The sequence below is a fragment of the Poecilia reticulata genome, chromosome 20, assembly GCF_904066995.2.
Source record: "Poecilia reticulata chromosome 20, P_reticulata-male-v2, whole genome shotgun sequence".
NCBI lineage: Eukaryota > Metazoa > Chordata > Actinopteri > Cyprinodontiformes > Poeciliidae > Poecilia > Poecilia reticulata.
In genome coordinates this window covers 15796039-15937821 of record NC_088849.1, presented here as the reverse complement: position 1 = coordinate 15937821, position 141783 = coordinate 15796039, and the positions used below count along the sequence as shown (strand labels likewise).

At 37.5% G+C, this 141783-nt stretch overlaps 12 protein-coding genes across 21 annotated transcripts in view; 3 read left to right on the top strand and 9 right to left on the bottom strand.

Annotated features, from left to right (window-relative positions):
* Positions 1-42747, bottom strand: part of vipr1b (vasoactive intestinal peptide receptor 1b) — a 44879-nt gene extending 2132 nt beyond the window's left edge. The window contains exons 1-13 of the mRNA XM_008396226.3: positions 40096-42747; positions 23861-23951; positions 21252-21362; positions 10198-10298; positions 8180-8277; positions 5283-5415; positions 4217-4370; positions 4025-4085; positions 3871-3943; positions 3083-3174; positions 2376-2505; positions 2053-2094; positions 1-1132 (exon numbers count right to left, since the gene is read on the bottom strand). The exon at positions 1-1132 is cut by the window's left edge and continues 2132 nt beyond it. Of these exons, the coding sequence (XP_008394448.2) occupies positions 944-1132; positions 2053-2094; positions 2376-2505; positions 3083-3174; positions 3871-3943; positions 4025-4085; positions 4217-4370; positions 5283-5415; positions 8180-8277; positions 10198-10298; positions 21252-21362; positions 23861-23951; positions 40096-40149 (1329 nt within the window). The 5' untranslated portion in view covers positions 40150-42747 and the 3' untranslated portion in view covers positions 1-943. The remainder of the gene's footprint in view (positions 1133-2052; positions 2095-2375; positions 2506-3082; positions 3175-3870; positions 3944-4024; positions 4086-4216; positions 4371-5282; positions 5416-8179; positions 8278-10197; positions 10299-21251; positions 21363-23860; positions 23952-40095) is intronic.
* On the top strand, positions 31097-37501 carry LOC145549357 (uncharacterized). 7 transcript variants are annotated; one of them, XR_014085297.1, is made up of 5 exons: positions 31101-31494; positions 34638-34693; positions 34857-34997; positions 35247-35339; positions 35669-37501. XR_014085297.1 is itself a non-coding variant. In XM_081601517.1 (4 exons), exons 1-4 carry the CDS (start codon positions 31697-31699, stop codon positions 35747-35749), a joined length of 324 nt encoding a protein of 107 aa, XP_081457643.1. In that variant the 5' UTR covers positions 31107-31696; the 3' UTR covers positions 35750-37501. The 7 variants fall into 7 exon arrangements, 1 of the variants encoding a protein (XP_081457643.1); XR_014085295.1 differs by having other exon boundaries at positions 34638-34698; XR_014085292.1 differs by having other exon boundaries at positions 31097-31494; positions 34638-34997.
* A 25375-nt stretch (positions 42748-68122) lies between the features above and the next one.
* Positions 68123-76966, bottom strand: LOC103456580 (uncharacterized). 2 transcript variants are annotated; one of them, XM_008396227.3, is made up of 17 exons: positions 76843-76966; positions 76427-76500; positions 75624-75667; positions 75028-75092; positions 74788-74939; positions 74562-74619; positions 73961-74168; positions 73761-73847; positions 73348-73530; positions 72577-73217; positions 71834-72328; positions 70929-71487; positions 70777-70841; positions 69739-69879; positions 69483-69643; positions 69307-69397; positions 68123-68453 (listed from the first exon to the last, which is right to left on the bottom strand). In XM_008396227.3, the coding sequence occupies exons 2-17, from the start codon at positions 76448-76450 to the stop codon at positions 68371-68373; spliced, it is 3057 nt and encodes a 1018-aa protein (XP_008394449.2). In that variant the 5' UTR covers positions 76451-76500; positions 76843-76966; the 3' UTR covers positions 68123-68370. The 2 variants fall into 2 exon arrangements, with proteins under 2 accessions (XP_008394449.2, XP_081457792.1); XM_081601666.1 differs by lacking the exons at positions 74562-74619; positions 74788-74939; positions 75028-75092; ... (1 more) ...; positions 76427-76500; positions 76843-76966 and adding an exon at positions 74274-74507.
* A 779-nt stretch (positions 76967-77745) lies between these two features.
* On the bottom strand, positions 77746-81252 carry LOC103456581 (uncharacterized). Its single transcript, XM_008396228.3, has 8 exons — positions 81173-81252; positions 80812-80931; positions 80514-80658; positions 80319-80432; positions 80072-80216; positions 78954-79102; positions 78735-78874; positions 77746-78212 (listed from the first exon to the last, which is right to left on the bottom strand). Exons 2-8 carry the CDS (start codon positions 80909-80911, stop codon positions 78061-78063), a joined length of 945 nt encoding a protein of 314 aa, XP_008394450.2. The 5' UTR covers positions 80912-80931; positions 81173-81252; the 3' UTR covers positions 77746-78060.
* A 1693-nt stretch (positions 81253-82945) lies between these two features.
* Positions 82946-88601, bottom strand: LOC103456582 (uncharacterized). The gene is made up of 8 exons (XM_008396229.3): positions 88466-88601; positions 85873-85991; positions 85527-85671; positions 85322-85435; positions 84411-84555; positions 84180-84328; positions 83947-84086; positions 82946-83443 (listed from the first exon to the last, which is right to left on the bottom strand). The coding sequence occupies exons 2-8, from the start codon at positions 85970-85972 to the stop codon at positions 83292-83294; spliced, it is 945 nt and encodes a 314-aa protein (XP_008394451.2). The 5' UTR covers positions 85973-85991; positions 88466-88601; the 3' UTR covers positions 82946-83291.
* nanos2 (nanos homolog 2) lies at positions 86628-90060 on the bottom strand. The gene has a single exon (XM_008396230.3). The coding sequence runs from the start codon at positions 88882-88884 to the stop codon at positions 88402-88404; it is 483 nt and encodes a 160-aa protein (XP_008394452.2). The 5' UTR covers positions 88885-90060; the 3' UTR covers positions 86628-88401.
* On the top strand, positions 88740-97826 carry kpna1 (karyopherin alpha 1 (importin alpha 5)). Of its 2 annotated transcripts, none has more exons than XM_081601450.1 (14): positions 88740-88821; positions 91653-91786; positions 92456-92569; positions 92667-92766; positions 93046-93140; positions 93413-93544; positions 93690-93778; positions 93872-93971; positions 94124-94287; positions 94700-94778; positions 94863-94988; positions 95066-95193; positions 95573-95748; positions 95999-97826. In XM_081601450.1, exons 2-14 carry the CDS (start codon positions 91661-91663, stop codon positions 96184-96186), a joined length of 1617 nt encoding a protein of 538 aa, XP_081457576.1. In that variant the 5' UTR covers positions 88740-88821; positions 91653-91660; the 3' UTR covers positions 96187-97826. The 2 variants fall into 2 exon arrangements, with proteins under 2 accessions (XP_081457576.1, XP_008394608.2); XM_008396386.2 differs by lacking the exon at positions 88740-88821 and adding an exon at positions 90263-90364.
* Positions 97827-99716: 1890 nt separating this feature from the next.
* On the bottom strand, positions 99717-103625 carry fam162a (family with sequence similarity 162 member A). 2 transcript variants are annotated; one of them, XM_081601451.1, is made up of 6 exons: positions 103462-103625; positions 102663-102701; positions 102167-102241; positions 101638-101749; positions 100987-101095; positions 99717-99887 (listed from the first exon to the last, which is right to left on the bottom strand). In XM_081601451.1, the coding sequence occupies exons 1-6, from the start codon at positions 103502-103504 to the stop codon at positions 99798-99800; spliced, it is 468 nt and encodes a 155-aa protein (XP_081457577.1). In that variant the 5' UTR covers positions 103505-103625; the 3' UTR covers positions 99717-99797. The 2 variants fall into 2 exon arrangements, with proteins under 2 accessions (XP_081457577.1, XP_008394453.1); XM_008396231.3 differs by lacking the exon at positions 102663-102701 and having other exon boundaries at positions 103462-103622.
* A 1058-nt stretch (positions 103626-104683) lies between these two features.
* mix23 (mitochondrial matrix import factor 23) lies at positions 104684-107631 on the top strand. The gene is made up of 5 exons (XM_008396232.3): positions 104684-104831; positions 106625-106750; positions 106828-106974; positions 107168-107227; positions 107320-107631. Exons 1-5 carry the CDS (start codon positions 104781-104783, stop codon positions 107365-107367), a joined length of 432 nt encoding a protein of 143 aa, XP_008394454.2. The 5' UTR covers positions 104684-104780; the 3' UTR covers positions 107368-107631.
* Positions 107632-107732: 101 nt separating this feature from the next.
* LOC103456588 (cystatin-A5-like) lies at positions 107733-109688 on the bottom strand. Its single transcript, XM_008396233.2, has 3 exons — positions 109241-109688; positions 109052-109156; positions 107733-108919 (listed from the first exon to the last, which is right to left on the bottom strand). Exons 1-3 carry the CDS (start codon positions 109310-109312, stop codon positions 108779-108781), a joined length of 318 nt encoding a protein of 105 aa, XP_008394455.1. The 5' UTR covers positions 109313-109688; the 3' UTR covers positions 107733-108778.
* Positions 109689-125601: 15913 nt separating this feature from the next.
* Positions 125602-126616, bottom strand: LOC145549376 (cystatin-B-like). Its single transcript, XM_081601596.1, has 3 exons — positions 126512-126616; positions 126332-126433; positions 125602-125825 (listed from the first exon to the last, which is right to left on the bottom strand). The coding sequence occupies exons 1-3, from the start codon at positions 126587-126589 to the stop codon at positions 125685-125687; spliced, it is 321 nt and encodes a 106-aa protein (XP_081457722.1). The 5' UTR covers positions 126590-126616; the 3' UTR covers positions 125602-125684.
* A 7420-nt stretch (positions 126617-134036) lies between these two features.
* LOC145549388 (cystatin-A-like) lies at positions 134037-135267 on the bottom strand. Its single transcript, XM_081601653.1, has 3 exons — positions 135043-135267; positions 134865-134966; positions 134037-134318 (listed from the first exon to the last, which is right to left on the bottom strand). The coding sequence occupies exons 1-3, from the start codon at positions 135118-135120 to the stop codon at positions 134160-134162; spliced, it is 339 nt and encodes a 112-aa protein (XP_081457779.1). The 5' UTR covers positions 135121-135267; the 3' UTR covers positions 134037-134159.
* Positions 135268-141783: the final 6516 nt, after the last annotated feature.

Sequence of the window (141783 nt, the reverse complement as noted above, 5' to 3'; positions counted from 1 at the left end):
CATCTATAATGCAATGCCAGTAGCTAATTGAAGCATTTACAGCCATAAATTAATCCACACTACACAAGAAGTGTAGCCACACGCTTTATGTACACTATTCACTTGTCTGTACAGCATTAAATTATCTTCCCGAGTAAATGTAAACATTCAATCACTGAGTCGTGTGAAGGTATTTTCTCTCCGAGGTTATTGTGCAGCCTGCAGAAAAAAGAGATTGGGGTGAAAAGTGTTGCTTGATAACACTGAAACCAGGCACTTGTCAGTGCCTGAAATGATAAAAAAAAAAAACATTCCCTCAATCAAGGGATCAGGAAAACAAAGAGAGAATGCAACATAGATGGAAAAAAGAAGGCAATCAGTCAGTGTGTAAGAGAGATAGTGTATAAAAACAAAAGCGTTTGGGATCCAAACCCCTCTTGTAGTCACACACTGGTCTTCCTGCTTAAACTTTTGGCATTTGCAAGAATCCACCCATTAAAATGTTTCCAGCAAAAATACAGGAACGTCAGATCGTCATTGATGGCTTATCAACGTTCCAAGGAGTTCCTAAATGCCAATAAGTATTTTTTAAATCAGTTTAAAATAACACCTAAAATTTATCTAGAGATACTTTTAATCACATTATTATATGTTTTGTAACTATGTCTTGTGTCTCAGCACATAAAATAACAAGAGTTAAATGATCAAAAATGTTCAACTCAAACATTTACCTATCAGCGTTTTCCTAAAAGTAAAATAATATGTAAAATAATAAGTAAAAACACATTCAAAATTGCTCAAATGAGAAACTTTTTTTTTTTAACAAAACATGATCAGCAAAAGATTTGCACAATTTATTACAAGTGCTGATAAGTGAGTGTGTAGTTTTTGTGCGCGAGTTTCCATGACAGGTTCTTGTCATGAAAGAATACGGCTGGCTTGTCTGCAGCTCCGGTTTTGTGACTCATATGGAGGACAAGTCGTCGTGACAGGAGGACGAACCGCGCCGCGTTTTGGGACTGCAACGCGTCAACATGGTGATCTGGGTGCTGAAGTTGTTGCTGCTGTTGGACGGGTGCTGGTATTTGGTGTCTGAGCCCATGTATCTCTGCAAGTGCCACCTCCGCCACTTCCTCTTAATCTCCCCTTGGACCTGCAGCCGGGACAAGAAACCATAGTCAAATTTTCACAGCTACAGATCTCAACTTTGTACTTAAAGGTGGGAGCACAAAGAAACAAAATCATTTAAAAAAAAAGAGAGAAAAATGTCAAATTTTTTCAAAGAACTATAGAATATTAAATACAGCAAAGGTTTTTTATTGATATCTAAATAAACATGGATTGCATTAAATACAAATCTTTCTTATACTATTATACTTTGTTTTATAATATTACAAGAGGACTTGGATTTTTTTTTTCAGATAATTGAAAATAAAAGGTTTTATGCACCACCACCACCAGTTGAAAAGCAAAACAAAGACATTTAGTTATTTCCATTATTCTAGCTTTACCAAGGAAACAGTTATACTGCTTGTTTACAATTTGGACAATATTTTTGTTGTCGTTTTTTTACCATTTTTGATTCATTGCTGAACTAAACTGCATTTCTTTTAAGCTTCATAGTGGATGCACCTAATGTTACGCTACTTGTACTCAGTTTTTAACAGCTTTTTTTGCTCAAAAACAACACATAACAACGACAAACCACCTTAAGGAGTGAAACTTTATAAAGGACTTGTGAAAATGTCCTCCAGTTATTATCATTCAGTGTAGAATCAAGTGATTTAATCTGGCTCAGCACTTAGGACATAATTAATCTCTCCACTGAGAGCCTCTGCACACGTCACTACCGAGATTGCCCGTTTTTTTTTTCTTTTTTTCTTTTCTCCTTCTTTCTCCCGGTGGCGGAGGAAGACTCGGTGAGGGGAAAATGCCTGGAATGAGCAGTCTGAAATCTCCATCCACCTTACAGGACTGTGTGTGAATGTAAATAGAGAAGCAACTGAAGGTCCTGTCCGCCTGGGAATTGTGGGCTTTAAAATGAGAGTTTATGTAAATGTTTCATGGACCTACCTCAGCGTTGAGGAAGCAGTAAAGGACTGCGACCACAAAGCCCTAAGGAAAGAAAAACAGGTGTAAGAGTCATAACAGCAATGGTACTGGAACCTTGAATTTGGTTGCCCAGTTTCAAGGACCTAATTTTGGTTCTTCAAAGAGCTTGATATATGGTTCTCATGCATGTTTATATAAGTTGTCTAACAGTTATAGCATTTGAAATGGTTTGTTTAGATCTTTACAATGAGGAAAAAAAATAATTTATAAAACTAACTGGCAAAAATATAATTTGCATGTAACATTTTTTTCCCTATAAATTCAACCTTAAAGGCATTTCGTACCTGAAACGATCCCAGAATCAGGTCAAAAATGAGACGTAATTCAGTCTTCACTTGCTCTGGGATGAATGCAAACACTATAAAATTGATTCCAAACAAAGGAATCAGAAGCAGTGTTGATTTTGCAAGTCGCCTGAAATGACAGAGCAAAAGATTGAAATCCCCCCACCGACTTTTTCCATCGAAACCAATGATTAATCTGTCTTTATATATACAGCAATAACAATATTTCATCTCAGTAGACCAGAGATGGAGGGAAAAACACCATTAAAATTGTCAGTGGGAAATAGCTCATGCATTATCGCTGGTATACGAGATGCTCTCCATCACAGAAAATTCACTTGAACACTGTGAGCGCTGCGTATGTGCAGCTATCAGTGGAAGCCTACAGTTTGCTTGGCAGCACTTAAAAAGGGCAATTTTATGGAATTTCAAGGAGTTTTTATTTATTTCTTTATTTTTTACTGAAACCCAAACGAATTATCGGCTTTCAGTGAGCGCTGAAAATATGCAGCCACAGATGGGGGGACAAATCTGTGTATTTTACAACAAGCTTTAAAAAAATAAGTATTTAAAGGCATCCATATTTTAACCTTTAATAAATAAAGAATCATGAAAAGATGATTTATTTTCTGAGAATTGTAACACAGTCACTTTATATTAGCTATTAAAAAGCACAGGGTCAAAAAAAAAATGCATCATATACTCACAAATACTGGTTGGACTCATTTCTTCCAATATCTGGGCAGTTTATCTTCTGGCGAAGTATTCGAATGATGCAGATGAAAAGAAGAAAATTCACCTGTGGAGAGTTTTTCAGAAGAGAGGTTTTAATATTCAAAATGTAATTTAATTCTGGTGACCTGTGGTAAAAAAAAAAGAGGGCTTCTAAACAGTTAATTTGAGTTGAACTCTGAACTGGCATTACATGCATTTTCAGGCAACACTTAGTGAGAGAGACAAAATGTGAGCAGACAGCTGAGCCTCCATCTGAAAGAAAACAACAGCAGCACCAGACGGCATCTGTGAATGATGAAAACCTATCGCCATCATTTCAAAATGTATATTTTCTTAAAATTAGGGAAAAACATTTACCATTAGCCGCTTATTAAACCAGTAATAACAGTAATTGTAAAACTTGCTCACTCTCTCTGTTACTTAAAACATGAGATCGTGATAAATAATTTTCTAACTTTTTCCGTATTTAATGTAATAAATGTAACAATTATGTTGAAACTTATTAATCTAAAACAAAGTTCAGCTTCCCCAGTTGCATTTTACTCTGTTTGCACATTTGCATCCTTCAGTCAAAACATGACTGACTTTTCGTCAGGCAGAACTTCACTAACCATATCTCAATGTCTGGAGAGCTATTCTCTCCTCTCAGCTGAGGTAAAAAAAAAAATGTGTTATGACCATCCACCTTTCAAAGCAGAACCAACAAGTGAGAAGGTTTGAACCGACTTGACATAAATGATTGACAGATTGTAAAACTCACCAGGATTGATGCTAAAATGGGTGTTTTAATAATCCACCAGAACACATCAGTGGTCTCGATAATGTCCCAACACCTAGGGAGACGTGAAACGGTACTAAAAATATGGAAAACCAAAGCAAGACAAGATTTAACAGTTTCCGGTTGTTTCTCTCACCCTACATCATTGAAGTACGCTTTACCGATGCTCCAGGCTGTGATGATAATCGCCGGACCTCCTGGTGAAGCAGCAGAGAAATACAGTTAGATAAAACCCGAATCAAAAATAGGATTGGATTCTCATAAAAGTTCTCCTGCCTTTTTCTGCAAGCACTCCATAGCAGCATTATAAAAAAAACTGCACTCTCACCCCAGCCAATCATAATGTAAGCCCAGAAGTATTTCCTCTCGGAGAAGAAAGAGACAGCCAGCAATGCGTGAAGGTAGAGGCCCTCCACAAGCAGCCAGAAGAAACTGGCCATCACACAGTACTGAAAAAATACAATGACGGCTTTGCAGCCAACCTGGAAGCACACACAAACCCAAAAATCCTCCGATTAATTAATTAGTCATAATAATATATATTCTAAAGATGCTTTGTGTGTTTAATCTGATGTAACCCCTACTTTACAGAAATTATCACCAACCACACCTTTGCAAAAACTGGGAAATATTTTGACTCCAAAAAAAATAAAGGAAATTCGTTTAAGATAAGCACTGAAGTAGAAATTCACTTATGTCTTGTCTTGTTTTTATCTAGTCGTTTTGGACATGCAGGATAAGTTTTAAACTGATGATCAAACTGATCTAAGACGCAATCTGACAAAAATTATGTTCAATTTGCTGGAACATGTACATTATAGAATTATTTAATGGATATTTACAGAAAACATTGAACCATACAGGAATGGGTAAATACGCAAACATGCAGACCGCCTACACATATGCAGAGTGACATCAGCTTAAGCTGGTGAACATAATGGAACTAATGCAAGCACTTAAACTCATATTCTCTCTATTATACCTTTTGAACCTCTCTCTCTCTCTCTCTCTCTGACAGCAGCTACAGCCCGTCAACCTAAATACTTTCAATAAAACACTGGAATTGAAACTTTTCACGTATACTTTTAACGTACTTGAAGATGAACCTGACTATCTTAATTCACATTCAATTATTCTGGAGTTTTAATACATCCATTAATCATATATTTAAAACTTTCGACTTTGCCATATAAAAAGTGTAGGACCAAGTACACAACTGTGTGGTACACCAGAAGAGACTCAATCATGCATGTAAACAATATAAAAACACTACCTCTTACAGAAAACAATGTTTGAACTTCATACTGGTTTGCATTGGTTTAAATGATCAATTTAAAAATCTGAGTTAAATAAATAAATGTAAAGGTAATTAAATGATAGGCACATAAACTCACGGAGCCTAGGGAGCAGTTGTCGACCTCTCCAAACTCGTAGAGAACCACATCCTTGACGAACACGGCAATGGCCTTCAGGATAAATGAGACAAATAAATGCATGTGGATGTAGTTCCTTGTGCAGTGGAGTTTTCTGGGATAAACAGAAAAGAGAGACAAGAATACAGATCGAGGAAACGAGACATGCAGAATTTTTAATTAACGCAGTCTAATTATCCCCAGCCCCGTGGCGTTAATAGCAGAATCACTGACTGAAATAAATCAAACTTAAAGCTCCCACTTCATTTACACACTAAGTGATTGGATCCACGTCACACACCCTGAACGCTTTATATGGTTCTTCAATAAAACAGACTAAAGAGGTGCATTTCAAATCGACTAAACTTTTTTTTAAAACTCTCCATTATTCAGTGTGTAATAGTGCTTCAGCTCCTGATTACATTATCATTACTAGAGCGATTAAACAGTTAGTGAAAGAGATGAGAACTGATTGAATATTTTCCAATTATTCAGAACATTTAACAATGTTTTTCTAGATTTAGTTGCTCCCAATTATAAACATTCATTTCTTACAAGTAGAACCTATTTCCGTTCATTTATTTGCAATTGCAGGTTATCTTGAAATATCTGCATTGACTTCTTGAAATCGAATGGCACTTTTGATTCAAAGATTATATTTCTAGTTCAGATACTTATTTTGTCACTACACTGCACACTTTGTGCTTTTTTTCCAATCATTTTTCATCTATTTAAAAAATTCCTTTCAAGATGCTTTCTTTTGTTCTGTGACCTAAAAATGAAAATAAAGCTGTGGTAGATTTAACCATAAAACAAACAAACCATATCAGACCTGATTTTCCTTTTTTTTTTCAAAGGTCAGGTAGATGTAGCAACAAATTTTATTTAGTAGGAGAAAAATCAAATATGGCTCTTTGCTGATCCCTGGTTTAGACCAAGATGGAGACGTTCAAACTGGCCAAATAGAGATGTAACCGTAAGGCATTCGATTCAAATGATGACAATTCAGATCGCTGTCAAATGTTAAGACACTGTTTATTTTGTGAAATATTTTATATCATGCCACTTTGGTAACATATAACTCCTTACTGACCGTCACTAAATCTTTCCACTATCGGCTTCCAGCTCCCAATCCCTCTCGACAGGCCTCTAATCTGTGTTTCCCTCGTGTTTATTTTATATTTCTGACCTTGTCCTGTTGCATGGTTTTTGATGCAACCGGTGCCAGCAAAAATCTCAAGTGGACAGACTTTCACAGCTTGCACCACGCCTGTTGGCAGTTCTTCACTGACTAGTTAAATAATGCAGATTTTTTTTAGACAAAAATCCAGAGGCAAAAAGAAAAAAGTCTCTAAAATAAATATGGGAGAAGTGGTGTTTAAAACTAATCAGTGCTACGCGCTCGAAACCTTTTTCATGTAGAAATAATGAATGCTGTTCTGAAGCAAAAAAAATAAATAAAGATAAATACTAGTAATAAGTTGAGGCTTATAGACAAGATGAATAGCGATTTTTGCAGGAAAATTATTTACAGGAATTTAATTCCCTTTTAAGAAAAATGAACACAATATACAGCATTTGAATCTAATAATATGAGGATATATCTCTGTTTTGAAAAGCCTTCTGCTAAAGTTTCAACTGAACAAAGCAAAATAAATAATCTTACTCAAATGTAAAATTTTTCTTGGCGTGAAAAGTGCAATCGCATTTATGCAACTTATAGCCAGTCCCTGACAATCATATATATATATATATATATATATATATATATATATATATATATATATATATATATATATATATATATAGGGATTTATTTCCATCATAATCCTAAAAAGGATTCCTCAAGTTTGAGTGGCATTTCAATGCATAAGGAAAGTGTTTGCATCATTCATATCATCCTTTGTGGTTTAAAAAAAGGACGAGTGTTACGCTCCAGTGTGACAATGCATTAAACCGTGAATGATAAATCTGATCACAAAGGGCTCCAACATTATGTGACCCTAGAAATGAATAATTTATTGTGTCATCTATGATACATCACCTTTATTTCATTTTATTTTTTAATTCTTCTCAACATGGTCTTGGTTCATAAGCAGATCATAGTAATCCTAGAATATCCAGAACCAAATAAAGCCTGGCCTGCAGATATTGTTCACTCAAATATGGAAGACATAAACAGAAATGGCAACAGAAAGACAAAAACCAATTGTAGTATAAATAACAGTGAAGAAACAGTGAAATGAAGTTACTTAATAAGCACAACAAAGGTCAAAAATAAAACAATGCATCCAACATAGAGGGCTTTAAATGTGAGAACAAATATATTAAAATCCATTATGACATGTCTGGGAAGCACAGACACAAACTGATGAGCTGCTAATCTGTCCTGCCTCAACAATGGACCAGGACCCAACATAGAGCAACAGCAACGTTCAGCTTTAATGCTACTAGGGGGAAAAAAAACTTCCAGAAAACTCAGCTGAAATGCTGCGGGGTTTTTTTTAATCAAGGCTTGGCCCTTTGGTTAGAGGTTTTTGCTTGTTTGTTGTTTCACTTTCCTCCTAATCATGTAGAGCATTTTGAGTTGCCTTGTGGCTGAAAATGTGCAAAAATCTCAGGAAATAGTGATGTGTAAAACAGTCAGAAACACAACTGAAACATAATATCCTCTACAGCTACCCTTATTAATTTTTTAAAAAAATAAATTGGAATTTGGAAACAGATTTATGGCTTTTTAGACTTTGATGTACTTAAACTAAGCTCTTTTTAGACCTAACACACCAAGATGTTTAATCTCCCTAAGCCAATGCACATGTAAAACTATGCTTATCATTTGAGAACTGTGTGAAGCTGAAGTCAGCGATGAATTTACTTACCTGAAGATGCAGAGGACCACAATAGCTGTAATCAGAGAGATAAGTGAAACGCTGTGACCAATGGTGTAGCCAACCTTGACTTGCCAGAAAAACTTTCCCTAGAAATGACAAGAAACGGGAGAAGGAAATTTATTTACACACATAATTTTGTGCATAGCATTAAAAAAATATATATGTGTTTTTTTTTTTTTTTTTTACTTTCCTACTTGTTTGAAGATGAGGAGACACTATAATTTTTTTCTTATTTTATTGCATGCTTATGTAAAATTCTAATTTTGCATCTGAGGGAGAAAAATCCCAGTGTAAAGGAATTGCTTCTGTTACCAGACAGCTTGGAAGTCAAGCTTTCCTGCCAGAGGCATGACTGTTCCTGCTCTGCTATGTTCAAATGCAACAATCAAGAAGGTGTCACACTTCACAAAAAGACACATTTTTGGGGGAGGGTGAAAGAAGATTGCTCTATTGGCAGATCAAAACGAATATGTATCTGGGAAGGAAAACATCAGAAAACACTGTTATCATCTGTGAAAAACACAATTTTTCTAAAAGCAACAGAAATCTTACTCCACGATTAACCCTGGTCATCAATCCTGACCCGTTTTATACGGCCTTTCGCTGAAGTTGGAAGTGCTGCGACTCTGAGGGTTTTTCTGACATCTGCAAAAGCTTCCTTCGTTTCTGCTCTTAAAGTGCTAAAGATACTTGAACCACTTTAGATTTTTTAATTTTGTCAAAACCACCGACATTTTTATGAGAGTTAGATGAAATTTTATGAAACAGACTACCTGAGTGAATGGAAAGTGACAGTTTTCAATGAGTTACTGGCCCTGAGTGCAAATTCATGTCACAGTTTTACTTCCACTTCTTACAATTTTGTGTGCATCTATCCCATTAAATCAAAATACCCTGAAAGTGTGGAAAAGTTTTAGGTACATGAATGTATTTATGAGACACTCTGTTTTCTGTGATGCAGAATAAAACTCTGAAATAATGTAGTTTCCTTCGTCAGTAAAAGAAACGTCATTCCAGACGTTTCTTTTATTGACGTCTTCAATGAATCAACTATAAGCTAAAACCATTGTTGGTTTTCTGAAACTGCGGTGCTGCATCTTCCTTTCAACTCAAAAATCAATCCCAACCATTTTATAAAGGTTCACTTTATGCCTAAGAAATGTCTTTGTTCCCCCGTGTGTTTGTGCGTCGCCCTGTATGTTTCACTTCAGACAAAAATGAGATCAGAAGCTCTGCATCCTGCGATACACAAAGCCATCAAGCATGCAGAGAGACGGACATCAAATTCCTTTTAGAGTCCCCGACTCGTTCAAACCTTGCCGAATTCCTATGAGGAATACTAATGAGGCTCCGTGTGACTCAGAAAGCAGACTGCCCACCAAGAAAGCTTTTTACCGCCATGTAGTGCTCCTCCGCTCCTCGCCTGCCCCACCTTCATCAACACAGACAAGCTTTGCTCTCTCTCCAGTTAAGCAAACCAAAGGAAGGCAACGTCTAATGTATTTATTCCCTAACCCTATCCTCTCCGGCTCCTGCAGGCGTAGCGAATAACGTCTCGTAAAGCTTGATAACACGAGCGGGGCTTTCCAACTGACCCGGTCATGTCAAAGTATGTCTCATGAGTCCTGCTTTCAAGATTGCGACGCCTCAACAAACAATCAGCAGTGTTGACTTATGGGTGTGTTCATTTTTAATGGGGGCAGCATATTTTACCCTACACGTCGTGAATTGTTTAAAGCATTTTTAAATCAAAAGCAACCCACACAATTCTTGAGATTTGTCTGCAGTAACGCAACAGAGCGTAACAAACAATCGACAATCGAGCCAACAATCGATACAGCCATCTTGCTGATAGACCTACCAACACTGACCCACAGAGCAAACAAAAGAGGTTCTCGCTGAATTATTTCTGCCCACTGTCTCTTGACACGCTCCCCTGTCACACTGTTGCATTCATTCGCCACGGGACTTCGAGTGCAGCCTCTGGATGTCGGCGGCTTACTTACATCGTCGCTGGTGCCATTGAGATTGTAGCCGCAGTTCACAGCGATGTCAATAGGATGCATCTCGGTCCAGCCGTCCGCTGTGCAGGTTTTGGAGAGGTTACCTGCAGAGGGAGAAAGAGAATAGGCAGAAAGTGGATTTATTTTCTTTCATTTTTTACTAAACAAAAGGTTCCAAATTAGTTTAACTATGTGTAAAATGGACTTCTCCGACAATAAGAAATGGTAAACCTCATTAGAGACACAACATGTATGACTATCCCAGTGCTTCTTGGAAATAAAGTGAGAGTGAACACCATGGTGAGATCAAAAGAGCTGACTGAGGCATTCAGGAAGAATGTTGTTTATGAGTTTGAAAGGGGCTTCTCAGGTGTCTCCAAAATTGTGAAATCAGGCTGTATGAAAAGTAATCTGCAAGAAGACATTCAAAGCAGCAGCGGGCTCAAGTGGGTGTCAGTGCGATCAGAAAGAGACTGCTTGAAGGTTGAACTTCGAGAAGGAAACTTTTCCTCTCTGAGTAAAAGCATAAAGGCCAGAGTAAGATTTGCCAGACAGAACATAGACAGCAGACAGTTTCTCTGGAATAGTTTTCTTTGGACAAATGAATCTAAATTTAGAATATTTTGAGACCGGAACATATGAGATGTTTGGTAAAAATCACGTACAGCAATCCAGGAAAAGAACCTCATCCCATCAATGAAGCATAGAGGTGGAAGTATAATGGTTTGGGGATGTGTTACTGCAGTAGAGGGTGGTTGAAGAAAATGTAAAGTGGCAAGATGCCTAATCAAACTCTAAGTGTTTTTTGTAGCTTAACTTTTTGGTTTGGCACTCTTGGGTTTTATTGGGGTGGTTTACAAAACTTTGCATCAGCTTCAAGGTTTTAACATTACAAGCACAAAAACAGCCAGATATACAACAATACAGTGGAAAGTGTTGTGGCTGGTGTTCATTATCATTAGCAAGAAGATGGAAATACAACTCTTTCAAACTTCATTGGCTTCTGGAGAAAAAGAATAACTACTCTGACTAATAAAATGTATCATAAACAAGATATGTACAACTTGTGTCTGTGTGTGTTTTCTTTTAACTTTTGTGCATGGTCTGTGCATGGTTAGACATCAGAGGTTCACACCAATTGTAATTATTGGTTGAAACACAACCAAAAACACGTTTTGCATCCTCTAAGATTTAAAACTACCTTCTTCTGAGAGCCGTCTGGATTTCTTCACTTCTCCGTTCTCAGGAAAATGCAGCTTCAGCTATGTTCATTATTGTTAATATCCACACTACGAGAGAACGTGTTTTCTACAATAACTTACAAATTACTTGTAAGATTTCATCAGAGATTTGTTGACATGTCGTAAATCAACACGCAGTGTGACAGGCAGCAGATCTGCTTTGTGAGTGTAAGCTTGGCTAATTGCAGAAAAATGTCATCACATGAGTCGAGGAGTGAAAACGTGCAGTGGGAGGTTTTGGTGCATCAAGATGTTCTGCTCAGTCAGAGAAAGGTCAGCGTGTGATTGAAATGTCAGGTCGTCTTCGCCGTAGCTGTGTGTAAACATGCTGCTTGTAAATACACCCCCTCTCCCCCCTCGTTTTATAAAGCAATTAGATCATCTCCAAGACCATTTTGTGGATGCTCTTCTTCACTTTCGGGTGGAGAAGGACTCTGCGGAGAGCTTTTAAAGATGTCAACGCCACCTTTAGTCAAAGCAGAAGACCTTCAGTCTTTGTAGTGTATTTATTGCTCTGTTGCGGTAAATTACCTGTAGTGTCAAAGGTATTTTGGTTCAAGTAATGGACTGTTCTGGTGACATGCACTTGCCGCTCTAATCTTAATATATTTCAATGTGAAGATCGCAGAAAAGTCAGCAAGATTTCTCAAATGCCCAAGTCAAAGAAACACATATATGAAAAAAAAGAAAGAAATCATGATTGGATGAGATTTTTATTTTTGATAAAATGTAACGGATTAACTGAATCAAATGCAGAAAAGTTCTCCAAAGTGTGTTGTGTCTGATTGCTTCAAAACAAAATTATATTTAGTCCTGCCTTTGAAACAAACCTGCTCAAAAAGTGTGAGGTATGTCAGCAGAAACGTATCAGAACATGTCGTTGTTGGTTGTGGGGTTTTTTTGTACTACATCCACACATTTGCTTTGGTTTAAATTCAGACAAAAAAAATGTACAAATCTGGAGACGACGTGAGGCATTCAAGAGAGCGTTTCTGGTGCTCGGACTTTAGCCGAAGTCAGTTTCAGAGCTGGTAGAAACTTTCCACGCATCTTTTTCATTTCCTGATCATCTTCCACAACATTTTAGGAAAGCTAAAGAACGGTGAACTGCCTTGATAATCGGTAGAACGAAGCATTCCGAATTGTAGATTTTTGGCGTCTTCGTGTAACACTTTTAGGAAAATAGAGTAATGTTGTATGTTGCTCCAAACTCAAATAGATGTGATAGTTATTGGTTAGAATAAACACTGGCATCAAATCTCTGCATCTTTTCAAGTTACCTTTTCTAGCAATCCGTTTTATCAGGCACACACTAACTTTAAGCAATTCTGGGGGTTTTTTCTGTTATTTTATGGCGTGTGTTTAAATATGGAGGTAAAGCAGAGAGAGACATTTTTATTTTGGGGTATCTTCACAAAGGTATTTGCTGGTGCATACCTCAGATGGCATTTTCTCCCAGTTCTGAAAGGAGATGCAATGCAAGCTCAGCTCCGAAAATAACTTCTCTCAGCAAACAGCATCAATTTGAGCTGACACAGTTTGACAATATTTCAATTAAATAATATGCATACATTTAGGAGAAAATCCTCCTATTTATTCATTTAAATCACAACCAGAGCAAATAGAGTGACACTCTCGATGACTGGAGCCGTTTTTGTTGAAGCGATATTCTCAAGTTGTCTTTCTTCCAAGTTCAATCCAACTTTTAAGTCTTTGAGGAAGATGTCCAAGTCAGAGTTAAATTTAAAGACTCTGATAGACAGAAATGAATATTTAAAAAAAATCTTATCATGACATCCAGGTCAGTAGTTCCCAAACCTTATCCTCAGGTTCCCCTGCTCTGCATGTTGTAGATGTTTCCGTTCCAGCACGCTTGACTCAAATGATTGCCTGACCGCCTGTGCAGAGCTTCAGAAGAAGTTACATTTATTTTGTTTCTGAAATGATCCAAAGTCACAGAGATATTAATGTGATCATTTCTGTGAAGCTAGAGCTAGCGTGAACAGATTAAGAGACATTTATAACACATAATCCATCACTGGCTAATGATCAAGTGCTTTTTATAGCACTTGATCTTTTTATAGTAAAACATATGAAACAGAAGAAGTGTGTAGTTCACGTACCAGCTTTCGATCATTCTTCGTTATATGAGATAAAAATAACGATTTGGATCAGGAATCCAAGTCAAGTCTCAAGACTTTTTTGTGTAAATCTGACTCATGTCTGAAGTCCTTTAATTTTAAATATGACTCAAGTGTCAAACTTGAGTCACACTTAAATCAGATTAAGTCAGATTTCATGAAAAAATATTGCAAACATGATAGTAATCTGAGTGAAGTTAAAGAAAATAAATGATAGGGACATGATGCAATGTTGGATTTACAAAAAAAGATAGAATTCCTCCTCGCTCTGTTAATTCTTTTCTTTATCAAATAAATGATTTAAATTGTGTTTTAAAACATTTTTAAAAAACAGATTCCGAAGCCTGATTGTTGAACATTCCAACAGATGCTTCACACAAAAAGATTAAGAAATGACTCAAATAATTTCACACATTTTTTGGGGAATTGGAAAAACTGAGGCAAACTGGGATTATGCATCTCAACATTCTGTAGCATCATTCGTTATTACAGAAATGTCTTTCACAAATAAAGAAAGATCACACAGAGTACAAGCAACTCTTTCTATAAAAACCAGTGTGTGTGCAGACATGGGTTGGTTTTGTTTCACTTTTTTGTTTTTTGCATATTTTTATTCATGCCGTTTTATCCCCTTCAGCTTTTTTAACCTCCACTTGTTTGGTGTTCCTCCACGTTAATCCGACTCAATCTGTTTATTTGCTTCGCATGCTGCTGATATCCTCTGTTTGTTTTTCATCAGCAGCTTTGCCCGTAGAACAGCACAGACAATATAAATTGAACATAGCTGGCCATCCAGAATTGGCAAAAAATAATTTAAGGAGCTCTTTATCTGTACAACATGGATGCAAAAAAATGCAAACATTGAATCCCAACCCATTTAAGCATTGGCTGTTTTCTCTAAACTTTAGAGATAAGTTACAAATACACGTCTTCAAGAATTACAGGATCTAATTTTCTTTTCCCATGTTACTTCAGTGAAGCAGTTTAGAAAGAACATTGAAATGTTTAACTTTATGTTAATTTCACGGCTTAAGAGCTCAAGGTTCTTTCTCAGATGCCATTTCATACTTAGGTGCAAAGCTCAGCCTTCAGGTAAAGTAGTTGTCAGTTTCTCAAATAAATCCTCTCTCGCCATGTCACTTCCTGTCAGGTACACTTTAGAAAATTCCATAATCCACCAGAAAGACGGTGTTCTAACAGGTGCATCTTGTAATTTGGACTCTGCCACAGGAGAATGAGGTTGAATGAATCGGAGAAGCGACTGATTGTCACATCTGACATGATTGTGGTCTTCTTTGAAGATTTGAAGTTTGAAGTAAGGAAAAGCATAAAAATATGCAGATCATTCTTTACCTCATTTCAAAGTTTGAAACTGTTTCACTTATTCATTAAAGCCTCATTGTATTTGTCTCAGTCCCCAGGTTATAACACACAAAACATGATCCAATCAATTTTGCACTACAAGAATTCAGTGTTTTAATCTATAAAGGGAGCATTCAATGACACAAAAAACCACGGCGCTCAGTGGAAAATGATCTGCTGACAGACAAAGATTCAAAACCCTGAAAGGTTTTCGAAAAAGAGAAACAGTGTTTCATTCGGTGAGCTGCAGACAACTTTATATCAATATTAAGAAAACAAAAGAAATGCTCAGAGAAAGGAATAATTGTCTCTCTATCTAAGATTAATGGGGAGCTGGGAGAGAGAGAGTCTCAACTTTCAAACATTTAGGAGTTGAAATCGACTATGAGCTGCGTTTTAATCAAGCACAGAAAAAAATTTCCAGAATATGGCAACGCAGGGTGCTCTTTTTGATGAAACTGAACATTTTGAAATCAGACAGCATCATTCTCCAACTATTTTAATATGCTCTTTTTACAGAGGCTTTTATCTTTCCAGCGTATTTGCACTTTGGGAAATATGCGCGCTAAAAGATCATAAAATATTGCAGTTCGTGACTAAATTATCCAGGGTTATTGAAGTTGACCAGGTAGCTTCAGCACAGCTGTACAATGAGCTGATTATTAAAAAGACGAATGAAATTCCTGTGGATTCAACACATCCTCTGGTTTAGAAATTCAGCACAAGGTCGAATGGCAAGATTTTTCAAAGGGAAATCTGAACCACGTGGCTCCACAAGTAATTTGTGCCTACAGTAATCAGACTGTAAAATAACAAAGCACACCTGTTGCACTTTATCCTAGTTTTTTTTTTTTTTTGGCGGGAGGTGTCTGTTATCTTTTATCTTAGCTATTCATCCTCTTTTTTTCTTTTTTTTACACAGCCCTTGTTAAGACGTACCTTTGTATTTTTGTCATGTCTATATTGTGCCTCTAGTGTGTTTTTACACTTTTTGTCTTGATAGATGTGCCGTGATGGATCACCTGAGTTTCCTCTGGTGGATAACGTGCGGTGAACCGGCACTGCTTTAAAACGACACCGAAACATTTATAACTTTAACGAGTCTGTCACCTAGGCAACATGTGATAACCGAGGTACAGGGTCAATTGAAACCTGGACAGGAGACAACGTAACCAACTTTGAATGATTTGTTTCACACCTCCTTATTTATTTGCCTTTAGAGTGAGAGGGATTGGGTGGAAAGGAGAAAGGACTTCACCCAGGACCCGTAGCAGGATTATTTCATAGCAGTTAATTCTGAAAACTGAATTAAATTTACTTCTCTGAAGAGATGAAAAGTGTAATAATCCTTGAATGTTTTATATTTAAAACCTGTGGGACACATAATCATCCGCAACCCTGGAGATTGGAGTTCATGAAAAGTATAACCTGAGACATAAAAACTGTAAAACCCTTTAATATTACAGGTTTAAATGCCTAAAAGTGACTTTGAAGGGAACATTTACTCTCTGAGGATTCCTCAGATGTGCTTTTTTTCAAGTTATACTTGTCCTTTTGATTCTGACTAAAAGAATGTTGCTTATCTTTGGTAAATGTAGAAAGTGGTCAATGTTAAATAATTTAAAAAGGACCTAACGAGAATTTGTCTCTATTGCTTATCGTCATGCCTCAGCAGGTTACAGGTTCAAGTCTTTAGGGAAATCATATCAACACATCACATTTTCAGAGCAGTTTTCATTCTCTGCAGGAGAGAAAATCCACTCGACCCCCCACCCATGATCAGCCTCTTGAATCATGTCTCAGATGTAATTAACAAGGAGTAAAACTGGGATTTCTAATCGTTACAGGACAACTCGTATCAAAATGTGGCAGCAAGGCTGACCGGGGAATATATTTTTTCCTCCAACAAGACGTACTTGCTCAGGGTTGCATCATACAAAAACTGGCTCTGTTGATAATACTAATTACATATGACTGAATTGATGTATTTATTTTATTAGCAGAAATAAATGTTTTGTGTTTTAAATAAATGAATGAATTTAATTAGCTGACTCATGGAAACTGCAAAATAAGTTTCAAAGGCAAAACATTTGAGATAACGAACAAAAATTCATTCAGATTGCCGCAACATCTCATGCTTAATGCATTTCTTATTTTGATAAATGACTCCATGTTATTGAAACACATTTTAATTTTGATTATTTAATTTAATCCTCAGTTCCATGGTTTTGACAGTGACAGATGGGGTAAAGTTTCATCTAAAGTCAAAGCATACCCGTGACCCGTCTCACATCGTTGATCAGGACATTTAACAACTTGAGTTTTTCCATGTCCTGCACTGACTGCACTTTCTTACATTTTATCTTGCAATCAGAAACAGACTGCAAAACCGAAGCTTGCGCAGGAAAGTTGCAGATATAAAAGGATACGATCTTCACTGTTGCAGTAGTTGCTCTGCTTGTGTTTAATGCGGTTTGCAAAAAATGAAAGGGACTCGTGTCAAACCAGTTACTTTAAAGAAGTAAGACTGAGTAAAGGCTGAAAAATGTTCAGTGGTCACCTGAGCATATCTGCTGTGATGCTAATTTCACGAGCAGATTCACAGGTTTTCTCGAATTTTGTGCAGGATGTTCACCGGCAGCTTCGACATCATCCCTCTCTCCTGCTGCCGTTAGTTGAAGCGGGGGTTGCAAAGCTTCACATTTCCCTGTGTCTCTAATTTGAAGTTTGACCCTGAAAAGGTGCTAATGCCACCATGAGGGTGGTGGTGTGGAGTGGGTGGGGTTCAGCATTAACGAATAGCATGCGGTGAATTCTACTGGATGCTTAAGAGGCTTTTCACAACTATAGAATAAGCAAAGGTGAAAGAGTCTTCCTGAATGCTTGAACTGTGCACGGCTGAATAAAACCTGACAAAAAAATTTGCTGAAGAGCTGCTGACAAATGACGGGTTCAAGTAAAGGAAATGCTTTTAAGAGAACTCTCTACTTAAAGGGAATAACAGTTTCTCGGAGTACTATTGGAAAGGATATATATATATATATATATATATATATATATATATATATATATATATATATATATATATATATATATATGCAGCTCTGCTATTTTAACATCTACTAAAACAAGAACAAATGAAAGGATTGGGTTCTTTCACAAACTGGCTCTTTTATCCATGAAAGCATGCACTGGAGGTGCGCACAAAACTATCATATCCATGTTCTTGGAGTACCTGCATGTGATCTGTGAGTGGTTACACCTAACAGTCAAAAAGCTCCATCACCGTGTCTCTCAGCAGGGCTGTCAATAGCTGGATTTCAACACATCTCTCAGTGGGGGAGCAGGAATGAGCACCGACCTGCTGGGTCACACATATGCAGCCGCAGCAGAGAAAAAGCCCCGAGGTGTGGATTGGACATTCATCACTCCCCCTGCTCTCAAAATGCCTTAAAGAGAGAGCAAAAAGGTTTGTTTTTTTAAGTTTTGAGTCAGGCCAACTGTTTTAACGAAAAATGTATTCATCTGATTAAATTGAAGACATGTCATAAGCAGTATATATGGTATAAATATATTCAGAAAAAAATTCTTCAACCAACTGAATCAAGGCAGGTGTATTTTTATATCACCATTCATACTCAAGGTTTTTAATTTAAGTGTTTTGAATTTAGATTATAACAATATTACCACCATTTTTATTTTGGAGGTACACTATGGTGCAAAGAAAGCAAATAGATTCTGAGGTGTGAGCGTAAACAATTTTGTTTTTTTATATGGAGAAAAAACACATTTAAAATTTTTTTTAGACATGAAACAGAAGCAAGAAAAACTGACGACTCAAGACTGACAAAAAATATCTCATTTCATGGCTCGATGAAACATAATTACATCAACAAAAACAATAGTTATGAGTTAACATTTAGTTTTTTAAGCATAACTGTAATTGTTCTCAGTTGATTTCCTTACTTTTTATTTAATCATAACATGTATTTATTTTACAATGTTTTTCTACTCCCCCTTTTTATATTTATTTTTTATAAAATTATTTATTCATGCATAAAATTTTGTTCCCATGAAGTTTTTTTAAAATAATTTCCTGCACGTGTTTTTTATTGAAAGATGTTATCTTGTATTGTTTGGATTATGACGTCCAGATTCATTCTTATTTTTACGTTTTGCATTTCCAACCATCCGTCCATAGGAAGACATGTAAACTTAATTTTATTCAAAACCTAGAATGTAAAATGCCTTTTTATTATGACTGTAACTTCTGGTTTCATGTAAGACAAAAACTACCGACATCTACTTTGCAGAACCTCACTTTAATGAAAGTGATATTATTATTTTAAGAACTGAGATAAACTATGTGGCTAGCTACATTAATAATTCTTTAGAAATATATTTTTATTTTCCTGATGATTGATAGTTCTCTGTTGTAACATTCACCAGTTAAAGCCCAAGCACCTCTTTTAGAAAGAAAAAAAACAACCTCATTCTTTGGTTCTCTCAGATTCGTCCTTTTCAGCAGTAAAATTGCTGAACTAATCTGCAAACCGTAATCACTCCAGAGTCACTCCTCTGGATGAAGGACGCCGAAAAATGAATCGCATTAATATCAAAACATACTTTTAGGGAGAAAATTATTAAAAGCTGTTACCCAACTTATAATATTCTTTTAAAAAGATCCTTTATGGAGAAAAATGATCAATTCTTTGCAGATGACTGTGTCTTTTCTCTTCTTTTGTTTTTTGAGTCCCAGACGTAAGCCATTTTCTATTTAGTTGTGCGTCTCTACAAAGCTTTCACAGTGCAAGCCATGATTGTGAAGGTCAGCATGCAGCATGAGGAGATAAGAAGCATTTTTACAGTGCTCCAAAATGTTTAAACAGGAAAAAATGGAAAAGGCATATAAGTTTGATGTTTATTTTTGTTGCCAGTGACATTTTTTTAGTTTATTAATAACTATGATGAATATTGTGGGGCTGGGAGTTGATTTAGTCAGCTGAATTACTGTAAAGCTGGAGATGGAAAGCGGGAAGCAGAGCTCTTGGCCACGAATTGCTTAGTGCTTTTGTGTTGAAACGCTTTTTGATCAATATCCTCTGGACAAGAGAAATTCTATTTCATTTGCCTCTGTATTTTTATGACACCATCATTGGTCACTTTATTAGGTAGACCTATTCACCTGAAAACACAAGTTACTCAATGCAGGTGACTTGCTGAAGCAAAACATGAACAGCTGAATGGGTGAAAAGGGAAGTTTCTTCTTTGAAAAAACAATAGTCTTTTTTTGTTGGTTTGTTTTTTGAAGACAATAGAAGCAGATTTGTCTTGTTTGCGAATGTCGCTTGTGCGTCTGACTTACGGACATAAACACAAGGATACAAAGGTTCTGGCCAAAAACCCTTTGAATGTAAACAAAATGCAATTAATTATGTTTTTAAAAAATGAACACTTTAACATCTGTGTACTTATGTTAACGGAAATTAATGTTTTACAGTCCTGGCCCTAATTTCAAGACAAAGATGTTAAGTAACTCCAACATATAAAATGAGCTCAGCCATACTGGGTCAAAAGTCAAAATGAGGGTTTTCAGCAAAGTTTTAAATCTACACAGTGAAGAGTTTTGTCTAATGAGAACCTGCAGTGAGATCCAGAACCCAGGAGCTGGTACCGAAAAGGTCTGAAAAAATAACCACGAGGCAGCACTTGCTGACAAAATCTCTCTGCCGTGATTAGAGAAAGACAACCGAAGCTCAGACACCCACAATGTTATCAAGAATATCTTAACATACACCATTTCAAACCTCAACGCAGATGGACCTGAAGAAACTGAGCGTACAGCTCACTCAGGCATGTCTCCCAATAACAGACGGAAAAATGTAACTGGGTGTGATGGGTCTCGATTTCAGCTGTGAAATTATGGTAGAGTCGGACTTTTGTGTAAACAATATAAAAGCATGGATTCAGTAAGACATACATCAACAGTTCAGGGTGATGATGGGGGGGTGTAAATTCACACTTTAGAGCCTCATAGGAGCAATTGAGGCTAATGTAAACATCACAGATTACATGAATGTTCATGCTGTTCGTATTCATCCCTTCATGACCAAAATGTGCCCCTTTCTCAGTGGTAACTTTTACCAAAACAAAGCATCATGTCACAAAACTCAAATTATCTCAAATTTAAGCTAATATGAAAATAAGTTGATTGTATTCCATTGGTCACCCCATTTTTTTTTTTGTCATATTTGATCTGAAAGTGCAAGAAAAGTGCAAGAAACGGTACTTTAAGTGTTTGTGATCATCTCACCTCTCTGTTTGTCACTGAAGTAGCTGAAATATGTCGGACAGGTTATCGTCACCACTTCTCCAACTCTGGCTGAAGGCCAACAGGCGACGATGTCCCACATCCCCTGGCAACCTGCCAAAAAAAAGGTCAACAACACAAACATTGCATCACTCACCATACGGCAGGAGGCAAACCGAGAGAGGGCAATGACAGAACGAAGTCATGGCACAGCGGAGTCCTGAATCCTTCAGTGCCACAGATCTGCAAAGAGTCTGGTTTACTAAAGTCACCTGTGTGGAATTTGTGAAATAATTTCTTATTTGTATTTCACAAATGAATGCACAGTTATGCCAAACATTTTATAAATTTTGTGATAGATGGAAAATAATGACTACATAAAATAATCCGTAGACTTAAAATTGTTATTTATTGTTCAAACATTTCTGTATTCGGGTATAAACAACTAAATACCAGAGAAGTGAAATTGAGGTTGTTGTTGTTTAGGATAACTTATTGATTTTTTTCTTAAGTCTTCACAGAAATCTATTTTCATCCCCTTTCTGTATTACACGTCAAGGTCACAACCTCGTCAGCCGTCCTCATTCCGCCACCTAACACCCTGCAAAGCCTCAGGAAGGTGTGAAAAGACAAAAACACAAGCTGCAAACTATCGCTGCGCTAATTTAGTTTGTGAAAAGTTCAAAACAAAGAAAGTTTCTCAAAAACATTTGAGTCTTCAGAGCAAATCCACTGAAACTTTCTCAGCCAAATGTTGTGGATGTATGTTCTCCCACGAATGCACAGTCTGCTAATTCATTTATTCAGGATGTGACCTCAGAGTTCAACTTTCACTACCTTCCTGTTGAGGAAGCAGATAGGAGAGCAGAAAAATGAGATCGGTGCAGAGATAGGGAAAGCTGTTCCCACACCGGCTCTTTATATGGGGCCACTTAAAGCAAAGTGCAGTATATATGTCCGTGGACGGATGTATGTTAAATTGAAAGCAGTTGGAGGAAAGACTGACACCGTCTAATATGTATAAGTGATTTTGTGCACTTTAAAATGACAGGAATCCCAGGAGACAATGATTGAGTGGGTGATAATATAAAGCAGTAATAATTCAATTTTCAGATAATGCATTAAGAGCCATTGCTGTGTTGTTAAATGATTTTGCATAAGTGTGTTGAGGAGGCCCGTCCATTAAGAGGGATGAATTCTTACACCTACAGATGATGTGACTTATCACAACTTTTTTATTTTGCACGTTCAATGTATTTTTTCAACTTTTATGACTTTTCTCTTCATTTAAGTTGTTTCACCTCCTACTGTAATTGCAATGTTACAATTGGTTGTACATTAATGGGTCTGGATATGTAAGGCCTTTGGTTTAATCTAATGTGTTGTGTTTTAATAATAATAACACATTTTATTTGAGGGTGTATTTGAAGCGAGAGGAGATATTCAGGAGAAACGTGATTCTTAGAGGACAGCAGCAAAGACAAGGCTATGAAATGTCTCTAAAAAACATCTGATCATATCTACAAGCTCACTTGGAGGCGTGAAAAAAAAACACAAAATAACCAGACAATTTTGTCCTACACTGAAAAGCTAACAAGTGGATTTTTTTTTAAACTCTCCTGGAGCTTCAAGAGGAACTATGATATTTGGTCAGACGACCAAATAGGTCATTTTGTAGCTTTTCAGCAACAAAATGACCAGTTTGGTGGGTCTGATGTAAAAAGCAAGCAAAGCAAAGAACCACAGGCATGTCTTAGATAAAATATTTGTATCTCTTTTCTGTGATCATTTAGCGCGATAAAAATGCCAACCTCTGATTTAGAACCCCCACAACCAGAGACGATATCAAGCAGCGTCTCATAAATCCTGGGAAAACATCGAGGTCCAACTGCAGCAGCAACTACTGACATGGGATTCCTCTCCTCCTGTGCGCAGCTCCTGCAGGTTCTTCCGCTGTCTCTTTTCCCTCCTCACCGCTTCCTCTTCACTGTCCTACTCTCATAATAAACACATTGACATCCATAACATGCTGTCCGTTTATTGACAGGCCGACATGTCAGATCCGTCTGACTCGATTGTGCTGCAGCCACAATTCATGCAGTTTGTCATCTTTGGCCACGCCGTGTGACAGGAGCTGCTATAATGTCTCGCTCAAACAGCGTGATGCTTTCAAGTCCTGTGCGGTTTTTGAAAAGCCGGCATTAGATTGTGTTCAAAGCACCTCATATTCGGTCAAGCATGGTGAAGGATCTGTGATGCTGTGGGATTGAATGTCTTACAAAGGTCATGGAAATCTTTAGTCTGTGTAACATGTGTGAAATTACATTTTATTTCAAAGTGTTTCAAATGCTGTACCGGCAAAGAACTACATGAAAATTTATAATGATTTTTAAGGCTTCATTTCTGTTTCAAGATTGAGCCCAAATTTACTGCGCTGAATTAGTCAACCGTATGAAATACACTCTATTCCTGCTATTGATAATAGCACTTTGTCTACAAAACACCCGAGTGCACAGCCTTTCCTCGGAGTGATTTCACCCTTGCAGCTTACTCTTTCCTCCTAATAGCCCCCTCTGCACACTCAACAAACAAAAAGAGTTTTCAAGAATGACCTGAAGTGACATTCCCAGAGGTGCGATTTTCACAGCGCTCTTTCTCCAGCTCGATCTCGTTCATCACGTCGCACATCTGCACCGATAGCACCTGCAAAAGATTAAGAAAACAAGATCTAATAAGAAAAATATGCATCGTTTCGCTGAGACACGGAACTTACTTGTAAAAAGTTTTTATTTTAGTGACTAAGAGGAGTAGAAAGGTTCTGTTCAAGTTTTTTTAACAACCTTTTAGCTTCCCGTAATGCCTTTTTGCAGTCTGAATGAAGCTCCGGCTGATAATGCAGTAAATGCACAGAAATGTTCTCTATGTCAGAAATCTAAACAAAGCCTCGTCTTGGAAAAGGGAAATAGATGCTATCATGCAAATGGATTAGGAAGTGGAGAGGGGGAGCCACTGAGTAATCTGCTGCGATTGTTCATCTGTGTCAACAAAGGCTGAAAAATGCGGGCTGACAGCCACTGGCAGAGAGCCGGTGGGCCAAAGAAAACGTGTAAGACGAGCAGCAAAAGCCCGAGAAGGTCAGAGGAGATGAGCAGAGAGAGGGACGGAGGAGTCGGTATGAACCAGAGCATATTCATGAACTCTCCCAATCCGAGCTCCAAAGCAGTGAGAGCAACAAAGGTCAGAGTAAAAGGAGTGCTGGAGCAAAAAGTAGTTGATGTATTAACAATTCGCTGAACCCTGCATGGCCAGTAATTGGTCGGTATCGACACTTTAAGCCTCCCTGCTGTTGCAAATCATTGCTGTCAGGAAAAAAGAATAAGGACATGGCATATAGGAACAGCTGTCGTTTTCAGAGGCTATTTTTTAATCTCACTCATCGGAGCTCTATTATTAAACATGGCTATTCATATACCAGGTATATGTTCCTTTATGTATGTTTCTGTAATTTATGTTTAACAGGACCTCTCAGCAATAAATCTTTAACTTTTTTATACGATGCTCCCTTTATTTCCTTTTAAAAAGCAGCTTCAGATTTGTGGGTTCAATTGCAGACCGGAGTACAAGTACGTTTCTCCATGTTTTCTCTGTTTGTGGATAATGGCTCTCACTGTGCTTCACTGGACACGTGAAACGTAAGAAATGACTTAATAAAACATTTGATAGCGCTATAATACTGGCAATGACTTTGTTTCTTATCTGTTCTGGAATTTCTTTTGATGGATTCATAAAAACTTCTAGCCTGCTTCTTGATGCCAGGCAGACTCTGTCTGAGTGTCTTTAGGTCTGACTGTAATAACCCTGAGTGTGGCTTGTAAATTTGATTTAAATAAAGCACTAAGACACGGCGAGGCCAGTTAAATTTTGACGAAACATTGAAATGTTTGCCTCTCCGCACTCGACAAATAAATTTGCCTTTGAACAATCTGGTTATCGCGAAAAACAAACCTTCTACAATACAATTACAGTTCATGGTTGTGACAAAACACACGTAGCTAAAGTCCAAGAGGTCTGAATATTTTACAACATTAGATATCTCTCCTGTCTTGTTCGGGTTTAACTTATTGCTTTATTTACCTCCCCCTGACATGGATGAGGTCACGCTGACACCATCCATGAGGTTTTGCTCATGGGAGTCTTTCCCTAAAACTGATTACAGCATCAAATCCGACATACCTGAAAGTAATAGCAGCAGAGGAGCCGGGAGATCAGACTTTAATCTGCAAACTGGATGTACATAAATCGAGGCAGAATGAGATCTCCTGTCGGTTGAACCATTTGGTGACCTTAGTATTGATTGACCTGGAATAGACTCTGGGTCAATGTACCAACTGTGCACTTATTTAGTTGCTTCATTTGCACAACAGGCTTCTCTCTGAGAAAGACGCTACTATCGCAATGTATTTACAGCACAACATAGAACTGTCCTACGTTGTAGCTAGCACATCATGAGAGACGTTGCGCTCAAAAGTCCTCAGTGGGAAACTAAGCAATAAATCAAACATATGCGAGAAATGTCCTGACTCTGCTCTCAAAAGACCAAAAGTCATCTGTCATACATGGAAACGGATCCAACTAAAGCTGCGTTTCACTTCGTGCAGCCAGACTCAGCAGCACAGTTTCCACTGTAGTGAGGCCAGAGTTCGAACACAGCATGAAAGGCATCACTAACGAGCTGAAATGAACTGAAGAGGGGGCAGCGCTGAAGGGTTTAAATGCAGTTTAGTCATTTTGTGTGGGAACAATACAACAGTTTCACTAAAAATATGAATTTATGCGTAAAATTATCTTCATAAAACAAAGCTGCCTGTTTCCGGTCAGAAATGAGAACGGCATCTGACAAAAATAATAAAACTCAAAAGAGCAATAATTTAGAGAAAACCTTCTGTAACAAAACTGTTTTTATTGGAATTTTGTTACAAAATGATGAAATGTCTTGAAAGAATCGATGGAAATATCCTTACTGCCATTACAGCACTCCCAACACTTTCAGCTTGTTTCCTCTGGAAATGTTGACATTTTAGTTTTGAGGAAGAGCCTTTAAGGTTGGAAGGACTTTACCATCATTTTGAGCTCAAAATGATTCACAATCATTTCATTACTGATGTGGATTTATCCTCAAATATCCTCTGTCATAGGAGAAAACTTCTGATTCTTCATTCAGCGATTCTTTTTCTGCTGTTTAATACTTTTGTGAAAATTTTGTTCCACTACAAGTGGGCTTTGCTCCACCCATCATAGCTAATGTGACCAGGTAAGAAAAGACCTTAAGGAATATTGCCACATTGTGTTATCCGTTGAGTTTCAATCCAGCCTTCAGACACACATATTTATGGATTTCACATTAAATTTCTGTAGACCTCAGTTTGAGAAAAAAATCCAACACAGCTCTCTGGAAATATTTCAAGTGGCAAGACCTGGACCTTGTCATCTGGTATGCAAGTCATTTTTCCCATGGTGAAATTTCTGTTCCCATTTCTACGATGCAAGCTTTCTTTGAGGTTGCCTGACAAACAAAACTCCTCTGTGGAAGCTACATTTTTTGTTGGCTTCACATTTCCTGTTCAAGCTTTGAGTGACGTCACATGCGAATATTTGTGTCAAAGTAGATTTCGCACCAATTAAGGGTATTTGAAATCTAAAACAACTTGGCAACAGAGAACCCAAACACAAACAGAAGATAGGCAGGAACGCGGGCACCTTAATATGTCATGAAATCTGTTAGAAAATTTACAAAAGTAAGGAGACTCGTCCTTTTGTCATTCCTGCTGTGGGGCGTCAATCAAAAGAAAGCACCTAAAAATCCATCCATCAAACAAAAGTAAGACTATGTGAACAACTAATCTTATAGGTCATTAAACTATTTTGTTTTATGTGGTGTATGGTAGTGTCATGGTTTACATTCTGCTTATGATCCTGAAGTTCCTAATTGAAACTTTGGTTCAAATAATTGTTCAAAAATTGCAATCTGGTGTCTGTTGCTCCTCACCTGCTAAGAGTCAGAACAAGAAGAAACTGAACTTACTTATTTAATGGTGTTACATGGAGAAGCAAAATGACCAGGATTTTTTTAAAATTACAAAATATTACACAGCAGAGGCTAATGGGTAAATGTGCCCACTGCCACAAGTCTGAACAAAAGATCTCAGGCTTTGACAGTAAACAAAGTTCAAAATAAAAGCCACTGTAGTGTTTCTGTATCTTGAATGAAGATTGTTCGAGCTTGAGTGAAGTTCACGAGAAAAATCCGACATTTAGCCCCCACTTTGCTCCTACTTTTTTTTTCATCAGAAATGATAAAACACTGCTTAGTGTCCTGTGTTTTTCAAAATAACAGGCTCAAGTTTCAAGCCGAAGATTCCCAAAAAATGATTAATGCTGCATAAACAGAATAAACTCGGAGACAAAGACCCTCATCAGACAAGCAAACAGACATAATGGAGTGACGTCTGCGCTGCCTTAGCCTGTAGGCTGCTGGGATCAAGTGTTTTTTATTGCTCGGAGTTGGTTTATTTTTTCAGGGCCAGAATCACAAAGAGGGTGACCGGTGCTGAAACAATCATCCAAGTTCACTGCATGGATTCAACCCTGTCCTCAAAGAAACAGAAGAACGGGAAGGGCAGTGATTCATTTTTTTTATTTTTTATTTTGGTTTAAAATGCAGAAAGCAAAATGAAGTAGCTACCACCTTAGGGTGAAAATACACTTCTAAACATCTCCAGTTTAACACTTCTTCCACATCAACAGCAAAATTGAACAATAAATCAATCTCCATGTCCTAAACCTTGCAGCCGATGATAAGTGGACCTGTGCAAAGCCCTGGGGAAGCACACACACACACACACACACACACACACACTGCAGCTTAGCAAGGAAAACATCTCATAAATACCTGTCAGCTCTGATAGTTTGAGCAGAGCTCATCATGAGGGCCTGCCAGGCTGGTGCGTCTCAATTTTTAGGGACCGTTGTTCTTTAAAATGGCAGCCATGTTTTCCCTTTTACGATAGGGAGATAATGATCAAATAAAAAATGAGAAGAGCTGAGGGGAAACATGAAAGGAGAGTCTTGTGTTGTTGCGCAGCCCATTTATCCAGCGTAATGCCTTTATATCCAACATTTACGCCATGTGCAAATCCTCGCTCATTAATTTTAGGATTTATTAACAAATGTGCAAAAAAAAAATAAAAAAGGATCAGACAAGAATGACTCTACTAGCCAACTCAAAGAAATGTGTCACTTTCAAACATGTTTAGTTAACTAATAAATAACATCCCGAATTACTGAGGAGAAAAATAATCTGAAAAAATCAATAGAATCCTCAATTACATGAATCCAGTCCAGAGCAACTTTTTTTTTTTTTTACACAACCTGAAAGAAAGTTTTCAATTCTGTTTATTAAGGTTTCAATAAAGGCAACAGAAAGTCAATGAAAGATTTTCAATGTAAGTCCCAGTAAGTCAGTCATTAATATTCCAGCAACACGCCTCCTAAACACAGCAGGCGTGAAGTCAGGCAGCCATTTAAGCAGCGTACGTGTCAGCTCCAGTCAGATGTAGTAGTGAAAACAGCATAAGCAACAACCGTTTGTCTTAGGAAAAATGAACAACAGTTCTGCTACACTTCTCCATTAATTTTAAAATCGGAAAGAACCTGACCTGAAGAGACAATCCTCAAAGGTTTTGAGAACAATATCCGGCTGAAGGATTGTGTCTGAGCTCCTAAACATGATGGTGGTCGTGAACTGTTTCACATCCATCTCTTCTTCCTTTGACTCCGTTGCACAAGCTGCGTATCTGACCAGAAACATTTACATTCTTTTACATCTTCACCTTGTTTTCTGTGAAACCAGCAGCACAGCGTTTTGCCCTTTTATCCTTTTTTTTCTCCTGCACAACCAGCTTTTCAGCAGATGTTTTTTTTTTCAAGACAATCAGTGTACTGCAACATCCATCAACTTTCGCAATAAGATATTTGTTCAGACTGTAAGTTACAATAAGTCAGGATATCATCTTTTCCATAATGTCTCATTTAAATGTGAGAAAGGCCTGTCCGTTCCTAGAAATGCTATTTACTTGGAAATAATTACTATCGGATAAAAAATAGAGTTTCATGATAAGGACACACAGATTCAGGCTTAAACAGGACCAGAAATGGCTTCATGAGCTGCCTCTGATTTTATTTTAGATTTCAAAGACATTACTGTGAAAATGTCAGAACAGCAGGCATTAGTCCTCCTTCAAACCAGATTAACTCTGCCCAAGACTCCAGAACCTCAGAGGCTATTTGAGCATTGATGGATCATGTCAAAGTCAGGAAACCTATTCAGTGCAAACATGAAACTATGTCACGCCTAGGTTTTTTTTTTTTATGCTTTCATGGCCATCTAAAGACAACACATTTCCGTATGCTACGAACCTCCTTAGATATGTTAGTCTCGGTTTCGCCTTGCAGCAAAGAAGAGAATAAACATTAGTCTTTTCTTGAGCTCATTCACAGCATGAGGGAGCAGCACAGCTCCATCTGCCACAGAATTCTGTGTGCATATACTTCATGCAGCGCTGTCATCACTAAACTCAAAATCCAAAAGATATCCCCAAGAGTCTGTCACACCCAGGCTCCAGAACCCGAACCTGCTAGTGTTGCAACTAGTTTGAAATTTTGTTTTAAAACCATATGAATCACTTTTTACCTTTCCAACACTCTGCCCTTCTCCTTTACCCCGTCTTGAAACAATATGGAGCTCCTGTTTTGAGGCTCCAAAACAAAAAAAGTGAGAACAGCCTATTTGCACAATTTGGAGGTGTGTGTGTTCCTTTCCTTTTTGGAAGATCTATGTCATAGCAAGGTCAGTGCATTCCCATCTCCTTGCACAGGTGGATGTGTATTTATTGGCTCGGAGATCTTGCCTTTCTTGTCTCATCTCTTTAGTGAGATCATTTTAATTACAGACAACTCATTGGTAAAATGCAACACAAACAAACTTCAACTCTCTATCTTATGTAACGGAGGGTAAACTGCATTCTTGGTGCATCACAGAAAACCTTTCCAAAACCAATTTTTTTTTTTGAAATATTACAATTAAGCAGATTTCTGTAGCACATTCAGGCTTTTATAAAACTGTTATTGCATGCACTTAAGCACAGCAGATGTTCACAGATACATCTTTTCACTTTGAGCCAAATTCATGCTTGTTCAAGTGACTAAACATGTTAGATATAACAGAGAACAAATTGCCAAACACAACGTGGTTTAGTGTTATGACAACAGGGCAGCCAAAGTCATACATTTTTACTTGTTATAAGTTGCTTCATCTTAAAAGTACTTAAATATTTAATGATGAAACAAAAGGATATGTGCCTGGTGAAACAAAAAAAGGTGCTCTTCATATGATTGCGAACCTGCTTGATCGTTTCTCTGCAGAAACTCAGCTGGCACATCTTAGCAGGGTCTGCTTGCTCGCCCCTGAGGGGGTTTAAAGAAACAAGTAGCTAGACAAAAAAAAAAAAAAAAGCGAGAGGAGGTGAGCTGTGTAGTGATGTTCAGCTAACAGAACATCCAGCTGTGTTGTAAGAACGACATGGCTGAGGTAATTTTTTGTTGAGTCTCACACCAGACACAAATTCAGACAGTTTTCTCTTGCCTGCTTCTCTCCTCGTCTGATACAATAATGAAAAATGAGACAATAGAAAGAGAAAAGGAGAAATGCTTTCTTACTTCTTGGTCAAAATGTGACTAAACATCGACTGCTCGGAGCTGCACTGAAAATTAACAATGCAACGATATTACACTGAAAAAATTAGAATTGGGGGGTTTTTGAATTTGCACAAACAAATTAAGTTAATGCTACACAATTCAGTCATCTTTCTTGTATTTACACAATTGAATAAAGGACCATTTACTTAATTACCAACAATAATGAAACTACAAATTTTTCTTATGTTGATTTAACGTGATTAAATTAGATTACTAAAACCATTGTAATCATGTTTTATCATTACCGGAAATGATGCAATATAACAAAGACAATAATTAAATATGATTGGACAATAATAAGAGCGGGCTTTTGAATCTTAACCAATAAGAAGCCAAACCAGATAATTTTAAAGATATCGCGATCGCCGCGCAGTTTCTTCTGACTATTCAGCCACAAGAACACAAGACAAATTTTTGGAGGTGGACCGATTAGGTAAGTGATCTAAATATTATTTTTTATAGTTGGGTATTTTCCACAAAAATTATCATTCTGTATGAGAAGTCATTTGTAAACCTTCTGCATGTTCTTTGGTTTTCACTTTGCTAGCTGCCGTTATTAGCACCGGGGCTTAGCTCTAGTACAGATCAGTACATCATAGTTTATCAATGTAGTCCACAAAAAACAGTTGTTACTGATGAAATTTGTAAGTTGTCTGCTTGGGAGAGAGTAACGAGGCAGTTTAGATAGCTCGACAAGCTAGTGAAAAGCCACTAGCTAGTGAAAAGCCACTAGCTAGTGAAAAGCCACTAGCTAGTGAAAAGCCACTAGCTTGCAAAGTGTCGTGTTGCTCTTTTTCCTCATTGCTACTGAGTCAGTTATTTAGACTGGCTGTAGCTGGTGGAGTAATGGATTCAGTGTTTTGTTCTTAGTATGGAAAATGTTTGCATGTCCTGTCGAATCATGGTAAACTAACGGAACCGATGTCTGTTGTTATGGTAACGGGTCTGCATATAGCGTCGCTGACAGAGTGACAAAAATAAGAATAAGAGGGATTTTGAGTACTTCGATTGTTTTCTGCGTTATTTTTCCGTATCTGTGGTGCACAGTACGTTAATAATCCCCTCCATCTCCATGCTTCGTTTTGCTAATGTGATGGTTCTACCACCGCGGCAGCGGCGCTGTGTGGACGGTGTTATGCCCAGAAAAGCCCCCCTGCCCAAATTTGCATCCCCTGTCGCGGGAGCGCGCATCGCTCTAAGCTCTCGCATATTGACGAGGAAACGGATAAAAATATGACCGAAGAGGAAATTTTTAAGATATTTGTAACATTATCACGTTTCCTAACCATGTAATCCCTAATACGGTGGGTTTTATTTCGCAAATTATTTGAAATAAATACGGTTTTTACACTTTTATTGACACATATGAGTCGAACTTTTTTTCAGTCCGTGTCTGTTGTAAACGTTCTCCGCAAATGGTTTGAAATTCTCTGCTTTGTCTTTTGATATCATAATAGCTCAAAAGCATTACAACAGAGACCCATTATGTAGAACATTTTATATCATGCTTCACTTCTAGTCTGTTAATGTAGGAGGAAATGCAACTTAATTTATGAGCCTGAAAATATTGGCATTCGTCTTGTTGATATGAAACTTATAGCATTAGCTCAGAGAACAAGTGTAATTACGTAGAAGAGATTAAATCATTTCAACTCTTTATTTCCCCCAATTAGCACAGTGATGCATGTTTTGGCAATATAGATTTTGAGCCTGCCACAATATGCATCCCTTCTTTATTCCCCACAAATATTATCCTATCGATATAAAACATGTACCAGCAGTTCTTGGAACTACTCAGATTATGTAGAAAAAAATATTTCACTATTAACTCTTGAATTCTTTAAATTAGCACAGGGATGCATTTTTGGACAATATGGATTTCCAGCCTGCCAAAATATGCATCCCATATCTATTCCCCTCAAATATTATCCAATTGATTTAAAACTTATAACAGCAGTTCTTGGAGCTACTCTCATTATGTAGAAATAGTTATTTTACTTGTATCTCTTTATTTCTCAAAGTTGGCACAGGGATGCATTTTTGGGCAATATGGATTTCCAGCCTGCCAAAATATGCACCCCTCTCTATTCCCTTCAAATATTATCCTATTGATTTAAAACTTATACCAGCATTTCTTGGAGCTACTCTCATTATGTAGAAATAGTTAATTCATTCTTAACTCTTTAATTCTTCAAATTAGCACAGGGGTGCGTTTTTGGGCAAATTTCCAGCCTGCCAAAATATGCACCCCTCTCTATTCCCTTCAAATATTCAAAACTTTTTCTACATAATGAGAGTAGCTCCAAGAACTGCTCTTATAAGTTTTAAATCAATTGGATAATATTTGAGGGGAATAGAGAGGGGTGCATATTTTGGCAGGCTGGAAATCCAAATTGCCCAAAAATGCATCCCTGTGCTAATTTGAAGAATTAGAGAGTTAAGAGTGAAATAACTTTTTCTACATAATGAGAGTAGCTCCAAGAAATGCTGGTATAAGTTTTAAATCAATAGGATAATATTTGAAGGGAATAGAGAGGGGTGCATATTTTGGCAGGCTGGAAATCCATATTGCCCAAAAATGCATCCCTGTGCCAACTTTGAGAAATAAAGAGATAAAAGTAAAATAACTATTTCTACATAATGAGAGTAGCTCCAAGAACTGCTGTTATAAGTTTTAAATCAATTGGATAATATTTGAGGGGAATAGATATGGGATGCATATTTTGGCAGGCTGGAAATCCATATTGTCCAAAAATGCATCCCTGTGCTAATTTAAAGAATTCAAGAGTTAATAGTGAAATATTTTTTTCTACATAATCTGAGTAGTTCCAAGAACTGCTGGTACATGTTTTATATCGATAGGATAATATTTGTGGGGAATAAAGAAGGGATGCATATTGTGGCAGGCTCAAAATCTATATTGCCAAAACATGCATCCCTGTGCTAATTGGGGGAAATAAAGAGTTGAAATGATTTAATCTCTTCTACGTAATTACACTTGTTCTCTGAGCTAATGCTATAAGTTTCATATCAACAAGACGGATGCCAATATTTTCAGGCTCATAAATTAAGTTGCATTTCCTCCTGTACATTAACAGACTAGAAGTGAAGCATGATATAAAATGTTCTACATAATGGGTCTCTGTTGTAATGCTTTTGAGCTATTATGATATCAAAAGACAAAGCAGAGAATTTCAAACCATTTGCGGAGAACGTTTACAACAGACACGGACTGAAAAAAAGTTCGACTCATATGTGTCAATAAAAGTGTAAAAACCGTATTTATTTCAAATAATTTGCGAAATAAAACCCACCGTATTAGGGATTACATGGTTAGGAAACGTGATAATGTTACAAATATCTTAAAAATTTCCTCTTCGGTCATATTTTTATCCGTTTCCTCGTCAATATGCGAGAGCTTAGAGCGATGCGCGCTCCCGCGACAGGGGATGCAAATTTGGGCAGGGGGGCTTTTCTGGGCATAACACCGGCGAGGCTCAAAGCTCCAGCGCGCTGGTATTGAGCTCAGTTTTGAGTATAAATTCAGAATCTTATTTGAATCCAAATGTCTTCCAGGTGCTCAAGTCTTGTGTAAAGTGCCCTCTGTAAATATCTACTAAGAAGTGTAGATGGTGACGTATGTTTTTCTTAAACAATATTATACATGGTTTTCTTTTTTTGGATGTAATGCTAATCTAAGATGTCTAGGCACATTTACTTGACTGCAGCAGTGATTGTTGGGCTCTTACAAGTGTTGAACATTTGAAGCTCATTACTTTGTGCTCTTTGTTTTAGATAAACTCTGAGTTTAAGAGAATTACCACCACACCACTTCAGTCAAAGTTCTTGTCTCAGCTGGATCTCCATTTGGACAACCTGATGAAGCTGATCAAAAGAAGAGGACAGCTTGGACAAATTGTTGCACAAATGGAGGATGTAAGTGACATAGCCACAACACAACTATCAATCTTTTTGGATAAACCTTTTTAATGTAGAAAATTACATTTTTCTTGTGTTAAATGTTCTCACCTTGTTAAATGAACTTTTACACCTGCTTGTTTTCACTCCAACCTCTACTTTAATTTTATTTGTATGTCTTCACTTTAAAACAGTTGTGTAAAATAAATTGTTAAACTTCAAGCATAAGGCTTGAAAAAAGATTCTAATTCCATTAATATTTTTCAGTGTGAAGATGTTGATGCTCCATGGCAGTGTGTCATTAAGGAAGTCTGCATGTATATGGGAGAAGATCCAGCCAAGCTCATCCAGGAGTATGTGGTATGTATCTATATGTGTATTTACACAACTAGAGATAGATAAATCTCTCTAAATATAGAGAAAGATTTAGATCTGTACATACATAATTATTTCTATCTAGATTTAGATTTATCTAGATATGTATATATCTCTTTCCACATGGATAGATACATCCATCTATGTCTATCTCTACATTTAGATATACTTGAGATTTCTATATTCATCAAAATGTACGTTGATCTGTCCAACCTTTTAGAGATAGCTCTTATAGAGAAAGGTCTACCTATCTATATAAATAGATGCATCTAGGTCTAGAGAAAGAGAGATTAACTTGTCATCACTTCACATAGGGTGTGGATGAAGCTACCATTGAAGAGGCTTTTGGAACCACCACCATCAGCGTTTTTCATCTGAAAGACTTCATCACATGAAGACATCAGGATCGTCCTTGAACGCATCAGAGTGGTGTCCAATTTGGATAGTGTGCCAACAGCTGCTGTAATACTTGAAGGACTGATATATGGACTGAACCTCGCCTACCCTGCTGACCTCCGCTACACTTTTGAGGTGTTACAGAAGATAACAATGGAACTGGATGGAGGTGAACTGTCCAACAAGACATTATTCCTTAAAAACTGCCTCTATGAGTGGGTAAATGGGCATTTTAAAATTTTTTATTTAATAATGTTCTAATGTTCACTTTTTGTGTTTTCTGTTGTTGTATTCCTCATTGCAGGACACAATTTTATTATTTTTTAATGACTAACTGCAGAAATATGTACAAGGTCAACTATTAAGTTGCCGTATGTGATATTTATAAGCAATAGGTTTTTCGCGTAAACAGTAAAACATGAGACTGATGATATAAAAAAATTAAGCTGTGTTATACGGACTTGACATAATAATAATTTTAACAAATATGTACAAAAGAATTGTCACAAAAGTTACATTTGGCAGCATGTACGTTCAATAAAGTTGATAGAAATCCATCATAAACCTGACAGCATCTGTCATGAACAGGAAGGAGTCTTTACGAATGTCTATGACTGTTATGAAGTGTCATTTAGTAAATAATGACACTTTAATGCAAAGTTGGCACTTTTAATGCAACGTTTGGAGCAACGTTGCATTAAAAGTGTCATTATTTACCAAATGTCACTTCATATCATTCATAGACTCTTATGTTCATGACTGTCATGTCAGTCTTGTGCACCCCGTCAAATAAAGTGTTAGCCAGATTTCTACAAACTGTTTGAACATGTATTAATATGAAATTAATGCTGCAGTATGTAACTTTATAACTTTCTTTTTACATATTGGTTAGAACTATCAGTACGTTATGTCTGTATAAGACAAGGCTCAGTTTTTTTCACTAATTATCTGTCGGATGTTTTATTGTTTGCAATATAATAATATAGTGATAGTTTAAACAAATTACAAAAAAATAAATAAATTCTCAGGGGAACATACAGCATCTTAAAGGTTGACCTTTAACATATCTCTATAAAAGATTAAATGATTTAAAAAAGTATCAGCATCATACATGTTCAACTTTTTTGAACATGTATGATGTTCAAAAAAGTATTAATCTCATGTCAGTCATATGGGCACCCTGGCAAATAGTGTTATTGAAATCTGACTTTTCTACATAATCTTGTATATCTCTTGTACAAATATGTTCCAGATTAACCTTCAAACCTGCAGTGTGTAATTTATAAAAACTAAGTTCTTTAAAAACACTTGTATAAAATTTCCCTCATCATTTACAGTAAAGCAAGAGACATAAACTGGAAGAAATCCAGCGCTGTCTTCCACTGACATGACTTTGTTATAATGTTGGCAAACATGTAAAAAAAAAACATTTTGCTTACTTACATACTGCAGCTTTAATGTCATGTTACATGTTCAAAAACATTGTTAAAATCTGAAATACTTTTCTATATCATGTTAAATATGTTTTATAAAGCTTAACTGTTATATTTTAATATCCATTTTATATCTTAAATATTAATATATCAAAACTTGATATCATTTCATATCTTAAATAACATGCTTGTTAATAAAAACTGTATTTCAGGTAAGACTCAATTTAAAAATGTTCTGTGTCATAAATGTAAAAAATGTTAAATACAAAAGGTGATTTAGGAATGTTCATTTAAATAAAGTTCAATTGTTCAGCAGCACTTGCACTTTGTCTTTCTTGTCAAAGATCTGTTTCTTTTTTATTAAATTTTTTACATTAGAAAGGTATATAGATAACTTGAAAAAATTAAGTAGGATTTAAAGCTGTAACATGTGTTCCAATAACATGATAGAATTGTGTTGACACAACACAATTTCTTTGAGTAATACTGGCAATGAAACATAAGCTGGTGTTATTCATTATAATTGTGTTACTAAGACATAAAAAAAGTTATTGATAATACATAATATATTTACATTATGGTAAGAGATAAAATGTTTGTAGTTTCAACTTAATATTTTCAAGTAATCTCAGGTTAATAAAATATGTTGATTTGACAAGCTTTAAGTATTTGAGGGAAAGAGGGAAAATATGTCTGTTCTACTTATTTACATTGTGTGGGACCGATGTACACAATAAAATTAAGTAAACTGAACAGCTTTTTTCTTTCAGTGTAGAGTGATTGCATGGCGACTGAAGCGCCGCACCAAAAAAGTAATCCAGTTCATGTCAGCCGAAAGTAAGAGGACAGCGAGCGTCTGTCTGCAGGGAGGCAGCGTGAAACAGTGAAAATGAATGTTCTGCTTGGTTGGGCTTGGGAAAAGATTACAATTTAGGCCATCAGTACAAATGATATCATGGAAAGACGGGAGAATGGTAAAATGGCTTCTTGAACCGTTGGAAGCTCAGGCAACAGGAAACGGGGTGCTCACACTAAAACGTAACGGGACATGATTATTCATGTTGGTTGCTGTGTTTCAGTCAACATTGATGTTCACGCTGGCTGCCTCATTCGTCTCTAGCAGCCATCTGTTTTCAAAGAGCTTGATGTTATCTCTGACCTGACTGATGGCTGCTTAAATTTTGCTTCTTGTGCTGATTTGAAAATGCTGCTTCACAGCCTTCTTTAAGAAACTGATTAAAAAAAAAAAAAAAAGCACCCCTCTCCGGCCCCGCTAAAGAACTTTCTTTTAATTAAGCTTTGTTGTGTTATTTGAAGTGTTCTGTTTATGGTTGCTCTGACAGAAACTCGTTTGTCATGGCCTGCTCTGTTAACTAGCAGGAGGCGTGTCAAACGAATGCTTTCCTTCAAAATGTACCTCATTTCTCATTCTGTAACCACAACAGGAAATCGCCCAGCTGCACTCGAACGCAAACAGTTTAGATGAAGACGGACTTTATTTATTCAGATGGTTCCTCTCGGTGTCAGCCAGGTGATTTTGTTTTTCACATCCAGAGGGAAGGACGAGTTCTTATCGCCCACCGCGCTCTCTGTCCTCTTCTTCCTCCGTCTCCAATCTGCTTTGTGTTAAATCGATAACAGCGACATTCAGCCACTGGCGCGCAGTTTTTACCCACTTAGGGGACTTTCTGTGCAGGCTTGAGCACCACATTTTCTCACTGGATGTATTGATGTAACATGTCAGGCTGCGTCACTTTAAAGCCACCAAAGAGGACTTTGGGAAAGACGCACGGCAAGAGCCACTAAGCCGGATCAACAAGTGATGATTCCGGTTAATGCAAGGCTTCTGGGTGGCCCAGAAGTAATCAAAGGCAAGGAGGCAGAGAGACTTTATTGTTTTGGGCCTCAAGGGAGCCCTTCTCTGTGGGCAGTAGCTACACTTAATCCACAACCATCGTTCGTGTCCTAAGAGTTGTCTTTGATTGCCTCTCGAAAGTATTTGAAAACGGGGAGAAAAAGCATCCCACTTCTTTGAAATCACACGAGTGTCTGAACGGCTGTGCACGTGAACAGAGATCAGCACAAGCATAAATGCTTCTGATAAAACCACAAAATTTCACGTGAGGTTTGAGTGTGAATAGACAAGACCAAAGTATGTGGAGCCACTGATTTTCCCATCTTACTAAGGGAGGTTTTAATGGTAAAAAAAAAAAAAAAAAAAAGAATCTAAAAACAAATGGGATAGTGAAGCAATCTGCTGCACAGTTCCACAGAAAGCCAACACTCATCCAATCAATGGATGGATGGAGGGATTGGAAAATATATTTTGCCAGACATCCCTTGTCTTTCTCCATTGTCATCCACTTTGAATGCACTGATCGCTGCACATTATTTGAGAGCGAAAACAATGACTGAAGGTAAAAGCAGCTGAATTCAGGTCCCATTCAGTTGCTCTGACTCACAATCCAGTCTGTTGAAAAATGTCTACTTTATACCAGCGTGGCCTTGGCTTAGAACATCTATTTGAATTACAAACGCTTTCTTCACTGAGCAGAGAGCATCTGTCGACGACTACCGAGAAATTAAACGTTCAGAGTCACCTTCTGAGAAAAGGACGGAAAAAAATGTTTCAGAAAAAGCCAGACGTCTTTAGGCTGTCAACAAGTGGCAGGGACAATGTAGAAAGTAGATATGACGTCAACAATTCAAGGCATTCATTGTAAATCTAAGTGATTAAACAACTTTCATTTTATTTAGTAGGAATATTATTAAGTAGATCAATTACTTTTGGGTATACATTACATTCATGTAGTAGTGAAATGCATAATGCTCAAATCAACCAAATGCTTTAACAGGATTATCAGGCTATTTTAAAATGAAATAAATTAAACAAATAAAAAAAAAACACTTACTTTTGGAAGACATCCGTACAGCAGCAGCAGAAAAAGCAGCTGGAAAGAATCCATCCTGTCGTCCGTTTCTTTTCCCAGTTTCAGCAAAGGACAGTTGGTGGGAAGTTGAATCAGTCCAGTTTGGATCAGGTGATTTCTCCTCTGTAAAAACTACTTAGACATGAGAAGAACTGAGTGAGGGAGAAAAGGGCTGCTGCTGCTGCTGCTAGATCAGACCGCGCTCCTGTCTGTGCGCCTCTCCAGCAGCAGGACAGCTGCAGCAGCTCCACCTCCCTCCCCCTCCGTCCCTCCCCTCCGCCATTCACAACTCCACGGCGCCGGTCCCGGGGGGCCGTTAACAAGGCTGTCATCTCGCTGCGTGCTGTCGGAGGACTGTGTCGGTAAGAGAGGCCGGTAATTAATTCCTGTGTAATCCCTAATATTCCATTTAATCTTCTTCAAATAAACAGAGGCTGAACGCGGTCTGACAGGCACGCTGAAAGATGATTTTATCAGGAGCGGCGGGGTGGCCAAGTTAAAGCAAAGTGTACAAAGTGTAGAAAATAAATCTGATTTTCTCAGCGAGAAATCACTGAATTACCAGCAATACAACTGAAAAAGTGCTCACAGAAATCATATCAAATGAATGTAATTAATTAATAACTACACTGGACTGATATCACCTGATCCAGATAATTAACAAAGCAATACAAGTAACTCAATGAGATGTGATCTGATAGTATTTATTTGGTAATCTGAGAACCCCTAGTGTGGTTCTCAGTGATCTGACTTTTAAGGTGGTCCTAAGAAAACACTCCCTTTTGAAGGCAAATAACATTTTAATGAGTCGCAAGTGTTGTTTTTAAGAATCTCCGTTCAGTGACGAATATTCCAGTTGGTATATCTTTTACAACAGCTGATCGAATTCTGTCCAGAACCCCCAAAGACACCAAAATTACCATTTAATTTAATTGTGAATCCTCAAGTCCCATTATGAGGCACTAATATATTTTTTATGCTTACAACAGAAAAGATATTGTACTCTCCACAACAAACTAATAGTATGAAGCTGAAAACACTGAAGGACACCAAACGTTCTCAAAAAGTAGAGTCTGTGTCATTTCTTCTTCAAAGTTTCTCTTTATGTTGTCGCGGTTTATTTTTTCTGACCAGTTTAACCAATCTTCTTTCATACGAGGCTTACTTAATATTTCCTGACATATTAGTGATTTGTAAATTTTAGTGTTTATAAAAGCCCATTTTCTTCTTCCTTATGTATCATTTCCTGATGTATTCGTCACTATGTTGTCATACACCTCACTGTGCCTTAAGGGCTAATATCTACAGCCTTGAAGTCAAACTCCTGCAACTTTAAAAACTGAAAAAAAAAAAGTGTAGAAAAATCCTAAAACTCAGCATAATTTCTTGAAATTTCCATTAGCGGTGGTTTTAGGCAGAATGGGACACGGTGACCACCCAGGCAGAGGAAACAGAGGATGTCTACAGGAGGCGTCCAGCATCTCGTTATCATAATGGTAGAAAGAAGCAGCCAATTGTGACACATGGTCCCTTAAATAAATAAAGACACATCTGCTGAACAATTGCATGCATAAAGTCTGTCATCCATAATGCTGGAGTAGTGCATTTACTGCTGGTGCGAAAAGATGCGTCCAGAATAACCAAAGAAACTTAGACTGATCGTAGCACTTTCCATCACTGTTTTGTCACTACGGCTCGAGGAAAGTCATGAAAAGGTAGGTGCAGCAGAGATGTATCAAACTGTGGGAGACAGTTTTATCTCCAAGGTGTTTGAGCACCTTTAATCCACCTGTCCTCTGTCAAAGTCCTGCTGCAGTCACACGGACGCAGCCTTCATCCGTCCTGACTGCCACGTCGGATGTGCATCCCGTCGAGCTTCCGGTCCGGCGCCTGCGTGTCCGTCCCAGCTGATTGGCCGCCACTCGCAGATGACTGGACCTCACAGCTTCCTGCTCTGTCTCTGTGACTGACTTCACTCTCGCTGTCGTCTCTCAGCAGGAGCTCGTTCATGAATATGGATGGAGAAGAAGGCAGAGCAGTGGCTACAGAAAAATACAAACAGAAACCCAGACGTGTGGGTTTTTTTATGCGTTACCTGCTCTTTGTGAGGTCTGCCTTGAACGTGAAAGCCGACATGTTCTCTAAAAACACTCAGAAAACATACGTTTCATGATAAAATAAAGACATTTCTCATCACCATGAAAGGTCTTTTATTGCCTTTGGCTGTTACCTTCGCCTTTCTGACATATAAAATGTAAGAGTTACACTGAAAGAACCTCTAATGAAATGTAATTCATTTTTATTTATGTGCATGTACATTCATCTTTACAGGAACATTTTCTGTTGCTGATTTCTTCTCCTATAAGACAACTTGTTATCGTCAGGAAATTGTTAACAATAAGTTAGCATGGACTGTTGAGTAAAATCATTAATGTGGAATAAAATATTTTAACCCTACAGCAAGCACGCATCCCATTTTTCTCCTTTATTACAATTCCGCAAGACAATTAAACAGAAATAATAAAACTATCATCATAAAACGTTCTCTTGTAACCACACAATGTGGTTTTCCATTAGTCCTCCCACCGCCATTGCTGCCGTTCATCCATGCACCGAGCATAGTCCTTTCGTTCTCTCCATTTAAAAAAAAAAAAAAAAAAACGCAACCGAAGGTGAAGGTGAGAGCATTAGCGTGCGAGGCGCCGTTGTCAGCTTGTAATTCAGGTGTGTGCAGGCGGGACTTTAGCCAGCCGAGCCTGGTTAGAGCTAACAAAGCAAGAGGATATTGGGAGTGGATTATAAAAAAAATAAAAAATAAATGCTTTGTCACTCAAAAGCAACTCTTTGTTGTTCGTGAATGAGAGGAATAATAATTATGACCTGGCTGATTCAGCTGAAGTTGAATCTAAAGCAGGAATAATAATGAAACTTTAATAGGAAGCATGCAATTAGTTTTGTTAATATTCAAGAAAGCCCGATATTTAAAACGTTTTTTTGAGGCAGTTAAGAAAAACATACCTATACCTACAGATATCGGGGTATCTGTACATCTGGGTACATAAAGTATTGCTATGGGGACATTTCAGGGCATTTGCTGATGCCTGCACAAGGTACTTATTACAGGAATAATTACTCCAAAGCGTTAGAAGCACAATACTTCATAGATTATTCAAAAGACAAATACAGGCTTTGAAAAGAATGGCATGTTTTGCAAGGAAAATATGTTTTGTACCCATTTATCCTCTGCAATCTGTGGGCCAATTTAAGAGACTCATCTCAGATTCACATGCTACAAAATGAATCTTGCAGATTAAACTCTTGAGAGGAAACTACAGTTATAATTTTCACAGTTTAAGTCACTTATGAATGGGTTTCCCACAAAAATTATCCATGAGCAACAGAAGTTAAAATATTTCTCTAAATCCATACCACATCAAATTACTGACAAACAGGGCATATTTTCTTATCTACTAGTTCTATTCTTTGTGACAGACAAGAAAGCAGTTTCCACATTTCCATTTTGCACCAATCCAGATGCTGCAGCAGGTCAGGATACACTTCCTTCCAGGAATTCCCATTTCCTGAAGATTACTCTAGCTTCGCCATTGGCAGTGCTCTCGTGTGCAGCGAAGGTGCGGTAAGCACCGCTACAGGCGGCTGGCAGAAGCGAGAGGTAGAACATGACACACATAGAGCACAACATAATGGAGGTACATCGCATTGACAGCAATCATATTGACGACCAACCTGATTTTCTGTCTGTCAGGTCAGGAAGAACAGTGTGCCAGCCGTGGCGCTGTCATCTTTCAAACACAGCAGCTACATACTCTCAGCTGTGTCTGACGGTTCTTAATGCACTTCCCTCTGATCCTTTTACACTTAAGTCTAAGCAAGATGTAGCCTGTTTGCCTGGCTGATGCAAAGAAAATACAAGCCAGCAAAGATTAAATTCAATCATTATCCTTCTGGGAGTTTATATATATATATATATATATATATACTGCTCAAAAAAATAAAGGGAACAAACATTGAAGTGAACACTGAAGTGTTCCCTTTATTTTTTTGAGCAGTATATATATATATATATATTCAAGCTTCAGTTTGCGGTTTTGTAATTATTCTAGATAAAAATTAGCCTGATGAAAAATTACATCTCTCTCTCTCTTAAATACTGCAAACTTACTCCTAAACAAAACCAAACGAGGCCAGAGGAAGGTAATCTATAGCCTTCCTGTAAGCTACAGGAAAGATTAACACAGGAAAAAAAAATTTTTTTAAAATCATTTATTGCTGGAGGGTGACAATTATTCGACACAGAACAATATCTACTGCATTCTGTCACAGCATTAACATTATTGATAGTTTTGTGCTTGTTTTATAACGAGCTTAGGTAAGATTCACTGCTACTTGAAGAGGTTGTTTATACTTCCTGTTTTCCTCTAGGGTGGAAGAAAACCTCCATGCTTAGTTGGTACAGACTTCATTTCTGTTAAGATGCACTTACAGCTCGATTAAAGATGGATTGGGTTTGTGTGTGTTGGTGCAAACTCTATTTGAGTTTCAATGCTGCTATTGAAATAATGCCTTCTTCCTCTTTGAGTGGACTTTCTGTCCGTATTTGTGCAGCACTTGTTTTCTGTGAATAATGACATCTTCATAAAGACTTTTTGTTTTGTTTTTTTATGTTTTTCATTCTTGTATTGCACAAAGTTGTTCAATAAATTATAATATTATTGAAAAGTTCATTTATTTTTGCAACTCATTTCACTAATTGAAACACATTTTAAAGATTAATTACACAGAGAATGATGTTTTCGAGCCTTCAGGGTGATGTTCTGCCTCCAGCTAATGAAAACATATTTCATCAAACATGTCAAAGTATATATTTAATTCAGAAATGTAGGGTTAGTGATAAGCATGTTTATTACCTACACAAAAGGTTGACATTTTCAAAAGGTGCTTCCAGTCCCACAAACGAGCCTCATCAGAATGCATATTCTAATTTATTGAATTTAAGCATATGCACTAAAAGCATAAAAGGACAATACTTGACTTTAAAATTAAACCAAGGATTTTTAATATGCCAGGAAACTATTTAAATGCTCATAAAAATCCTTGAGACAATTGGGTGGGCTATTTCCATTGATAAATGTTATTTAGAGCTGACTTTAAGAAGAAAACACAAAATCGGCAGCAAGGTTTTCCAAGAACTGAATCTCTAATTTGAACGTGTGAAAAGCTTCAAGGATCACCAGTCCTCCTTTTCACCCATTAAATGTGTCCTAATAACTGCATCATCTCACAAACTTCAATCACAAAAGCACTAAAATAAAGTAAGTGGTTATTCTGCTGGGAGAAAATCGCTTTTAATCCATCAGGTGCAGCAGTTGACAAAAGTAGCGAGCGAACGGCAGAGCCTGAGATGAGCTGCAGTCAGCACAATACGTTCTGAATGCTTAACGTTCGGATAAGATGACAGAATCTGCCACTTGGCTGAGGGACTTTCAAATGATGCCCACACAGCAGGAGCGATGCGACTGCACCAGAGTCAGTAGTGTCACGATAGCCTCCTCCACTGGAACTCGTCAGAGCCTTGAAGATGCGGCAGGAGAGTCAGAGCTGCTGCAGGAAAAAAGCCGTGTCCGTCTGCGACAGAGAGAGAGAAATTAGCTTAGCAGAACGCCATTTCACTCAGCGAGGTCACCTTTGATCCTAAAGTAATACGGTTCCCGCAGTGTGAAATGGTTAGAGCCATCAAATATGTTATTTGAAAGAGGTGATGGTCTGTCAGATGGAGAAGAATTTTAAAACCTGAGTTCAGATGATATACCATTACATTTCTTGCAGTTACTCTATAAAAGGGGCTTTTAACATTAAAATTTACAGCGCTAATGCTCAGATTCGACCAGTTAAGCATTTTTATGCCTCAGAATTTAAATATTAATTGCAAAAAAAAAGAATGTTAATACGTCTTTTTTGAATGAGACTAACTTCATTTCAATCCTGACCCATTAGACTGCAGCTCTGGGTCTACTAATATGAACAAATATAAAACAATTATCAGTTTTAAAAGTTAATCCAAACATCTTTGCATTAATTTTTACACACTATTCTTGATGTCTTCTCTATTTGGAAGCCAGGTCCAAAAAGAGGTGCTTGGGGACAAATAATCCCACCTGTAAGTCTCTTTTTAATGATTTGTGACTGGAATCATGCTTCTCATCTTCTCATCCAGATGCTCAGTCCACCAACCAGCTGAAGAGATGTGAAGTTAATTAGAGCGTTATGGCTCTGTTATGTCCACTAGATGTGTTGTAACTTTCAACGGGGCGCAGCGTTTAAAGAAGCTGAATGTCACCGTGAAGACCAGGACAAAAACTGGAACAGGTGCGTTTCAGGAAAAGTTCAGATCCTGTTTTTCAAGCTACCGGCACCTTTCAAAGCAAGACAAGTCAGATTACCTTTGCGTTTTCTCTCTGTTTCAATAACCTTCCAATGTATTATTCAGGTGCAACTTCATGTGCCTCTAAGTGAGGAGAGGGATTAGTGCATTCAGCTCATTTCACAAGGACAACTCCAAATGAAATCCGTCCATTTATACCCGACAGAAACTCTGAGTCATATTCCTGAAAGTGGCTTTTTTTTGTTGGGGTTTTTTTAATCAAAGTAACAGCGGTGACAGTTAAAAACTTAACATCACTGCCAAGGTGCAGTTATGTCATGTCACTCTAAAAAAAAGTCCACCAGTGAGTCTTCCACTCTCCCAACTACCCAGAAACATTAACATTATGCAGAACTTCCTCACAGCTTTTCAGATAATAAAACGGTTCAGCCATTTTGGTCATAATGGTTTACAGTTGCGGTTTCCACTGTGCTGAGAGCTTTTTCCACCGCTGTTTAAAAGCCCCAACATAATCCTTTTCAAAATATTTACTTTCTATTTATGCGCCAGCTGTAATTAACTGATTCGTTTCAGAGCTAAAACCCAAAAGCTTTAAGTAAGGTTTACTAATTTACATATTTATATACAGAACTGTTGGTACTTATTATTATCTTATCATCTTTGTATTAATGTTTTAATGTCTTCCTTTCTGGTGCTTCTTTTCCCACTTCATGTTGTCATACAGGTTCTGTAATCAGGTGTGAGTGTGACAAACCAAACTGGATTTAAAAATGGTTGGTCACAGTAAATTCACATGGAGGACAGTTATTACTGCAGTTTTTGCAGCACTTTGCCAATACTTTGCCCCTCTCTATTAACTGGGATTCGTCTTCGAGTAACAAGCCATTCAAAAGGAAAAAAATTATACGATTTAGGTGAAAGAAAGTCCAATTTAAACAATACATCCCTGCCACACTCAGAGTGACAGCTCTAAAACACAGACACTTGGATAAAAAAAAAATTTTTCCCTCATAGCTTATTATATCAAATAAAAACAGTTTAATATTCTTTAAATAAAGGGCATTTACGCGTTTTACGCGTTGGGCTGTTGTTAACAGGATTTTATTTGTCATGTAATTGACAATAATTAAAATTAATTTGGCGAACCAAAATATTTTAAAATGTTTTTCTCTTTCAACAGGTTCATACGGAGCCCCTAAGGGGACATGGAGAGAAAAAAAAGGAAAGAAATCCCGACTTATTATCTCGAGATCCCGAGAAACTAAGTCGAGATCTCGAGATCCCAACTTATTATCTCGAGATCTCGAGATCCCGAGTTATTATCTAGAGATCCCGAGTTATTATCTCGAGATCCCAACTTTTTTTTTCTCGAGATCCCGAGAAAATAAGTCGGGATCTCAAGATACTAAGTCTGGATTTCTTTCCTTTTTTTTTCTTCTCCGTGTCCCATTAGGGGCTCCGTAGGTTCAGGATGGAAATCTTACCTCAAATTTATGTCTTCAGATGAAACGAATTACAGAGGTTCAGAAGGCAAAGGACTCTGTATCCTCATTGTCTAACCAGCTAAGCTCCTTCAGGGCGTCGTGAATAGTACATGTCCTCTGAAGTTATTACATAATTTTGTACGCGAATGTTTTCTTAGTTTTTTTTTTCTTTTTTCTTCCTGGCTTTACAGGAGAGAAAACAATATGCTTTTGAAATTGTCTCGTGGAATTACATCACTGCTGGGCGAAGGACAGAGTCGTAGCCCTGCTGTGTGCGGAATAAAAAAATAAAACTTTTACCGCGGGTAGGTTGAGCCTCAAGCACAGGCAGCTGCTGCAAGCCAAAAGCTCAGTGAACAGATTTACACAGAGATGCTTATAGTCTCTGAACTACAGATGAACTTTTGCTTTTGTTTGCAGCCTGTGTTGGTGAGCAATAATCAGTGTTGCTCGCAGTCGGCAGCTGCTTCGATTATCTCATGTATAATTTACACACCTCATTCTAAAACGTACAATGAATAAAAAAAGGGGAAATGATAAAATCTTCACAGGTGCACACATTTAAATTAATACTTTGGTGAAGTTCCTTTTGATTCAGTTTTCTTCAGTTCATCCGTTTCTCTGTAAAGGTAAAGAAAAGACAAAAATTGCTTTCTTTTCAGCTGAGTCGTAAAGGATAAATGCCACATTAAAGTTGGACAAATGTTAGTATTTCTTTTCAACATAATTTCCTGTTTTACATCACAAAGATCTGCAGCTTTATGACGGATTTATTAACATTTTGACAAAATAAAGCTATCTCCATTGCATTACCTCAATATTCTTAAACTTATTTATAAGTTGAAGCGTTCTCCATCTCCAATTTCAACTGCTTCATGTAAAGCATTGAAAATGTAGCTTATTAAATAGATAGCATGATTCCGTCTTCTGTCTCTTTCTAATTTTTCTTTTTTCATTATATCACAGGGTCAAAATTTATTTTTTGTGATGGAAAAAAGATTCAAGTCACTTGATACGCCCATCTTTATTTATCCTGTCCGATCATTTTATTTAGTTAGAGTGTTAAAATTGATGAATTTCTTCTAAAATGCACCACTACGACAGCTCGAGTCAAATGTCAATAACAGTATGTGTATGAGAATACGATGCAAACACCCTGCTCATCCGCAACGTCTCTGATCTTCACCACACAGGGAGGAAGAGTAACATGCTAAACCTTGAGGTTAGATCCATAAAACGTAACTAAACACGCTTCTAGAAACTGCTTGCAACAGGTGTTTGCCGGAAAAAAAAAAAAAGAAACAAAAATTCAAAAGTGGACATTTTCTGTTTCCACTCATACGCCTAGCTGCTAAATTTAGCGCGCACACACCTGCCAGTCTTCACCCATCACCATCGGCCATTTCACCCGTTCTCCCCAAAGCCCCCACACACCCCAGGCCCTGCAGGATATCGCTTGAGCTACCTGTCATCTCGATTGTGGTCGCACGGGCAGATTTGTACTTTCTGAAGTTGAGGCACCCGGCTTCTGGATCAGTGTGTATGTTGACCTCCTGCCTGAACATGGTATACATGGCGGTTCTAGTCCGTACTCAGTGTTTTGCGTGTCTGGGTAAGGAAGGTTGGAACCTGTGAGGACTGATGCCAACTCTCTCCGCTTAATCATTTTTTGTCTGATCAAGGATGACAGTTTTGAATTTTTCTGTCCTGGTGTGAATAATGACTCCTGCCTATCAGAAGCAAAAGGAAGAATGGAGAGCGACAGTGAGGGCTGGTCCACATGTTTTATTTAATTTCTACTTTAAAACAAAGTTCTTAACAAAATATCTGTGACTTGATTTCTCAAAATCTTACACAACTTAACATGATAAAAATATCTTTAAGCTTTACAATTTTGTGAGGCGTAATGATAACCTTCACTCCAATCCTTGTCTCTCGCTGAAGGGTTTGAGATGTAATAATCCATTAATTACAGTCGGTAACTCAAAACAAAAGCTGGCAGCGTCTGGTCTGATCGTTCCCAATGTCACTTACACTGAGCCCAAACAACGGCTCAGTGTATTAGTAGGGGAAAAAAAATGTTACTGGTGGTTCAAACTCAAACCTTCACATTTCTTTTGCCTGATGTTCTTAGCCATAGTTTACAACTCATCTTTTATTACAAAGATGATGATGATGATGATGATGATGATGATGATGATGATGATGATGATGATGATGATGATGAAAGGCTCGTTCTCATCAGCGTAATACTATACTAAACGTAATACTATACTAAGGGATAGTATTACATATTTTCCATTATGAAGTGCATTCAAGTGACTTTGTTACCATCAGTTGTTATAAAAATGCTGTATGCATCAAACATGACATGAGAAATTTGGTTTCACAATTTGACGCCTTGAAATTAGGCCACTTTCTCTTTAAGAAGCTTCAACTCTTTCTGACAGGTCATCACAACAAGACGTCTCAAGAGTCAGAGAAGTAGTTTGTACGATGAGTTTGGCGGACGCACAGTTTGCTACACCAGGCAGCTGCCAGAAAAGTTTCCTTTCAAACCAGGACCAGCTTTTATTTGCAGTTTGATAATGGTGACAGGTGTGATCAGTCAGTCAAGTCAGTTAAATTTGATTTGCATAGCACCTTTCAGCAACAAGGTATTTCAAAGTGCTTTACATCATAAAAACGCAAAAATACCAAAGTCATAGAACACACAGTCAACAACGTTACATTTTGCCGCTATTACACATCAGATTATTGATTAATGCTTCATGATTATGTTTCAAAAGCAACTCTAAACAGCTGGGGTTTTAGTCTAGATTTAAAGGCACTCAGTGTTTCAGCTGTTTTGCAGTTTTCTGGAAGTTTGTCCCAGATTTGGTTCTGACTCCCTGTTTGTACGTTTCCACGTCCCTAAAAAACCTGAGATGTGTGGAAACTGTTGGCTCTCTTTTATGTCTTAGGTTTTCATTTGCTTTAATTTGTCATTTTGACATTCCTTTATTTCTGTGCTATGATTTGTCTTTTTCCTGAATTAGTTTTTTTTTATTCCTGTTCATTTTCTTAGGAGAGTGTGCATGAATGCTTCTCACCAAATGAAATGGCCTCAAATAATAAAATAAGCCTGCTCAGTGAAACGGTAAAAATTATGTTTTTAATGTAAAAACTCTGTCAGTGGATTCCGGGAAAAGAAAACAAGACTTGAAAACATGAAGTCAGGATCAGAAGTCTTCCTTATTTCTTAAAAAATACTAAATAAATCACATCTTGTGGGGAAAAAGCTTTTTGTCTATCCCCCTACACTGATGGGTTTTGGACCAAAAATAGTGTTTCATTTTATTTTATTTTTATCACGACTAGTTCTACCAAGGTGTGAAAGATAAACTGGCAGCTTTGATGAGAGGAAGGATTTCCAATATCAGGACAAATACGTCCACTTACCTCCGGCCGTGCTTCACAGCACACAGCCACAATAAGCGCTGCAGGCTTGTTCCTATATGTTACTTTTCTCATAGCACCCGGGAGAGAAACTAGCCATACTACATACAACAGAGACAGTCATAAACCCCCAACATGGACTAAACACACGCACAAGGGTCGAAGTCACTTCAAGACAAAATCACATTTCATCTGAAATGTACTGTACCAATACGAACCACACGGAATTCTCGCTTTAAGTTCAATTTGGTGAGCCACAATACCATTTTGTGGTTTGTAAGATTCACATAAATCAAATAGTATTATACCAGTTTCAAAAAGAAATGTTCTCTCTTAATCAAAAAAAATGCATCCAGATCATAAGAGCAGCCAATCTACTGGATAAAAGCTATATGCAGTTACAGTGAGATTTTCTGGTGTTCTAATCATAGGGATCATGTCGACTTTCATGCTTTTAATTATTATACTAAAATAATAGCATAAAAAACAACTCCTGTGCATTTTCAAAATAAGAATCAGTGTTTGATTTCTGTGATCCACAAAGGGTTAAACTCATACATAAGGCCTCAGTTATAAATTACACGTTAATCACGTGCTTTTAGTCGCCATCTACAGGTTTTGGTTTAATCCTGGCTGGATATTTCACTCTTGTTAGAATAAGCTGAGCTTGTTCCCAGTAAATAAACATGACTTGACTTTTAAGAACACTCCACACATTTTTAGTGTGCAAAGAGAGTCATAAGAAAAACAAAACCACTGTCAAGAGCCACAAATGGAGCACAGAAATTTCAGGTTTTGCTATTCTTGCTTGTAATACAGCCTAATCTCCCAACCATCTCCTGTACATAGGTTTTTTTTCCCCCACCAATTTAATTCCAGGTAGTTTTAAAAAGGTTTTTAAAAGTCTTAAATTTCACTTGCTGAAACGTGCAGATACCGTTTGATGGTTTTCTTTTGGTACTCCGACATCCTCTTGCTTCCTGGTTGTTAATTTGTGTTCTTTACCTTCTATTAATTAACTTATCAGTTTATCCCAAGTTTAAAACGCAAAAGTACAACAAAACTCTGCAGTGTGTCGCAGTCCTCTTGAGATTTTGAAGAGTGCAACTATAAGATGTAAAATCTCCTTTTGCTCACCTACTGAGCTACATCGTTGACAAGCAGCAGTGAGTGCTATATTGGAGGTTGTCCAAAGCAATTGTGCTAAAATGAAATAAATTATTACCTGCAGAGGAGGAGGATCATGCAGAGTGAGAGTAAATTCCAAGACGCTACAATAAAAGAACAAAATGTACTAATACACACTGATGGGGAACAGTGTGGGCAAAAGCTCTGATATTTGATTTTTAAACGTTATTGGTCAAACTTTGCGTCCTGTCATCTGCAGTTAACATGGAGAGACATGTTGTTATGCTCTTATGCAAACAGTTCTTAAAATCTACAGTTGTTAATGCTGCCTCTTGAATTAGTTTGCTTAAAATAAACTAGAAGGGCCATGTAGATGTTTCCCATTAACTAATTTCATTTCCTTCGGTGACAGATACTTTTCAGTGGCAGCTGGCTGCTGTTCAAAGCCATTATATCTGTCTCCAAGTATCACATTCTCAAGGTGGAAGAGGGGAGATCCACAGAGCTTTTACCCTAATTGGTAGTTTTAAGAGAGTGACAGAGCAAGCGGGTCCTCCTCCCTTAACGGCCGTTGATGAGCCGACTGATGCCACGTCCCTCCACAGGGCACCAACGGGCCAACTTTGATTGTAGCCAGAAATAGCCCTGGTCATTTTTACGGTGTCCTTTATTTCCAGCGGCGAACATCCCGTCTGGAAGCACTTATCGAAGGTAAAAGACTAGAAATGTCACAAAATAAATGGGCTCCTATAAGCAATTAAGAGGAAGGTTAAAAAAAATTTAGCTTCTCTGCCTTTCCCACTTTTCTTAAAATAACTTACTGATAGCAAGTTATGTAATATTGATTCAGTGGAACTTAAAATTAAGTATATTTTTGTCTTTTTTTTTTTTTGCTTAGGTTGTAATTAGAGTGCATGCAAGCTTCTCAAACACTTGCATGCACTATCTAGCGCCTGACTCAAAACTGTCAGTGCAAACTGCAGAACCTACTTGATTTCCTGAAAAGACTATTACTTGTAATGGATAGTTTATTCCTCTGAAATAAGTATTCATATCAAAGACAGCGTCAGCAAAATGAAATGTCCTGACACCAGTTTATGAACAAGATGACTTTGTTATGCTTTCAGTTTTCCAATGCAAAAGTCTAAACTTCTTGGCAAATCCATTTAAATCTGCGGTTACGGTAAGCGAAGTAAATAAGTACCAGACCTGGAATATTTGGGCTTTGTTTTACATTTTTACTACATGTGCTCTTTGCAGTTCCAATTTATTCACAACATTGTACAAAAGCAAAGCGCATAGGAACATAGGAAACACCCTTTGGGCAAAACTGTGAATAACAGTAGTATCATCAGTGAAAGCCAAGAAAGAATAAGAAATAAATGCGTAAAAAAGATGAGCAACTTTTATATAATTAAAAATATTGTATATAGGATGACCTTTTTCCTTTAAATGTTGTCTTAAAGAGGATCAGAAGTTAAAACTGTTTTTTTTCCCACTTTCATCAAATAGATAGTTTAAAGCCTGAAAAACTTTTGCTGTGAAATACTTTATATTTTACCCCTCAAGGCCTCTCTTGTTAGTGCTGTTTTCCCCTCAGAAGTATTTTTCACAGCTATCTTTGAAAATGTTGAACCACATAACATGAACGATTGTATTTCTGGATTTACCGTCAAACAGGTTTGGTGCCTCGTTCTGCCTGGACCTGCTCTCTGGTCTGATATTTCATTCCACTATAAACTGCTTGAATTTGATAACATCTCTGGTCCGTTGCAGTGTAGGATGAAGGTTAAGATGCAGAAGGAGGCCACATGAGAGATCACTATGATTATTCAGTAAATCACCCAGGAGTAACACTGTCAGCTTTAAACTCTTCAGGCATGAGTAGCAGAAATATGAAGCAATGAGTTCAAGCAGTGAAGCTCAGAATATTACAGTATGCACATGAGCTTCAGTCACCATGCCTTATCTTGTGTTGTGTATTTTAATATGGCAAAGGTATCTGTTGCATCAATAGATTAACGTTATCATGTGAGGTATTGAATATTTATCGCTATATTAACACAGAAACACAAACACTTGATTCATTTTGGGAAGAAACAGTTATTGTGCGAACAAAAGATGTCATTATTTGCACAATAAATGTGTTTCTTTCGATTTAAACCTCTGAATTTGCTCTGTAGTAAAGATGCCAGTTCTGACTTTAATAACTTCCTGTTAAAATGACTTTTGAAGGGTAGGATTTCTAAGATGGTATCTCAAATTCCCAAACATACCAGTGATATTATTTATGCACGACAGGTTTTTCCTTTGTTTGTTGGTCTTTAGGCTCAGTCATGTTTTGGATTTCTTGCAGGTTTACTAAGTTCTTGGTTTTCTGAAATTGTCGGGTAATTTGTTTTGCTTCCTCTCTTCATTTCCCACCTGGATTCTGTGGTGATTTACGTCATCTCTCAGCACACACTCTCTGCACATTTACAATCATGTTTCTTTCCAACAGTGTCACTTTGTGATGTTTTGTTTCTGTGTGATTTGATCAAACCTATCTCCAGCCTGTCACTGCTTCCTGTTTGCAACAGCTTTCCTGACATTTTCTCTCTGAATGAGTAAATAAAATAATATTTGCTTCTAACCTGCCCAATGTGCAACAAAATCCCAAAGTTTACCAATGGAAATCTTGGTTATTGACATAGAAATGTTTCTTAATTATCTTTAAGTGTCGCAAATTGCAATACAAATTATCTCAAAGGAAAATAAAGACTGACAGCAGAGCGAGTGCTCCTGTGCTGCAGAGTTTCTTCACAATTAACTCAAAGAACAAAAAAATGTACTAACAAAATAAAAAGGTTTGGAGAGACATTATTTTTCACACTTCAACACAACAGTCAGAGAATACAAATCTTCACAAAGCAGCTTCAAATTACAGTCGATTAAATCAGTTCTCTGCTATTCTGTCAATAGTTTTACATTAAATTGTACATTTATTGTGCTCTTATACCAATATTACAATGGATGACACAATAATGACCACATATCAGGTGAAAATTATAGTTTTTACTTCTTTTAGTCAAGCAGAAACAGCCACAACTGGGACACTGATTGACAGAATGTAGTGCTAGTTTGTAATAAATGTCAAGTCCAACAGTCAAATTACCTCTTTAGCTGGAAGCATAAATGTGTGGTTGCCGATTTAATTGTGGAGATGCAAAGCTTGACAGTCTAAACAAGCAGAAGGAAACTTGTTTAAATGTTTACGTTAGAGCATTTCTGATTTAATGGATCAAGAAACCAAAGAGAAAATGATTAAAAGGCTTGCTCTGAGGATGGTCCGAACTGCAGATGTGACAGCCGCTTGCTGCCTGAAAATGTCGCTTTAATTGGTAAATGTAAAAAAAAAAAAAAAAAAGAGAGAAACATGCTTCAGATACAGACAGCACTTCTTCTCGGCCATTAGAGACTCGGTGAGCTGAGATCGGCGGATTTAACCCACAAATACCAGAATCGCACACCTGATAACCCCTGCGGCAGAAAATACCAATTAATCCGGCTGTAATGTTGTCACTCTCTAAAGACACACTGGGAGACTTTGAGCCCCAGTGAATCCACCAGAGAACCACCAGTTTCACAGGAGAGGCAGACATACGGAAAATGCTGATGGAAATCAACCAATTAATTTTAACAAGAAGGCATGTGCCTTATCGTGGATTAATGCGGATCAAAAGAGTAAAAGGTTGAGACTCAGATGAAACCAAATTTGACACCAATTTAGTTCAGAACAGCATGAAATAAAGGAACTGAAAGGGGTGATGTTTAGCGTGTCAGAGGCAGCAGGCCAGGATTTACTCTGATTTATGTTCGGTGTCAGTGTCTTTAACCTTTTTCCAGTCACCACCAAAAGGGAGACAGCGGATACAAAGGCTACACCAAGTTTTTATGATGTTAAAAAAAAAGAAAAAAGAAATGACCCATTAATAATTTGTTTTCAAACTTTTTTTGTGACATATATCTTGTGCAATTCAACTAAAAAACAATCATCAGTGCATTTTTCACATATTGGACACTTGCTCCTCTTTTTCTATTTTAGAATGACATTTGTTCAGTTTAGTTTAAAATAACAGATTTTTGTTTGTGCAGGTCAGTATCCCTATGATCCAGCTTCATTTGATTCCTCTTTTGACCTTTCAGTCCAAATCTAAGAGGTCAGTGACTCTGAATGGCTCAAGCTGAAGATGATGCTTTCATCAGCCATTTGTACCTCTTAAAGTGTCCAATGGAACTTGGACACTTTAAGGTTTATCCTAGGGTTTATACAAGGTTATAAACCCTAGGATGACATCCTCCATGGAGTATACTTATGAAGTATGTAATATCACTGAGCGACAAAGAATTTCAATCATTCTACAGAGAGAAGAAATTGTTGCATGTATTGATTTCTTTTCAAAAACTACCATAGTTATTTAATGCAGCAAGACTAGATGTCAAACGATAATTGCTGTCAATTGAAGATGTTTTTTTTCTCCACTCTTATAGAACTGAACACCATTTTCAATACTACCTTGTGTCTCTAATTGTATTTTATTCACAAGAGAAATCCAGTTCCAGCTTTGAGCCTCTTGAGAATCACATTTGAAGACAATCATAACTGTGACTAAGGAGAAAAGGGACCAAGACTCAATTATTATAGAAGATGGAGTCTGGATGTGATTTTGCTGAGTGCTGAGGAGAGAGAAAGAAGGAAATTGTTGCGCTGACGAGTTGAGGCAGAAATTATTACATCCCTGTGATCTCTCCATTATTAGAGTTATAAATCCACTCAAAAAGAGGTTGTGTTTTTTAATGGGAATTGTTTCTGTTGCATATTAGATGTATATTTGTACTTACAATACACACTGGCTTTTGAAATGCGAGCAGATAGTTTTTAACAAAAAACTTCACTCCCATAAGCTTTTTTCCAACTTTGTCACAAACTTGACTGTATTTGTAGGGATTTAACGTGACAGACCAATACAAAGCAGTGCATCATTAAACCTTCAGCGGAAAAGGTTTTGAAGCTTTTTCCTTATACAAAACAAAAATAGTCCCTTTTGGCTTCAGGATGCAAAATACGCCTGCGATTGTAATTTGAGATTATATGTTTGAATCCTAAATCCCTTTCATGGGATCTTAGAAATGCTTAATTGCCTTATTGTTTTGCTGCCTAATTTTCACAAAATGTAATGGAAAATTATTGTTTTTTTGTTCTTGTGGAAAACAAATTAATGTATCAAACACTTTGTGTCATTGTTCTTCTGCTGCAATAATTCTCCTCTGTTTTCTTTAGTTTTTGCCTGTTTACAAAAAAAGTTTGAACTGCAAGTTCATTTGTCGTTCACTGAATCAACCTCCATTCATTGCGCTGCAGTCTTTGTAACAAAGCCAACAATGAATAAATAGTTCAGGTTCTCGTTTTTTTTCTGTGTGCTCAAATAAAACACACTGACTCCTCCCGAAGGTCCTTTTTTCAGTCAAAAATAATTATGTTTTTTTTTCTACTTCCAAGCTATTTCCTCTGAAAAATGTGCACAGCCCAGGCTGAACATATCCTCCTCCCACAACAGTGTTTACTATTTCTCTTCCTGCCCTTGAAAGGAAATATTTGAGTAGGTGCACACATGTGACCTACTCCAACCTACTAAAAAAAAATAAAAAAGCAGAAGGTGGTTTTCAGGTGCGATTGGAACCAGTTACAATGCTGCAGAGGAATCTGCTGTGTGACATCTGCAGAGTGCTTCATCTGACAATGAAGAGCGAGAATGACGCAAAAAGATCTGCTCCTGTTAGCAAAACTTTTAATTGAAAGTGGGGGAGACAAACTGAGTGAGTACGGTATCTATGGAAACTGAGAATCTCTTCAGGCGGCAGAAAGATTTATTAGATAATGCTTAAGAGAAGTTTGTAAAAGATTTGTACACTTTTTATTTACAATATGGCTTCAGCTTTTATCACTAAGCAACACTGAGTATTAGACTAAAGAAGCACATACAATCACTTTCATACATTCAGCCTCATTTTACATCTGCATACATGCGGAGATTTCACATCTTGTCATGTGGGATTGGTTTCTATTTGAGTGGGCAAAAAATAATTCAAGCGTAAAATGTGAATCGGACAAAACATTAATGTGATCAAATGTTAATAAAACGTTAATATTATCAAATGTACACTGAGTCTACCTTGAGGTACTGTCATGTTGAATCACCACTACTGTTACCAACTGAACATTACAGGAGTTCACTTAGTTTTTCACATAATATTGACTTTATCCTCAATTAAGATGATGCCATATTTGAAATGTTGGTGTCTATTTCTCTATAACTTTCATTGTAGACTTTCAGAGCCAGATAAACACCCTGGAACTGCTGGAGGATGTTTTTCTTTTTTTTACCACTTAAGATGTAGCACATACTACGTGGGCCAAGAGCAGTTTGCCAAAATCCACCTGAAAATATGGGGATTTGAAAAAGGAGAAAACAGGGCTGCCCAGGGGAATAAGGCAGACAGCTCTACCATTTGCTTATCCCTCGGGTCACTGGAACTCTGTCCATACCTTTCTGCTTGAGGCAAAAGAGGATGATCCATCCTGGCACTTCGGTAAGCCAACACTTTCCTCAGCTAGAACTTTTAGGGCATAAAAAGTGTTTACAATAACTATAATTGACTGGTGACCTGTTCAAGCCGTACAGTGCCTCTGACCTAATGGCCGCTGGAGAAAGGAAACGCCACTACCCAACCTTGCTAGGATAAGTGGGTGTAGACAGCGATAGAAACTGCCTGAGAGAATTGGGAGTAAACTACTTCTTTGCTGGAAAAGCAATGTATCATTTACTAAGCAGGCTAATAACAGCAGAATCAGATTAAAGAAAGATTCAACAAAATTTAGAAAATATACATTTGCAAAACTGCCATCATGAGCAGAGCAGATTCTGAAGCTAAACAAATAAATAACGATCTAATTTTGCTAAATAAATGTTTCAAAGTTGTTTGCGAACTAAAGTTTCTGCAATGTAATGTGCTGTGTCCTTCAACGCTTATTTTGAATTTAGTGCTTACAGAACAGAAGATGAAATCCTTGTGTGCTTTCCACTTATAAATAGTAAGTGAACGTTTCATAAACATCTTATTTCAACATGCAGAACGGACACAACCCAAGTCTGTAAGTGCAGCAGGAGGTCAGAGATCGAAGGCGTTAGTCTCTGGCAGGCAGCGTTTTCCGTTGTTGCACATTTTTGTACACAAATACCTTCTTTTGCCGAAAAGCCCTTAATCGTCCTGCCTCCTCGAGTGTGCAACAAAACACTCAAATGAACACATTAAAATATACTTTCCTGTGATTTGCCTGACAGACCTGAAAGAAAACCCTAGATTGTAAGCGTATGATTCATAGAGCTACACAATAATTTTATCATAATCGCCTGCTGGAAAGAAACACTCAAAGCCACAATGAGGGAAGGAAATTATACTTCATCCTGGAACTCTGTCTGCACAGAAACATGTTTAGTCTTTGTTTGGATTGATGAGATCAGCTCTTTGAAAGCTCAGAGCTGACAATTACGTTCAGGTTTCTACCCAGGGAATGTGAAATACGTCCACCGGCAGCCAGGATTCTCTCTGGCATTTTCCTCTGGCTGCCTCAGTGCAGCGCAACAATGCAAAATAAGTTATTTAGAAAGTAAATCATCAAATCATGGCTTTTACTGCCTTTGTCAAAACATTACAACAGGTTGTTGTGGCTCTCTTCAACAGGCCTGACTGTTTTGTATCTAACTTTGATTAAATACATGTGCCTTTCACCTTTCATTACATCTTCATTCAAATGCTAAAAGAGGATTACTCATAATTCAAGAGTGATGTCACTGCACTTTAAAACAAAATTATGTTTTCATTTTCATGAAGATAAACTCCCAAGAGAAACCTGACCTTGCTGCAGTGTATCTGGGGATAAGAAAAGTAATTATGCTTTTAGATAGTCTTGTGTCAGACGCATTAAAGGACGGCAGTGGGAGTAGCAATGCATGCTGGGAAGGCTGTAATTATACTCTGTTTTGGGGTGTTTTTCTGAGATTCATTAGTCTGTGGCCACTTTTCACTTAATGCAAACTTGCAACTTGTAAAAGCAGTCAAGACAAAAGACATGAGCTTCCTCTCCTCCTCGTATTGGTAAGATTTTTTTTAAATAAAGGTCCTCAGCTGAGTAAAACTCATCCTTTATTCATTGTAAAATCTCTTTAAGCAGTGGCGGCTGTTCCTTGAATGCCAGCCTCACCTTCATCCTCCTCACCAACCAATCACAATACAGAAAAATTATTGCCATCATGGGAGGAAATAAAATGCAGTCCTGGACAAAGCAGATACAACAGTCTTCCTATCCTCAACAGTAACCAAAGTGGTCTAATTAGAAGAGCAAAAAATGTTTTTATTACAATTACATTTTGTTTTACAAATACAAGTTTGAAAGTCCCGTGAAAAACTGTTGCCTGCAGGCAGCGTGTTTAATTTGAGCAGCTGCTCTTGCCTCTGCACCCCACCCCCTCTTCCATCACATATTTTTAAGTACATTATCCATAAACAACAACAACAGCAAACTGATAGAAAAAAATAATCCTTACCTGATACAACTTTGAGAAAATTTGGATTGCCAACGTAAATTCACGGTGAAAGGGACTTCAAACTCTGAAAGTGGCGGTCTCCCGACTCTTGTCTTCGGATGAACATCAAGACTAATCCGGTTTAAACTGGTTTTCTGTTCACACAGTTTTATCGTTGCATTACTGCCCCCTTATGGCCAAGAGAGGTATTGGTGTGCTAATTCACTAAATTTTGTTGCGTTCACACAAAATAAAATTATTTCTTTAGTTTAACATGTGACAAACTCATGTTATCTTTACTAGAATTAATTAATTAAACACAACACAATTTTTATGTGCTAACTTGAAATTAAATATTAACATAATGTGAAAAACTGCCGTGTTTCACTTTTTTGAGGGTGTTTGGAGCTTGTGCCGATTAGAGGCAGAATGAGAGGAGTAAAACATGTCGTATGATCTAATGAATATAAATATAAATCTCTTTGTGAACAACAGCAGCCTCTTTGTGAAAATGCAACAGATGAGTTGGGATTGTTTCGACCATGCGTCCGGATATGTGATGCTAAAGAAATGGATTTGTCCACCCAACCATGTCGTTTGTGAAGAGGCCAATAACGCTGTTTCTTTTTTCTGAATCTGTATTTCTTCTACCACGGTCCTATTTCACCTGTGGTATTTAACTTGTGACCAGGTGTTTTCTTAACTCAGACTGAAGGCCGCCTATCTCAACATGCTTTTGATCTGCTTTCTGAATAAAATACCTCATCCCAACATGAAACAAGTTCAAGCTGTAGTGAGAGACCAACATCTTATGTTAAAATGAAAACAAAATCCTTCACCGGCGACTCAGTCAACCCTGCTTTACATTCGCATTTGTCCATTTCTCTGCACCAATGCTGTAACACAGACAGGATATTTGGATGTAGACGTGTACAAACAGATCTTTAATATCATTAAAATTCTCCGGTGGTTAAAGCAGATTTTGATTTGTGGAATGAAATCCTGCCCTGCAGGCGGCTCGATCCGCCGAAGCTCCACCCAGAGCCGAGCAGGAAAATCAGACAACACGAAAACGATCAAACTGTTAGAGAATCCTCCTTTCTTTACTCTGCAGTTGAGTCATGCATGTTGATTTGCTTAACTGACAATTGGACCTCTTGTGTCTGCAGAGACACCAGGCATGGTTAGATGAATTGCACAATAAATTAAGAAGCTTTTTTAATGAGTAACATTATGTTCTAGTCTGATCAGATAAGAGCTAAGCTAAATGTGTGCACTCTTTGTTCTGTTCAAATATTTAACAGCTTAATGGTAAAAAAAAAAAAAATCAAATTTGCTTTCAGAGACGTAGTTTGTCTCCCTGACGTAAATTAACTAATAACCAGGGGTGGAAGTAAGGGGGTACGGTCGGGTACTGCGTACCCCTAACAGATTTAACGGGGGTACGCAGTACCTGCAATAGAGAGGAGCGGCTGTCTGCTGTAAAACATCAATGGGTACATTGTGCAGCTGTGACTGATTAGTTTTTCAAGAACAATCTAAAACACGACTTAATCAGTTAATAAATAACTTTTTTCCCATTTCATATTGTTTCTGAACTGTTCGTGCTTTGCTAGAGCAGCGGAGCAATGCGTCGATCTCGGCGGTAGGTGACAAACTGAACGCCGCCAGGACGCTGAGACCAGCACGTCCTCCTCTGACTCCTTATCAAAACATTCATAACTTTATTAAAGAACAACAACGAAAATCAACAAAACGTGTTCAAATGTACACCAACAACAATAATAATCATTATAATTTCAACAAGGTGTTGCGCAATTCTGTGCGTTTCGGTTCAATTACCAAAAATAACTGGCAAAGCAGGAGTTTAAAACTAGTCAACCACCGCTGTGTTCATGAGACGCTTATTAATAATCGCAAAATATCAAGCCTGAAAACCTAATATCGTAACGGACTGAATGTTATGTTTTTAACGTAATCTCTGGTCGGCTTGCTGCACGCAGGCAACGGGTGTGCTTAAATGACAAAGAGAGACGGAGAAGGTGCGAGTGGTTTAGAGTTGATCACCTGTTCAGTTATTTTACCTTTGTTTACCTTTGCTGTAGCTCATCACATCCACTGTAGTTTCTGAAAGTTCAATAAACGACAAAACTTGGACTAATTATCTCGTTCTTTGTGAGTATACGTCAAACATCAGTATTTAACAAACAAATGGCTTCTACTGCGATAATTATGTGAAATTAAATTAATTGTCTAATATTAAAAAAAAAGGTTTGGGCATCTCACTGAGCACAGAGTCTGAGAGGCTTTTCCTCTATCAAACTCTTTTTTGCCTCTTATTTAGTGGTAATATTGATGTTGATGAGACCTTTTTCAATCTTTATAGCTCCACTGTTGAAAATGAGGAGTTAACATTCACCAATAACATAAATGAAATAAAATCCAGTCCAACATCTGGTTTGAGGTGATTCCTCTGGAAACTGTTGGAGGTAAAATATCCCAACTTCAGAAGATGCTTTTAACTTATCAGTGCTCTGTGGTTCCTCCTATCAGTATGAGAGTCAGGGTGAGGAGGCGCCATGTTAGGAAGATGAAGTGGAAGCTGCAGGATCTTCAGAACAAACAGGTCATGATGCTAGGCTACTGATTATCCCTCTGTCTGGACACGGGATCAATATAACCAGTTTAAAAGCTAAAACGCCAGTGGGCGGATCAAACTTTATTTTGATTCTCATGTTTTTCTGAGAGAGAAAATGTTTCCTTCAATTTATATACTGTATATATATATATATATATATATATATATATATATATATATATATATATATATATATATATAACCGCTTGGATTGATTGATTGATTACAAGAAAGCCTATGACTCAATGCCACACACTTGGATCATTGAATGCTTAGAGATGTACAACATCAATAGGACTCTAAGAGCCTTCATTGCAAACTCGATGGGGCTGTGGAAAACCACCCTTGAAGCCAACTGCAAACCACTTGCACAAGTGTCCATCAAATGTGGCATATACCAAGGAGATGCTCTGTCCCCACTGCTGTTCTGCATAGGCCTGAACCCTCTCAGCCAAATCATCAACAAGACTGGCTACGGATACCGACTCAAGAATGGGGCCACGATCAGTCACCTCCTCTACATGGATGACATCAAGCTGTACGCCAAGAGCGAGCGAGACATCGACTCACTGATCCACACCACCAGGATCTACAGCACTGACATTGGGATGTCATTCGGACTAGAGAAGTGTGGTCGGATGGTTACAAAGAGAGGGAAGGTCGCCCACACAGAAGGGGTCTCACTCCCAGGAGGAACAATAGCAGACATAGAGCACAGTTACAAGTACCTGGGAATACAACAAGCAAATGGCAACCTCGGTGAGGTCACAAGGAAAGGAGCCACAGCCAAATACCTCCAACGAATAAGGCAAGTCCTGAGAAGCCAGCTCAATGGCAAGAACAAGATCCGTGCAATAAACAGCTATGCCTTACCAGTAATCAGATACCCTGCCGGAATAATTAGCTGGCCAATGGAAGAGATGAAGGCCACGGATGTTAAGACTAGGAAGCTACTAACCATGCATGGAGGATTCCACCCCAAATCCAGCACCCTGAGACTGTACACGAGCCGTAAGGAAGGAGGCAGAGGACTAGTGAGGCCACTGTCCAGGATGAAACATCCAAGATCCATAAATACATCAAGGACAAAGCCTCAACAGACGATGTGCTCAATGAATGTCTCAGGCAATGGGGAACAGAAGACAAGGTACTGGAAGTACCATGATGGGAGGACAAGCCCCTACATGGGATGTACCACCGACAAATAACTGAAGTGGCTGATGTCAGGAAAACCTACCAATGGCTGGAGAAAGCTGGACTCAAGGACAGCACAGAGGCTCTCATCCAGGCCGCCCAGGAACAGGCCCTAAACACCAGAGCAATAGAGGCTCAGATCTACCACACCAGACAAGACCCAAGGTGTAGGTTGTGCAAGGAGGCCCCTGAGACAGTCCAGCACATAATAGCAGGGTGCAAGATGCTGGCAGGGAAAGCATACATGGAATGACATAACCAAGTGGCGGGCATAGTGTACAGGAACATCTGTGCAGGATATGGACTGGAAGCCCCGAGATCAAAGTGGGGAACACCCCCAAAAGTGGTGCAGAATGACTGAGCTAAGATCCTGTGGGACTTCCAGATCCAGACAGACAAGATGGTAATGGCGAACCAACCGGACATTGTGGTGGTGGATAAAGAACAGAGGAAAGCCGTTGTGGTGGATGTAGCAATACCAAGTGACTACAACATCAGGAAAAAGGAGCATGAGAAATTGGAGAAATACCAGGGCCTCAGGGAGGAACTGGAAAAGACCTGGAAGTTGAAGACCACAGTGGTGCCTGTGGTCATTGGGGCCCTCGGGGCAGTCACCCCCAAACTATAGCAGTGGCTCAAACAGATCCCAGAAACAACATCAGACATCTCAGTCCAGAAATGTGCAGTTCTAGGCACAGCCAAGATACTGCGCAGAACCCTCAAGCTCCCAGGCCTCTGGTAGAGGACCCGAGCTCAGAGGATGAAACAGACCACCCGCGGAGGGTGAGAAGGGAATTTATATATATAATTTATTTATTAATTTTTCATAGTACCCCCAAGAATTTAAAACTATTTTGACCCCTGCTAATAACTGAAATGGTGAAACTGACAAAAAGTCTCTTTGTAAATAATACTTTTTAAGATAGTGTAGATAAAACCTGGGGCAGCAATGAGTGGAGGTCATATTGGGGTCAAAGAATTTTCTGGCTCAAAATTAAACTGTAAGATGATAAGTTCCGCTGTTTACTGAGCATTAGCTGCATTCCTGTAGTGACTTGCAACAGAAAAGAGCTTTTTGAACCCAATGTTGAGTGACTTTGTAGCATCTGTGATCCATCTGAAAAACATTTGTACAGAAATAAGAATATGTTTGGTTGATCATTTATCTTTGTTTTAGCATTTGCTGGCAATAAATGTTATTCCCCTGAAGAAAAAAATAGCTAATTTGTCCTTAAATGGTGCCATATTTGAAATGGAACCTCCTCACTTCAGACCTGTCCGTTTGCTAAATGAAAAAACAATTTAATTACCAACAGGTTCGTTTCTTCAAACTGTAATCATCTAATCCAATAAACAAGAGTCAATAACAGAATAAGGTGTTTAGCCTTGGCAGAGAGGATTTGGCATGTTTGATGAGTGAAACTCGCAAGCACATCTTCCTTACAAATGCAGCCATTTTCAAAAATAAATAAACAGGCTTTGCGAGATTTATTGCCTAGAACTGAAGCAACAAAGAAATAATCAACCACAAATAAGCTGTCATGGTGTTTGCTAGCTGTACTTGTTAGAAGCGGCTTTACGAGAAGGACTGGACAAAAATGAGGACAGATGTTACTGGTATTAGGCCCAGAGATGACGAGGAAGGCCTGTAAAAAGACTTATGACTCCCAAACAGTACAGAGTACCGTAAAGTCAGTAGAAGAGCAACTCTGAAAGCATTCACAAGCCAAGGCTACATGAAAGACCCTTAGCAGCACTGAATGATGATAAATAAAACTTTATGGAGGATTTGTAAAGTTATTTTCTTTTAAAACTTCGAATCCATGGTTTTCTGTAATGCAATCTTCCATTTAATCTTCATCTCCTTCACCTTAGATCCATCATTAGATATTTTTGTATGTCTCCTTACACTTCCATCCATCCATCTTCTTAACACCCTTGTCCCTTAGTGGGGTCGGGAGGAATGCTGGTGCCCATCTCCAGCTAACGTTCCGGGTGAGAGGCGGAGTTCACCCAGGACAGGTCGCCAGTTTGTCGCAGGGCAACACAGAGACACACAGGACAAACAACCATGCACACACACTCACACCTAGGGGCAATTTGGAGAGGCCAATTAACCTGACAGTCATGTATTTGGACTGTGGGAGGAAACCGGAGTACCCGGAGAAAACCCACGCATGCACAGGGAGAACATGCAAACTTCATGCAGAAAGACTGGGGCCGGGAATCGAACCCAGAATCTTCTTGCTGCAAGGCAACAGCTCTACCAACTGCACCACTGTGCACCCATCTCCTTACACTTGCAAATGTTTCTTGTGTATGCCTGTATTTTATTCCTTTTATATTTAACTATTGTGTTGCCTTTTCTTTCTTTACTGGATGGTGTCTTTTTTTTTCCAATGTTAGCACAGGATGTAAGCTAAGCTGTCAATAAACTCACATTTAACTTATTAATGCATTTTGTGCCTTTCTAAATAAATTCATTTAAAGAGATAAATTAAATTGTATCTTAGCAACATTAGCTGGAATACATTTTTGTTACTATGATTCTATAGGAACTTTTTTAAACTTCTGCAAACTGGCTACAATTTTTCTACTTTAAATGTTGGATAAATGTTACATTACATTTCAAAGATCTTTGACCAATTAATGATGAATCCAGCCAGACATTCCTTTGGTTATACAAAGTATTTTAAACAGGAATACAAGTGGTTAAAAGAGGACAAATAATAGAATATTAAATTGTTACATTCATAAAAATAAAAAAAATTTGACTCCAAATTGAAGTAAATGTTACTTCAACACATTGTAATATATACAAATATTTTTCAACTACAATAGTTTCACAACTATGTTCTTTAATCGTTTTCCCTTTTTTGTTTCCGTCACTAAAATGCTAAGAAAATGCAAAATTAAAGAGAAAAAGGTGGATTTGGCATCATTACTCTTAGTAGTAATTACAAAACTCATAATAAAAATACATCCCATGAATCAGTTGTTTCTATTAATGTCAAAAGCTTGCAGTTCTATGTTACGTTTAGCTAAAGGAACCACATGTGAAACCAGAAAACAAATGAAAAAAATAATTGGCAAAGCAATACAGAGTGAATGCAACTTTATTTACATTTTTTTTTTTCTTAAGCAGAATCTAACAAATTGCTACATGTTTAAAAAAAGGTCTTGCCTCAATTTTTCGGTAAATTTCTTTGAACAAAATTGGTATTTACAGCTCACATTTTTAAATAATATCAGATCAAATCATCAAGCTTTTTTTTTCTTTTTTTTTTTTTTTTTACAGCACACACAGACATTTGGAGTTTCCATTTAAACGGTATGACTAGAACATCTTCAGTCCAAACTATCTGCTAACATCCTGGTGAAGTACAGAACAGCTGGTTGTGCGTTGACGTTTTGGATGCTGTAGGCCCGTCCTGCAAGAATAACAGTTAGGCAAAAATATTAGCTAAAAAAACGAATAAAGCCATACCGCAAGGCGAATTAACAAGAACACTATTAAATATTTATTTTATATAGAAATTTTAATATATTGATACCAATTTGATTTTTATCTATAATTAATTAAGGAAGTAATTTAACTGCAGGTAAACGCTGTAATTAATCTTGTTTTACTGATTGAATAAAAAGATAATGTGTAATGTTATCTTTAGTAGTTAGTGTAATTTCCGTTTGGTTGAAATATCTTCAGAAAGATGCTTCCTGCAGCTGTCCACCTCCACGCTAATCAAATGGTATCAAGTTCTTTTCTTGGAATGTTGTATTTAGTTTATGCCACACATCTCCTGTCTTGTTCAAATAAATTAATTTGAGACTAATTTGTTACATGAACATTATTCCAGACATTCTGGTCTTTGTGTATGATCTTTCTGGCAATCTTTAGTCTGATCCTCATGTTTTTCTGAGAGAGTAAATGTTTCCTTCAACTTGTGCACTCTGATTGTTCAGACTGTGAAGTTTCACATCAACCATAGAACCTAAAACAACCAGTTTTAGGTTCTATGGTGACACTTTAGGGTTTTTGGAGATATTGCATCTTGCTGGAGAAAAAAAGTGGGTGTCTTCATTTAGACATAAAAACGTTTACATTTTTAACATTTACAGAAAACTTGAAGCAGTTTTCCTCCCATCTCTCAGTATTCCTAAAATTAAATTTGAATATTTTTAATGTCCAAAAACACAATGTTCTAATTTGATTACACGATTAAAGAAAAAAAGAACTTTATTCACGCCTTAACTCTGCAAAAGTGACAACATGGTTATTCTTACCACACTCCACCACAAAAGCTTGTCCAGAGCTGTAGCGAGAAACGCTGCCGTCGACGGTGACCTTCACCGAGCTCGTTAATAAGTTAAAAATCTTTAAAAGATAAAAAAAGAAAGAAATTAGAAATAAGGGGCCTGATATTCTCAAAGGTGGAAAGGTGAGGTGGAAGTGCACTGACTGTTGTTGCACTGTGATCCACCCAGAGGGGTTTCTTCGTGTAGGAGCCCATCAGCAGCTTTCCAGCGCAGAAGGAGCTGCAGGCGAAATCCTCCTGGATACCCAAGGCACCGTTTTGGTAGAAGTACCACTGAAACTGGTCAGGAGTGATTGTAGTGTCACCTGCAGCAGGAATACGTCAAATTTTGTCCTTCACTATAAATGAAAATTGTATTTCAATCCTAAATAGTAACCGTTGCGTCACAAGATCTTCTTACCGTCAGCCTCCACGGTCCAGAGGCTCTGGAACCATTCAGTGATGTTTTCCTTGTCCTTTGACTGTAAGGTCAAGGGTTTGAGAGGGGAGGCACAGAAATCTGACACAGACAGCACGGCGTGGACCCTGGATGACGGCAGATCTGGAACACACAAGGAAATGAGAGATATAGGAAAAAGAAATTGAAACACAGAAGGCAATTAGTCAGAAAAATGTCTCTTCGGAAGCCGTAACATTCGATGGAAGTGAGGTTAATGGAAAAACATTAGCGGTAAAACTTGTCGATGTGAGCAACACACCCCGGAGTCAAAACCCCAGGTCCTGCATTTTTAATTCCCCTCAGGAGCTGCAGGGACTCGGTGTAAATATTGCAGTGTGGACGCCCACATTTTTAGCCCGACGAGAGCGACAGTGAAATGTGGTGAAGTCGTCTGATTAATTCAACGGCGAACCACTGCTCTCCACTGAGCCAGCGGGGAAAGTAAACTTCCCAATCTCTGCAGCAGAGAGGTACAACCTGAGATGTGGACCAAAAAGGTTTCACTGAATCTGAATTAAAGGTTGAGTATTTCGGCATCCTTTCACATAATTAAATATGTGCAAAAAGGATTTAAATAAATGACTCTTTAAGTAATGTGGATAACGTTTCTGAAAATATCGAAAAAAATCCCGTCTTTAGTTGCTTAGAGTCCTGTGTCTTCCTCTCTGAAGCTCACTCACGGAGTTTTCTATGAGATCTCCAATTGTTCTTGATACAGCCTCAAAACATTTCCAGCTGTTTTGGTTACTGAAAACATTATGGTTCTCATATATATGCGATTACACATCCTTTCAGTCCCCAATAAGAAGTGCAGTGACAACAGATAGTGATGCAATTACTGTTCAAAAGTCAGCAATGAAGACTTGAGAAACCATTAAAATTGTCTTTCCTTTATACTCATCAACTGTTGAAACTTGTAAATGTCATTCTATGTGCCGATTGAAAATCAGCAGACAATAAAGATAGAGAAGTGAAAACTATTACAAGATTTAAACGTACTCATGTCATTGTCACACTTTTCCAGGTCAATCATGGAGGACGGTCCACTTCTGAAGACTCTAAACCTGTAAAAAGAAAAAAAAAAAAAAAAAAGTCACAACAAACCCGGGGTGACAGTAAAGACAGATGGAGTAATTTAGGTTCTTCCTTACGTGTCCTCAGCCTGACACTGTCTGTCCTGTGAGGCCTCCTGGTCGGGCTGTGTGCATTCATCCACATCCCCCCCACTGTGCATGTCTGCATCAGGCCTGCTGCCTGTTATAGGGCCAGTATCAGCGTTCTCCACTGAAAACTGCGACATGACATTACGCATTTTACACTGATGCACGAGTCTGTTGGTGACCACGACTGAAGGGTCTTTAAATGTTGCAAGAGAGCGTTTGGAAACCTTTGGAGCAGACAGAGGCTTCACAGGAGCCTCTGGAGCTCCCCCTGGTGTTTTTGACGCAACATTGCCGTTTTTGGGAGCGCCGAGTCTGAATGGTGACTGCTTTGGCCGCTTCTCCCACTTCTGCTGAGGTTTGGGTTCGTTTAGGGGAGGCTGCGGGTCGATGGTTTCCAAATCATCGGACTTGGTGACTGCCCACCAATCACTCGGTGGCTTCCTCCTACGTTTTGTTGGTTCGGTTTCCCTCAGCTGCTCCTTTTGCTGACACGTCTGAGATGCAGGAGTGGAGCTGTGATGATAGACTTTTTGAAACGGCTCACCTCCTACAACAAAAGTACATTCAACAGTTATTTCCAGTTTTAGGACACTTGAATGCCACTACTGTTTCCAATTTAGGCTACTTCCAAAATCAAACTAGCATGCAGTAAAGTAAATAGGATAAAGCTGAGTTGACTTTCAAAGATACAACTTTGATATTTCTGGCAGCTTTTGAATTAAGTCAGAACGTAAACTACCCCTACTTTTACAAGTGATAAAACAACACAATGCAAATTTGGCTTCGAGTGTAGCTGTAGAAATAGTAGAGATTTAGAATCAGCCTATCAGTCAGTATTCATAGCAGTTGTTCGTGTTAAGAATCTGAGGACTTTCTAGCTCTTGTGATCTTACGTGAGTTGAGGATGTGGTCTCTCTTTGAAAAGACCAAGGGGCTTGAATGCTCATCCAGCTGCTGATCGGGGATCTGCTGCTCCTCCAGCTCTGCCACAGCTCTACGGTGTTTTTCTGCCGTTTCTTTATTCTTCACGTCTCTTGCATTTCTCCTTTTAGGCGGTTTCTTTTTACTCTCCTTAACTTCATTGGTGTCATCGCTGGATGACTTTGTGGGCTCTTTGGAGTTTCTCCTTGCCGGCGCTTTGTCTTTCTTGTTCTTAACAGTCGAAGGTACAGCTGAGCTAGGCTCTTTGCTCTTCAGTTTGGACTTTTTGTGGGGTTGGGGGCTTTCTGCTTGCTCTGGGTTCGCAGGGGAGCTCACCCACAAATCTCCAGGCTGCTGCTTTTTCCTCTTTCGAGAAAGCTGGGCCTCTTTAGAGGAACTGCTTGAGGATGTAGCTGATTTCTTTTCTTGCTTGACCTCTCTGTTTGCTTCAGACTTTATGTCTTTGTCTGCAGGGTAGCAAAGAAACGAGAAACGCCATTAACACCTTGTACATGTATTCATACACATGCTGCTTGAGTTACAAGACAAAAGGATTTAGCATGATGCATTCTAAACGCACAATAGCCTAGATCAAGTATTAATATTAAAGTTTAGCAGAATTAATATTTAAAATGAGTAAAGCGTAAACAGACAGAAAAACTAACCAAACAATAAGTTTCAGAAAATTCAACGCCAGCTGAGATGATGCTCTTACCCGTTTCTGCTGCCTCCTGAACGATCTGCTCCTGACGTTCTTCTCTAAAAACATCATCAGTTCCTGCCTCCTGCACATCTTCAGATCTTTCCGTCTGGCTTCTCTGCTCATTTAATGAGTTCGTCGAACCTTTTAAATTCTGGGCAGGTTCTTTTTCCGGTTCCACATTTGTTTTTCCTTTGGGTTGATGTTCCGACTCGTCCGTCTGTTCTGATGAAACTTTCTTTTGCCGTTTTTTCTTGTTTGGTTTCTCCTGCTCAACAAAGTCGTCTGCAGGAACATCTGGGTGGCTGAGGAAATCTCCTTTGTTATCATCAGACTCCGCCACCTCATGGTTTTTCTTTTTCCCCTTCTTCTTCTTCGTTCTTTGATTAACAGCCTGACTGTCCAGTTTGTTTTGGGCCATTTCGCCTTTCTTTTGTTTCCGTGAAACCTCGATGGGACCCTCATTTGTTCCCTTGTCTGTTGAGCTCTCTCCATCAGCGCTGGAGTTTTTGCTCAGCCTCTCTTTCTTACTCAAGCCACTTTTACTTGGGATGGAAAACCAAAGCAGCGAATCCTCTTCTAGAATCAAAAAATCATCCTCTGGCTCCGGAGGAAGCGGAGGTCGAGGCTGTGCTTTGACTGGAGTTTTCTTGGAACTTAAAAAGCACACAAGAGTGTCATTTATTTGTAAAATGAAAAACAATACATTTAAATACGGCTAAAGATTTGATTGTAACATTAATCCACTAAAATAGATTACTACGGTGTGATTTTATCTCAGTTTACCATAATGGTTTGGATTTTCTCGCCAGCTGGATCTGCTTCAGGAAGCCATTCATGTCCCTTTTCACATGTGAAGAAGGTTCTGCAGGCGGCTGAGTGGAGACCAAGCTGGACGTTTTGGAAGAAGGAGCAACTTCAGGCTCTACTCTCACTTTTTGAACTGAATCCTTGATGTTTTCATCGTTGCTGTTGAACACACAAAACAGGAAATACTCAATCGTTTCACAAAAATTATTAATGAGAACACAATATCCTGTTTCCAGAGATGTAGAATTACTTTTTAATTTGTACTGTTGGGGAAAAATAAACCAAAATACAACTTTATCAGTGCTACATAGACAGTTAACATCTTTCAGCATGTAATTGCAACATTATTTGGGAAAAAGCTAAGTATTCAATACAAAAAAAAAGCTTACCTTGGATTTTGGACCACTGCTCTGTGACTGGACACTTTGGTCAGGACAATCCTGGTTGAAGGTGACTCCAGTTCCCAATCATCAGGCCTGTACATAAAAATAATTAAAACAAATTAAAAAACACAAAAAAGTAACAAATAAAAACTCTTAATTTATCTCAATGATGTTTTTGTAGAAGGAAATAAAACAAATTCTCGTACTCCTCAGCTACTTGTCCATTGCACTGAGGCTTCTGGATGGGAACAGGGTCGGCTTCAGGTTCTTCTGTTTTCTCTTCACCGTTAAATGGAATCTGGGTCACACCATCATCATCCTCCTCCAGATTCTTCGTTGTCTCTTTCTCTGGATTGTGTTCTATGGGACTAGACGTCTTAATCGGCCTGTGTGCTTCAAACGGGAAAGCCGGATCTGCAAATAAAACAAAAGAGCTCCACATTATTTAAAAAAACAAAACAAAACATGATGATAGGGCACAAACAAAGACCTTCTAAACCAGTGTTTCCCAACCCTGACCTGCATGTTTTAGATGTTTCCCTGCTTTAACACACCCCATTCAGATGATTGGAGTTCAGCAAAAGCCAGTTAATCAGCCATCAATTAAAATCATCTGTGCTGAAGTAGGGAAATGCCTAAAACATGCAGGGCAGTGTGCCTTGAGGACAAGGGTTGAAAAACACTGTTCTAAACATTTAATGTCTTCCATTTATTACTCGTTTATGATTTTTGGTGTAATTATGAATCACTCCTGCCAGCTATTGTTGTTTTACATGTGCTTTACACTTTACTAGATGAACATCTTACCAGTGTCCAGATTAAGTATTGGTGAGCTTGCAGGAATCTGAACATGTCCATTGGGAGCCTAAAAAGGAATAATAAAAAAATTTGATTAAACTAAGTGGTGTCAATTAAAGTAAAGTACATGAAGTCTAAACAAACATCCAAGTGCCGAGTCTGTACATTATAAAACTAAAGCATCAGAAACTATGAGATTATGCTCTATAGCCTCTACAATCATCACTGTACTAACTTGATGGTACAAGGAGATTTGGTATTCTGCAAGTTCTTCAACTGGGTGTTCTTCTTGTGGGACTGGAGACATGGATCCTTCACTGTAGTTTGTCCCAGAGCCAGAACTCTGAAACAAAACAGACGGTGGGTGTGGCTCAAGTACACACACATCTGTGAAAAAGAAAAAACAAATTCTAATTATTGCACAGGCTTAAACTTCTAAACACAATGACACAAGTGTACAAATGTGAACAATCACCTATGTCATCAAACATCTTGTCGACGTCCTCGTATGTGAATGATTCTGCCCACTGATTAGACAAACTGAAACAGAAAGTTCAGGGGAAAGTTAAAAATTACATTTCCAAGCAAATATTTAAAAGAAACGTTGCCAATAAATGTGCTTGATTGAAGTTTCTTTAACTTTAAATGAACAAATATCCAATGAAATTCATTCATTCTTCCAAGAAGTACAAATAAAGATTTTTAACAATATCTCTGTTCAAGCATCCATGTTGTTGCATTCATCATGATATAAGCTCTTTTGATACATTTAATATAACAAGTTTAAGTGGTGATGCACAGCTAAACTTTCAGAGGAAAACATGTCACATATCTCTTTTTTTAATCACAGCTTGTGAAATTACATTCAAGAAAGTTAACCTGAAAAATCCACACCGAGACAGAATCCAATTCATAATGTAAATATGTCTAACCTAAACAGATAAGTCAGATGTGATCAATGCTTCCTAAATGTAAATGTTGGTTAGTTACACGAGACTAAAATGATCTAGAAACTCTTAAGAACAAATTTCACAACTAGTCTAATAAACAACTATAGAAGCAGATAAGTACCTTTTCTTCTCTGTAATGTAGCACAGTTTCCTCCTTGGTCTCCTCTGAGAACAGAAAAAGTTCATCAGTTTTCAACACCAACTACTACAAAACTGTTTATTTACAAAAAGATTATAAGACCAGCAAATAATATACCACTTAGACCAGTCAGGTAATAAAGAATCCTAAAAATGAATCCAATCATTTGACCCAGTGTACACTGGAGGAAATATTTACACCGACTTTAGAAATCACAACACAGCCGCAAACCTCAATGTATTTCATTAGACTTAAATCACACATAGCTAAAGGAGGTAGAGGACAATTTTGCTGTGGAATAAGAATGATACATACTTTTCGGTTGCACTTTTAACAAATAAAAACCTGAAAAGTGCAACCTGAATTTTAAAACAGCAACCTCTACTCAAAATATCCCACTTTTGCAGATTACTTATAATTGAGCCTCGATTGTTATAACTACAACCACAAACATATTTAAAGAAAACATACATAGTATGAGAGCTCTCAGGATCACTGAAATATCAATGAAAGTAGTTGGATCATTAAGTATGACGGGAACAGCCTGGTTCCACATCGGGTGGATTTAGAATGGAATTATTATGGTTTTGCCGTTTTAGCCAAATAGTCACAGAGAGGTACTTCTAATACAACAGGGAATTTCAAGAGGGAATTTCTAATACAACACTCGTTAACTACTACTATCACAGTTGTGGTAAGAGCAGACCCATGATAGTTTGCAGCCCTCCTTCTTCGGATAGGTGATGAAGACAAAAAAAAGAGCAAGAAAACAAGCCATAACTCACCAAAGTCGGATACTTGGACTCCATTTTAGTCTGCCAGTTGTCAGTGTTTTAAACTGCGACGACGTTTGGTACATCTGTCGATGCAAAAGTTAACAGCTAACGGTAGTTTTCATTTCAAGTCCAACTGTTAATTTTTTTATTTAGCCTACTAAGTATGTTCTAATGAGCTACTCAAACGGCAATTAGATTAATATAAGCAAGTGAAAGAAGTATTTTATCAACTTTTTCACTCTAATAAGCAGTCCCAGAAAAAATGGCGCTGTTGAATATTTGTAAATACCCCGCGCAGAAACCCGACACTTATTTACCCTGCGTTAGGTCTTACAGGTAACGGTGTTTGAAATCCTATTCACTTTAACATCCAGTTTGTCCTCTGAAATTATACTTTAGGAATTTCTTAGCTGCCTTAAACTTACTTATAGACTTTCAGAACTTATTTCTATACTTTGAAAATATCTATGTCTCATTTGTGAGATTTGTAGTCTGGAAGACTTGATTCAGGGTTGACAACACATCCAAAATGTTCTTCTTCTACTACACGTCAATTTTTTTGACTTACTGCCCCCTGTTGATTAATATGGTGCGCAGCAGTTTGTCATTTGTTTGGAAGAAGTAATCGCTACATTTCCGTTTTTGTTATGGGTTTACAAAACATTATGAAGACTGAGAATAAACCACCATTCAAAGAAATGTCCAGGTATCTTATTATCTTGTATCTTATTATTTGAGTTATTACTGCATTCTTGAGGTGTGCTTTATTGTTCCTGATGTGCATTTTAGATATAAAATCTCTTGCGCTTTGCGTGTTCGTATCACTGAATATATCACTAAAAAGATTAATTGTGCAGAGAAATGGAAATGCATGTAATGTTTACTTCCGGTTGTCGTTTTCATTCGCTTTAAGGTCTAATAATTCAAATACCCAGAACCTGAATACGTTTCATTTTATGTTTATCTTCCAAAGATTGCAAAAGACCTACAAAATAAAAGATTTTGCCATTTTATTTTAGCAATGACTTAATATAAAAATAATAAAAGATGTCTAGAAAAAAAATGGCATAACATGCCACCGGGAATAAAAACAATAAAAATAAACGTATTTTTTATTCCAGGAGTTTAATTCTGCATTGAAAACTATGTAATATACCAAAAGACTCCTGAAATTATGTTAACTGATCTAAAAGCACAAAGAAATTGCATTTTATTTTTGTTGAGAGATTTCTTTTGTCACACTTCAATTTAAATTCTTTCAACAAAATATTTAAAGTATGAAACAATGTAAATGTGCAAAGAGAACAACACTTGGGTTTGGAATGTAGGTTTTATTTAAACACAAAACAAACAGCAATACAGAAAAAAAATTTTTATACATTTAAATATACAAATGTTAAAAAGAAATTTAATTACAACCCATTTCTGATGTGAACTGCTGTAATTATAATGTAATCACAGTGTTCCTATCAAAGTCTTATCTAAATTTGAGGCAACAACCATGAGAGTTTTATAGATCCGGCAGTCCAAAAGCATAGTAGCAAAATTATAATGCAGTGAAAGTTAATGTGTCAGAATATACACAAAAATAGGTAGTTTAAATAGAAAAGGCAGCTTTGTTTGCTTGCTATACACAAAAGTTCTCAACGAAATATTTTTTTCTGCTTCTCAGCTATTTCGGACACCTCCAAGGCTTTGGGACTTGCGTCTTCATACAGTGGCTGCTTGATGTGTCTCCAAACTATTAAAACAATCCGGATGGCAAACAGCACACAGGATACAGCCAGCAAAACAGCTACAAGAAAACAATCTGTTAGGCAGTGTTCAACTTTGGGAATCATTTTGGTTTCTGTTTAGATTACTTTGTTGTTTCTTCACTTCAGATCTTGCCTTAGTTCATTCAGTGTGTTTTGTTCTCGGTTTATATTTATTTTTTGTGAAGTGAGGGATTCTGTTGTGGGATAAAACGCTGTGCAGTCCCTCTCAAAGGACATAGTGTCCTCATTCTCAGCAGCAAGTAGGGGGTGGTTACTCAACACAAAAGCAGGGAGGGGGCCAACTGCGTACTGACTGCAGAGGCAAACGAAAACATAGTCAGGATGAAACTATCTGATAAGTTTATTTTTCTTTCTGGTTGTCTACCCACCCCCTCCTTCTCTTTTTCTCTCCCTTCCCTTTCCCCTTGGTATAGTACTCTTGGAAGCTGGTCCTGGCCCATATCAAAAACTGGTAGTCTAAAAAATATTTCTAATATCACATTTGCTCTAGGCAGTTTTGCCTAGAGCAAATAAAACATCTAAAGTTCCACTTTTCTTACCAATGAAGATTCCATTGCGGCTGGGTGAGGAGGCGTCATAATTCTTGTCCAGGTTTCCAGACAGAGCCCAGATCACAACAACGTAGGGTATGAAAACATACCGCATATGTCTGTCCAGGACAAAGTTTTCCACAATGAACCTGCGAAGGCATTGATTATAAAGATTATGCTATAATTTTTTTTGCCAAAATATACATTATTCAATGAAATACCACTCACCACACAAGCAGCACCACAGACAACAGAGAGTATGATAGCGTGGCAGAGTCTGCTGTGGACATGTTAGCTTCATACTTCAGCACGATAGTCAAGTTGAGGAGCGTTGCAATGGTCGTCCATGTTGTGTATATCATCACACCATTGAGAACCTGCAGACAAAGATTTAATGAGTTTGAAAATTAAACGCTTTTTTCTTTTGCCTTGTTTTATTATTCATTTCTGTAAAATAAAATCCAATCATGCCCACGTTTGGTTTGGGCCCTTAATAAACTGACATTTTCGGCAAACTCTAATTACCATTGTTAACTGCAGCTCAGCTGATATTATTTATAATCATTACTTAAATGTTTTTGTCTTCTAACATCACAAATATTATAGTAAATTGCATTTTTCCAGATTTTGTAGCTTTCAGACACTGATTGCTATGACTTTAAAAATTTGCGCAAGTTTGGTTCATCCTTAGGTCAGATTTTCAAAAGCCTAATGTTTATCTTCTTAAACAATAGAAAAAAGCATTATGGGAATGTCCTCCCTAAAGATAAAATGTCCAGTGATGCACAGCTGTACATGTTTTGGTGCAAAATATTTGTATCAACCAAAGTTATGGAGATACTGCCTGGTAACCGAGGGTCGTTACCCAAAGTTATGTGAATCATGTTCTGATAATGGCTGAAAGGCGACTCAGCGAGTAAGAAGCCAGATAGAAATGTAAGTAAACTTCTGAACTGTAGATTGTTAAAAGAAACTCTAGAAAAAAAATTTTAACTCAACATTTTGGAATTTATCTAATGCTAATCTTCCTAAACAAGAAATATGATGACTTATTTAATCTCTGAACACAACACATATAAACATTTGTTTTGAACCGTATATGTTTTAAAAAAAATCAATGTTAATTTTTTTCATTTAATTTTCCAGCTTATGTTTAAGCTGACTTAGCAGAGGTTGCATTTACAGTTTTTGCTGTTTAGCTGAAGAGTAATGTTGTCAAACATAATGCTTCTTTCATTTTGTGTGTTTCTTGAATCATTATTTTAATGATAACTGTAGTTCTATTTGGAGCCTTAAGCACCTGCTTAGTTTGCTTGTTTCTTGGGCTGGCTATTACAAGCACTCACCAGCATGCGAATGAGCCACAGATCTACTTTGCTGTACTTATTGAGCCAGGGTCCGTAAACGTGAAGCCCGTGACAGATGAAGCCAACCATGGAGTAGTTTGTGCAGATAAGCAGGATGAGGAAAATGAGTGCAGGAATCATCAGTCTTAAAACAGAAAACACAAATTCAAACACTCAAACTGCTTGCTTTGTGACTCAGTTGAGATTGTTACAAAAACAAACTGAAGCTTTTAGAGAAGGCTCCTACCCTCTGTCCCAAACAAGAAGCCAAGAAATGTTGAATCCTTGATTGAGACACCAGCTGATGAAAAATCCATAGGGCAACACTGCGGGGCTGCAGTAGACATATCCATAACCATTTCTGCAGGACAAAACAAATGGGACAGTCTTTAAATCACTTTTACTTCTGCTGGCATAAACACAGAATGTTCCTGCTTGCTACCTTCTGCAAAGACCAGAAACGATGTAAACGATCGTTGCAGACAGCCAGATGTAGATGACGGTCCAGATGTTGAAGGTCCACCCTGAAGGAGTGAGCTCTGTGTCGTACACAGCCGACACATTGGCTGTGGTCGTGGTATAGGGACCTGCGTAAGAGAGGTAAGATGGAACTGCTGATTCAAGCTCAAGAGAAACTTGCATGTTGAAGTTATACTTGTGTTTATCATCCTGTAGTGAAAATTCAAGACTTTACAGAGAAAATAATCTTAACAGAAGAGATAGAATATGTTTCAACTCACCAACTCCAACCACAGAAAGCCCGTTGAACACCAGACTTACTGCATAGACGGCAACAGATATTAATATGGCAGCAAGTCGCCCATAGTCGTGCTTTCCCATTGTGGTCTGATGCAATTACACTATTGACAAATAGAGGAAAAATACAGTTTTGAGAACAGTGATAGAAAACAATATTAATAGCCTACTCCTTTCTAAAAATTTTGATAACAAACAAAGATTTACATTTAGGCTTTGAAACAACTTGTATTACATTACATATACATTCATGTGTTGTTATGTCAGCTCCGCTTTATGCCAGTCAATAAAAAACTGGCAACGTGACAGAAAGCAAAGTCCACATATACATAGGCTGTAGCGTACCTTGTTTGCTCCTTCTGATGTCCACCAAGTCACTGGTGTGAAGAGAGTGAGTAAATGCGGAGCACCGGGGGGGATCGGCCTGTTATATAGAGGTTTAAAGTTAGGTAAGAAAAACGTTTACGACCCACCTAAGGGTCACGTGCAGCTCTTATCTTACAGGCACTTGCAGCTTAGTACAGAGGGTCCAGTTATTTTTAGAAGATGTGTATATATATATTGTACATTCCTTCTTTATTAAAATTATGGTGTTTTTTTTATTATTATTATTAATCTTTGGTTTATGATTAACAGACAAACCAAGCAAACAGATATTTGAAACTGTGCTTGTAGTTTTTGTTATATCAGATGACATCATTTAACAAATAAGTCATTCCTTCTTATATCAGATGTGGTGTGTGCACTGCTGTCGTGCTTACTGCAAGGAATGTTTTGGCAAATATGCCTTTCGATAAAGGATTTCTTGAACTTTTGGCTTAGTATTCTGAGAAACCCGTAAATATATAAATCTACAAAAACCGAAGAAAGTAGCACACATATGAATGAGATCAGAGAGGCTCAAAACTGGAAAGGATATTATTCTCGTAATCAGCTTAAGTGTTTAAATGTTGGCTCCTGAGCCTTTAAATATCCTCTCTACAAGAAATGTTTTTGCTTATTTCTGTCGCTTTAATTTCAACACAGGTGAAGAGCAGCAACTTCTGGCAGATGTGGAGGTCACAGCAACTCAGCGCAAAGTCATCTTATTTGATAATGCTTGTTTCATAAACCTTCCTTCCGAGTGGAGCGGACTCCTGCAAGGCGACGGCACCCCCACCCGGATATGGCGTGATTATTCATAGTAAGCAGATAACAGAACAGATAAAAACATATGGGAGATCTGAATCACTGAGTTGTAAAGGATGTTCTCCTCTATTATAGTCGTGATACCAAATTAATTCAAAGGTTTTCATGTAATGATGCTTTTTAACTCCGATTGAAACTCAGCTGAGGCATATTAGTCTCAATTATTTTCCACAGTTTAACTTCCAGTAGCAAAAGAATAAAACCTGGTTTTCCTCATAGATTGAGGCTTTAAGAATCATTCATATTTAATTGACAAATATTCATTGACCTCATCTGTTGAAGATTCAAGAGAAAAGCCCTCTCAGTTCAATATTTACTATTTATTGCACAAAAGAATTATGGGAAATTTATTTGGTTTGTTTTGATTAACACACTATTTTATGTCTGTATTTGTTATTTTTTTTAATTCAGTGAAGAAATAAAAAAAACATAATAAAAAAAAGTCTATTTCTTGTTCCAGACAACGCCACAACAGCAAAAATTAGGCAATATGTGGAAAGTGTTGCATTCAGAAAAAGTCCAGCTAAACTGATACCCATACAAATATGAAAGGAGGCAGAAAGCGACATGGAAAATCTAGATTTAGTGAGAGGTATTATATCATGTTTGTTTTTACTCTGAGCCTTTGTGCATTTATTTGAACCCAAGAATGTTCAAGCACATTTTGTAGCTCAAAGAGAGCACTGGGTCTTATTCTGACTTTCTGTTATCTGTTAATGCAACCCTGGATCACCCAGTGGGTTTTGATTAACACTAAATAGTTCATTGATATTGCTTGAGCTACTTAGAAAAAATATTTCAGACTGTTTTGTTAATGTATTTAATGTCTTGAATGTGTTGTCTTGTATTATTTAATTTCCCTTCAAGGATAAGTGATGAAATTCTGATTCTAACATTGACACTGCAAAAATAATCCAGACATAGCCAATATAAATTGATTAAAAATAGTCTTTATTTTCATAATACAAAAGCTAGACAACCCAATAGTCATAATATATGAACAAAAAACAAACAATAACATAACAAAACTTAAAGGACAAAACTCATCTGAAGTAAAAAACGGGCACACACGTGTCTAATCTGTCAGGGAGCTCAGCGTGTTTACAGGTGTGTTATCATACAGGTTCATAAGAGCTTCATGATGAGTCAGCCATCTTTTCAAGGACACGCTTATCATTTTTAAACAGATGCAATAGATTTTCAGGTATATTTTACAGAGATCGCAAGATAAAGTCGGACATAAAATAAAAGCCTCAATCACACACACACAAGACGCTCATTTAAACATCTCTTTCTGCTTCTCTGCAATCTCCATTGGCGACATGTCATCAGGGTTTGCGTCTTTGTAGAGCGGCTTTTTGATTTGCCTCCAGGTGACCAGAAGTATCCGTGCAACACACAGGAAACAGGCGATGCCCAACAGTGCAGCTGTTTTGGAGGAAAAGTAATTTATCGTATTACTAATTACATGTAATCATGCTTCTCATCTATTCTGACTGAGTTTGAGCACTTAGAATATTAGGCAGTGGTTTCAGTAAATGTTCAAAGCCAGTAGAGACCACAGTTGTAATTGCAGTGAAAGGTGGTTCTGTAAACTTAACTTAGGCTGGAGTTTGTAACATTGTCACATTTTTAAGGATCTACATTGGTTAATAATATGTGGTTTTGAATTGTGTTGATGTGCTGTGTTTTATGACTTGATCAAGTCCTTCAGCCCAAATCATTATGCTTGATACTTGAAATAGAGATTTTTGTTTTAGAGTTGTTTTTCTAAATCTACATGTAACTTTCAAGATTTGGTTAGGATCCGATGATTTGCTGAAAGAGAATGCATATTCTCTTCACAATATCATTGTAATACATGTGTTCTTGCAAACAAACTGAAAGTCGTTGCAATGTTGTTGACAGAGATAAGCATCTTTTTTCCTTACCAATGAAGACGTTATTGCGAGTGGGATCAGCAGCGTTGTAGTTTTCCGTAAAGATGCCTGTCAGCGCCCAGATCACAACCGGGTAGATGGAGAGAATGAACCTGACGTGTTTGTCGAGGACAAAGTTTTCCAGGAGGAACCTGAGACAGCCAAAGAGACAAGGCATTACGTCCATGTTCTTATTTTTCTGCAAAAATAGAAAAAAAATAAAAAAATGTTCAACTTATACACACCACGCAGCCACCACCACGGTCAAAAGTGAGAGGGAAACTGTGGCAGCGTCTGTGCTGGACACTTTGGCGTCATACTCTAACACAATGGTCAAGTTAACGAGAGAAGCTATGGTTGTCCATGTGGCATATATGGCGACCCCATTCTGAATCTGTAATACAGACAAGAGACAATATTAAGACAGAAGCTGAGAAGACAGTTGAACAGGTAAAAGCTAAGCTGGAAAAACTAACCAACACTCTGAGGAGCCACAGGTCTACTTTGTGGTATTTGTTGAGCCAGGCTCCATATTGGCTCAGGCCGTAGCAGGAGAAGAATATCACACCATAGTTTGTCAGTGCGATCAGGATGAGGAAAGCAAGCGCAGCAGACATGAACCTTTAAAAAAAAATGCACATAGAATAAAAACACGGTTTATAACCAAACTTCACATTTACAACTGTTTTGTAATTTGCACATTCTGCTGCTTATCTCCTTAGCAAAGGTCAGCTTTATCAGTGGGCTGCATAATGAAACATTATGTCCCTAATCCAACGCTTTCAGTCTGCAAACTCATGGATACAATAAATAAAATGCCCCCATGAAGAACTTTTGGAAACCTTTGATAAGTAGTTAAATCATTTGTGTAACTGCAAGGAGGCAGCACATGTAAATGTCTGTTTGTCAAGGAGATGTGGTTTGCAGAGCTGGATGTATCAGATAAAAAAAATTACTTATTTCCAGACTGTTCTTAGTTTCTTCAGGCATGGTAATTTAGACATTTTAATTTTTACCAACAAAATTGTATTTAAGTTACTTACATTTTTATTTTTAAATAAAAAAAAAAATACAAGCAACAAAGAGCAATCCAAAAGAACCAGACCTTGTATATTTTGAAATATATAACGACTAATGAGGATTATTTTTGTGTTTTGTGAAAACAAAATGCAGCCTCTTCCTTCTGACAACAACTAAAGTATCCTACAAATCCATTTGACGTACCAGTAATGCACAATAGTTTTGATTTTGAAACACTGAGTACACCAAATGCAATAAATATGGCACTTAACATTTTTGTAATGTCTTAAATAATCTCTTTCAAAACAAACTACCTACAAATGGAAAAATAACTGATTACGCTGATATGAAAAAGTTTACGTCTTACATTCTGTCCCACAGGAACAACCATGAGATGTTGAGAACCAGATTCAAGCACCAAAACGCAAAAAAGCCGTACGGTAGAACAGCAGGGCTGCAGTACACATATCCATAGGCGTTCCTGCAGAGAATATTTACACACCACCAAAGTCACTATTGTAATTCGACGTTTCACTTAAGCCGAGAACCTCAATTTGAGCTTTTTCGCTTACTTTCTGAAGATGCCAGAGAGGACGTACACCATCACCAAAGCCAGAAACAAGTAGATGATAGTCCAGATGGTGAAGGTCCAACCTGATGGTGTGAGCTGGATGACAAACTGAGCGGAAATGTTGCTGGTGTCGTATAAAAACGGGGCTGCAAGAAAAAAAAGATATAAATGAAAAATTAGCTAAAAGGGTAAAAATAGAAACAATGAAACAATTACAATAGGGTTAGCCTTTTTTCAACTTTTTCAATAAAAAAAAAAAGATTTAACTATCGTAATGCGGAAAAAAATAGTCATTGATATTACAAACAATTAAATAACTTAAATGAAATCTTTAAATTCAAACTCACAGCTTCCTGCTGCTGCCAGCGCGGAGAACACCATGGCGATGATGAAGATGATCAATGCCATCGCCATGGCAATCAGAAGACCGAGGTTGTGCTTCGCCATTCTTGATGCTTCAATTTACCTGAGAGCAAGAAATATTTGTCAACCAATCTGGAAAACGGAGAGAAAAAATGATGTTGGTGCCACGTCAGACAATCTGCATCATTAGCAGAAACCTGCCACTTATTTGCTCCTGAATAAGAGTTCTCCGCAGTGTGGTGCAAAACAAGGGTCTTCACTGCATTTAAAAGGTATGGTTGTGTAACAGAAGGACTTTTATGAGTTTACTAGATTGTTCCTAGATTGTTTACTAGATTGCGCGTGTTCGAAACATATGACACCAGACACTTTTTTTACATCAATACAGATTAAAAAAAACTTGAAAAAATAAGAAAAACAAGGCGCCACCTAATCTGACTCCTGCTTATGATTCTCTTTAGTAATTGTGAACACATAAAGAGTGAGACTTTGCCCCCATTCTGTGTTGGATAACATAGTATTTATGACCCATTCATACATTCATGTAAGCTTTCTTACTCAACCCCTGCATGACTCTGTTAGGATTGGCCAGGAAGCGATTTTAATCCATCCACCTGATCTTCAGAGTTATGAAATGTTGAGCAGAACAAAATGCATCATGGTCCTGAAAAAAAAAGCTGACAATGTGTCCTGTTAGCTAACAGGTAGATTGAATGACTCCAATTATGTAAAAATGTTTTAAATAAAATTTTTTTCTGGTATTTGTTTTGCTGAAATACCAAAAATACATTTGCATTGAACAGAGTCAATTCTTCTGATAAAAATAAGACCTCCAGTCGTCTTTAAAGAATGTCAATTCAATCAAAATCTGTAACTTTGTTTGTTAATTCATTTTGAGTTATTATCTGGTGAATTAAATAAGTTATGCTTTTTATGTCTGTTTGTTCACATCAGGGGTCTGCAACTTTTACAACACAGAATCCAGGTAAACAAAACTCATTTAGACACAAATGTTACAGAGACCTTTATTTAAAAACAAAAAAAAAGATAACTTATTATTTTTGATAAATTATTACTATAAATGGGAAATTTGAAGTAATTTTATGGAACCACCATTATGTTTCTATTTTGGGGATTTAAAATAAAAGAAAAACACAACATTTCCAAAAGGAGAATGCATGTGCTTTATTCCGTGGGATATTGATATCTGTGGAAAATGATGTTAAAAGAAATGCACATCATTTCCAACCTGCTCACACAACAAATAGATCTGAGCAAATATTATTTCTAATATCACTCTGTGGAAATTGTTTTATTCTATGAAAAACTGGTAAAAACGGGCATTTGTTATTAGAAATATTATTATCACAAAGTGAGACTTAAAAATAAGTCTCACAAAGTCTTTCTCAGCTTTTAGGGGTAAAACTGAACACATGTCCAGAACATTCTTTCTTCTTCTTTTTTTTTTTTTTTTGGTTTCTAACCGTTGCTGTTTCTCTCCAGTCAAAAGCAAATTTATATTTATAATCCAGCCAGGATTTCTGGGTTCAAACATGCATCTTTGAATAAAAAAAACTAATAAATAAACTTTCCCACTTCTTACACTCTTGTGATGTACGATGTAGAATAAAGTCTTGTTTTATGGAGAAATGGAAACTTTTAAGAGACAAAGGTTTACATTTGTTTTTTGATGGATGCTCAGAACATGATGGGATTATAGGAATTAGAAAACAGACAGAATTTCTGTATAATCTTAAGTACAGGACTCACAGCTAATTGAATCTCTAAACTATAAGCCCACAAACATATATATTATATTACATATTATATATTACTACAACTCTATACTAGTGTCTGATTAAGAGTTTATAAAACAGAGGACCAGTTTATTGCACTTACGAAAACGAGTTTCGATTTCATCTTATGAAATCGCAGGACAGGAATTATAAAACTATAAAAGATTACTACCCTTCTAACTCCTACTTTTAAAGTGGACATTATGCAATGAATGTTTAAATAGGAATGTTACAAAACTATGCACACAGTGATACATATGTTTATACACACAAATAAAGCGCAGTCACAAAAGTTACTCTTCGAGAAACTGTTTATTTTGTTTTCATAAAGATTCCAGAACAAGTCGCGTGTGTCCATCGCTGTTAGTAAACAAATGCAAGATAAACCGTTTGGCACGTGAACCATTTCCACATCCTCGTGCATAACTGAAGCTTTTTTTTATTTAACGTTTTTTTTTTTTTTTTTTTTTACAGTGACAGCCTGAACTCTGCAGATCAAATCGTCTGTAGCAGACTTGGACTCAAACATATTTTGACATAAAACATAAACAAGCTGCAAGAAAATCATTTTTGATCGTTACAACAGAGTCTTTCTCAGCTTTTAGGGGTAAAACTGAACACATGTCCAGAACATTCTTTCTTCTTCCTTTTTTTATTTTTTTTTTTTTTTTTTGGTAATTATGTACAGTTTTTGTAATTGTCATCTGAGTCAAGTTACTAGAACTTGAAAACTGGCAGCTCTGTCTCTGCCTCCATCCGCTTTTTTCCCTGCGGACAGTACCTGCGTGTGTGAGCGTGGTCCCCGCTGGCCCCGCAGATGGGGCAGGTGTAACTCCACAGGATGGGGCAGGTCACCTTCCCGTCGTCCGATCTGAGTGCGTGGGACCGGTACACCCGGGGCGACTCCCCGTTCTGCCTGCAGAAGCGGCAAAGGTCCGCCGAGGTCTTGCTGCAGCTGCTGGTGTCCGACAGACTGCTGTTGCTGCTGCTGACTGATCTAGTCTCTGAGGATTTTTTCCATTTCTTCCCATCGAGTGACGTCTGGATGATGCGCATCTGCTGGCCGGGCTCCTTCCTGGGCTCCCGTGTGTCTCCAAGCTCCACCGGACGCCGGTCGCCCAGCAGGAGCGTGTTCAGGTTCATGTAGTCGTGCCACATGTCGAAGCTCTGGAAGTCCACTCTTGTTTGCGTTGTGGTCATTTTTTTTGTCAATGCAGGATTGTCTTGAGTTTGACTTTGATCGCATTATGGCATATTTATAGACGCGTGGACATAGCTTCAGACTGCAACAATGTTTACGTCCTGAGATGGGCGGCAGGTGCTTAACTATGCAGTTTGACGTTGTCACCTTTTATCTTAAACTTTTCTTTTGAAGAGAAGCGATTTTATTGTTTTCACGTGTCACTATGGAAGATGTAACAGACTTTGTCCATTAAGTCAGCCTATCTAATTAAACTCCATCGTGTAGTAATAAGGTTTGATTGATTTCAATATCTGTGCTATAATTAACAATAAGTCCGATTAAATTATGGTATGAAAAATATTATGAGGCTCTCAATCAAAAATAATCTATGAAACATCATATCAAATGTTCTTTTCAAACTTTGCAGACTGTGCACAGTGCTTTGTTTTGGAGGTGATGGGTCAAATGGTCATCAATCCCGATGGCAGATCGCTGCTCTTTGACAAATAGGCCTTTAAATGTTGAAAGTCTGAATGACTATGTTTTAAATGCTTGTACAAACAGGGGTAAGAATGAGGAGAACATTTATTTAGCATTCAGAAATAATGTATTTATTTACATATTTTTACCTCTTAAGTCAAATTTGCTTTAAAAGACCTGCTTTTAGAGGAAATTATTAGTTATTAGTTATTTATTATACATATATTTGATTTTCCTGTTATGTTGTTCATATTATTGATAAGTATTAGAAAAAGAGAATAGTGTGACTCAAAATATATTAAATGTAAATAATTATATTATATTATATTTTTTTATTTTTGCAGTTTGTGATTTTCAAGATGCAACATTGTGTAATCACTTATATTTTGGGGTACCTCACCTCCCTAGGTTCAAGGTGTGAATTTGGGATTAAATTCACACCTGAATTTGAGAAGAAAAAAAATAAAAGTGTAAGTCACTAAAACTTACTGAATTGGATATGTGGGCGCGTGTGGCTGCACAGGTGACGCATGATTCATCTCAAGTCATAACATGGCCATCGGCGCCGAAGTGTCTCGTCTAGTCCACTTCAAAAATATAGAACATTAAAAAGTGACACCTGCACAGTCAGGCTTCACGCTATCAGACGGCGGATTTGTGGATGCAATTTGCTTTGAAGTTAAAAGCATTCTTTAAATCCTTTAAAAACAGCTTCTAAGCAAAAAAATATTAATAGAAAAAATAGCTAAATGTCTGAAGATGCAAACTCTGAAACTGTATGAAAAGTGTTTGTTATTTTTTTAGGACAGTGTTTTGACTGAAGAAAAATTCTAATAGCTAAAAATAGAAATAGAAATAGACAACCGCTTTGTTTATGAAGTAAAACGCATCTTGTGGGCGGAGCTATTTTGCGTAAGCGATGTCTCAGTATTGCGCATGCGCATTTGTTGACATACCGGCGACGGCAGTTCGACGGTGGCCTAGCGAATACAGGGGATTACGAGCCCAATCTGACAGGTCAGAATATTACAAATATCTCCATTTTCAGATTCATAGTGTTTTCCACTAATTCATTTGGAAAAAATAGTTGAATTCCAGTCAAAAGCGTTTGGAAATATTTGGTTGTCCAGTGTGCTGAGGTGGGTTTCGCGCTAAGCTAACGTCCAGTTAGCCGCTGTTCGACTGTTAGCTTGGGGTGTTGAATGCGGCCAACACTGGCTGTGACATAACCAACTTGACCGACTGAGGACATCATTCTACCTTATATCGCTTTTTAATAAGCGCGAACATGTAAAGGACATGCTTAGCATACCAAATTAAGTTTGGTTTGCTGGTCGTTAGCCTGTGTAAAGCCACAGAAAGCTAACCCTGCTGCTAGCTATCTTGACATGTTGTGAGTTGTTAGGCAATGTTTGTTTAGGGGAATGATCTACTTATTAACTGTTTAAAATTAAAAGCGGCTGAGACTGCAGTATCGATTCTTCTGCTAATACTGACAGCTGTCACATTAGTTCATCTGGGAGGATGCATGTTGGTACTGAAGCAGGCATGTTTTTATGAAGGACTCTGATCCTGCTGTTAAGATAAACAAAATTTGACAGGAGCGAAAGATTAGGATGATGGTACGGGGGGCCTCCCAGCTTCAAAGACGCGGAGCTCATTGCAAAAGCTGAAGGATCAAATATATTTGTGAAGACAGAACAAAAACAAATTCAGAAATCAAAAGAAGCATTTGACTTCTACCAATAAAGGCTTTTCCACTCGTTATTCATTATGGTTTAACAGCTTTTCAGTGTTCCTTTCTTTTGTTCAAATGTATTTTTTTTTCTCAAAAGTGATACTCCTTATACATTGATTACTTTTTAATAATCAACTGTCTGCGTCTTAAAATTAAAACAAAAGTCTTTATCCCCAATGGGTATGAATAATTTTGAGCCTGCTTATAGTTGAATGAAATATGAATAGCCCAGCTAAATCAGTATCCTGGAATGTATATCATTTACAATGATAAATTATGAGATGTTACATGTGCAAGATGACTTTGAGTTTGCATCTTTGCCCCTTTTTGTAGACACATTTTGCCATTTTGTTCTTTTTCTTTCAGTTTTGTACTTTAAATGTACCTTTTTGTAACACTGTATTTGAGCCATAATGTATCAATTTAGATTTCGCTGGAGTGAAGCTGCAGGCTGCTCTATTTCATACTCAAAAAGTTGAACACAAATCTGTGAATGTGTGTATGGGGCTGTTGGAACAGTAGTGGAAATGATTTTGAGAATCCTAATAGATGCTTGTATTTTGTCAGGGTGCACCATGAGTCAGGGTAAGGACAATGCAAGACTCAAAAGCTACAAGAACAAGTCTCTCAACACAGATGAGATGAGGAGGAGGAGGGAAGAGGAAGGTCTGCAGCTCCGCAAACAGAAGAAGGATGAACAAGTAATTCATGGTGTAAAATCAAACTGAAGTAACACAGCTGATGTATAGTACTTGCTATATTGTAATTACAAGGAACTGATACCTCATGTATATAGTGTCAGAAAAGCTGAAACTCACAGACTGGTTGGATATTGTGTGATGGCAAAAGAAAGAAAAATGTCAGGACAATTTTTAAAATCTTAATGGATATTGTCATAATAGCATTCATCAATGTTGCAATAAAATACTTCCTGGTATCATGCAGCGCTTGTGATATCCCAACACAAACCATCACACATTACAAAATGGAACAAAAATGATGCATGATTTTCAAAATATTCTACAAATGAAGGGATGTGCTTTGTCCATTTCTATTCGGCTCCATTTCCTTTGATATCCTTAAACAAAATCCAATCAATTGCCTTCAGAATTTAGAAAATTATTAAACTCCTGTATGCAATCAGATTCAGTATAAAAACAGCTGTTCTTTGAGAGTTTTATTAGCCAACAGTGGTGAGCAAATAAGTTGGTAAAAGTGGAGTCGGGCTTTAAAACAAAAATCCAACTTCAAGTTGAAGTGTTATGCATCCCACTGCAAGGCACTGTATGCATCTTCTACTTATTCATATTCATGTAACATCAAGGCAAATGAGACAAAAATGATATTTACATGTTCTAATTCTATTGCAGCTTTTTAAAAGGAGAAACGTTGCCACTGTGGAGGACGATGGAGCCCTGGAGGATGATGGGATGGCCGACAGCGGCTACCTGGAATCACAGGCGAACAACCTGGACCCACTCATGGTGAGAAAACGTTTAAATAAGCATCCTGGTTCTCCATAAATAAGGAGAAAAAAAACAGCCCTTCGATAAAACCAGATGTAAACAAATTGTGTTGCAGGGTGGGGTCATCTCTGAAGACATGATTCAGATGATCTTCTCCAGTTCTCCAGAGCAGCAGCTAATAGGCACTCAGCGCTTTAGGAAACTCCTTTCTAAAGGTACAGCTGCAAGTTTCACTCGTGTGTGCATCACTCATGGCTGTGGACTTTATTCTCTACAGCACAGCATGTGCTGCTTGTCGTTAAATGATCTGAACCTTTGAAATAGTGACATTGCTTGAAATGCATGGATTATCAAAATCCGTCATTCTGAGCAACTCTGCTGCCTGTGTGTGATTTTAATTCAAATTTATGCTTAAAAAACTTCTCCAGCTCTCCAGTATTTAATTTTGACTTTTTCTTTTCTCTTCTTCTTCTTCTTCTGCATTTGTCGCACAGAACCAAACCCACCCATTGATGAAGTTATTGCTACTCCAGGGGTTGTGGAGCGATTTGTTGAATTTCTGAAGAGGAGAGAAAACTGCACACTGCAGGTACATTTACATACTGATTCTGCTCAGCAGTACAAGTGTGGAAAATCAAAAATAGAAAATTTCAGTTTTGTTAGGATCCACATTTAAAGTCTTAACTCTGTAGAAATATCTGCTTTACATTAATTGCAAACCTTTTCATTTATGCTTAAAAAAATTCTCTCAACACCTTGCATTCCTTCTACCTATCATCCTATGTACTTTCCTCATGTTTAAGGGTTACCATAAAGCCTAATGTTATTGTACACTTTTCATGTTCTGTTTCTGTGTTTTAGTTCGAGGCTGCGTGGGTCTTGACCAACATTGCTTCAGGTACATCCCATCAAACACGCGTTGTAATCCAGGCAGGAGCCGTGCCCATATTCATAGAGATGCTCACCTCGGACTTTGAGGACGTACAGGAACAGGTAAGAAAGATTTCCTGAACTGTCTTGTCATTGTTGGCTTCTCTCAGCTAACTTTCCTCTTCAGTTCAATTAGCCTGTTCAAAACACACTTGCAGCCTTTCTGTTGCGTTTACAGTTGAGCTTAAACGGCTGCTTTTCTCCTCAGGCAGTGTGGGCCTTGGGAAACATAGCAGGTGACAGCACAGAATGCAGAGACTTTGTCGTAGACTGTAATATTCTTCCCTCCCTGCTGCAGTAAGTAGCTTCTCGATTTCCTTATCTTTTCGATACCACTCATACAATTAAAATGCAGTTTCACAAGCTGGATCTGTGAAATTCTCTTTGCAGATTATTGGCCAAACAAAATCGTCTAACAATGATGAGGAATGCAGTGTGGGCGCTATCCAACCTGTGCAGAGGAAAGAACCCACCTCCAGACTTTGCTAAGGTAATTTGCCAGGACAAAGCATCACTATGGCAACTGTCCACATCTCGGCACAGCATTGCTTGCCTTTCAAGGTCACAAGCCTGTTATCTCTCATATCTTAATTGCAAGAGTTTTTTCCTAGCTGGACTTGAACACAATGTTTTCTCTCTCAGGTGTCCCCGTGTCTCAGCGTGCTTTCCTGGCTGCTGTTTGTTAACGACACAGACATCCTTGCTGATGCATGCTGGGCACTCTCTTACCTTTCTGATGGCCCCAATGACAAGATCCAGGCTGTTATCGACTCAGGAGTCTGTCGAAGGCTAGTCGAACTGCTGATGTAAGTCATGAAACACGTACACTGAAACTATGCAGAACATTTTACTAATAATTTGATAGAATATATGACTTGTTCATGGGCTATAAGCAAACAAACATAATTGCATACTTATTATAATTTGCTAAAATAGTCACAGAGTCTTGCCTGTGCACATCATTTCAACTGTTTTGAGTACTGGTACAAATGCAGCTGCCTCTTAATAAATTAATATGTGCATAAAACATTGAGAGGATTTTATCGCAAAACCTCTTCCAGCGTTTTGGGAGATTCACAAGGCCTGGGCTTCCTGAAGCCACAAGCTGATCTATTACTGAAATAAATGAATGCTTTAATGACATTATAATTCATGAAGATGCAATTTTTTATTTGACTGAACTGAAAAATGACAATCTGTGGTTCTGCTCTCCTTCAGGCACTCTGATTACAAGGTGGTGTCTCCTGCACTGAGAGCCGTTGGAAACATAGTCACTGGAGATGATCTGCAGACACAAGTAAAGGCAACATCTACTTCAACTGAGTATTAATGTCTGGAGAAGTGTGAATTTTCTGACTGTGTCTAACTCGTTTCATTCCAGGTGATTCTGAACTGTTCGGCACTGCAGTCTTTACTTCACCTGCTGAGCAGCCCCAAGGAGTCTATTAAGAAGGAAGCTTGTTGGACGATCTCCAACATCACTGCGGGGAATCGAGCACAAATACAGGTGCGTTTACACTTTCGCTTTTATTGTAACTTTAGAAGTAATTAGAAGACCTGATGAGTTCCTTCCTTTGTTCGCAGATGGTGATAGATGCGGGTCTGATGCCTCCTCTCATCAGTATTCTGCAAGTAGCTGAGTTTCGCACAAGGAAGGAGGCAGCGTGGGCTATTACCAACGCCACCTCCGGCGGCTCTGCAGAGCAAATAAGGTGAAACTCAAGTGCTATTTAAGAAAGAAAAAAGAGGTTACATCATACATTTGAGTTCATTTTTGTGTAGATTTGTTACATAATGTATCCTTTAATAGCATGAACTTTATTCTTTGCATTTTTTTATAAATCTGTGAAAGCCTTAAAACAAAAGTATAGCATATACCAAACAATAGTAAATAAACTTTGTCTTTATTATGTTTCATATTTTAAGATTTAATCTAATCATCATTAGTTCTTCTTAAGACTTCATGTATGGTTAATTTTTATAAGTTTTAAGTGGTTTTGACAGAAATATTACTCCAAAGACAACACCTTTTTATTACGGTTAAGTGATGAGTCTCATTTTTACTGTGTCTGTCTGTACTGCCCCCTGCAGGCATCTAGTGGAACTCGGTTGTATAAAACCGCTGTGTGACCTTCTCACACTGATGGATTCCAAAATAGTCCAAGTGGCTCTAAATGGTCTAGAAAACATCCTGCGACTGGGAGAGCTGGAGGCCAAGAGAGGAGGAGGCATTAACCCCTACTGTGCTCTCATTGAAGAGGCCTATGGTTAGTCCGTCAGTCCACCCGTCCAGTTTTCTATCTATTCCCTCATCTATTAATCTGTTTATCCAATCATGCATTCTTTCTTTTTGCAGCTTCCATTTTCTTACCATTTAATCTGCTATATATTCCAATTTTGATGAAACCTCGCTCTGGAATTTTGAGAAGAAAAATGCGCAGAAGCCACGATGTTTATGTTTCACTGGTAAAATAAAGACAACTATTTCCAGCTCTAACTTCCTCTGTTCCCTCTCAGGCCTGGACAAACTGGAGTTCCTGCAGGGTCACGAGAACCAGGAAATCTACCAGAAAGCTTTTGACCTGATCGAGCGCTACTTCAACACCGAAGACGAGGACCCTTCGCTGGCTCCGGCCGTCGACCTGCAGCAGCAGCAGTTCCTCTTCCAGCAGTGCGAGGCTCCGATGGAAGGCTTCCAGCTATAATGCTAAAAAAAAAAAAAAAAAAAAAAAAACACCCCCTGAGCTCCAGCTTCATCTTCATCTACGCTCACGTCTCTCAGTCGCTGCCCACAGCCAAGACCCAGAGTGACAAACAGCCCTGCTTTTTCCCTTTCCCAGAGAGATGGATTCAATCATCATCTTGATCATTAGAATACTACGTAACAGTAAAGAAGCACATATTTGTGCATACATCCAACATGGGTCAAGTCTTGTCAGCCAGTTCATCAAGGTTCACTTTATTTTTCTGTTTTGTGCCGACTTCCTGGCCAGAGCTCCAGCATCTCCTGTCAGACCATTCCCATACTCCTCATCGGAAAGAAGAACGTCCTTCTCCTTGTTGCCATAGGATTGGCAAGCACTCTCTCAGCCAATGGGAGAATTTGGACTGCCCTGCTTGTCTGAAGCATTAATTACTTGGAAGATGGACAAATATTGACCCGGTTCCCCGTAATTTGTCCTCCTACACAGAGAAAGATCCAACCTAAACACTGGACTGACCCCAAGACATCGACCTCATGTTTGAGTGCATCACTTGGACTGACTAAGAAAGTCACTTAACTTGAAAAAAAAAACAAAAACGGAGGGTTAATTTCCTCAACTTTTCTCAGAATCGTCACATAGACTAATTAGAAACTTGACTGTGTCGCTACGCGGTGGATTGCTCGCATTCCCACCCTGATCTCATATCATTCCTTCTTACCAGTATTGGGACTTTTCCACATGCACTGGCTCCTCCTTCAAGAGTTTAAACTGCCGCATCTGATTTAAAAGAAAAAACCCATGGAACCATGGGAATTGGAGTCTTCCCTCGCACTGAGACAATTGGACTTGGACGAAACAAAACAGACTATATAACCCTGGATTCTGTCCAGCCAGCGGGAATTTTTTTTTTTTCATTTCATTTCATTTATTAAACCATCATTTCATTTTATTTGCAGCACTTTAGTTCTGGACTTTTGCTTGTTCATCGACGGTAGTCTTTATGTTTGCTATTTAAGTTGGTTGATGATACAGCTCTTCCCTCCTCAGGAAGCGAGATGTAAAGAGTCCAGGCCCCCATTCCTGGTATGGCAAAGATTACACTGTTTACCTTTCTACATAAGGGGAATTCGAGCAGATTGTGGACTGAAATTGTCAGCAACCTCTTGTCAAAAACTGGGGATTTTTTTTTTTTTCCTCAGCAAAGCTAAAACAACTCTGCATTTGGTGAATTGGCAGTTTTAATCTATGAGCAGTCTAACATGAATCCAGGTAAATGTTTGCTGTTTGATTATGCCAAATCAAGACATGTATCAGACTGAAGAATCAAGGTTGGTCTTTTTTTTTTTTTAAATTGGGAGTTAGCATCTTTAGTTGTTGGTGCCATATGGAACTCCTTCCATAAAACATCAACAGAAAAAAAAGGAAAAAAAAATCCAGATTAAACTTGAAAATCCTGATGATCATTGTAGTTAGCACAACTGAATGTTTGTTTACCAAGTACTCTTCTCATGTTGCTTAATTTTGTCAAAAATCTCTCCAAGAGATGACCAGCTCTTCGTGTTCATTACTGTTTGTTGTACTGAGTTTGTGCATCTGTTCTGTTCTTCCATTTGCATAAAAGTCATTTCAGAAACTCCAAACAGTGGCAGGTGGATCAGTTTCATTGCCGCATGTGATTACTGGGTATTTTTGCCAAGTCAGAAATTGTTAATTTCGGTTTTATTCAGTAATTTTCCCATAAATGCATGTTTGAAATTGTAACAGAGGAAGCGTAATCTTGTGTTTTTTCCAAATAGTCTGACATCGAAATCATAAAATTCATGTTGGGTATGAGTAAAACCTCGGAAGTAAGTTTATTAATTAACAGAAGATATTCAAAGAAAAAATACTTTATTAAACTGACTCTTATTTCTATAAACAGACATGTCACAATAGCCATTGGCAGAGGTTTTATCATACCCATATACAAACAAGATAAATCAATTACACTGGATCCACTGTCTCTATTATTTTTCAAACTAAACACAGGTATGTATACACAAAGGAAACAGAAAATATAGCACTTATCTAGTCGGAAATGTTTTATTCTCTTTTAATTTAATTCCTCACTGCAGCTCTAGGCTTGGTACCGCTACAGATTTCTCTATTCCTCTGAGAACTCCAACCGCGTGGAAAACGGTCACTCCTTAAATTTGTTTGGGCTTTTTTTTTTTTTTTTTCTACAATTAGATCTGCAACGTGAGGCTAATCTCCTGGTCGGCAAAAAGTCTCACCGAGTTCAAGTTCAGTGGAGGAGTTCTCGCTCTGAGAACCAGTCAAGACCAGGCGTTTACATCCATGGAGTAAAAAGAAAAAAAAAAAGACAACAAACTGTCCAGTTTTTTTTTTCCCCCACTGACAATGCATCAGACTATTTCTATTTGGCAAAGTCAAATGATGATGATGTAATGACTTACAAGTTAAATGGAGGCAAAATTGTGGATGTATTTTAAATTAATGCCGAAAGCTGCTTTCTTATTTAATGACATCAAAAAATTTAAAGAAATAAACCTAAGACACTGGGAAAATAACTGCAGATCTCCATAAGTCTGGTTCAATGTTAACTACAGTTTCCACAGGTCAGCTGTTATCAGAATGGGAATGTCCAGCTATGCTACTTAGAAAGAAGACTGTGACCCAGAGATGGACCTGTTCTGTGTGAAATATGTGAACCAACCTCAGAAGAAAAGCGAAAGTCGTGAAGATGCCAGCTGAACTCGTGCCAACATGTACGTAGGAACAAAGACCTTGAAGTTTTTGCCATAATGACTGCAGCCTTGTAAAAGCCTTGCTCTACATTCACGTTGCACAGATGCTCTGGACTCTCGGCTATTGAGAAACGATTGCTTCCTGGAGGCATGGACTCTGTTGAAGTATTTCACCCAATCGCTAACGCTTAGCTATGACGCATGCAGTGCGCCACTTAGCTTACCAGAAACAACCATCCTTCACTGCAAAGAAAGAAGTGCCGAGCTGAAGAGGCGACTGTTAATTGAATATTTGTGGCCAACACGGACTGAACCGCATCGCTAGCTTCCTCCGCTGCTATTGCTAAAACTACAGGCAGACTGCGATTCTTAAACAAATCAGAAAACGTTCACAACTTTTTCTGTTCGCTGATTGGCCCGGGTGAATTTCTACTGGAGGAATCAACTTCAATGGGAGAAAGAGTAGACAGAGCAGAGAGGGGAGATAAGAATCTAGCGAAATAGCGGATGAAGGAGGAAAAATTCTCTGCGCGCATTAGTATTTTAGCTGCTAAAATTACGCATCAAATGTGGTCATTGAGGGAATGATTTTCAGAATGAGATTGAACGAATTTTCAATCGTTCTATTGAAAATTTCATCAAGGCAGTCCTTTAAGACTGCAATATTGCGTGCATTTATACATCTATTAGAATTTAACATATTGTCTAATTGTAGGTAAACCTAACTCACTGAAGACAGAAACTGTTTAGTCTGATTAATCTCAAACAATAAGGAGGAAAAAAAAAAGTTGAGTAGTTTTTTTATTTTGTATGTAAATATCTGGTTGCAACTGTATTATGACTAAAAAGCAGAGCTGTCCACCGTCACTGGGTCTTCTCTTTCTCAATTTCCTCCCTCCATTTGGCTTTCTTCTCCAAGTTGTAAGCAGTCAGGGACTCATTTCTGCCGGCAGCCTGCAAACAAAACAGAATGGAATCTGGATAAGACCGTTTTTATAACCGTGAACAATTTAAAGTCCGGGCCGGAAGTTTTTACACGGCCATTTTTTTATGCATTTCAATATTCTGGGCTTTTATGGTTAAATTGGGGAGGGGTGGGAGGAATGCTACAAAAAACAGCTTCAGTGATATTTTAAAACAAGAATACAATGCAAAAGCTTTAATGTGAATTTTTCAAATTCAGGTAGGACTGAAATTATAAATGCCCTGATAAAAACATAAATCTTGATATATGTTTATGCCTATAAATGGCCTCTTGAAGGTCCAGACTTTTATCCAAACAAAAATTTTTGTTAAGAGTTAAAATTTACTGCATAAACTACACAAACCTATTCAAGCAAATCTGACTAAAGTGAGCTTTTTAGTGAAGAGAAACAGGCAAAATTCAAAAGTCTCTGCACATAGGACGCATGTAAAAACCTCAAAAATAGAAACTAATTGCAGCTAAATGTGGTTTTACAAAGTCATGGGGGAACTTTTCAGGTTTTTATTTACAAAATAAATATTTAAACCGTGCACCACGTGCTTTCCAATTATTCACTCTGCTGTGCTGACCTATAAGAGACGCTCCAAGGTATTTTAAGTTGCTAAATAGAAATGTGTGTCACTTGCGCAAAGCACAAAGGTATGTGTTTGAGCGTCTCTGTGATTTTCCATTTGGTGTGGAGTGGTGAAATCTACCAGATGTTTTACACTTGTGCATCCAGTTCTTGTTATACAAAATCACTGAAGTTCTATGTTGCACACTCATCCCTCCCAGAAAGAAATGAACAATTTACTTGCATATTTACCATCCCAACATTCAACTCCATTCAGGTTTATAACATGCAGCTTTCCAGTCGTAAAAAAAACACCATGGCTCTGTTTTGGGACGTTCAGGCTAAACAAAGACACCCGACGACTTCACTGTTAGCCTATACGTGATGACTCGGCAGAATCGACCAGCACAGACATGAACAAATTCCTGTTCTTCCACATCACTGCAATCCTAGAACTCAGAGCTACCGGACCAGAGCCACACATGCGTGCAGTGAATTTCTGCTTTGTCACTCACCTTTTTGCCCATAATCACCATGAACACACAGGCCCCTATTGTCAACGCCATCATTGCATAGGCAGCTTTCACTCTGATTTTGTTCCTGGCACTGTCAATCGTCTCAAAGCTGTGGAAAATATGAAAACGCACCATATAGTTGGTTCAGGACAGGCAGGAAACAGCAAAGAAGACGCAATAATTGAGCTGATTTTGACATGTGTTCCTTTATGTCACAGCAATTAAGGAAACGCTAATTGATGGGTTTTCAAGTTAATCTTCACATGATATACAAATGTTTATAATCAGGACTATCAGCTCTTTCAACAAGCTCCTGAGCTGCTCTGCTGCCGCTGTTTGTTTTGGACACACAGCTTCCATGTCGACACATACAGGTGGGTTGAATTTACCTCGTAAGCATGACAAGCAGATCTTTTTCTAATCACAGCAGCAGATCAGATGCGATCTCCACCCTGATGTCAGGAGCCACGTTAATTACCTCCAGGCACAAACAGACGCCTTGTTTGAACAAAGGACGTCTCAGAGGGACCAGCTACAAGCCGCGCGGCCGCTCATCCACTTAGCTGCCTCTGTTCGTGTGATGTGGAGGCAATCGGATGGCAGTGCGCTAGGGCAGGGGAGGTCTGGCATAAACAGGAAATGGCTACTCACGACACTGTCTCTGGGATCTGTTCCACGGACTTGAAGCGACCTGTCCACACTAATATCTTCTTGTCCGAGTTGGAGGGTTTGTAGCCGGGGGGTCTGAATGAGGGACGCGGTTCTGTTCAGAGGAAAGACGGGCAAAAAGAGGTGGCCATCAGGATCCATTTCCTCGACTCAAATCGGGGATTTGCTCCATCGCCCAGAGATTGTGGCCCCATTTCTTGTGCTCCTCTTGGGACTCTTGTGAGGACAAACAAACCTAACGAGCGTGATGCACAAGATCTACTGGGGAAAAAGTCAGGGACGCTTTGAAACATTTAAAATGACAACTTGTCGTCTGCTTCAGCACTTTTCGTGACTGGGCAGCTTTTATTTAAACTTTCTCATAAACGTTATCTGGCGTGTAACACCTTTCTATAGCGCAGGTGAGATCAACAGATGATAAGTGGATCAAGTTGCACTGCAGGGATGGGCATGTTGAGACCGAGAGCAAAATAAAAGAAAAGGGCAGTTTGCCTGTAATCAAACACCCCACCTTGTGCTGGAGCTGCTGGGGAGGAGTCTGGCTTGACCTCTGGAAGTTTATTGCACATCCCTCGTACCCTCTGACCTGGACAGAAATTAAACAAATGCTCAACTATTCACACATTTTCTAGTTTTGAGATGATTTTCTTGTCTAGATTCGAATCGCAAAATATTAGACCAACAAAAAAACACAAAATGAATCTTTAACTACCTTAATAAAGAGTAAGTTAACAACAACAATAGCTTATTCATTTTAGCTACTGTTTATTGGTTTTAGGCCACTTCAAACAATTGATGAAAATAGGTTGATAAGTATTATATTAAAACAGCACACTTAAAATAGATTATTGGAAAATAATTTGAAATGCTGGCTGAAGCAGAAGAACCGAGATGAAATACGTTACATAACAAGAAAACCTAACCATTCAAGACTGTTTTTCTGACCACATTTTTTCCACAGAAATGACGTTCCTTCCAGTTTTTAATCATGCATTAGACCAACTTACATTTTTGAGTAATCTCCTCTAATGATTTCTTTGCTTGACCTGTGTAAGTGTAAAAATGTAACATTCTAACATCTTTCTCAGAAATTGGATGCATATTAAAACATAATTGTTGAAATAGCTACCTTGCTTACCTTTTTTTTTCTTTTCTTTTTTCTGGACAAGCCAAGTAAATTTAATAAAAACTTCTAAAGATCAATGTTAAACTTAAAGCCAACTTTCAAGTAAATCAAATTGCTTTTTCAAAAGAATTGATAACATAAACTCTGTTGAGTAGAAAATATATGAATAATAATTACCCAAGTTAATCTAAAAGAAAATTAATACATGTAAATTGCTAAGCCTACAAATAAGGATAAAGTCAAAAAGAAAAAACTCAAATGTATTCAGAACACCAAAATGTGGAAAGTGGACTGCAATCAAATAGAGAAGAATATAAAAATGATTAAATAAAAGGTTTTACTCTAATCTAAAAATATCAACTGTCAAATGCATGTCTAAATGTATTAGAACAGACTCGTTTTTACAATACTTTTTACTCACGCAACATACAATAACATGACCATAAAACGCTATTATCAGACTACTAAGTCCTGACAAGTGTCAACATTCATTTTAGCATCAAGCAAACATGCATTTGGCGGGTTATTTTAGTGATCAAATAACTTTAACAAAGAATTACAAAAATGTCAACTACAAACATAGTTCTAGAAAAGCCAGTAACAACAAGTATGAAGAAGGTGGAGTTTGCTAGTTCGATTCTTGAGATCCATGTCAATTAAAAAAATCAAACCATACGAACCGAAAAGGCTGCCCGCAGAGAGGCGAGATCTGACGAAATTCATGTCTGTATGAGTTACCGACAGCCGGTGTGCCCAAAAACTGTGCAGCAAAAAGCGGGTGGACACTTCCCCTTCAGCTACTGAAAGTCAACTAGCTGTATAAAAACAGGCCCTCCACGGCGCTGACGTAGAAGACATCAGGATTGTACGTAAATGTGGCCGCCATGTTGTGATAGGCATTTTTGGAATCAGCGAGGACTAAACACAGAGGTCGCATGGAAACTGGCCTTAAAAAGTTTTAGTTAAAGTTGTTGAAATGTCTTCACTCTCCCGGAAAAAAACTAACCTTAAATGTGGCCTCCGTGTTATTTTTAGAATGTGTTTTAAGATGAGTTCAAACGGGTCTGGTTAATTGACACTCTTGTGAGCGCTTTGTGCCTTGAAAGGTTTTACATAAATAATGTTTTACATACTTATTGCACAGTTTGTGAACTGTAAATGTAAATGACTTCCCATAATTATGGGTTCGATTTGAGCATAGCATTTTAAATTGTTTGGCTCTTCACATGTTACTTAAGCCAAATCTAATAACTGAAAATGATCTATAAATAGATCGTTCCCCAAGATTCTGTTTCTGTAATGATGGTGACATGCAGGTTGCTCTGTGTGGTTGGCACCGTCATGTGCAAACAGTTCCTGTGCTGCTCCAGACAGCAAATTTGACAGCTCCCAGCTCGACGTGACAGTAGTTCCTCCTGTGAGCTGTACTGAATCAGAACAACAGTGACACAAACCTCTGACAGCTGCAGGTTTCATATAAGACAGTTTGCCTGTTATTCAGTAATGCACAGCAACCAAGACTAATATATTTTAATTCTAGATATGTTCTCTGAAGTATGACTTCATTGTGTATTCACAAACAGCAGAAAGCATGGTCTAATGTGAGGAATTAGCAGCACATCAGCTGGAAAGTGAATAAATAATAAATAAATAGATAAATATTATGGTTATTAGTTCTTTTATTTTTTTAGTAAAATAAATACCGTAATTAAGCATGCAGAAAAGACAGTTTGTATTTGTATCTAATTCAGAGGTGAATTAAGGTAATTTAAACTCTTATTTTCACTTGTTAAGTTTTGTATCTGAAATTAACGAAATGTTGTTTCTGATTTGTAAAACCTGATTTATTTTTTGCCTCTTGTATGATGGAGTTGCTGCGGGGTTTCAGACTGAATGCCTGATGAAAACCGTTCCTGAAGAGAGTTAAGTAAGTTTCCGTTCAGGCACCGTCTTGAACAGCCATCTCGTGCTGGTGTTGTGAAGGACCCTGCAGTCCACTATGGCGGCGCCCGATGGGACTTTAAACTGTGAGGACTTTTCCATGTTTCAGGTAATTTTAACTAAACGGATTCATTGTTTTTGTACAAACGCTGCAGAGTGAGAGATCGGCCGCAGACCTTGGTCCTCAGAAGTTGACATGATCGGTTCTTTGTTTTCTCTGAATTGTGACCCTCCTGATCCTTCAAGGATCCAAACTGGATTACAGAACTGGAAACTAGCAGCATGTGTGCTTGGAGTTAGCATCACAAAGAGTCTCCATCAGTTGATCCCAGTCTACTTGATCAGTGCATCATCAGAGGGTCCAGTCCTTTACTATAAAGCTCACAGCTTGTTTTCAGGTCAAATTACTTGAAGAATTAAAGAGTTCCTGGAAGGAACCATCAATTATTAGAATTGTGCTAAAACAAATTATATCAAACTGTTAGAATTTGATATAATTTGAATTTTGAATGGCAGACTTTTTACCAAGCAGGGTTTTGCTAAGATTTTCATACCCTATAACTATTTTTATTGGAGTTTTATTTGATGGGTAACTGTGCATAATTGTAAAGCTGTAGAAAAATACTTTTTTTAAAAATAATTGTACAAGTAAAAAACTGTAAAGTGCATCATTTGTAATCAGTCTCCTTTTAATACCCCAAAATTACTCCAGTGCAATAAATTGCCACCCAATTAGTAAACAGCTGGCGAGTAATGTAATCACAGTGTATATTCAGATTTGAGCTCTTGAGATCTGCCAGTGAGCACAGCAGATAGCTCAGGGAAGATGCTGTGGAGAAGTTTAAACCAGGGTCACTAACAACAATCCTCTTAAGACTTGACTGTCCACTTAGCAGGCTGGACTAGGAGAGCATTAGTTATAGAAACAGCCAAGAGGCTCATGGTAACTCAGAAGGAGCTTCACAGCTCAGATGGGATAATCTGCTGACCTGACAACTTTTAGCTTTATACTTTGTAAATCTGGACAGGAAAGCCTAAAAAAACTCCCACTTGCAGTTTTCCAGAAGCTTAAGGAGGTGGTATGACAGAAAAATCTGTCCTACACCCAAAACTCTGTGTAGCAGAAAGCTAAACGTTCACATCACCTCAAAAAGCACAGTGAAACATCGTGGTGGCAGTATCAGAGAAGACGGAGAAGCCGGTCTGAGTAGATGGAGCTAAATACAGAACACGCATGGAAGAAAACTTACTAGTGGGTGTAGAAATCACTGGAGTCAGATGAAGGTTCACTTTAGCAAGACCCTAAATATACAGCAAGAGGAGCATACTCATGTTTTGGAATAGTCCAGTCAAAATCCAGACCAAAATATGGGAATCTTTGACTTAATTTTGAGATTTATGTTGACACCCTCTTTATCATATCTAATTTAACTGGACATTTTATGCAAAGAACTGGCTACTTTTGTTTGCCTACATGTTCAAATTTGACTTGAGAGACTAAAACAATACTCAAAAAAGACTAACTATTGACTCCTTGTGGCTGATTGGAGATGCACAACATATTTTTATGAATTTGTATTTGTGAAAAACAAGTAAAATAGAATATACAGTTTTCTTTCCACTTGTGTTCTTCTTTTTGTCCTGTCATGTAAAATCTCAATAAAATGCATTTATATGTTTGGTTTTAACATGATGCGCGATTGTATAAGGGAGGTGGCTATTGTTGCAAGCCCTTTTATTGTCCTATTCTTAATTTGAATGCACGCAGCACCATGAACCATCCTTTTCCTCTATGTTCAGATTTCGGTGAGCAGTTCCATCTGCAGGTTGTGTTCATGAGTATTCTGGGATAAAACAGATCCTTTAAGCCATAAAAAAAAGTCTTTTTTTTTTTTTTTTCAGGAGGGCTTGAAGGTGATGCGCACTATAGACGACCGCATCGTCCACGCCCTGAACACTACTGTGCCCACAGTGTCCTTCTCGGGAAAAGTGGACGCCACACAGACCTGCAAAGAGCTTTATGAGTCGGTGAGTGTGAGAAGAAAACTAAATCTGCAGGTTTCTGCACAGTTGTAACTTGTGTCTCCACATCTCTTGTCTCACAGTTGATGAAAGCCCATCTGAGTAGAGACAAAGCCATCAAGGCTTGTATAGCTCAGAAATCGGAGGTGGTGGTGCAGCTGCGGGAAGAACGAGAAAAAGACAGCGACAATCTGAAACTGGTCAAACAACTTCGAAAGGAACAAACCAATGTAAGCAAGAGCAAATTAAAATAAATTTCCGCATATTAATATTCTATAATTGGTAGTATCTGTTAACTTCAATGTATTTTTTTTAAATTAGATATGCTCACACAAATGCATAAGCAGTAAATCCCAAGGCAAATTATCTTGTAGAAAAAAACCCTGAGTGTTACTTTTTTGTCTTGTGTTGTCCTGCCTCCAGTTGAAACTCATGCAGTCAGAGCTGAACGTCGAAGAAGTTGTCAATGACAGAAGTCTGAAGGTACAAACACATCCCTGTCATTCCTTTATTTGTTTTTTTTGTTTTTTTAAATGTAAAACGTTAACGCTACTTGTGTTGTTCTTTCCTCTCAGGTTTTCGTTGAACGATGCAGAATCCACTACCTGCCTCCGAAGGTGTAGCGAAGATCCCTCTGAGGAAAAAGAGTGTTTAAACCCAGACTGGAGCTGAGCGCGTGTGTGTGCGCGCCGCTGCTGAGCACCGACGGCTCAGCGGGCGACGCTCGCCCTCCAGACCAATCGGAGCTCCTCTCCACTTCACCTGTTCTCAGTGTCATTATGGTATAGCAGAATGAATGCTGTAAAAGTCATATTTGTTCTTCACAAGGGGATATTGTACAAAAGCTTTTTTAAAAAAAAAACCCACAATGAACTGTTTTCAAGTCACTGCTGTTGTCTGTGTTTTTATATCGTTAGCAAAAACCCGGCGCTTCTGAGCTGAGCTGGACATGTTTTCTCGTCTTGTTCATTAGACCTCTTTATTGTTGGTGAGATAGATCTTTAATTAGTATATTTAGATGTTTTATTACAAATCTTTCAAAGTGAACATCACAACAACCCCAAATAAGGTTAAAAGTTTATTCTGATTTATTACAAAGCTTACCTCTAATATATGGTGCTGCAAAAAAGTATTTGCCCACTTAAAGGTTTCTTTTTTGTCACACTTTTTAGTCATATCAACCTGGCCCTGTGTTAAACATCATTTCCCACTAAGCCTAATAAACAGTTGAGGCACCCTTGTTAGCAATAATTGCCATAAAGATTCAACAAATAAGGGCAATTAGTCTTTTACATTGTGTTTTTAAGGTCATGCCACTGAAAGGCAATTAGATTTAAGCCCTGACCTGGTCGAAGTTCAGTAAAACCTTCATTTTTTTAAGTTCAAAGATGAGCATGCTGTTGTGTTTTGAATCATTTTCTTGCTGCATAACGTGCTTCAGTTTCAAACGGCTGCTGGTCAGACACAATCCTTCAGGGATTTCTGGTAGAGAGCAGAATTTCTGAGTCCAATCGTTTCAAGATGTCTAAACTGTCTTGAGGCACCAAAACAAGCCTTGGAGAGTTATTCTTTGTTGTGAGAGGCTGCAAAATAGGGCTTGCAGTTTACCTAAACCAGATTCCACCAATTTTCAGGAGTAGAGTTTAATCTGATATAAATTTAAAAAAAAAAAGAAGCTTTGATCAGGACCTTGGACTGCCTTTTGGGATTGGATCAAGATATTCTTAAAATATGTCTACATAGTGAACACACTGTGTTTCTTGATTTTTGTTTGTTTTTGTACTTTTTCTTATGTTTCTTAAATTTAGACCTGAGGTCTTTTTACGAAACAAAAAGCCTTTTGGGCAGTTTTAGCTATATTTATTATATTTTAGCACATTTCTCAAATATTATTGCACCCAGACTGATAATCACACCACAAAATAGCTTTATAAAACAACCACTAATATCACACAGATAGAAAAAGTCAAACTTAAGTCATCCCAACATGCTCATCTGGAGCATGCTCATGCTCCAGGGTGATGTGTTTTCTCATCAGTTCAAAGGTCTGATGGGCTCCAGAGGATCTCCTTCTTTGTGTTTTTCTACCCTCTTCAGTAAAGTTTTAATCTCTCCCCTTGTCGGAGAGCTTTGGTAGGCATAAATATGGAGGTATTCACTTCCTCCTGCATGAACCTGAAGGGAGGAGACAAACAGAAAGGCATTTTTGTTTCACTGGAATTGTTAACATAAACCCATTTACATCTTGGAACACAGACTATTTGACAGTAAAGTAATATGATGTCAAAGAAAATCCGCAGATATCACCTTGATGAGAAAGTTTGTTCCTGACACTGGTTGTGCCCTGTATTCAATGGCCTTAAATATTTCATAGCTCTGTTTGGTCCACTTTGTCTCTGCGTCGCTCTTCACCTGTGAGTTGGCAACATTAAGTAGAGACTGAAATCTGAGCTGCGAAGCTGCATGTAGACATTATAAAGAATGACTGGAGCTCACCATGTCACAGATCTTCTGAGTTTCTTCCGTGGCAGGCGTTATCTCGGTCCATTGTCCAGTCATTCCTGCCATTTTGGTGTTTTCCGGTGAAGTCAAATGTCTGCACCTGTTAGCTAAAAATGATTCAGAAGGAAGTTTTCCAGTGTGTCTTTACCGTATTTACTCTGGGTAAAGACTGGAATGTGGTTCTCCTACATAACAGGTCGAGTTATGAGTGAAACCTTACATTTTAGTGAAAGAAACTAATTAAAATTAGGAATTAACCACCACAATTTAGATAATAAAGGACAGACGTGACATAAAGAAAAGAGTGAAACAAAGTCACTGACAGAGAGTCATTGCCCTTTCTTTACTCCGATTTTATTTTAAACTTTCACTTTCGCAAAGTCAACCGGTCAGACCAAACTACGTCGAAGTTTAACTTTGAAGAAATAAAGGTGACGTGCTGCCCCCTAGTGGTGAATCATTGGGTTTCCCTCCAAAATCACTGGGACGTCTTGTAAAAATGTGTAAATAGCCGAAAAACACTCCACCCATATTAACGAATGGTTGCTTTTGAATTAAATTTGTTTTGATAATTGCTTTTTTCATTAGTTATCTATCTATCTATCTATACATATATGTGTATGTGTCTTTCATTTTTTATAAAAAATGAAAGATAACCAAAGTTTATCTGCATACTACACACAGTGAGTAGAATTAACTACAGTCGACCGTATTTTTCTTTTATTTCCATTTGCTCTTTCAGTGTATGAACTCCTCTTTATGGCCTCACAAAATATGAACAGAAGATTGCTCTTATTGCTTTTTTAAATGGTTTTTAGACAGTCTATGCCACGTGATCTCCTCTTCAGCTCAACCTTTTAGCAGTTAAGTCTTTTGAAGTTTGTTATATTCGTGCTTGATAAAGACAGACGAAGTACCAAGTATTATGTCTAGATGCTTTTATTAAAGCATCTTTCTTCAAGGTCTGCTCACCAACATGCTCACAGGTGTATCAGCATCAACTCATTAAGACTCTCTACTTCTATTGTCAAGTTCCTTACATTTATACATTCTCATGAACTCATGCTCGCCACCTGGTGGACATAAACATAATTCATTCAATCATGACATCCTCCTTTCTTTAAAGTAAGAACGTTACAAAAAGAATCCTATCAAAGAACAACATACATTGCATGAGACAGTTACCACATCAATTACAAACAATAGACATAACTTCTTTTTTCTTTTTTTTCTAGTTATAAGTTCAGTCTGTCAGGTTTTTTCACCACTCTGGTAGATCTTCTCAACACAGGTAGATTATCCCCAAGACTGTCACAGGGTGTTCCAGTGATAGGTGATTCAGTCATAGGAATAATCTGGGACTCCTTAGAAACTTCACTCGACTCCACCACAGGCTCTAATGGAGATAACAAACTGCGCCGATTTCGTCTCAGAACTTGTCCATCTTCAGTTTTCACTTCAAATGAACGTGGTGCTACTTCTTGCAGAATAGTTGCTTTAGTTTTCCATCCCTCATCATCCCAAATCCTAACTGGGTCTTTGTATGACAGTGAAGGTAGAATCTTAGTTGATCTGTCATAATATGACTTTTGTTTTACTTTCTGCTTTCTTAACTTGTACTCCAACTTTGATGAGTTCTTTGCTTTTTGTTCATTACTAACATAACTTGGCAAAGTTGTACGAATCTTCCGATTCATCAAGAGTTCAGCAGGTGAAAATCCACATTGTAACGGTGAAGATCTGTAGCTCAATAAAGCCAGATACGGGTCAGAGTTACTATGTGCAGCTTTCTTCAGAAGTTGCTTAAGAATATGAACTCCTTTCTCCGCTTTTCCATTCGACTGTGGATAATGTGGACTTGATGTTACATGTTTGAAGTCATACTGTTCTGTAAACTCTTGCCATTCTCTGCCTCTAAAACATGGTCCATTATCACTCACCACAATATGTGGAATGCCATGTCTTGCAAAGATTGATTTAGCATGTGTTATGACACAGTTTGATGACATATTAGCTAATAGAGCCATTTCCGGATAGTTTGAAAAGTAATCAATGATCACTAAGTAGTTTTTTCCTTTAAAATGAAACAAATCCAGTCCTACTTTCAGCCATGGTGATGTTGGAATGTCACTTATTATCATAGGTTCTTTACTCTGTTTATTTCTAAATGTCTGACATGCATCACATTTACTGATTAGCGACTCAATGTCCTTATTCAGTCCAGGCCAGAAGACAGATTCTCTAGCTCTTCTTTTACATTTTTCAATGCCTAGGTGACCCTCATGTATCCGTTGCAGAATATCCTGTCTTAATACTTGTGGAATCACAATTCTGTTGTTTTTCAATAACAGTCCATTCACAACACTTAGATCAGCTTTAACTTTGAAAAACTGTGAACATGAGCCTATTGGCCATCCTTCATCCATATTCTGCATGACCAACTGTAACTCTGTGTCTTTAGCTGTTACCTCAACTATTTCCTTTAACTTGCTGTCTGACACAGGCAACACAGTGGACACCATGTTCACATGACGCCGAATATCCTCTTCTGTTGAACTTACACCATTGTCTGTAGGAGCTCTGGATAGAGCATCAGCAAGAATCAGATGTTTCCCTGGAGTGTAAATCAGTGTAAAATCATACCTTTGCATCTTCATCATAAGCCTCTGAATCCTTGGTGACATCTCATTCAGGTGTTTTTGATGATTGCAACCAAGGGTCGGTGATCTGTTTCAGCTACAAAAGATGGTAGACCATACACATAGTTATGAAACCGTTCTAGTCCATAAGCCAGCCCCAAGCATTCTTTTTCTATTTGTGCATATTTGCACTCAGCTTTGGTCATGGCTCTGGACGCATAAGCCACTGGCTTCCATTGTTCATCTTCAGCTTGAAGAAGAACTGCTCCAAGTCCATCTTTTGAGGCATCTGTAGACAGTTTAATCTTTTTAGTCGGATCGTAAAAGGTAAGTACTGGTTCTGTAGTCAAATAGTTTTTTAGTTCCCTCCACTCTTGTTCATGAAGTTCTGTCCACTGGAATTGACTATCATTGGTTAAGAGTCTGCGAATGTTTGTCATCTTTGCACTCAGATTGGGAATGAATTTTCCTATAAAATTGATCATACCCATGATGCGCAAAACACCTGTTTTGTCCACAGGCTGTGGCATCTTCAAGATGGCTTTTATTTTGTTGTCATCTGGTTGAACACCTTGGGCAGACAGTTTGTCACCGAGAAACATAATTTCTTTGACAGCAAACTCACATTTATTTTTATTGAGCTTCAGTCCATTTTCTCGTATGCGCTCCATGACGCGTCTCAATCTGTCATTGTGTTCTTGAGCTGTTGATCCCCAGATGATGATGTCATCAATGTAGACTCTCACTCCTTCCAGTCCTTCAATGATCCGCTCCATCGCTCTATGGAATATTTCTGGTGCAGATTTTATTCCAAAAGGAAGTCTTAGAAAACAGTATCTTCCAAAAGGTGTGTTAAATGTACAATACTTGGTACTGCTTTCATCCAACTTCACTTGCCAAAACCCTTGTGCTGCATCTAGCTTGGTGAAATAACTTGCTCCCGCAATTTCACTGATTATTTCCTCTCGAGTGGGTATTTGATAATATTCTCTCCTGATGTTCTCATTCAGATCTTTTGGATCCATACACACTCTTAATTCTCCATTCTTTTTCTTGGTAACCACAATGGAATTAACCCAATCAGTGGGCTCTTCCACTTTCTGAATGACTCTCAACCTGGTCATTCTCTCCAACTCTTTTTTCAACCCCTCTCGTAATGGTACTGGAATACGACGTGCAGCATGAACTACAGGCTGAGCATTCTCTCTCAGCTGAATCTTGTATGTGTAGGGTACAGCACCTAATCCTTGAAAAACATCCTCATATTCTTGAATCATGGCATCAACAGAGTTATTAGGTTCAGTCACTTTAGTGTTTATGTGATAAACTCTTTTCACCAGTCCAAGTTCTTCACAGGATTTATCACCTAAAAGTGACTCACGATCCTCCTTTACAACTGAGAAGAACACAAGATGTTTTGTTCCTTTAACTGTCACATTAAGCTCACATGTGCCAATGCACTCAATTAATTGTCCATTATAGTCTCTTAGGCCCGATTTTACTTCTTTTATGTGAGGTTTTACTTGCATTTCTTTTATATCAGACATGCTTATGAGATTAGCCTTAGCACCTGTGTCCAATCTGAACTTGATTGTAATTCCATTTATCAACAAAGGAATTGTCCATTTATCATCTCTGTCCACATACTGCACTTTTTCTGACTCATTTTCACAGTTCACAACACCAATAAAGAATGTGTCACTTAAGTCAGTTTCATCTACTAAGTTTACACGATTCCTCTTTTCTTCTTTTCTCTTCATAAAGCATTGCTTTGCGAAATGATTCTTTCCACGGCAATTCAAACACTGCTTACCATAAGCAGGACATTGTCTCACTTTATGCCGTGACCCGCAGCGCTTACAGTTGATAATGGCTTCCTCTTGCAGCTGCCTCATCTGAGCATGGCGTTTCTTCTGGCAGGACACCGCTCCCACTGCCACTGTTCCGTCACTGTACTGTGAAGTAGTTCCTGAAGAAAGTTCAGAAAATGTCCTCACTTGCTGTAGAGACAGTTCGCTTGCCCGGCACATCTTTACAGCTGTTTCCAGGGTCAGATCCACTTCTCTCAGCAGTCTCTCTCTGAGCTTCCCATCACGCACTCCAAAAACGATCTGATCTCTGACCATCGAGTCCTTCAGCAGGCCAAAATTGCATGACTGAGCTTTTACTTTCAAGTCTGTCAGAAAGTTATCGAAATGTTCATGCTGGGTCTGCATCCGAGAACGAAACACGTATCTCTCATAACATTCATTCTTCTTGGGTGAACAGTGAGCGTCAAATTTACTCAGTACAACATCCAACTTTTCTTTGTCTTCCGCTTCATCAAACACAAATGTGTTGTAGACTTCCAAAGCCTGCGCTCCCGCTATGGTCAGCAACATCGCTACCTTTCTTGGCTCCGGCTTTGTCTCCAATCCCATCGCGGCGACATACAGTTGAAAGCGTTGTTTGAAAGCACGCCAGTTCTCATCCACGTTTCCCGTCAGCTTCAAGCTCTCTGGTGGTTTCAGCTCCATAGTCGGCTTCTTAGTTTACTCCTGACACCATGTTATATTCGTGCTTGATAAAGACAGACGAAGTACCAAGTATTATGTCTAGATGCTTTTATTAAAGCATCTTTCTTCAAGGTCTGCTCACCAACATGCTCACAGGTGTATCAGCATCAACTCATTAAGACTCTCTACTTCTATTGTCAAGTTCCTTACATTTATACATTCTCATGAACTCATGCTCGCCACCTGGTGGACATAAACATAATTCATTCAATCATGACAAAGTTCTTTTATTTTAATGTTGCACACCAAGATAATAAATTCATATTTTCCTGATTCTTCTTTGTAAAATATATTAAGCTCAGTCAGATTCAATATAGTGTCCCTTAACATCAGCTGTTACGTTTTTGAGTTTCCAGCTCTATTTGGGCCATACTATCACATGATAAAGCATAAAGGGGTAACACAGCCATTTCTAGTCAATTGAAAATGTCTAATTTCTGGATAAAATATCCATCAGTGTCTTTGACATCAGCGTAAATGCAGCTAATATGTGTAATTAGGCACAAGGTGATGTGAAGCTCATAGTTTTCTTCGACATCTTGCAACATCTTTCTTTTTAGATATGTTTATACAACAATGTTTCTAATCAACTGAAGCAAAATTCAATTTTGCAAAAACCGAATTGATAGAAGAAATGTAACAAATGAATTGCCTTTCATTATATATTTATTGCATTTATTAACCGTTCAATTATAGTGACATTTCAGTTCATGTCCAGTGCTTGAGAGTTAAAATCTGAAAGCAGTATTTTTATTGGACTTTGTTAACATACACAAGATTCAGAAATACAATTGAAACATGTCAATTCCACTGTACTAAAAAGGTCTTTCTTCTGTTCTTGTACTTTCATCACTTCCATGTGGTCCAACAGGTCTTGGTAGAGCAGCAGGTGGAGGTAATGAGAATCTTCAACATCAACCTGCAGAAAACAAGTACAAGATTGAAGGACTTTATTGAATGTATATCAATTTCTGTTATGCTTTTGAACATCAAAGTTTTTCAGGAATCAGCACAGCACATATTCAATCACATCTGAATATTTCCAGCTTTACTTTGAAAGGACATGTGGAAAAGATTAATTATTTCATTCATTTTCCAACAAATGTAATCATTTGAGGTGGAAATTAGCAGGACACACATTGAACATTACCAGTCTATCACAGACACACACACCAGCAACTAATCACACTCACCAGAAATTTAGAGTCTCGTAGATTAACCTATAACTCATATTATAGGACTGAGTTACAAGGAGAACTAAGATTAGGAATCTAGATGCTTTTCATGTGTCTCAAAAAGCCAGTGTTAAACAAAATCGGAGTGTCTTACCTTAATGAGGTAGTTTATTCCTGCCACCACCTGTGTCCGGTATAAAATTGCAGTGAACTGTATGTAATCCTTCCCTGTTTTTGCCTCCACCTGGTCCTTCACCTATTTATGTATCAGATTAAATGCGATTATAAAGAAGAACAAAGGGTTAAACTGTAAAAACTGAGCTTTGATCTCACCTGATTACAGAGCTCCTGTATTTGCTCATCTGCTTTTCTTGGCTCTGTGTACCCCCCTGCATTAGACATTCTGGAGATTTCTTCTCGTTTTAACAGACAAATCTAGCGCTGCAGTGGCGTGTTTCAAATGTTAAGTATTTGTTACAGCTCCAACTTATTTATACCATAAGTACCAATGAATGGCTGGAAGGTGTTTCTGCAGCAAGATGGGTGGAGTCCTTGTTTGATAGCTCCCATATTAATATGGTCATAATGTTGTTACTCATGAAATTCCCTTTTAAAAAAAGCAACTTCTCAAGTATTTCAAAGAGACAAGGGCACATTTGTTGGGACCCTTAAAGTTGTTGTTACATGTAAGGTAGGTACATGTAGGTATTAAGCAAAAACTGTGTAAAGGAATTATTCATTATTTTTGCAATGATGTTTTTTGGCAGAACTCAAAATACTGCATCTTTACTCAAACTGAACTGAGATTTGTTAAGACTTACATGGTACATGGTGCCCAGATAACACAACACAGCTATTAACACCATAGTTATTAAATATTTTGTTGTTTGTGAAAGAAACACAACTGTGACTGACAGGTGATCTGTCAACACATACACCAGGTTTCAGTCCAATCTCAGCTTCTGAATGACTTCATGCCACACCTCATATTTCTCTGGAAGTGTCCCGTTAATCAGTGAGTAACCCAAGTGTTTCAACAGAACTGAGTTATGAAACATTCAGAAGTGGCAAGATACATTTAGTTTTTTGATATATGTAAAAAGCATTTGGAGAAATATGTAGGAAAGACTCTTTATCTACTTGAATGTAGGCAGCAGAAAAAAAGAAAAATGACACTCATTGGTCATAAGTTGTTTTCTTCTTTTGTTCCCTTCTTGTGTAAATAACAGTGCTTTTCTATTTTCTTTTATTACATTTACATTTTTAGTCTCTAATATTTTTTATCGCACTTGGTCATTGCGGCTCCTTAAATCAATGATTCCCTGGATCTTCAGGGCGTCCCTGAAGATCCAGGGACGGGCGTCCTGCCTGATTTAAATGAGTTTCTATTCCACCACCTCTGGTTGTAATGATTGCATGATTTCCTCTGCATGCCATCATGTGCAGAAGCCTGTTAGTCACCCATTCATTTAGGTCAGCTGCAATTAAATTTCATTTAAATCCATTTCTATTTTTCTCATTTTGAACTTGTTGATTGCGTTAAAGTTTTGTTATTGACTGGTGATGTTTTTGTGACAAAAAAATTTTCTTAGGGGTCTTCATTAATAAAAAGACGTGTCTACTTTTGCATGATGAGTTCGAAACTGCCATTGTTAATGAGATATTCAAAATCTTTGTAAATATTTTTATTTTCTTTGTTCAAAGCATTTTACTACATGCAACAAATCTGAGAAGAGAACACATCTGCATCATTAAAATGGATTTTATTGAAGTGTCAACACATACATTTCCAGTACTGTGAATGAAATATGCTCTACCTAACTTAAAAAGCAGAGTAACAGTTTGTGGCTTCACATCAGTTGCTTAGAATAAATGGTTCAAGAGGATCTTCTTTTTTGTGGTTCTATTGTACTCCAACAACCAACATCTTTAGGGACTGGAGTATATTGACATAAAAAACACAAATCATCACATGGATGTACTCATTTCCTCCCCCCCCCGAACCTGCAGGGATGAGAGAAAAAAAAATTAAACTTTGCATTAAAACAAATTTTGTAATTTGGAACAATTTGTGTTTTTTACCTTAATGAACAAAGGCCATGGTAGTGCATTAACAATTTCTCTATATTTAATTGCATCATATTGCTCATAGGTCTTTTTGGTCATTTCCTTTACTTTTTTCTCAAATGAAATTCTGCAATGAAACAGAAAGTTTGATTTTGGAAAATAAAGGCAGAATGAATCTTACCATACATAATTTCTGTAGTAACAGGCTTTGTCTCTGACCATTGTCCATTAGTCTCAGCCATGTTGATGATGTTCACCACTCCTCAATCAACACCACTTTTATGATGCTGCCCTTGGCAACTTCCCACATGGCCCATATCAACAACTACCACTGTTGATTGATCTTTAGCTATTTCACAAAGTTTTCAATCTCTAGATGTATCATTGGGAGAAAACCACCCAAAACAATTGAAGCTGTAATTTCAGGAAAAGGTAGTTGTGCAAATTATTCACTTAGCAGAACTGAATACAATGACAAATGGACTGTACTTGCATAACGATTTACCTAGTCCAGAGGACCCCAAAGCACTTCATATTAGATTGATTCAATCGTGAGACTGATGGTGGCAAGCTACTGGACTGCCACCAGTCCAGTTCTGTATGATAGAAGTGAGTCTGTCACCGGCAGACAAGTGGTGGTAGATTTCCTGACAACCAACAGCAGCAGCCAAGGCGGGTGAAGTGTTTCACCCAAGAACCCACAACAACAGAGACGAGTGGAAATCAAACTGGCAACCCACTGATTATGGGATCAGATCCTACCGCATCTCCACCAAGATCCCTTTGTTAAAGTTGCATTTATTCAAAACATTGAAAATCTGTATTGTTTTACTAACACTTGCACAGTATGTTGACCTATCACATAACACACAACAAAATTTATTTTACAATAACATTATCTTACATTACAAATTTCTACTTGCTCTAAACTCTGACCCACTTTGAGAAACCTGAAAGAACATGCACATTTAACACTATTCAGTCAGCCTGGATATCTGAAGGATAAGGTCAAAGTTGAAGTTTTATTCAACAGGGCATAAAAGCATGTTTTGCTTTTATGCCCTGCTACAGAGAGGCGACCTGTCCAGGGTGACCCTGCCTCTCGCCCGGAACGTTAGCTGGAGATGGGCACCAGCAACCCTCCCGACCCCACTGAGGGACGAGGGTGTAAAGAAAATGGATGGATGGATGGATGGATGGATGGATGGATGGATGGATGGATGGATGGATGGATGGATGGATGGATGGATGGATGGATGGATGGATGGATGGATGGATGGATGGATGGATGGATGGATGGATGGATGGATGGATGGATGGATGGATGGATGGATGGATATTTTGCTTTTCAGTTTACCACTGAAATACACCCACAGGAAATATTTCCAAAGAAAATTAGGGTGTGACAGTTTTTCTGTCATAAATTTTAGATTGAAGAAAAATATTGACAGTTGCCTTATGAGAGAGAATTTCTCCTGGCTTCTTCTGTAAAACTGCTGACATGGTTTAGAGTAGGGGTGTAGTGATACAATAATTTCACGATACGATGTACGATATTCTGGTCACGATACGATATGTATCGCGATATTTGTTGCACGATTTGATGCGATACAATTCAATACGATTCAGTGTCTTTTTACGATTTTCTGAAAGATTTTAGAAGGCCAGACTGATTTTAGTGACATTTTGTGTTCTATAGACTTGAATTCGGTTAACTGAAAACTGATTAAAAGCACCAACTACACAATACCTGACTCTGATTGGACAGTTTAACAGTCTGCAGCTGGACAAAATGAATCAAAGATGCAGTGAGAGAATTAGTTTCTGTCATTTAAATTCATGTGGATTTGATATAAAACTCAAAAGTTTAAACGGTAATCCAGGAGCAGAGTGGGGAGATTATCAGCCTCTGTAGACTCTCAATATGCAAATGATTGCACTTATGTTTTTTTCTTTTGGACACTGTGGCTACATTTTGGAGTAAAAACGCAGCCACAAATGCAGTCTTTTGGACTATGGGGAAAAAGGCTTTTCTACCTTGGCTCCCGGAGTTAGCCGTGGCTGTAAGCTGCTTTCTTCTAACTGCTAAAGTAGTGGCTCCGCATCACCCCGTAGTGATCGACTCCCTGCTGCTACGCAGCGCCGCTATTCCCCTGCTTGGATCTCTGAGTACCTGCCTCTCAGACTGCCAGGATCTCATGGTTCTCTCAGTCTCTGATACTCTTTGTTGCTAATAAGAATTATCGATCAGCCATTGTTATGCAAATCCTCACTGCGCCGCGGATTCCGGCTGGGGTTTTTTTCCTCTTCGTCTTCCTGCTCCAAACACAGCGCCGCTGCTGCTGCTTTGGATGCTATCAACCCATGTTAATTCTTCAGGTAATCCTTTATACACAGAACAGAATGCAGGGGGGTAAGCTAAAAACTAATTATGAAGTGAATGCTACCAGTCGAAATTTGCATTAATTTCGCGATCTCACTGCTTCTACAGCTGCTCGGTTCGCGCCGCTACTCCTTTCCGCTTCTCTTTCACGGTTACTTGCGCAACTTTATTTCGTTTGTCAGCAACAAAACTACAGCCCATCGTTATTTATTGAAGATTTTACATATCCAAAAACACAGGAATCTAATGTTTCGTTTCGTTTTGTACGTTTGGAAGCTCATTCCCTCTCACATAACCGGAAAAGCCGGGGAATGGTGGCGCTTTTGACATTTCTCTGACATTCCGAAAAATATGGTTTACTAATTTTAGCATAACTGGTTATACTTGGCCTATTAACACAATTTGAAAACTGGTGTGTAGTTTATAATGTGCACTTTAAGCTCAAGTTGAAAGTGAGACTGAGGGAGGCGGAGTCTTGCTGCTACGCCGTAACAAACTAAACGTAAAAAAGAGCTATCAGGCTATGGACCCCTATGGTTTAACGGATCGATACTCGCGGATGAAAAATCGATACCTTCCGAGGTCAGAAAATATCGATATATATCGCCGAATCGATTTTTTTATACAGCCCTAGTTTAGAGTATAATTTGTACTACTCTGCACTATTACAGTTTAGATTAGGTAATTAGGTAAAATTGTATTCATAAAACACATTCTCAAAGACTGATGTTCTAAAGAGCTTCACTAAAGATGCATCCCAACAAAATTCACAGGAATCTTCTTTGCTGCACTGAGTAACGCCCAAGAAGGGCTAAGCTCTGATCTCATCAGGGAGTCGTGATAGGCTCACTGGTTCTTGCACTGCGCTAAGGTCAAAGGTCAACTTTGACCTGGGTAGACATCAAGTCTTGCCTTTTAGCTTTATTTAGAGTCATGATGGTTTTAGTAAAAGAAAGTTGTAGACAAAACTACTTAGTCATCTTGTCATTTTAAAAACTACTATGAATGAACAGAGAATAGCATCATCTGTTTTGTTTTTAGGTTAGCTAAGATTAGTGAAGGCCTTTTTCGGCTAGGGTTAAAAATGTTAAGCTAAGATTTGGTTAGGAACTGTTTTCCAAGTGGCAGAAAAACAACATGACTTTTCAAGCTACCGGCAGCTGTTGAACCTTTTGTTGGTTGTGACAAAAAAAATCACTCTGACTGACAGGTGACCTGCCAACACATGCAGAGGATCTCAACGTTCTGAATAACTTAATGCTAAACCGACCATTTCTCTGGAACTGTAGCAGCTTTCAGTGAGAAATTTAAACTGTTTCACCAGAACTGAGTTTTAAAACATTGTGACCAGACAGGAGAACAAGTTCACCACTCCTCTATCAACACCACTTTTATGATGCTGCCCTACAGACAACTTCCCACATGGCCATATCAACAACTCCCACTGCTGATTGATCTTTAGCTGATTCACAAAGAACAAAGATTTCAATCTCTTGATGTATCAGTGGGTCAGTCACCAACAGACAAGTGGTGGTGGATTTCCTGACCACCACCAGCAGCAGGCCTGGGTTCTTCTCTGTCCTAGGATGTTAACATAATGAAGACCTCAGGTTGATGCTTTTTGAATTGTGACTTCATTTAAGAAAAGCTTGCAGGAGTTTACCTGATGAATGGTGTTTAAAGTTTATTTGGTTTGTCGAACCTCTATCTTCCATGGGGAAATAGATCAATACTTGATTTCAAAAAGCCCCTAAATATTAATATATACACCAAATCAGGCCCATTGTTGTTTTTCTTTTGCAGCTAGACCTGTCTCCTCTTTGCATCGTTGCATCTTCTATATAAGCCAGTGAATATTAAAGCTCAAAGCAAAATTAAGGGTAGTAATTGATTCCAGTAATTGCTTCAAAGTAATAAAATGTCATTCCAAACTATGGGAAAATTTGTAGCTACTTTATGTGTGGAAACACAAGAAGCTGTTATGGTTGCCCAACACATTCTTTGGTAACAGAAGTCTGTTATGTTGTTTACCACTGAAATACACCCACAGGAAATATTTCCAAAGAAAAGTAAGGTGTGACAGTTTTTCTGTCATAAATATTAGATTGAAGAAAAATATTGACAGTTATCTTATGAGAGAGAATTTCTCCTGGCTTCTTCTGTAAAACTGTCAAATGCTGACATGGTTTAACTTTAGAGCATGAGAACATAAACCTACAAAATGGGCTGCATTTAGTTCTGAGTAATTTGAAGAAAACTTTAATAGAAAATAGATGATAAAATGGTGCCATTTTATCTGAAATGGTACCATTTCAGATAAAATGTATGTCCAGGTAGCACCAAGGAAGCAGGAAAGGTGCTTGATAACAAGTAAAGACAAGGCAAGTTTAGTTGTATAGCACATTTCAGCAACAAGACAATTCAAAGAGCCTTACATGATGAAAACGCATATTTGCATCTCCTTAAAAAAAAAGTTAAACATTAGAAGATAGAAAATAAATATTGATTATTCTTGTTAATATTAATTGAAAGTAACTCGACTCAAACAGGTTTTTAGGCTTGATTTAAAGGAATGCTGTGTTTCAAACATTTGTGATTTTCTTGAAGTTTGGTCCAGATTAGTAAAGCGTAAAACTGAATGCTGCTTCTCCATCATTGGTTCTGATTCCGGGAATACAGAGTACACTAGAACCAGAAAACCTGAACAGAGAGCTTCATCCACTCAACAGTCAACATTGTCCCTAAGAATAAAAGAAAAAAACTTTTCTTTTACTGAAGAACATAGACTTGAGAGATTTCACAGTCATATCAACCAGTTCAGACTATTTAATTTTTCCAAGTGTCTCTATTGTTCTATTGGATTTCATGAGGTCAAACTTGGTTATTGTGAAGGAGATTGTACGTTAGAGATTCTTCCTGAGAGAAAAATGCTGTCCCTCTACCATCTGTTAGTCAGCTTTAATAAAATGCACTTTCAAGACTTGCATCCAGTCAGATGAGTTTTGAAATGACCATTACCATTGTAATGTTTATCTTACAAAAGTTACACTCCAAAACAAACAAACGACACTGAGCCCAGAGGAGCGACTTGACTGAGTAAAGACATTTGCAACGGAAATCAATGTTCCTGCCAGCAATGATACTGTGGATCATTAATGCTTAGAATAATTAATTTGCAAAAAATAAAATCAGCAACTTGATAATGTTTGTTTATGACGACTTCCAATTTATCCTTTGAAAAAGAGAAATATTGACATGTTGAAAACTGACATGGAACATTATTTAAAACTAACACCAAAAGAAGTTGAATTAAAAAAATCTGTTTTTGTACAACTAACTCACGCAAGTTCATTTTATTCTCCCATCCAGTTATTGTCAATACCCAGTTATCTGTGTATGGGCAGCTGTGTGTCTCCAGCAGACATTGGGTCAATGGGTCTTTGATCTAAACTGTCCAAGAGACATTATTTACTGTAGTTTGAAAAGCTCCAGGTTTCAACATATTTAATTGAGTTATTAAGAATTTGTTGTGTTTTACCTTGGATTCACTTTGCTTACATTAGCTATAAATATTGGCAGATTTAATTCTTACATGCATCCATGAAATCTTGTTTAATTGTGAGTGAAATAAATGATGCTGCTACACTGGTTAACTTGAGACACCACAGAGGAAATTATTTCAGTTGTTCTTTATCGCCCAATTCTTCAATTCTAGAAAGAACCATCCATCAATTCACGTATACTCTGCTTATCCAAAACATAGTAATAGGTCCAGAAGGAAGACCACTCCCCTCACACCACCACCACTGTGTCTGTAATTAATGTATCATCTGAAATGTTTATGACCGTTTAATTCTGTTTTGTTCCCTGTGATCACTAAATGGCAGCTGCATTAGAGCATGAAACATATTTAATTTTCATCACACTTAAAAGAGTTTCTATGCTTTTAACACCAATAGTAATATTGAACATCTGGTTAGTAGACCAATTTTGCTTCTGGAAGAATCTGACCACCATTTTCTTACTCTTTATATATTTATACATTTATTACATTATATATTTGTAGATTTTTACGCAATGCCCCAAACCCAATATTCCAGCATCTTAATTTTTTTTCATTTTACACTCAGGCACATAAAACATATTTTCATATTTTGTCAATAAGCTCCCTGTTTTCTATTATTTTTTGTTTGTCTATTTGAGAAACGGTATTTATTTTCTTGTATCAGATGTTGAGACAACATTTGAGGTTCACCTTCAGGATTCGAATGTTAATCAAATGCACATGTTTTAAGTTGTTAGACCGTAAGACTTAAAATATTTTGAGCCCTTTGATTTTGAGATTTATTATGGTACAGATTCACTCATCTGTGTTGTGCCTGGTGCCTGTGTTTTTCTGGATAAGTTTATGTGAGGGACATTATATCAAAAAATGTAAAATGGGAGTTCTGTGTTATCTTTCCTCTAGGTTGCACTGATGGATGTAGATTGCGACCAGAAGTGGCAATTTTAGGATATGTTGAACATTTATATTTACATTTAGTAGCGGTCAATTTTCTAAGTTTAACACTATGGGAAAGTAAAAAATGAACAATCTCAGTGTTGACACTTTATTCTATCACCGTGTCCAATCTGTGATTTTAACACTAATTAGGGTACTTCTAAAGCTCTTCTGGTGTTAATATTATACACCACAGAAAAATAGTTTTTAACACAAATGGAGTAAGAATTTTGACTCTTTCAAAAGTGTTAATTTAACACTGCAGCAGTGGTTACAATATAAACTCTGCATGAGTGTTTATTTTAACTCTGATAGTGTTAAATCTGCACTTTCAAATTTGCTGTGCAGCATGGTCAAACCGTTATTGTAAGTAGAAACTTCATCTCATGAATTATTTTAATATGATTAGGAAGACAGAAAACAGTAAGATTTACAGTTTTTCTGATTTCGTAGCACTTATAGATCCTGTCTTCCACCAACGTTCGAACTGAGCAGAACTTAGAAAAGATGAAATAACTAAACTGTGCTGCTTCACAAGAAGCTCTGAAGATTAAAACATATGAAGACAAAATTCAAGGCCTCAAGATTTAGACTATTTACCTAGAAAGTTACTAACTACAGTCATAGTGAATCAACAAAATGAAGGGAAATATCTGAATTGGATGGTTGATGGATACATACAATGTCTGGTGATACATGTGATACAATGGTTCTCAACTTTATTTAATATCTTCTTCACTGTTTCATTTCTTAATTGTTATAAATTAACTGTATTGTAGATTTTTTTCTTGGGAATTGTGTTTAACAAGATTTATTGTAGACTACTCTTTGAACAACCTGACTTAATAAGATTTACAACATTTAATTTCTCTTTCAGATTCCTAAAGTATTTTTGAATTTGAATTGAATTTGAATTCAAACACCTGAGACAAATATCCTGCCTAAATTTTGTTTATTGAGCCATTTTATGACATTTGACATCCTCGAGTGATACAGAGTTTTGACTCAACCTGTATTATAACCGAGTATTGTTGTAGTCATCTTTCTCATAACAATACAAAGACAGTTTTCTTTGAAGCAGCTGTCTGGAGGAAGCTGGATCAGGTAGTATTTTCACTTTAGAAGGGCTTGAACGGTTTGAGGGGATCATCTCGGTGGTGGCCATCCTGCACTCCCTCAAATTTAGTTTCAATTTTGTTCCCCAGCAGAAAGCTTTGGAAGACCTGCAGGTGGACGTAATCGTTTTCTCCCACCTGAACCTACAGAGAGAAGAGAGAGGAAATCATTTTCTTAACAGGATTGGGAATGTATTGTTGCACATTTCCAGCCAAAATTTATTTGAATCATGTTTAGTGTTTTAGACTCATTATTTTTTTTAAAATATCTTACAATAAAGCTTTCAGTCTGTTTCTTACAATAAAAAGGATCTTAACAGTTTCCTTCTTTCTGTTTTTTTGATGCACATATTTTGATCTCATGTTAGTTTTAATCAAATATATCTTACTACTATATTGCAGTCTACTGAAGGTACAGTAAAGGCATTTGATTATCATTAAACATCTTGGAGAAAGTTTCCTCCTTTAATACATTGAGTTTTCTGAATACAGTAAAGTTGCTGTGTAAACAAATAACCAACAAAAACAAAAGAAAGAACAGATAAACATGTTTTGCACTATCATTAAATGGCAGCTATATATTGTTCACACTGCATGGTCTTAAATAATATACACTGCAGTATAGTATAATAGAAATCCTTGCTTATTACCTTGATGACATAGTTTTTACCGTCCACAAGTTGTTCCCGGTATTCAATTGGTTTGAATTCATTAAACTTTCTCTTGGTTGTGTCCTCTGAAATCTTCCACAGCTGTGGGAAAATCCCATAAAAAGAAATGTTAGAACAGAATTCTTACAGGGAAACATTTTAAACAATGGAGAAACTCACCCAACTAGTAAGCATAGTAAAATCCCCATGAGTGGGCTTGGTCTCTGACCATCCTCCAAGCATATTTCCTTCACTCATTACTGCTTTTAATAGAGAAGAAACGTATCTGCTGCTATCAGGCTCAAAAGCTGAACATCAGTTAGTTTCCAAGCTTATTTATACTGTAGGTGTTGTGCAAACAGACTAGAAGGTAGTTCCTGAGCATCATGGGTGGAGCTCTGTGAGTTTTGTAACATTTCTTCACAGTTTTCCTATTTCCAGTTAAAATTTTACTAAGCATTAGCACAAAGGCTTGTTAAGCTGCCAACTACAGTTCATAAATAATTTGTAGTACAAAGACAATGTCACTTATTGAATTGTTAAATTAAACTGTAGTTTCACATTCTGAGTTTTGATTTTCTGAGCTCCCAGTTAGAATTGCAGCAAAAATCTGCTTGAAGTGGGAATTCAGACTGGGAAGTTTCTAATGCTACCTCAAATGTAAAGAGTAACTGAAAGTATAAGTTATTTCTAAGCACTTAAACATTTAAAACACAATGGCAAAGTTTTTCAAACTTAAAACTAAAATGTGCTCTAATCAGCCCTCCCAAGTAAGATAAATAAAAGATAGCACTGTTAGTACAAAACAACATGGTTGGGTTTGTTGCAATTCTCAGGACAAAGTTTCATTAAAAGAAAGTTGTCAGTTTCTCTTTATGTATCAAATAAATACCTAAATCTCTTCCAGGTGCCATCAGTGATGAGTATAAAACTGTACTGCTGTACTGTATATCCTTAGCCAGCAGAAACTCAATCGTTGAAACAAACACCAGTCATCATTCAATCTTTAGGTCTGAAATACTTGAACCTAGGAATGATACCAGAGATGCAATCAGATCAAAAAGGGACACTTGCTAGCAAGGTTAAACTCCCATGCTGTTTCATTTTGGTCTTTGTCTCTTACTTGTACCATTGGTCCTCATTCACCACCTCTGACACAAACCCTTCATCTCCTGCTGTTATGTTGCTTTCATTATCCAAGACATGTAATCTATTAGTTATGCCAAAAGTAACCTATTTAGAAAAAAGCCAAAACTAACCTCACCATCTGCCGACTTCAGCCTCTGTGGAAATACTCACCTCCATGGAAACTCCACCAACTCATCTAACAGAAAAAATTAAATAATCATCATAATCCATTACACTTATTTCAATAATGACTCCACTGTTGTCCTGAGTGACATCCTAGATTTGCCCTCCGAAAATGGAGGGGAGGAAGTATTTTCTAATTTATTGTGTAATGTAAACATTTTAAACTATCATTAGGCTTCTCGATCTGTAATGGTTGCCAGCACTAGATTAGACCAGTGATACATATTTGAATTTACAACTGCAACTCTGAATGAGCGGATTTGACAGATGAAGAAAGTGTTGAAAAATACAAATACATTTAAATGAAAAATTCCAAACTTTTGTTGTTGTTTTTTTCAGTTTGCTAAGTGCAAAGAGGGTGTAAAAATCAAATATCAAGAACTTTATGTTATTATTTTGGAAAGAAAATCTTTGATTTACCATTATACAATGTGTATATTTTACAAATATACATACCACACCACTTGTCGGCACAGAAATCTTGGTGTAAGAGTTAAAACTGTATCAAAAATTATGAATGTCAGCAGTAAAATTGTTGATGATCAGCAAAGGAGCCTGAATAGCCTGTACAACTTTAAAAGAAGCTAATTCCTTTCTGTCAGTGATCATCCTCTCCATTCTGAGGCTCTGCTTACATGACAATGTCTTCTGGTGAAAATTGAAGAGTTTGGCTGCATTTGTACTGTTCATTTACACTAAAACAGCAAATGTTTTCTGTAGACAACGACACAATGTGAGAATGAGTTGTGAGATTCACCTTTCACCCTCTGGATTGTGCTGTGGAGACCCTTCTCTTCAGGCTGGGATTAGCTGAGGTTGCTAGGCAACGGACTGGGCATCCTTAGTGCTGCTAGTTTGAAAAAGTGACTGCCTGCTGATTTGTGACGCTACATTCCAGAGGTTTAGAAACATTTCTTTTTACCAAAGATTTTTATTTTGTAACTGTCATCATGTTATAATGTTATTCCCTCATCAAAATCCATCAATTTGTACTACTCACTCTGCACTATTACAGTTTAGATTATTTAATACAGCCCATCGTTATTTATTGAAGATTTTACATTTCCAAAAACACAGGAATCTAATGTTTCGTTTCGTTTTGTACGTTTGGAAGCTCATTCCCTCTCACATAACCGGAAAAGCCGGGGAATGGTGGCGCTTTTGACATTTCTCTGACATTCCGAAAAATATGGTTTACTAATTTTAGCATAACTGGTTATACTTGGCCTATTAACACAATTTGAAAACTGGTGTGTAGTTTATAATGTGCACTTTAAGCTCAAGTTGCAAGTGAGACTGAGGGAGGCGGAGTCTTGCTGCTACGCCGTAACAAACTAGACGTAAAAAAGAGCTATAAGGCTATGGACCCCTATGGTTTAACGGATCGATACTCGCGGATGAAAAATTGATACCTTCCGAGGACAGAAAATATCGATATATATCGCCGAATCGATTTTTTTATACAGCCCTAGTTTAGAGTATAATTTGTACTACTCTGCACTATTACAGTTTAGATTAGGTAATTAGGTAAAATTGTATTCATAAAACACATTCTCAAAGACTGATGTTCTAAAGAGCTTCACTAAAGATGCATCCCAACAAAATTCACAGGAATCTTCTTTGCTGCACTGAGTAACGCCCAAGAAGGGCTAAGCTCTGATCTCATCAGGGAGTCGTGATAGGCTCACTGGTTCTTGCACTGCGCTAAGGTCAAAGGTCAACTTTGACCTGAGCTACAGGTAGACATCAAGTCTTGCCTTTTAGCTTTATTTAGAGTCATGATGGTTTTAGTAAAAGAAAGTTGCAGACAAAACTACTTAGTCACCTTGTCATTTTAAAAACTACTATGAATGAACAGAGAATAGCATCATCTGTTTTGTTTTTAGGTTAGCTAAGATTAGTGAAGGCCTTTTTCGGCTAGGGTTAAAAATGTTTGTGTCATGTTAAGCTAAGATTTGGTTCGGAACTGTTTTCCAAGTGGCAGAAAAACAACATGACTTTTGAAGCTACCGGCAGCTGTTGAACCTTTTGTTGGTTGTGACAAAAAAAATCACTCTGACTGACAGGTGACCTGCCAACACATGCAGAGGATCTCAACGTTCTGAATAACTTAATGCTAAACCGACCATTTCTCTGGAACTGTAGCAGCTTTCAGTGAGAAATTTAAACTGTTTCACCAGAACTGAGTTTTAAAACATTGTGACCAGACAGGAGAACAAGTTCACCACTCCTCTATCAACACCACTTTTATGATGCTGCCCTACAGACAACTTCCCACATGGCCATATCAACAACTCCCACTGCTGATTGATCTTTAGCTGATTCACAAAGAACAAAGATTTCAATCTCTTGATGTATCAGTGGGTCAGTCACCAACAGACAAGTGGTGGTGGATTTCCTGACCACCACCAGCAGCAGGCCTGGGTTCTTCTCTGTCCTAGGATGTTAACATAATAAAGACCTCAGGTTGATGCTTTTTGAATTGTGACTTCATTTAAGAAAAGCTTGCAGGAGTTTACCTGATGAATGGTGTTTAAAGTTTATTTGGTTTGTCAAACATCTATGTTCCATGGGGAAATAGATCAATACTTGATTTCAAAAAGCCCCTAAATATTAATATATACACCAAATCAGACCCATTATTGTTTTTCTTTTGCAGCTAGACCTGTCTCCTCTTTGTATTGTTGCATCTTCTATATAAGCCAGTGAATATTAAAGCTCAAAGCAAAATTAAGGGTAGTAATTGATTCCAGTAATTGCTTCAAAGTAATAAAATGTCATTCCAAACTATGGGAAAATTTGTAGCTACTTTATGTGTGGAAACACAAGAAGCTGTTATGGTTGCCCAACACATTCTTTGGTAACAGAAGTCTGTTATGTTGTTTACCACTGAAATACACCCACAGGAAATATTTCCAAAGAAAAGTAAGGTGTGACAGTTTTTCTGTCATAAATATTAGATTGAAGAAAAATATTGACGGTTACCTTATGAGAGAGAATTTCTCCTGGCTTCTTCTGTAAAACTGTCAAATGCTGACATGGTTTAACTTTAGAGCATGAGAACATAAACCTACAAAATGGGCTGCATTTAGTTCTGAGTAATCTGAAGAAAACTTTAATAGAAAATAGATGAGCCACTTTAGGATGGTTGGTACCATTTCAGATAAAATGTATGTCCAGGTAGCACCAAGGAAGCAGGAAAGGTGCTTGATAACAAGTAAAGACAAGGCAAGTTTAGTTGTATAGCACATTTCAGCAACAAGACAATTCAAAGAGCCTTACATGATGAAAACGCATATTTGCATCTCCTTAAAAAAAAAGTTAAACATTAGAAGATAGAAAATAAATATTGATTATTCTTGTTAATATTAATTGAAAGTAACTCGACTCAAACAGGTTTTTAGGCTTGATTTAAAGGAATGCTGTGTTTCAAACATTTGTGATTTTCTTGAAGTTTGGTCCAGATTAGTAAAGCGTAAAACTGAATGCTGCTTCTCCATCATTGGTTCTGATTCCGGGAATACAGAGTACACTAGAACCAGAAAACCTGAACAGAGAGCTTCATCCACTCAACAGTCAACATTGTCCCTAAGAATAAAAGAAAAAGACTTTTCTTTTACTGAAGAACATAGACTTGAGAGATTTCACAGTCATATCAACCAGTTCAGACTATTTAATTTTTCCAAGTGTCTCTATTGTTCTATTGGATTTCATGAGGTCAAACTTGGTTATTGTGAAGGAGATTGTACGTTAGAGATTCTTCCTGAGAGAAAAATGCTGTCCCTCTACCATCTGTTAGTCAGCTTTAATAAAATGCACTTTCAAGGACTTGCATCCAGTCAGATGAGTTTTGAAATGACCATTACCATTGTAATGTTTATCTTACAAAAGTTACACTCCAAAACAAACAAACGGCACTGAGCCCAGAGGAGCGACTTGACTGAGTAAAGACATTTGCAACGGAAATCAATGTTCCTGCCAGCAATGATACTGTGGATCATTAATGCTTAGAATAATTAATTTGCAAAAAATAAAATCAGCAACTTGATAATGTTTGTTTATGACGACTTCCAATTTATCCTTTGAAAATGAGAAATATTGACATGTTGAAAACTGACATGGAACATTATTTAAAACTAACACCAAAAGAAGTTGAATTAAAAAAATCTGTTTTTGTACAACTAACTCACGCAAGTTCATTTTATTCTCCCATCCAGTTATTGTCAATGCCCAGTTATCTGTGTATGGGCAGCTGTGTGTCTCCAGCAGACATTGGGTCAATGGGTCTTTGATCTAAACTGTCCAAGAGACATTATTTACTGTAGTTTGAAAAGCTCCAGGTTTCAACATATTTAATTGAGTTATTAAGAATTTGTTGTGTTTTACCTTGGATTCACTTTGCTTACATTAGCTATAAATATTGGCAGATTTAATTCTTACATGCTTCCATGAAATCTTGTTTAATTGTGAGTGAAATAAATGATGCTGCTACACTGGTTAACTTGAGACACCACAGAGGAAATTATTTCAGTTGTTCTTTATCGCCCATCTAGCGGATAAACATTGATTAAACTAAGTCTGTTTTTACAGATCCAGCAATAGGCCAAAGTGTAACTTTGGGAAATTCTAGAAAGAACCATCCATCAATTCACGTATACTCTGCTTATCCAAAACATAGTAATAGGTCCAGAAGGAAGACCACTCCCCTCACACCACCACCACTGTGTCTGTAATTAATGTATCATCTGAAATGTTTATGACCGTTTAATTCTGTTTTGTTCCCTGTGATCACTAAATGGCAGCTGCATTAGAGCATAAAACATATTTAATTTTCATCACACTTAAAAGAGTTTCTTTGCTTTTAACACCAATAGTAATATTGAACATCTGGTTAGTAGACCAATTTTGCTTCTGGAAGAATCTGACCACCATTTTCTTACTCTTTATATATTTATACATTTATTACATTATATATTTGTAGATTTTTACGCAATGCCCCAAACGCAATATTCCAGCATCTTAATTTTTTTTTCATTTTACACTCAGGCACATAAAACATATTTTCATATTTTGTCAATGAGCTCCCTGTTTTCTATTATTTTTTGTTTGTCTATTTGAGAGACGGTATTTATTTTCTTGTATCAGATGTTGAGACAACATTTGAGGTTCACCTTCAGGATTCGAATGTTAATCAAATGCACATGTTTTAAGTTGTTAGACCGTAAGACTTAAAATATTTTGAGCCCTTTGATTTTGAGATTTATTATGGTACAGATTCACTCATCTGTGTTGTGCCTGGTGCCTGTGTTTTTCTGGATAAGTTTATGTGAGGGACATTATATCAAAAAATGTAAAATGGGAGTTCTGTGTTATCTTTCCTCTAGGTTGCACTGATGGATGTAGATTGCGACCAGAAGTGGCAATTTTAGGATATGTTGAACATTTATATTTACATTTAGTAGCGGTCAATTTTCTAAGTTTAACACTATGGGAAAGTAAAAAATGAACAATCTCAGTGTTGACATTTTATTCTATCACCGTGTCCAATCTGTGATTTTAACACTAATTAGGGTACTTCTATAACTCTTCTGGTGTTAATATTATACACCACAGAAAAATAGTTTTTAACACAAATGGAGTAAGAATTTTGACTCTTTCAAAAGTGTTAATTTAACACTGCAGCAGTGGTTACAATATAAACTCTGCATGAGTGTTTATTTTAACTCTGATAGTGTTAAATCTGCACTTTCAAATTTGCTGTGCAGCATGGTCAAACCGTTATTGTAAGTAGAAACTTCATCTCATGAATTATTTTAATATGATTAGGAAGACAGAAAACAGTAAGATTTACAGTTTTTCTGATTTCGCAGCACTTATAGATCCTGTCTTCCACCAACGTTCGAACTGAGCAGAACTTAGAAAAGATGAAATAACTAAACTGTGCTGCTTCACAAGAAGCTCTGAAGATTAAAACATATGAAGACAAAATTCAAGGCCTCAAGATTTAGACTATTTACCTAGAAAGTTACTAACTACAGTCATAGTGAATCAACAAAATGAAGGGAAATATCTGAATTGGATGGTTGATGGATACATACAATGTCTGGTGATACATGTGATACAATGGTTCTCAACTTTATTTAATATCTTCTTCACTGTTTCATTTCTTAATTGTTATAAATTAACTGTATTGTAGATTTTTTTCTTGGGAATTGTGTTTAACAAGATTTATTGTAGACTACTCTTTGAACAACCTGACTTAATAAGATTTACAACATTTAATTTCTCTTTCAGATTCCTAAAGTATTTTTGAATTTGAATTGAATTTGAATTCAAACACCTGAGACAAATATCCTGCATAAATTTTGTTTATTGAGCCATTTTATGACATTTGACATCCTCGAGTGATACAGAGTTTTGACTCAACCTGTATTATAACCGAGTATTGTTGCAGTAATCTTTCTCATAACAATACAAAGACAGTTTTCTTTGAAGCAGCTGTCTGGAGGAAGCTGGATCAGGTAGTATTTTCACTTTTGAAGGGCTTGAACGGTTTGAGGGGATCATCTCGGTGGTGGCCATCCTGCACTCCCTCAAATTTAGTTTCAATTGTGTTCCCCAGCGGAAAGCTTTGGAAGACCTGCAGGTGGACGTAATCGTTTTCTCCCACCTGAACCTACAGAGAGAAGAGAGAGGAAATCATTTTCTTAACAGGATTGGGAATGTATTGTTGCACATTTCCAGCCAAAATTTATTTGAATCATGTTTAGTGTTTTAGACTCATTATTTTTTTTAAATATCTTACAATAAAGCTTTCAGTCTGTTTCTTACAATAAAAGGATCTTAACAGTTTCCTTCTTTCTGTTTTTTTGATGCACATATTTTGATCTCATGTTAGTTTTAATCAAATATATCTTACTACTATATTGCAGTCTACTGAAGGTACAGTAAAGGCATTTGATTATCATTAAACATCTTGGAGAAAGTTTCCTCCTTTAATACATTGAGTTTTCTGAATACAGTAAAGTTGCTGTGTAAACAATAACCAACAAAACAAAAGAAAGAACAGATAAACATGTTTGCACTATCATTAAATGGCAGCTATATATTGTTCACACTGCATGGTCTTAAATAATATACACTGCTAAAAAATAAAGGAACACTTAAGTGTTCCCTTTATTTTTTTTGAGTAGTATAGTATAATAGAATCCTTGCTTATTACCTTGATGACATAGTTTTTACCGTTCACAAGTTGTTCCCGGTATTCAATTGGTTTGAATTCATTAAACTTTCTCTTGGTTGTGTCCTCTGAAATCTTCCACAGCTGTGGGAAAATCCCATAAAAGAAATGTTAGAACAGAATTCTTACAGGGAAACATTTTAACAATGGAGAAACTCACCCAACTAGTAAGCATAGTAAAATCCCCATGAGTGGGCTTGGTCTCTGACCATCCTCCAGGCATATTTCCTTCACTCATTACTGCTTTTAATAGAGAAGAAAAGTATCTGCTGCTATCAGGCTCAAAAGCTGAACATCAGTTAGTTTCCAAGCTTATTTATACTGTAGGTGTTGTGCAAACAGACTAGAAGGTAGTTCCTGAGCATCATGGGTGGAGCTCTGTGAGTTTTGTAACATTTCTTCACAGTTTTCCTATTTCCAGTTAAAATTTTACTAAGCATTAGCACAAAGGCTTGTTAAGCTGCCAACTACAGTTCATAAATAATTTGTAGTACAAAGACAATGTCACTTATTGAATTGTTAAATTAAACTCTAGTTTCACATTCTGAGTTTTGATTTTCTGAGCTCCCAGTTAGAATTGCAGCAAAATCTGCTTGAAGTGGGAATTCAGACTGGGAAGTTTCTAATGCTACCTCAAATGTAAAGAGTAACTGAAAGTATAAGTTATTTCTAAGCACTTAAACATTTAAAACACAATGGCAAAGTTTTTCAAACTTAAAACTAAAATGTGCTCTAATCAGCCCTCCCAAGTAAGATAAATAAAAGATAGCACTGTTAGTACAAACAACATGGTTGGGTTTGTTGCAATTCTCAGGACAAAGTTTCATTAAAAGAAAGTTGTCAGTTTCTCTTTATGTATCAAATAAATACCTAAATCTCTTCCAGGTGCCATCAGTGATGAGTATAAACTGTACTGCTGTACTGTATATCCTTAGCCAGCAGAAACTCAATCGTTGAAACAACACCAGTCATCATTCAATCTTTAGGTCTGAAATACTTGAACCTAGGAATGATACCAGAGATGCAATCAGATCAAAAGGGACACTTGCTAGCAAGGTTAAACTCCCATGCTGTTTCATTTTGGTCTTTGTCTCTTACTTGTACCATTGGTCCTCATTCACCACCTCTGACACAAACCCTTCATCTCCTGCTGTTATGTTGCTTTCATTATCCAAGACATGTAATCTATTAGTTATGCCAAAAGTAACCTATTTAGAAAAAAGCCAAAACTAACCTCACCATCTGCCGACTTCAGCCTCTGTGGAAATACTCACCTCCATGGAACTCCACCAACTCATCTAACAGAAAAAATTAAATAATCATCATAATCCATTACACTTATTTCAATAATGACTCCACTGTTGTCCTGAGTGACATCCTAGATTTGCCCTCCGAAAATGGAGGGGAGGAAGTATTTTCTAATTTATTGTGTAATGTAAACATTTTAAACTATCATTAGGCTTCTCGATCTGTAATGGTTGCCAGCACTAGATTAGACCAGTGATACATATTTGAATTTACAACTGCAACTCTGAATGAGCGGATTTGACAGATGAAGAAAGTGTTGAAAAATACAAATACATTTAAATGAAAATTCCAAACTTTTGTTGTTGTTTTTTTCAGTTTGCTAAGTGCAAAGAGGGTGTAAAATCAAATATCAAGAACTTTATGTTATTATTTTGGAAAGAAAATCTTTGATTTACCATTATACAATGTGTATATTTTACAATATACATACCACACCACTTGTCGGCACAGAATCTTGGTGTAAGAGTTAAAACTGTATCAAAATTATGAATGTCAGCAGTAAAATTGTTGATGATCAGCAAAGGAGCCTGAATAGCCTGTACAACTTTAAAGAAGCTAATTCCTTTCTGTCAGTGATCATCCTCTCCATTCTGAGGCTCTGCTTACATGACAATGTCTTCTGGTGAAAATTGAAGAGTTTGGCTGCATTTGTACTGTTCATTTACACTAAAACAGCAATGTTTTCTGTAGACAACGACACATGTGAGAATGAGTTGTGAGATTCACCTTTCACCCTCTGGATTGTGCTGTGGAGACCCTTCTCTTCAGGCTGGGATTAGCTGAGGTTGCTAGGCAACGGACTGGGCATCCTTAGTGCTGCTAGTTGAAAAAGTGACTGCCTGCTGATTTGTGACGCTACATTCCAGAGGTTTAGAAACATTTTTTTTACCAAAGATTTTTATTTGTAACTGTCATCATGTTATAATGTTATTCCCTCATCAAAATCCATCAATTTGTACTACTCACTCTGCACTATTACAGTTTAGATTATTAATACAGCCCATCGTTATTTATTGAAGATTTTACATTTCCAAAACACAGGAATCTAATGTTTCGTTTCGTTTTGTACGTTTGGAAGCTCATTCCCTCTCACATAACCGGAAAAGCCGGGGAATGGTGGCGCTTTTGACATTTCTCTGACATTCCGAAAAATATGGTTTACTAATTTAGCATAACTGGTTATACTTGGCCTATTAACACAATTTGAAAACTGGTGTGTAGTTTATAATGTGCACTTAAGCTCAAGTTGAAAGTGAGACTGAGGGAGGCGGGTCTTGCTGCTACGCCGTAACAAACTAAACGTAAAAAGAGCTATAAGGCTATGGACCCTATGGTTTAACGGATCGATACTCGCGGATGAAAAATCGATACCTTCCGAGGTCAGAAATATCGATATATATCGCCGAATCGATTTTTTTATACAGCCCTAGTTAGAGTATAATTTGTACTACTCTGCACTATTACAGTTTAGATTAGGTAATTAGGTAAATTGTATTCATAAACACATTCTCAAAGACTGATGTTCTAAGAGCTTCACTAAAGATGCATCCCAACAAATTCACAGGAATCTTCTTTGCTGCACTGAGTAACGCCCAAGAGGGCTAAGCTCTGATCTCATCAGGGAGTCGTGATAGGCTCACTGGTTCTTGCACTGCGCTAAGGTCAAAGGTCAACTTTGACCTGAGCTACAGGTGACATCAAGTCTTGCCTTTTTAGCTTTATTTAGAGTCATGATGGTTTTAGTAAAGAAAGTTGCAGACAAACTACTTAGTCACCTTGTCATTTTAAAACTACTATGAATGAACAGGAATAGCATCATCTGTTTTGTTTTTAGGTTAGCTAAGATTAGTGAAGGCCTTTTTCGGCTAGGGTTAAAATGTTTGTGTCATGTTAGCTAAGATTTGGTTCGGAACTGTTTTCCAAGTGGCAGAAAACAACATGACTTTTGAAGCTACCGGCAGCTGTTGAACCTTTTGTTGGTTGTGACAAAAAAATCACTCTGACTGACAGGTGACCTGCCAACATGCAGAGGATCTCAACGTTCTGATACTTAATGCTAAACCGACCATTTCTGGAACTGTAGCAGCTTTCAGTGAGAATTTAAACTGTTTCACCAGAACTGAGTTTTAAACATTGTGACCAGACAGGAGAACAAGTTCACCACTCCTCTATCAACACCACTTTTATGATGCTGCCCTACAGACAACTTCCACATGGCCTATCAACAACTCCCACTGCTGATTGATCTTTAGCTGATTCACAAGAACAAAGATTTCAATCTCTTGATGTATCAGTGGGTCAGTCACCAACAGACAAGTGGTGGTGGATTTCCTGACCACCACCAGCAGCAGGCCTGGGTTCTTCTCTGTCCTAGGATGTTACATAATAAAGACCTCAGGTTGATGCTTTTGAATTGTGACTTCATTTAAGAAAGCTTGCAGGAGTTTACCTGATGAATGGTGTTTAAAGTTTATTTGGTTTGTCAAACATCTATGTTCCATGGGGAAATAGATCAATACTTGATTTCAAAAGCCCCTAATATTAATATATACACCAAATCAGACCATTATTGTTTTTCTTTTGCAGCTAGACCTGTCTCCTCTTTGTATTGTTGCATCTTCTATATAAGCAGTGAATATTAAGCTCAAAGCAAAATTAAGGGTAGTAATTGATTCCAGTATTGCTTCAAGTAATAAAATGTCATTCCAAACTATGGGAAATTTGTAGCTACTTTATGTGTGGAAACACAAGAGCTGTTATGGTTGCCCAACACATTCTTTGGTAACAGAAGTCTGTTATGTGTTACCACTGAAATACACCCACAGGAATATTTCCAAAGAAAAGTAAGGTGTGACAGTTTTCTGTCATAATATTAGATTGAAGAAAAATATTGACGTTACCTTATGAGAGAGATTTCTCCTGGCTTCTTCTGTAAAACTGTCAATGCTGACATGGTTTAACTTTAGAGCATGGAACATAACCTACAAAATGGGCTGCATTTAGTTCTGAGTATCTGAAGAAACTTTATAGAAAATAGATGAGCCACTTTAGGATGGTTGGTACCATTTCAGATAAATGTATGTCCAGGTAGCACAAGGAAGCAGGAAAGGTGCTTGATACAAGTAAAGACAAGGCAAGTTTAGTTGTATAGCACATTTCAGCAACAAGACAATTCAAAGAGCCTTACATGATGAAACGCATATTTGCATCCCCTTAAAAAAAAAGTTAAACATTAGAAGATAGAAAATAATATTGATTATTCTTGTTAATATTAATTGAAAGTAACTCGACTCAAACAGGTTTTTAGGCTTGATTTAAAGGAATGCTGTGTTTCAAACATTTGTGATTTTCTTGAAGTTTGGTCCAGATTAGTAAAGCGTAAACTGATGCTGCTTCTCCATCATTGGTTCTGATTCCGGGAATACAGAGTACACTAGAACCAGAAAACCTGAACAGAGAGCTTCATCCACTCAACAGTCAACATTGTCCCTAAGAATAAAAGAAAAGACTTTTCTTTTACTGAAGAACATAGACTTGAGAGATTTCACAGTCATATCAACCAGTTCAGACTATTTAATTTTTCCAAGTGTCTCTATTGTTCTATTGGATTTCATGAGGTCAAACTTGGTTATTGTGAAGGAGATTGTACGTTAGAGATTCTTCCTGAGAGAAAATGCTGTCCCTCTACCATCTGTTAGTCAGCTTTAATAAATGCACTTTCAAGGACTTGCATCCAGTCAGATGAGTTTTGAATGACCATTACCATTGTAATGTTTATCTTACAAAAGTTACACTCCAAACAACAACGGCACTGAGCCCAGAGGAGCGACTTGACTGAGTAAAGACATTTGCAACGGAAATCAATGTTCCTGCCAGCAATGATACTGTGGATCATTAATGCTTAGATAATTAATTTGCAAAATAAATCAGCAACTTGATAATGTTTGTTTATGACGACTTCCAATTTATCCTTTGAAATGAGAAATATTGACATGTTGAAAACTGACATGGACATTATTTAAAACTAACACCAAAAGAAGTTGAATTAAAAAATCTGTTTTTGTACAACTAACTCACGCAAGTTCTTTTATTCTCCCATCCAGTATTGTCAATGCCCAGTTATCTGTGTATGGGCAGCTGTGTGTCTCAGCAGACATTGGGTCAATGGGTCTTTGATCTAAACTGTCCAAGAGACATTATTTACTGTAGTTTGAAAGCTCCAGGTTCACATATTTAATGAGTTATTAGAATTTGTTGTGTTTTACCTTGGATTCACTTTGCTTACATTAGCTTAATATGGCAGATTTTTTTAATGCTTCCATGAATTTGTTTATTTGAGTGAATAATGATGCTGCTACCTGGTTACTTAGACACCACAGAGGAATTATTTCAGTTGTTCTTTATCGCCATCTAGCGGATAAATTGATTAAATAGTCTGTTTTTACAGATCCAGCAATAGGCAAGTGTAACTTTGGGAATTCTAGAAAGACCATCATCAATTCAGTATCTCTGCTTATCCAAAACATGAATAGGTCCAGAAGGAGACCACTCCCTCACACCACCACCACTGTGTCTGTTTATGTATCTTGAAATGTTTATGACGTTTAATTCTGTTTTGTTCCTGTGATCACTAAATGGCAGCTGCATTAGAGCATAAACTATTTAATTTTCATCACACTTAAAAGGTTTCTTTGCTTTTAACACCAATAGTATATTGAACATCTGGTTAGTAGACCAATTTTGCTTCTGGAGAATCTGACCACATTTTCTTACTCTTTATATTTTACATTTATTACATTATATATTTGTAGATTTTTACGCAATGCCCCAACGCAATATTCCAGCATCTTATTTTTTTTCATTTACATCAGGCAATAAACATTTTTCATATTTTGTCATGAGCTCCCTGTTTTCTATTATTTTTTGTTTGTCTATTTGAGGCGGTATTTATTTTCTTGTATCAGATGTTGAGACACATTTGAGGTTCACCTTCAGGATTCGAATGTTATCAATGCACATGTTTTAAGTTGTAGACCGTAGACTTAAATATTTTGAGCCCTTTGATTTTGGATTTATTATGGTACAGATTCACTCATCTGTGTTGTGCCTGGTGCCTGTGTTTTTCTGGATAAGTTTATGTGAGGGCATTATATCAAAAATGTAAATGGGAGTTCTGTGTATCTTTCCTTAGGTTGCACTGATGGATGTAGATTGCGACCAGAAGTGGCAATTTTAGGATATGTTGACATTTATATTTACATTTAGTAGCGGTCAATTTTCTAGTTTAACACTATGGGAAGTAAAATGAACAATCTTCAGTGTTGACATTTTATTCTATCACCGTGTCCAATCTGTGATTTTACACTAATTAGGGTACTTCTATAACTCTTTGGTGTTAATATTATCACCACAGAAAATGTTTTTAACACAATGGAGTAAGAATTTTGACTCTTTCAAAGTGTTAATTTACACTGCAGCAGTGGTTACATATAAACTCTGCATGAGTGTTTATTTTAACTCTGATAGTGTTAATCTGCACTTTCAAATTTGCTGTGCAGCATGGTCAAACGTTATTGTAAGTAGAAACTTCATC

Bases quoted from the DNA above. Each gene is read 5' to 3' on its own strand.
- LOC145549357 (XM_081601517.1), top strand. The intron at 34,998-35,246 runs GTAAGTGACATA...AATATTTTTCAG, and splicing joins TTGTTGCACAAATGGAGGAT to TGTGAAGATGTTGATGCTCC. The intron at 35,340-35,668 runs GTATGTATCTAT...CACTTCACATAG, and splicing joins AGCTCATCCAGGAGTATGTG to GGTGTGGATGAAGCTACCAT.
- LOC103456580 (XM_008396227.3), bottom strand. From the start codon at position 76,450: ATGGAGTCCAAGTATCCGACTTTG. The intron at 74,940-75,027 runs GTGATTGTTCAC...TCTTTTTCACAG, and splicing joins CAAGATGTTTGATGACATAG to ATGTGTGTGTACTTGAGCCA. The intron at 74,620-74,787 runs GTTAGTACAGTG...ATTCCTTTTTAG, and splicing joins AAATCTCCTTGTACCATCAA to GCTCCCAATGGACATGTTCA.
- LOC103456581 (XM_008396228.3), bottom strand. From the start codon at position 80,911: ATGGGAAAGCACGACTATGGGCGACTTGCTGCCATATTAATATCTGTT. The intron at 80,433-80,513 runs GTAGCAAGCAGG...TTTGTCCTGCAG, and splicing joins GTTTCTGGTCTTTGCAGAAG to AAATGGTTATGGATATGTCT. The intron at 80,217-80,318 runs GTAGGAGCCTTC...TTCTGTTTTAAG, and splicing joins CTTCTTGTTTGGGACAGAGG to ACTGATGATTCCTGCACTCA.
- LOC103456582 (XM_008396229.3), bottom strand. From the start codon at position 85,972: ATGGCGAAGCACAACCTCGGTCTTCTGATTGCCATGGCGATGGCATTG. The intron at 85,672-85,872 runs GTGAGTTTGAAT...TTTTTCTTGCAG, and splicing joins GCTGGCAGCAGCAGGAAGCT to CCCCGTTTTTATACGACACC. The intron at 84,087-84,179 runs GTGTGTATAAGT...TGGCTGTCTCAG, and splicing joins ACCGTGGTGGTGGCTGCGTG to GTTCCTCCTGGAAAACTTTG.
- nanos2 (XM_008396230.3), bottom strand. From the start codon at position 88,884: ATGACCACAACGCAAACAAGAGTGGACTTCCAGAGCTTCGACATGTGG.
- kpna1 (XM_081601450.1), top strand. From the start codon at position 91,661: ATGAGTCAGGGTAAGGACAATGCAAGACTCAAAAGCTACAAGAACAAG. The intron at 93,972-94,123 runs GTAATTTGCCAG...TTTCTCTCTCAG, and splicing joins CACCTCCAGACTTTGCTAAG to GTGTCCCCGTGTCTCAGCGT. The intron at 94,779-94,862 runs GTAAAGGCAACA...GTTTCATTCCAG, and splicing joins GAGATGATCTGCAGACACAA to GTGATTCTGAACTGTTCGGC.
- fam162a (XM_081601451.1), bottom strand. From the start codon at position 103,504: ATGAATTTCGTCAGATCTCGCCTCTCTGCGGGCAGCCTTTTCG. The intron at 101,750-102,166 runs GTGGGGTGTTTG...TCCTCTGAACAG, and splicing joins CCCAGCAGCTCCAGCACAAG to AACCGCGTCCCTCATTCAGA. The intron at 101,096-101,637 runs GTGAGTAGCCAT...TATTTTCCACAG, and splicing joins CAGATCCCAGAGACAGTGTC to CTTTGAGACGATTGACAGTG.
- mix23 (XM_008396232.3), top strand. From the start codon at position 104,781: ATGGCGGCGCCCGATGGGACTTTAAACTGTGAGGACTTTTCCATGTTT. The intron at 104,832-106,624 runs GTAATTTTAACT...TTTTTTTTTCAG, and splicing joins AGGACTTTTCCATGTTTCAG to GAGGGCTTGAAGGTGATGCG. The intron at 106,975-107,167 runs GTAAGCAAGAGC...TCCTGCCTCCAG, and splicing joins TTCGAAAGGAACAAACCAAT to TTGAAACTCATGCAGTCAGA.
- LOC103456588 (XM_008396233.2), bottom strand. From the start codon at position 109,312: ATGGCAGGAATGACTGGACAATGGACCGAGATAACGCCTGCCACGGAA. The intron at 109,157-109,240 runs GTGAGCTCCAGT...GCCAACTCACAG, and splicing joins CTCAGAAGATCTGTGACATG to GTGAAGAGCGACGCAGAGAC. The intron at 108,920-109,051 runs GTGATATCTGCG...TCCTCCCTTCAG, and splicing joins GAACAAACTTTCTCATCAAG to GTTCATGCAGGAGGAAGTGA.
- LOC145549376 (XM_081601596.1), bottom strand. From the start codon at position 126,589: ATGAGTGAAGGAAATATGCTTGGAGGATGGTCAGAGACCAAGCCCACT. The intron at 126,434-126,511 runs GTGAGTTTCTCC...ATTTTCCCACAG, and splicing joins TTACTATGCTTACTAGTTGG to CTGTGGAAGATTTCAGAGGA. The intron at 125,826-126,331 runs GTAATAAGCAAG...TTCTCTCTGTAG, and splicing joins GTAAAAACTATGTCATCAAG to GTTCAGGTGGGAGAAAACGA.
- LOC145549388 (XM_081601653.1), bottom strand. From the start codon at position 135,120: ATGAGTGAAGGAAATATGCCTGGAGGATGGTCAGAGACCAAGCCCACT. The intron at 134,967-135,042 runs GTGAGTTTCTCC...ATTTTCCCACAG, and splicing joins TTACTATGCTTACTAGTTGG to CTGTGGAAGATTTCAGAGGA. The intron at 134,319-134,864 runs GTAATAAGCAAG...TTCTCTCTGTAG, and splicing joins GTAAAAACTATGTCATCAAG to GTTCAGGTGGGAGAAAACGA.